The 136,373-nt window shown below is 45.0% G+C and overlaps 2 protein-coding genes across 3 annotated transcripts; one reads left to right on the top strand and one right to left on the bottom strand.

Moving 5' to 3' along the window:
* Positions 1 to 2,116: 2,116 nt before the first annotated feature.
* Positions 2,117 to 10,687, top strand: VRTN (vertebrae development associated). The gene is made up of 2 exons (XM_028719801.2): positions 2,117 to 2,327; positions 8,272 to 10,687. Exon 2 carries the CDS (start codon positions 8,273 to 8,275, stop codon positions 10,289 to 10,291), a length of 2,019 nt encoding a protein of 672 aa, XP_028575634.2. The 5' UTR covers positions 2,117 to 2,327; position 8,272; the 3' UTR covers positions 10,292 to 10,687.
* A 31,234-nt stretch (positions 10,688 to 41,921) lies between these two features.
* On the bottom strand, positions 41,922 to 135,604 carry SYNDIG1L (synapse differentiation inducing 1 like). 2 transcript variants are annotated; one of them, XM_077925611.1, is made up of 4 exons: positions 135,548 to 135,604; positions 59,359 to 59,836; positions 55,978 to 56,115; positions 41,922 to 46,637 (listed from the first exon to the last, which is right to left on the bottom strand). In XM_077925611.1, the coding sequence occupies exons 2-4, from the start codon at positions 59,773 to 59,775 to the stop codon at positions 46,479 to 46,481; spliced, it is 714 nt and encodes a 237-aa protein (XP_077781737.1). In that variant the 5' UTR covers positions 59,776 to 59,836; positions 135,548 to 135,604; the 3' UTR covers positions 41,922 to 46,478. The 2 variants fall into 2 exon arrangements, with proteins under 2 accessions (XP_077781737.1, XP_077781734.1); XM_077925608.1 differs by lacking the exon at positions 135,548 to 135,604 and adding an exon at positions 92,486 to 92,895.
* Between the last annotated feature and the right edge of the window lie 769 nt (positions 135,605 to 136,373).

The raw sequence follows: 136,373 nt of genomic DNA, 5'->3' as shown, positions 1-136,373 counted from the left end.
CTGAGGTACCACTGTACAGAGGGTTGAGGCTCCAGTGCCCTGCTAAGGATCCTTGCTACAACCAAAGCAGAACAAATTAGTCAATATGTGTAACTACATATCTTGTAGTATGTTTAGTATGTATTCGTGACATGTAAGGAATTGGTAAGTATGTGTTTATGTTGTAGAAAGCAATATTCTGTTCTTCAGAGAAGGTCTGAGCTAGATCCAGAACAGGAAATCAAGTCAAGCTGGGGGATTGTGCACCAAAATTTGTTGAAGAGCGATGTGCTTTCTCAAGAAAAACATACTGTACCACAAATGCATACAAAACATCTAGTTGGTTGATAAGCAGACTATGTTTCGTCACCATGCAACTCCCAAACCTCAAAATCAAGAGACAGAATATGCTTATCTCAAATCTAATGAATGAAAGACCAGTGACAAAAAATGCTACTTGTTTATTCATTGAGTTCCTCATGTATCTAGCAATCCGCATAACAGAATGACTCAGAGAGTCTCTTTTGTGTCTTTTCCAGCACCTATGTTAATTACCAACCTAGCTGACTCAGTGCTATCCTTGCCTCTGAACACTTAGTAATCTCTGTGTGTGAACTGCATAGCACACTGAGTCCTTGTGTAGGCACTGCTGCAATAAAGGTTTTTATTATTAATAAATATGATAATGAAAAGTGTTCTCTATCAATAACGTTTCACTGACCAAACTGTTCAAATCCTACAAGGTTCTGTCTCTGCTGATTTTAAAGCACTGCACTTCTGATTTCAAATGGATTTGCTTTATTTTCCATTTCAAAGAGTTTTACAATCCTTATTTTGTCCACCTGCACAGCAGAGTTGGGCATTAATATTTTACATTTCTAGATATTATACAGATTTGTTCAAAGTGACCTTGTAAGACCCAAGGCTGTGCAAGGATCTGAACACGAGCCAATACTATATTTTTCTATACTACATGGGATCTCAGTAATAATTTAGATAAGACCCTCATCATCCAATCTGTTATGTGATAACCAAGTGATGTTCTTCCTCACAAATGGAAATATGCCTTTCCATACCAATAACATTTTCAGAACAATGATTATATGCTATGATTGAAACCATCCCCCCCAAGTAGTCCAATTTTAGCATTTGTTCTATGCCTCAAAATGCTTACAGGCAGCTCTGTGACAGGCGGATTCTTATGTCTCAGCAACCAAATCTCTAGTTATTCCCAAGAAAAGTTAAGGAACTAGCTGCAGTATAAGGGTTCAGGGCCAGGAACCCAGTAAGGGTGCATATACTGTATTATTATTTTCATAACTAGAACCAGAAAGGCCTAACTTCAAATCCCTCCATAGCTGTGAAAACTCAGGATGGACTTAAGCTATTTGATAGGATGGAGAAGGGAAGTCTTAAACTGGGTCAGACGTTTTCAAAACAGACCTTTCAAAAAGAAAAACCCAGAGTTAGTGTTAGAATAGACACTGGCTATATTGGTTCTGTTGCACTGCTCAGTTATCACTTTAATTGAAGCTAGAGCAACTACAGCTATTTTGAAATGATTCCAGGTTTGCATTTTATAAAGAAATATGATGAATCAGAGCAAAAATACAATTTAGGTGGACTCCTTGTGCCTTTCCTGGAAATGCAAGGCTGTTGCCAATTTGTTCTCACTTCTTCAACCAGAATGCAATCAGTTTTGTTATCCTGTGCATGTGTGCTTTGAGTCAGGTACACAATAAAGTTATGATTCTTTGCTTCTCCCTTTCCTACATATTTGCAGAAACAATACAGTATGAGCAAGTACCAATATTGTGTCCAAACCAATTCCCCTGTACATGGTTTCTACCTATGAGCATAATTTCTCCCTTTTCTGCCTTTGCATTTTGGCATCCCTCCCCGCAACCCTTTTTTTTGTTTTTTTTTTGTTTTTGCTCAGGTTCTGAAAACAATTGTGATATTTTAACAGTGGAAGTGCTTGTCTCTTTAAGTGTCTTCGACAATCGCAAGGATCACTTTAACTTTGGAAGTGACCCCTTACATCTGCACTCCTTTCATCTTATAGACAAGAACACTTGGGGATGGACTATTTCCTGGTGGGGAGGGGGAGGGGTGGAGCCGAGATCCTTTCACACAAGTCAATCACTCCAATTGGTTCACTCCAGATTTGAAACCAGTTCTAGTCTGAATGTGGGACACAGGCTCACAGCTGAGAAAGGGGAGCTCGCTACGCTTCCTGCTCCAGGATTTAAATGTCCAGGAAACAGCTTTGCAGAGAGAGGAGGAAGGAGCAGGAGCTGCTTAGGACGGGTTGGGGTCAACACCAGGGCTTTGCCCAACAAGCAAAGGTGAGTTGGAGGGAACTTCCGAAGTCTGCAAACCGGTTTCTGGAGAGAACGCTAAACCCCTCCAAAAGACTCCGCTGAATTCCAGTAAAGTAGGCCAGTGCAAACTCAAACCCAAGGAAGGCTTGAGCACCAGCCTGGTTATATAATAAGGGCTGCAAACTTAGGGAAATATCCTGCAACCTTAGGAAGCAGGTCCCATGAACTCGGCAAGGCTGAGTAAACATGCACAGAGTGGCGCTGCGCGTTATTACCTCCCCTTTCTATATGCAGCTGCTTAATTCAGAGTCGCCTCCATTTGCTCCACGTTTGCTGATCCAAATATCTCTTCCCCCCCACCCCGCGCACTCCCTCTTTCAACTTCTCTCTCCAAGGATAGTCTTTTGTTAACAGAGGATCTCCTGAGGCAACTTTTGGCTGTCCTCTGCGAGGTCCCGCCCCACAAACCTCCCATTACTGTATCTCTTCAGCAGAACAGGGAATCCGTCTTGGGGCTAACCCCTGGGCAATTTCCTTTAGGTTTTTGTTTTTTTAGAAAACCCTGTTCTTGTTTGAAGGATCATGTTTTTCCTTCCCTTCCCCTACCCCCTTTTTATTGGTGCCCTTATGTATCTTGAACTGGGTAACAACCCGCTCATCAAGCTCATTCCCAAGTTTATTCCTGTGCGTCCACCATCTTTGGAAAGATGGCTTCTCCGCGGTACTTTAGGACGAGCTAGACTGGCCGGCAGAGGGGGCACAGGGCTTAGTTCTTTGGCTGGGCTTCACTCATGACCTCCTTTAAGATTGTCCTTGGACTGGAAGGAAACATGGAGTTTTCCAAGGCCCTTGCTGGCTGCGATCTGACTTCTGTGCTGCTGCTGAAGATCTGGCGGAATCCAGCAAGAATAACTCTTAACACCTGCGCTATACTTTCTTGGTTTCCAATTTAGAATGCTTGCGTGCGCTCAGAGAAACGTTGGGACTCGAAATGTTCTCTCGCTCTCATTTAATTTAATTTAATTCATTATACTATTTTGTACTGTCTCTCCACCTCTCATGCCAAATCTGCAGCAGATGAGCTGCCATACCACCCCCCAATTTTTTTAATGCTGCAAGCTTAACCACGTCTACTGAAAACTTAGTCTTATTAACTTAAGTAGGCCTTACTCCCAGGTAAATGGGGTTAGGATTGCTTAGTCCCACAGAATTGGATGGGACTCCTGAGCAAGCACATCCTGATGTGGCTGTATGGGATAAAGTAATTTTGGGAAAATATAAAGGGGTTGTTGTGGCATAGGTTCCATTGGCACAGTTTTGTTTTGTCGTTTATGTGAGTTAGCAAAAGTGAGTTATATAAACTGGTGGGTTGAAGAAAAGTAAGGGGTAAACTAAATCAACTTTCTCAGTTCACACTTCTAATGAATAAAACATAGTCCTCGAAGATGCTGCAGGCATTGCCTTTTTGCTGTGAAAGATTTAGCATGGCTATTCTACAATACTATGACCAGGTCAAAAAGTAATGTCAGCAATAGTGCAAGTATTCCGAAATGTACTTATTTTTAGCTTTGGCTGCTACCCCGTAACATGAAGTTTTCTTGGCAGCTTACAATAAAAAACTAAAAAATAAAGTGAACACAGGATAAAGCATAAAACCAAAACCAAAAATCTCAAAATTATGGTATCTCCTCTCCAAAAACAAAATAAAATAAATTAAAACATACACTTAAAAACTAAAAGGCAAGGCCCAGACAATGGAAACTATTTTAAAGGCCTGAAATATTGTAGACTAAAAGTAGGAAGGTGTCTAGTTCACCTGTATTAGCTGGAAATGGTACCTTTTCCATAGAAGGGAGGAAGGAAAGTAAAATTGAGACTAATACTATAGTTTCAGGTTTCATTCTTGGATATGTTCAACATTAAACCAAAAAAAGCACTAAGTGTATTCATTGTGTTTTCTATATCTTCTATATTTAAGAAAGTGTTGAGTATCTGACAACAAAGTAAAATATTTGGTTAGTTCACTGGTCAAGTAGCATGAAAACTGCTGTTAAGTAGTTATTTAAATAAATAAAACCTTAATGTTAGGTGAGGTGTTTATACATGTGGGATGATTGACAAAACAGCTCTTCTCTTTCACTTTTATCCTAGAACATCAGTGTCTGCCTTCAATTACAAAACTATTTTTTAAAGGCCAGCTAGCGGCCACTATTCAAAACCAAATGTTTTTTTAAAAGGCATTTTTTGCAAAGTAGGCTGCAGACCAATCCTCCAGGCATCATGAGCTGCAGTCAAATAATGATGTTCAGCTGATAATATTTGACCAGTCTGATTGGCAGGCCAGCCCTACCTCATGACAACTACAGCAATATTATCAGCATGGGTGAAATGGTAATGTGGGGTGTTTTTTAGGCAAAGGGATTTATACTTTTAGCACATATACCTACTGCAGAGGCTGTTATAAATGGTTAGATTGTTCCGTGCATAAAAGAACTAGTCAGCTGACTTAATATAGGCATGCTTTTGAGAAATAATGAAGGGTAGTTGGAAATACAGAAGGCTAGAGAAGGATATACAGCCATCCTAAATGGCACCCCTGGTTGGATCCCTGGGGTTAAAACATTGCAATATATTTGAGTGCCATCTTTTCCTAAGAGAGAGAGATGTTTGATTGACACTTGAAATGCCTTTTAGGGAGGAGGGGGGCCTGATAAATGAATAAGACATCCACCACAAACAGAATTGGATGTTGCAGTGTGTGCAGCTACCTACAGAAGTGTGTGCGCCTTGTGCTGCCAGTCGTGCTTGCTGTTTAATGTCTGAAGGGTCGATTGTATATTACACACTTGACAGGGGAATCGAGCATTGTAGCATCTTGCGCTACTGCATTCACCACTCTTACCAAGCTAATGTAATAATGAACTTTTAAAAGAACCTTAGGATTTGTATAGCCTTCTGTGGCTATGCTTCAATTCAGGCTTCGTCCACCTCGGCCCTCCAGATGTTTTGAGACTACAATTCCCAGCATCCCTGATCACTGGTCCTGCTAGCTAGGGATCATGGGAGTTGTAGGCCAAAAACATCTGGAGGGCTGAGGTGGAGGAAGCCTTCTTTAATTAATGCCCCCGAGAGATTGAGGAAGAATAGAGAAGCTTTAAATTACCCCCTAAGTGGGCCTGCGTGGAAACAGAATAATGTCCCTCTGTACTGGGAAGAACTGGATAAAATTTACGGGTATCCAGGATTATTTTGGATAATATGGGAAGCAATACTGACAATCATAGAATCATAGAGTTGGAAGAGACCACAAGGGCCATCGAGTCCAACCCCCTGCCAAGCAGGAAAAACCATCAGAGCACTCCTGACATATGGTTGTCAAGCCTCTGCTTAAAGACCTCCAAAGACGGAGACTCCACCACACTCCTTGGCAGCAAATTCCACTGTCGAACAGCTCTTACTGTCAGGAAGTTCTTCCTAATGTTTAGGTGGAATCTTCTTTCTTGTAGTTTGGATCCATTGCTCCGTGTCCGCTTCTCTGGAGCAGCAGAAAACAACCTTTCTCCCTCCTCTATGTGACTTCCTTTTATATATTTGAACATGGCTATCATATCACCCCTTAACCTCCTCTTCTCCAGGCTAAACATGCCCAGCTCCCTTAGCCGTTCCTCATAAGGCATCGTCTCCAGGCCTTTGACCATTTTGGTTGCCCTCCTCTGGACACGTTCCAGTTTGTCAGTGTCCTTCTTGAACTGTGGTGCCCAGAACTGGACACAGTACTCCAGGTGAGGTCTGACCAGAGCAGAATACAGTGGCACTATTACTTCCCTTGATCCCAACTATGAGTTTGAATTGATGTGACCCTAAAAACCATGGCAGTTTTGTAACATGAAGCTGTAAGTAGGTTGTAAGGCAAACTAAGGCCCAGGGGCCAGATCCGGCCCAATCGCCTTCTAAATCCGGCCCACGGACGGTCTGGGAATCAGCGTGTTTTTACATGAGTAGAATGTGTGCTTTTATTTAAAATGCATCTCTGGGTTATTTGTGGGGCATAGGAATTTGTTCATCCCCCCTTGCAATATAGTCCGGCCCCCCACAATGTCTGAGGGACAGTGGGCTGGCCCCCTGCTGAAAAAGTTTGCTGACCCCTGGTCTAGGGTTCCCTGTGCCTTTTGTCCTGGAGCTATGATGACGAACCTGTCGCCCTCCGGAGGTTACTGTTCCTTAACATTGGCCATACAGTCTGAGAACATCTGGGGGGCTACAGGTTCCCCATTACTGTCCTAGAAGCTTGCTGTATGTTGCATGTGACAAACCAGCCTCTGTGAATATATATTTTCCAGGACACCTTTGAGACCCTATTCTGTTGCTGTCTGAATGCAGATTTTAGTGCTTCTTCTGGTAAATATAAATAGAGGTTGTTACTGCCTAGCAGTTTCTCTTCATTATTTTCAGCAGAAGGAAAAAGGATCTGCTATGCAAATATTTTGATCTTCTATGCTGGGTGCTAGGGCCTAAGAATATCTGAGACGGAGGAGACGGGGAGTGTGAAATATAGCGTCATATGAAAATAGGCTTCTGCAGCTTGTAAAAAGTCAGGAATATAGTAGTACAGTCTGAGGTTGTCTCTTGAAAGAAGGCTTGTTGTTCTAAACAGATTATCAATTAAAAGGTTCAGTGAGTAATTAAGTAACTAAAACACAAACTCAGATTTGAAGGCAGCCCTGTAGGCAGGGTGGAACAAATGGGTGCACTGACCCCAGAGCTGTTCACCCTGCCCCCCCAAAAAGCTGTTTTTGGAAAATTTTGTTTTTAATTTGTGACGTGACACATGATGAAAGCCTTAGTAACCACAATGCACCACCACAGGAGCAATTAAAGAATAGGACCCTCTGAAAAAATAAGGGAATAAGCCAGGTGAGTTCGCAACAAAAACTTCATATGAAGGCTCCTGAATAGCCTAGTAACTAAAGACTTCCCCTTCCTGTGGGTGGATTTTTCATGATCACAGTCACCCTATAATCACTTAAGTGAAACTGAAAAAAACAGCCTATATGGTAATTGTGGGCTACATATAGACTCCACCCACTGTATTTTTCTTTGCCCTGCTTTCCAGTATCTGTTGTGTTCTCTACCCAGCCAGGCATTTTTTGTTTGCCTGCAGTATGAATTAAGAGTGTGTTTATTATGCAGTTCAGGTGAAATAAAGAGAAAACTTAAAAGTGATCTGAAAAAAATATCCCATGAGTTACCCTTCATTCTATTTTAAAGCATTCATTATACTCACAAGCATGGTAGCAACCTTTTATTCTTTTTATTGAGTACTTGGTGGCAAAGGATGATGATTATTTAATAAATTTGTATAAAGGATGAAAACAGCCCTAGAGGAATAGAAACACTTCTGAGCACACTACAATAAGCTGGCTGGCTGGCTCAGGCATAATTTCTGATTTTCCCAGTGTGTGCAGCTTAGCAAGAGGCCTTTTCAGGGTTTCTAGGCAGGAAAAATCAAGCCAGTAAGCAGTTTTAAAAAACCATTTGCTTTCCATAATTCCTGGACCAGTTAAAAAGTTTCCCCTTGATTGCCCGGCAGTAAGGAAAATCTAAAGGTCAGGAACAAAACTAGAAGGAGGGACTCTCAGGGAAACGTTGGCTTTAGATCACTGGGGGCCAGATTTTGGGGCTGCTGCAAGACCTGATTTCATAGAAGCATAGAGTACAGAATTGTGGAGTTGTAAGGGACCTCGAGGGTCATCTAATCCAACCCCCTGCAATACAGGAATCCTGCCACAACCATCCCTGCGTGGGCTCGAACCACCAACCTCCGGGTTAACAGCCAGGCTCACTGACCCATTTATTTTTAACTAGAATACAGTAGTCTCGGTAACTGAGGCCAAATGCCAAAGAAAGTGCATGGGGAAATGCTGAATGTGTGACAGTGTCATTGTCTGAACTCTTCTGTGGTTTTCAGGATGATCCAGCGACACCAGCTGGTGCAGTCCGTGCTTCAGGAACTGCAAGAGGCGGCCGAATGCTTTGGGCTGGAGGGACTCACCAGCGCAACCCTAGAAGCCGAGAGGACTTTGTCCTCGTTCTCCTTACCTGGCTACCGTGAGAGGCCGTTCCAGGAAGAGCTGGAAGTTGACCGGGTTGCCAAAAGCCTCTACCCAGAAGATGCTCCCTGCAATATGCTGCCTCTGGTTTGCAAAGGCGAAGGGAATCACCTGTTTGAGGCTGCCAGCGTGCTGCTGTGGGGGAACACCAGCCTAAGCCTGGAGCTGCAGGTGCGCACAGCGGTGGAGATGTTGCTGCACAAGCAGTATTACCTGCACGGCATGATCGATTCCAAAGTGATGTTGCAGGCAGCTCGCTACTCCCTTTGCACGGAGGAATCCCCTGAGATGACTAACTTGCCCTTGGCCATCCTAGAGGCCATTTTTGATGCGGACATCAAAGCCACCTGCTTCCCTGGCACTTTTGCCAACATGTGGCACATGTATGCCCTGGCGTCGGTGCTGCAGTGCAACATCTATTCCATATACCCAATGAGCAACCTAAAGATCCGGCCGTACTTCAACCGACTGATCCGACCCAGGGGGTGCGGCTTGCAAGTTTCCACGCTGCATATCATGTGGTCAGGGCAGCAGCTCTCGTCCCAGCTATTCAGAGCTCAGTACTTTGTGCCTGTGGTCGGCCTGGAGGAGCTGGAAGCCACAAGCCCAGCTCCAGAGCCTCCCGTGCAACCGGTGAATACCTTGGATCTGCTGCCTAAGGATCCCCAGGTGACTCAATCCAACCTAGGCATCACCAAAAGTACTTTCTATCGATGGAAGCGCCAGTCTCAAGAGCATCGGAAGAAGGCGGCTGCCAGATTTGCAGCCAAACAGTTCCTGCAGTCCTGTTTCCGAGAGGGCAAGGTGGTCCCTCTTCAGCACTTCCGACAAATGTTCCCAGAAATCTCTCGCTCCACTTACTATGCCTGGAAGCACGAGATGCAAAGCGCGACAAATGGCAGGGCCTCTTCCCCTGCGGAAGTTGTGCTGCCAAAGGATCCTCAGGTGCACAAACAGGAGAATCTCCCTGCAGGCAAATACGGTGCAATAAAGTCTGAAGGAGGCCTAGGGCCCAAAAGCCCACTCTTGAATTCCAACCAAAATGGGACTTCCATGCAAGGAGCCAAGTCTTACCTGGAAAGGTGCATTTCCATGAATACTGTTCTGCCCTACAGGAGCTTCAAGTGCTGCTTTCCTGGCATCTCCAGGTCCACCTACTACAACTGGAGAAGAAAGGCCATCAACGAGAACCCCAGCTTCATGCCTTCCCAGCCTGTTTCCGTCAACCAGAACCCCCTTATGAACAAGAAGCCGTTCCTGCCATTCAAGCCAGGGAGCCTCCCTAGTGAGAAGATGCTGAATGGACACCATCCAGGGCCCCGTTTTATCATGCGCATCAACCCATCTCTACACATCTGGCAAAAGCACCTTCGTCACTTGGCCAAGAAACGCGTCTGTCAGTGGAAAATGCCCTTCTGCAAGTTCCGCCTGCGCTACCCTAGCATTTCTTCCACAGCCTATTGGTTTTGGAGGAGAAGCGGCAGCCAAGCAACTAAGAAACGCGGCCTTACCCTAAACGGGCTTTCCGAAAACTTTGAAAAGAAAACCGCTGAGACTAGTGGGAAGGCAGAACTTGAACTGCGCCCACTGCAGCAAAAGGAGAGTGCTCTACTGCTTGTAGACAAGCAGCCTCCCAAGCCCTACAGTGCTGTGATACCAGGCTACCAAATGGCAGAGAACAACAGCATGTTTGTGATGGATGTGATTGCCACGGCTCAGTTCAAAGCCCAGGCCAAGCTGTTTCTCCAGCAGCGCTTTGAGTCAAAGACCTTCCCAACGTACAAAGAGTTCAGAGCTCATTTCCCCTTGACGGCACGTTCCACTTACTACATGTGGAAACGTGCCTTGCACGATGGACTGACGCTGGTGGATGCCTGAGGCTAGTCACGACCCTTGCCAGTCTGCTATTGGAAGTTGCTGTCATCTCATCAGTGGGAGATGCAACCTCTCTCAAGTAGTTATTTTTGTCTTTTTTTATTTTCTTGGTTTCCAGAGTTGGAGACCAACTTTGCAAAGTCTCAGCCGCTGGAGGAGTGGAAAAAGGCAGGGAGGATGATGGGGATGAGGTGCTGGGTTTTTTTTGTTGGGCTCCTGAGTTGCCCATAATGAAATATATGCTTTTCTTCTTCTTAGTGAATAGGACAGATAAACTTGGTGGTGGTAGAGAAGGGGAGTCTCTGGGATCTCTAATGCTGCTGTAGGTGGACTGTGAAATGTGCCTTATTTCTTTAATGTGATTGTGAGCCACAATCTTAAGGGCAGTGAATTATGCCTAGGTCCGCACCCTGTTTTGTTCTTTATTTTTTAAAAAAAAAAATTTCAGGAAAGGAATACAAAGGAAACAAAAACCCTAGCATCACCCTCCAGAGTCCTCAAAAAAGGTGGCAGTGACTGGCTCAAGAATAGTAATATTGTAAAGGCATCAGATGGCAAATAAAACAAATGCATATCATGTGCTGACAGTGACATATACCAGGAAAACCGAGAAGAAGTACAAGGAGGAGTCTTCAGCAAGGCAGTGAAAACAGATCAACAAACGATAGACGAATGTCTTGAAAGGTGTGCAGTCTGTTAGTGAGCTGGATTCAGCTACTCCACTCCTAGGCATAATGCATGTTCTATGGTGCGCAGCATAAAGCTGCAAAATCTCCTGTCTGTTAATGTGTGATACAAGTGGAAGAAATTCATTAAAACCTCAAAAATGGAAATAAAAACTGTTGCAGTGTATTATGAAAGAGGAATTCTAAACTCCCCAAACCAGATTTAGAGATACGGTAATTTAGAGAGCAGGGCCCAATTTGGAGACATGTGGTCTTCTGACATGATGTAGATTAACCAGACCCAGGTTATGGGAATCTTCCTCTTTGCCTGCTTTCTGAGCCACGTTGAAACTGGCAGAGGCAATAGGAGCAGCCAAGGCAAGCACAATTTGGGAGGAAGGAAGGGCATACATGCTTATCTTTCCTGGCACATCCCAGCCCACATAGAAGAAGGTGGGCAGCCATGATGTGGCACTGATGTGTGAAATTTGTAGCTCTCAAACTTTGACTATTTCCCACAGTAAAAATGTGTGCTTTTGTTTCAGTTACTCTGGGAAATAATAATGCAGAATCCAGAAATGGGTGGTCCTTTTTTAAACCCTTCTGTGCTGTGTGCACCGCCTGCTGGTACCCTGAGTCACCCACAAAGCTCCTGTCAGTTTGGAAACATTCGCACATGTGGTTTCTGAACAATATGATATTGAGAACTGAATACATATTCTGCCTTTCTTCTTCCTGGGAGGGAAGTGTGCTACATATTTCTCCTTTTAAAATGCTCCCTGTGTGCATGAGCACCCCCCCCCCCATTGTTCTAGAACAGAAGTAGATGACATTTTTCTGCTGTCTTTTCTTTTGAGCAGCCTTCCATGCCAGTAGTGGGTGAGTACAAAGGCAAAAGTGGGCAAAGGAACAAACGTGGATTTTACCTTTCTACAGCAGCTTAGTTTTACACACACACACACACACACACACACACACACACACACACACTCCTTTCTGTTCTCCATCCAAAGCAAACAAAAAAGCATAGTTGGAGTTCAAAGTTGCCTTCCAGCCAGGCACAAACATTCCATGATGCTGCAAAGGATGAACCAGTGAGAGATGGGGCTTGGGAAGGAGGAGTGTGCCTTGGCAGGGGAGTGTGGTCTGGGCAGAGGCCTGAAGGTCAGCTAAAGAGGCCTGGAGGACTGCACTTGGCTCCTGCCTGAATTTCTCCATCCCTGTCCTACAGCTATCAATAATCTGCTATGCTAAATGCTCGAGCAGGTCAGGGGACGTGACTGAGAAGCCTAAAGACAACAATGTTTAGATATTCATGAAGCATAGAATATTTCCATATAACTTCTGACTAATTAGTGCCCATTTGCAAAAGGGTGAGCTGGGTTGAGTTGTCCTTCACAGTGAGTTCCTAGACAGTCGTACCTTGGAAGTTGAGCAGAAGTCCGTTCTACTTCTAAAACCAAATCGTGGCTTCAGAAGCTGTGGAAGCCCCATTGGACATTCGGGTTCTGAAGAACGTTCACAAACTGGAACAATCACTTTTGAGTTTGCGGCGTTCAGGAGCCAAAACGTCCAAGTTCCCAGGGCGTTCGGGAGCCAAGGTACGACTGTACAAGGTAGCCAACGTGTGGCCCTCTAATGTTGGATTACAAGCCTGGGGTAGATGGGGTGTTAGGAGAGGGGTAGTACTTCTGGTGCAAGACAACATCACGCTCCTTCTGGGGTAGTTTGTCCATCTTTGGTCCCCACCCTGCACTCAGCTCTCCACTAGAAGATGTCAGCATGTGGCTGCGGCCACACCCCAGAAATGGCTTCAACTGGCCAGCTAAACCAGGTTAGGGTAGCCAATGAGTCTCAGTCCCTTGGTGAGTTAGGACTTGCCCTGCAGGCAAATGCAGGATCCGGCAGATTGAGCAGATGAGACCAAAAGCGGGTCCAATGGTCAAGAAGGCGGTTTCTGCACGTGCTGTAGAGGGAAGTGAGGAGGCTCGTTAGCTTGGGAAGGTAGCCTATCTAGGAGAAGGGAAACTGATCCTAAGCTTCCTCTGCCTTGTGGGACTTTTTCAGGAGACAAAAAGGCTAGCTAGTAAATCCTACACAAGTCTGGAGTGGAGTCCCTAAGATAGTTGGATGGCATCTTGCATGCCTCCTTCCTGCAATGCCTGCAGCCAGACTGGTGCCAAACATATTGCTCTACTTTCCTTTGGAGCCCTAGAGAGGGGTCTTGTTGTCTGGGCAGCCCAGGACCTCCATAAGCACTGCCCAGACTCAGTGGCGTAGCGTGGGGGGTGCAGGGGGGGCTGGGTGCAACATCTGGGGGGGGCGCGCTCGCCGCCTCCGGAGTCGCCGAAGAGCCTTGGGCACAGGCTGTAGCAGAGCCCCATGTCTCGTGGAACTGACGAGCTGGCAGCGGCTCTCAGCGCTCGCCGCGGAGGGCGCGCCAGGCAGCCCCTCCGCACAGCCCTGCCACCGCTGCTGCTGCTGCAGCTGCTGGGCCATGTTGCATTTTCCTCGCCTCTCTGCCCTCCTCCGGGCAAGCGGCATCATTTGGGCGGCAGCGCCCACGGCAACTCGCCTCAGATCACCTGACACGGACCCGCCGCCGCCGTGGCTACCTTACTGTAAATACCCCAGCCCAGGCAGCAGCAAGAAGAAGCTGGCAGCGGCGGCAGGTTAGGGGTTAGGGGGCGCAAATTACTTGCCTTGCCCCGGGTTAGGGGGCGCAAATTACTTGCCTTGCCCCGGGTGCTGACAACCCACGCTACGCCGCTGCCCAGACTTGTGCCCCAGAGAGGTCACTCCAGTTTGACTTTGCCCCTGAAGGCACACACTATTGTCTCCCGAGGCAGACGGACGCCAGCAACTGCCCTCACCCTTCATCATTGAGCGGGCTGGGGTTGATGGGATTTTGGAGTCCAACAGTATCTGAAGTGCCACAGGGTAGCTACTCTTGCTCTAAAATCTTACATAGTTCTTCATTGTCGAATTCCTATAATTGTTTTCGTCGTTGATACCAAATGGTAAAAATTTTTCACAAGTAGAATCTGATCGGACCCAGCAGGTGGCACTCTTGTCGTGCGGGATTGATAAATGCTTGCTGCTGGTTTTTTAAATGCACAGTTCTCTTACTTCCATTTCCTCTCCTGCTCCTAGATAATTTTTCTGTATATACAAGAAAAGAGAGCTACGTATGTCTGCCTGTTAACAGCTATTGGGACTGGAAATACTGTTTTCAGCGCAGCATTTGTACAGCTCAGCCCAGTCCAAGGAACAACATGCTGTGCTGCTTCCTCCTATATTTATGTGCCCATAGGGAGCGGAGCTATATTGTGTAGTTGGCAATACACTTGGCTGGCTTCCTTTAGTAAGTGGATTTGTCCTTTTGGGAAAATGGTACATTTTCCATGGGCTCTTAACAGGCTATTAACACGGTTGCAGTCCTTAACAGCATTGGACCAGTTTACCTACGAGATTGCCTTACGCCACATGTGCCATCGAATCGTTTAGTGTGGCAGCACCTGCACTTTGGAACTCCCTGCTTATTGAAATCAAGCAGGTGCCTTCACTGTACTCTTTTTGTCCCCTGCTTAAAACATTCTTGTTTAGACAAGTCTATCCAGCTGCTTAGAAAGTTGAGGTGATTTTAATCAGTTTTAGTATTTTAACTTCCGTATGTTTAGAAGTTGTGTTGTAATTTTTAAAAATCGTTTTGTAAACTGCTCTGAGGTGGTGGTGGTGGTTTTTACAATTGAGCTGTGTATAATTTTTATGAAAGCAATAAATAAATTTCAGATCTCGGAAGTATGGGAAGCTGTTGCCTGTATGCAGGTGCGTGGTTCGGTACTTAAAGGAGATTTAAAGCCCAAATTTCCATAAACGGGGAGTGCCTCTGAGGAAACTGGAGTTGGTGGTTGGCTGTAGTCTCACTGCCCTGTAAGCAAAGTTATTTTTAAAGGGAAGGGGGGTGGAGGAGGGAGAACTGGGCTGCCTCAGCCCTGCTTCTGCCTACCTGTGTCCCAAAGAGAAGAACTGCAAAAGGCTTCTAGGTATGGACTTGCTTGAACTTTGGTCTGTTTCCCCTGGTGCTCTTCTCACAGTCTTGTTGTATTTCATGCCACAGAGAACCAGATGGACACAAAGTCTGCAGGGCAAAGACTAGCTCTGCAAGGGGTGCTGAAAGTGACCCCTCAAGGTCCTCCATTGAAGTCTGGTGAATGTGGGGCTATTCAGCTCAGCCTATTCCTTTCTGCTGTGGTTTTTTACTTTGCCCAAAATTCAGCACCAAGGAAAAAAAAGATGCGGGCCCGATGTCCTTTACTCAGAAATAAGTCTTACTGTGTTGTGTTCGTTGAGCTTCGCTCACAGGTGAGTGTGCATAAAATTGCAGCCTAATCCCATGCAACCTTCCACAATGACGCAGTTTAAACAAATCTGCATGCTTTTGTGTTGTATTACATGGTTCACCATCCTGGCTGCAAAAAATCTGGCTTCTGAATGTTTCTTAGGCCCAACCATTCTTCAGCATATGGATACTTTAGCTGAGATTCCTGCATTGCAGTGGGTTGGACTAGATGACCCTTGGGGTCCCTTCTGTTATGTATTGAAGTTCTCACCCTGGCCACCAGGGGTATTGTGTACAGTGGTACCTCGGATTACATACGCTTCAGGTTACAGACGCTTCAGGTTACAGACTCCGCTAACCCAGAAAGAGTACCTTGGGTTAAGAACTTTGCTTCAGGATGAGAACAGAAATCATGCTCCGGCGGTGCGGCAGCAGCAAGAGGCCCCATTAGCTAAAGTGGTGCTTCAGGTTAAGAACAGTTTCAGGTTAAGAATGGACCTCCGGAATGAATTAAGTACTTAACCTGAGGTACCACTGTATATAGTTTTCACTCAAGTCCACGTAAGTTAATTTAGGCAGGAAACCCGGGGTTGTTGTTGTTGCAATGTTGACAGCCGGCTGCCTATAAAAGCAGGCCGGCTGAGCTGTTTGCAGTTCAGTTCAGTTCCAGCTTACTTATAAAGAATTACTTGGAGAAATCTCTGTGTCATCTGCTATGTCCACCCACTACTTAATACCTTCCAACTCTACAATTCTATGATTCTATGTCTTTAAAGGTCTGAGGGTTCCTGGCTTTGTGTGATTTTTGCCTTTGATTGCAGTCCTCTGACACCAAACCCTCAGGTAAGTGGTGGGCCCACATAGGATTGCACTGTAAGCGTTAGTATTAAAAGATACTTCAAGGCCATGATGTTTGGAAATAAAATAGGGGGAATTCTTACATTAAAAAAGAATACAGTCTCCTTTTCTCAAGATTATACCTACTACTATGAGGACCAGAAACATAAAAACTTTTTTTTAAAAAATGATCCGATGTATTTCATGCCTATGTGAAAACAATGGTATTGTGAAAATCCAGAGTGGGAGAGCAGAAATAGATTTTTTTTTAAAAAAATGACATATGGAGGTGCTGCTTTCTCTTTAAGAAATGCACCTACTAATGCCATCTTTCCACAGATGTCTCTGGTTTCAAGCTGGGAAACACCTCTTGCAAATAACATAAAAGCAACCCTGAAAGATCAGACCAAACAAGAGTTCAAATCCTTGGAAGCAAACAGGAGACAGAACATTTACTTGGGGTTTTTGGCTTTCTACCAAACTCCTTTCACTCAGCCCCTGAAACCACACAGAGTAGCCTTAGGGAATCCAACTTTTAATTGATTTCATAAGCAGTGTGAAATTGTCTTTTTACATGCTTTGTTCTGGCAATGGCACATATGCCTGGACCCTTAACAGTGCAATGCCCATTTGCAGTTATTCCAGGTGGTTTCTGTAATTTTGTAAACTAACTGGGTTTCCCCCTGCAGACCCTCTCAGTGTCCCTATTTTCCAGGGGCAGTCCCAGATTTACAGAAGCTGGCCCGGTTTCTGATTTGATCCCAGAATGTCCCGCTTTTCCTTAGGATGCACCTATTTTCATCAGAGAAATATCGGAGAGTATTGAGTTATGCAACCCCTGAGCCAAGGAGATATGTAACTGAGGATTGGAGTGCTCATTCTGTGATCTTATGGCAGTGGACAAAAGTGTATTGTAACTTTGGAATAAATAAAATAAAAAGGATATAAGTAACTACAACCTTTAGAAGACCTCTGAAGGAGCCTTGTACAGAGAAGTTTTAAAAAATGATTAATCATGTGTTTATAATTAAGAGAGCCAGTGTGGTGTAGTGGTTAAGAGCAGTAGTCTTGTAATCTGGTGAACCGGGTTCGCGTCTCTGCTCCTCCACCTGCAGCTGCTGGGTGACCTTGGGCTAGTCACACTTCTCTGAAGTGGGGGAAGAAGGGAAAGGAGAGTGTTAGCCGCTTTGAGACTCCTTCTGGTAGTGATAAAGTGGGATATCAAATCCAAACTCCTCCTCCTCCTCCTTCTATACGGTATGTTGGAAGCCACTTGGATTGGCTGGGACAACCCAGTCAGATGGGTGGGGTATAAATAGTAAAACAGCAACAACATTTTCATTGGAGAAATGTTGGAGGGCATGCCCCAGGCATGTAAGAGCGTAACTTGTGTTATAGTTGGTGCAGCAGAAGAGTATGCGCCGCAGAAAGCTTGGGGGTTGGAAAATGCCTACATAACAGCAAAATCTGCATTGCTTAGGGCTATGCTACAATATAGGTACTGGAAAGCCATATAGTTCTTATAGATGGGCAGAGAGATCTAGGATTCAACATGAAGAAGCCTTTTGCAGCTTTGGAAAGAAGGTTGCTTTGAGCTAGTACCAGCAGCACCTTCTCACTCACTGAGGCTGCCTGCATCAAGGGAGTAATTGGAGTAATTAGTTCCCAGCGACTTCTCACAGGTGAATTCCTCTGGGGGAGCAAACTGGTAATTACTCTAGAATGATTATCCATGTCTGTAAACTCTGCGCCGGAGGCTCTGTAAGTTCATCTGTTTGCTGCAGTGGCAGAACAGCTGCTATAAAATTGACATCTGGACTCCCAAGTGAGCTGTTATCTATTTCTGTATTTTATTTCACTGGGACCAGGAAAGAGAAAGAGGCTGAGTAATCTGACACCTCATTGCTGCCCCACACAATATGAGCCCCAACCCTTGATCCTACTGAGTCCCACTCCCAGCCAGGCTGGTTTCCTGAAGACTGGAGTGTGCACATGTAATGTTGGAGGGTCGCATATGAATCTGTCTTCCCAGGGATACTGTGCCGTCTCTGCACTGGCTTGCAGAGTTTTGCATCTTCCCCTGGGAACAAATCCATAGCACACATATTACTATTTTATTTATATGTTTCATAAAATTTATACATCATGTAACCCACCCGCCAAAAAACCCCTCAAAGTAGTTTACAAAAAGATAAGATAAAATCAAGAAAAAATTACAACCTTGCTTTAAAACATACAAAAAGTACTAAACCAGATTAAAATTACCGTATCTCAATTTCCTAAGCACCTGGACAGGCTTTTTGAAACAAGAATGTTTTTAGCCGGTGGCGAGAAGAGTGCAGTGCAGTTCCAAAGTGTGGGTTTGAATTCTTACAGATGAGGAATGAATATTACATGGTACCTGTAACAATGTCATTTCTGCAGATTGAAGCAATCAGATGGGCACATACGGGATAAAGTGATCCCACAGGTAATCCGATCCCAAGTTGCTCAGGTCTTTATATACCAACAGTAACACCTTGAACCTAGGCTGGAGGCAAATCAGCAACCAGTGCAGGTCTCTGAGCTCAGGCATGATTTGCCAACAGGGTCTCCTATCAGCAATCATGCTGCAGCATTCTGCACCACTGTGGCAGCTTTTGAATCAAGTGCATAGTAATCCAGCCATGAAGTAACCAGCGCATGAACTACTGCTGCCAAGCTTTCCTAGTCCAGGAATGATTGAAGCTGTTGTACCAGTCACAGCTGCTGAAAGGTGCTCCCAGTCACTGAGGCTACCTGAGCCCCAGACTGCAAACCTGCTCCTTCAGGGCATGTGCAACCTCATCCAGCACAGGCAACTGACTAATTTCTCATGCAATTGACTTTATCCAAATGTGTTTCCCCGAGGCCCTAAGCAGATGGTGCAGCAATCAACCCTCTCCCTTTGCTATAAATTTTTTCACCATTGCCACATAGAATAACCTGCATCTAGACATACCAAAAGGGGTTGTGGTCCTTAGAGTCCTTTTTTTTGCTTGGCTACTAGCATTGCACACTGGAGATGCAGAGATGGGATGTCACGTAGGCCACCTACTTCCCTATCTTCCTCTTACAAGTGGCCTGGTATTCAGAAGAAGTTACAAGAAATCCCCTGGGTGATAATTATAGATTACCTTGGCTGGGAGCTAGCATGCGCCTTTAAAAAAAAAAAACCTTGGTGGATGCTGCATAGCCTTCTGTTGAAAGATTTATTGCATATTCTCTCTGGCAAACGCACATAGAATTACTTATCACTGTTGTCAGTCCTTTCCTCTTACTCTTTTGGCATTTAATTATTCCATTATTTTATTCTGTGTTTCTTCTATCAAGATGTCAAACACATGCTTGTCTTTCATGGATACTCAGACTTGCTTAGCTTCAGAAAGTTTGCTTCATCGTGTGCCTTCAGCCCATGCACGGGGACCCGCATGATAGCTCTGTTCCTTTGGGAAATTTCTGGCATCCCAGCCTTACACACAATCTGCCAAGCAGTAAGCCCCACTGTGTTAAATGGACTTAACTCCCAAGTAAGTGTGTGTAGGAGAATTGTAGCCCAGGCTATTAATTTTGTATTTGAAAGACCTTTTGAGACCATATTATTTACAATTGATAATAGCAGGGTGGGGAAATTAGTTGAATAATGTGGTCTAGTCATCCGTGCCAATTTTTTACAACCACCTTTGGGCAACATAATTTTTAAGAAACAAAAATGGAGGACGAAAAGGGTACATCTGAGTTAAATAGCGGGGGATGACTTGCTTTTGTGAAACCCATGCTTGGTCTTAGTGATCACAGCATCCTTTTCTAAGTGCTGACAGACTGACCATCTACTTACCTGTTCTAGGACCTTCCCTGGTATCAGTGTCAAGCTCACTGATTGGTAGATCATCCATGACAGATGGCCAGCCAACCTCTGCTTAAAAACTCATTTATCCCAGGAGCATGGTTGTCACCGGGGACCCAAATATGAATGCTCCTCTGCACAATTTGCCAAGTGTGGGAACCTTGCCAAAAATGAGGGGGCTTGAAGGCTTTTAAGTGATTGGTCGGGATTGCTCTTATGCTAGATACTTCTCAGCTTGGCCATTCTCCCGCCTTTCCTGTTTTCTTACTGAAATTTTGTCTTTGTTGTGATTTTGGAGCGCTGCATGCCTCACTTATCCTTTGTTGATCTGTTAATTTCTCTTTTTTAATCAGACTAAGAAGCTAAACCTTTTATTTCACTATCAGAGTTCAGCCACGTCACAATCCAAATGTGATGTTTTTCTTCCTCAGCTTTCTCTTACCTCTTCTAACTCCACCTTTTGTTCCTGTAATCCAGAGGAGAAAGTGAATATTTACAGGATTCTTTCTAGGAGAGTGAGGGCTGAAACGTAAACAAAATGTGACAAGTGCTGGCTTGGATAGCACTTAATTGTAATGTTTTAAATGTTTTAGAGACATGATATGACGGGATCCAAACACTTTTGGATAGAAAATATCCAGGTTACAGGACCAAGCAGAAGAAAACCCGCTGATTCCATTGGAAAAGTTGGTTTGGCTGTTGTGATGATATCATAAAATTTCTAAGCTGCGACCCAGAACAGCTCATCTTAAAACATTGATCCAAGGCAGCAGAGGTTTAGGACCAGAGTTTTCCTTCTCCTAGATTGGCTACTTTCCCAGGTTGATGAGCCCCATCTGCCTCTCATTTCCCTCTGCAGCACATGCAGAAACTGCCTTCTTGATTGTTGGACCCACTGTTGGTCTCATCCGCTCAGTCCCCTGGAGCCTGTCTTCACATGCAAGGGAAGCCCCTAACACACTGAGGGTTTGAGACTCATTGGCTACCCTCACTTGGTGTAGCCAGCCAATCAAAGCCCTTTCCCAGGGTGTGGCTGCTGTCACATGCTGACAGCTTCTAGGAGCCACAGGTGAGAGAGTGAATACAGGATGAGAACCAAAGGAAGGAAAATATCTCAGAAGGAGCATGACTTGTCCCCTACCAGAGGTACTACCCTTCCCCTAACACCCCAAACACCCCACAGACCTGATAACACGGCATTGGCAAGAGGCACTGTGCAAAACACAATGACTGGGTATAGAAGGGAGTTGATTATCTTTTAGGTATCCTGGTCTCAAACTGTATGGAGTTTTGTACACCAGCACATAGAACTTAGCTTGATAGCTAATTGACAAATTTTTGCAGCAGCATAACATAGTGGTGATAGCCTGCCCCAGTGAGCAGCCAAGTTGCTGCATTTTGCACTAGCTGCAGCTTCTTGGCCAGTCTTCAGGGCAACACTACATAGAGCGCATTGCAGAATCCTGGCTGGAGACTACCATCACATGGATGACAGTGGTCAAGCTATCCTGGCTGAGAAATGGCCATAGCTAGTAAAAGACACTCCCAGCCATTGAGGTCACCTGGGGCTCCTGATTTTTGTGAATTTGGGTTTGCCACCATCTGGGTCTGCATGCATTGTCTCATGCAGGAAGCCATTCTTGTCAGAATGAAGCTGAACGGTCATAGAAGTAGCCTGCCATTCAATCCAGACATATGCTGTTGCTGTTGGATAACGTTGCCAGATTTAAAATAAAATGCAGGACACCTTGGATCTGTGTTGTTTAAAACAAGAGTCATCTATCCACCATGTTATGTGAAATGTGGAAATAAGCGGCAGCCATAATATACAGGCATTTGATGCCCTAAAACGACCCTTTCCTATAACTAGCATCCTTTAACATAAAGGATGTTGGACAATTTCTGGTGACAGAAAGACTCCTGTGCCCAAACAGATGCACTAGTGGAAACAAATATGCTTTCCCTGCCTTAGGCTTTGTCTATGCCTCCCTCTCTAGGGAGACTATAGCACCATGACATAAGCTCAGGGTTAAACAACTGCATGAGGTCTCTAGACAGTAACAGGACATGTTGATGCCAAGCTTAGATACTGATTTTCGAATGATTTGATCCGTGACTGACAGGTGCTCATAGGGTGCTTGGGGGCTCCAGTCAAAAGTATTTTTGTCTATACTTTTGTCCATATTGCAGTTTAGTCCTTTTCCATTACTGTGCATTTTGGACCCTTAATATAACACTAAAAAGGGGCAGAATATTTCCCTTTTGTTTTCCCAACCATATTTACCAGCTCAAATGGCACGTCTGCATTTTTACAATTGACTGTGGAGGTGTACTACTTCCTGTTGTGCTCAGATCCTGTGAGAGCCGGAAGCTGGACTAGGCAGGCCACTGGCCTGATTCAGCAGGAAGTTCTTGTGTTTCCTGCATTGCCATTGGTTGCTAGCAGAGAATTTGCATGGTTCCTGCTGACCTGATCAAGTGAAGAGTCAGAAGTCTTTTGGCTTTGTACAGGGCAGGATTTAGGTTTGATGAGGCCCTAAGCTACTGAAGGTAATGGGGCCCTTTACAGTGGTGCCTCGCAAGACGAAATTAATTCGTTCCGCGAGTTTTTTCGTCTTGCGAAGCACAGTGTCGGAAAAGTTTTGGAAAAGCTTCAAAAATCACCAAAGTCTTCAAAAACCTCAAAAAAGGCTACCACACCGCGTGCTATGAGTTGCTCCTCGAAGTCAAGTCGCAACTGTATTAACGGTGTTAAGAAAAAGGAAACAAACTTGCAAGACGTTTCCGTCTTGCGAAGCAAGCCCATAGGGAAAATCGTCTTGCGAAGCAGCTCAAAAAACAAAAAACCCTTTCGTCTTGCGAGTTTTCCATCTTGCGAGGCATTCGTCTTGTGAGGTACCACTGTATATGTCCAGCTGTCCCTTGTCAACAACAAATTGTCGCTGTTTTTTGTGTTGAATATATGCTATATGGGGGACGCGGGTGGCACTGTGGGTAAAAGCCTCAGCGCCTAGGGCTTGCCGATCGAAAGGTCGGCGGTTCGAATCCCCGTGGCGGGGTGCGCTCCCGTTGCTCGGTCCCAGCGCCTGCCAACCTAGCAGTTCGAAAGCACCCCCAGGTGCAAGTAGATAAATAGGGACCGCTTACTGGCGGGAAGGTAAACGGCGTTCCGTGTGCTGTGCTGGCTCGCCAGATGCAGCTTTGTCACGCTGGCCACGTGACCCGGAAGTGTCTCCGGACAGCGCTGGCCCCCGGCCTCTTGAGTGAGATGGGCGCACAACCCCAGAGTCTGTCAAGACTGGCCCGTACGGGCAGGGGTACCTTTACCTTTACCTTTATATGCTATATGGTAATTTATGGACCTAATAGGTATCTAAAGCCATTTGCACATGTTGCCACGCAACCAGTCCATGCAGAATGCAGGCACCCTATATATAGAAATGAGCAAACCAGTGATATTTTAGGAAGCAGGCGGGGGCCATTACTTACATCCTAGGAGCCTACACAACACAAATCTATGTAGCTTTTATTTTACTTCTTTTTTAATCTTATATTTTGGAAATATACATCCAGGTTGTTGTTGTTTTTTTGTTTTTTTTGGGGGGGGCAAGAGAGTGGGACTCTAAGCTATAGCTTGTTTAGATTATACATAAATCCAGCACTGGTTTTGTAGGTAGCAAGTGCTTACACACCTTTTATTTGAGGCTTGGAACAAACTTAACAACATGCCCCCCTCCTGTAGGCATTATTTGAAAACTGGAGGATTAATTTTGCAGGCTCATTGATTTAAATTCGTTATGTTTCCAGATACCTGACTTGTGTTGATAGCTAGATCCATGGTATCTCCCAAGCAATGCTGGGAGAGACTCCCAGTTTGAAATGTCAGGGAGCTGCAGTCAGTCAGTCAACCTTGATTCCCCAGATGATTTTGGACTACAACTCCCATCATCCCTAGCTAGCAGGACCAGTGGTCAGGGATGCTGGGAGTTGTGGTCCAATAACAGCTGGGGAACCAAGGTTGAGAAAGGCTGGTGTAGACAATACCGATCTAGATGAGCCTGATTCAGCGTAAGGCACCTTCTTATTTTTCCAAGCTTGACATGGGTTTAAATTATTAGTGCATATATTCCACAATCTGATCTCAGGTCCAAAATTGAGCGCACATGTTGTGGCGCCAGCCATCTTGTGGACAAGTGGGATAACAGCATGGGGCAAGCACTCCGTGAGGATTAAGCGCCAATAGCCCATCTAATCCCTTAAATTAGACTTGTCACCTGGATGTTTCCTGACAAGCCAGCCTTGCCTCTCCTCACGCCATTTGTTGCCTTCCCAGTTTCAGTGTAATGAGGTGGTATTTTATTGCCACAGCCCATCCAGGAGGACGTGGACAGAGATGGTTCCCCGGCGTTAAACGTTCAGTTGTGGGTGTTTTTTATTTATTGAGGTAGTTTGTGGCTGAGTGGAGTCTAATTGGGGGGGAAAACACAACATACAATTTATCCCCATCACACTGAACTCTCATTGAGCTGACGGGGGAAGAGATGAATTTCAAACAGCCCCAGCTGCTCCTCACATTGCTGTCAGACTTGGCCCAATAAATCTCTCCCTTCATAGGGATGGAATAAGATTTAGTTCGAGTGTCACCTGCGAAATCCCTCACAGGATGGTACTTAAAAACACAAGCCCCAGCAAAGGAGGAAATGAAAACAGTAAAAAGAGATTAAAATGCAGGAGTTTGGGGAGGGGGGGAGGAGAGAGGTGTTGAGCGAAGAGGGAAGAGTTTTGTTTTTTAAAAAACAATACAAACCACCCACACCCAGGAGTTTGCCTGCTTGCCTCTGATTTAGCAGCCCAGAAGCTTACCTAATTCACATTCATCCCCATTTGTCATGCTACTTAAAACAGGCAGGCTAGGTGTGGGAGAGAGAGAGATAAGAGCCTCCTAATCCAATTCATAGCCCCCGCATTCCCTCAGGATATAAAGGGGCCCTTCCCCACCCAAACACAAACAAATGCAGCACTTTAAGGGTGAGATGCATATGGAATTTGCTTTGTTTTCAGTACTGTACAGCCGACTGCCCTTCAGATGGTGTTGGGCTGATGGGAATTGCAGTCCAACATTAACTGGAGGGTGGGTTCTTCATCCCTGCTGTGCTAAAAACAAAACAAATCTGGACAGCCGCAGTCTCTCCATCCCTCCACTACAACTAGGCCCTAAGAGTCATCCAGGAACCCTGATTGGCAGCAGATTAAGGACAGACAAAAGGAACTGCTTCTGTACCCAAGGTGTCATTCTCTGCTTCTGGTCAGTTAAAAGGCCTGCAATCCCCTGAGGCATAGCTGCTGCCCCTCTTTGCCCTGGGGAGGTGAAAAGAGCAGCAGCCCCGAGGGAAAAGGGAGTAAGGAGCACACAGACCACGAACTACCCAACTGCAAGCAGTCAGGAGAGTGAGATTGAATGGAAGGTGATGGGAACAAACAGCCCAAATGCCAAAGTGAGAACTGGATTTTGGGCAGTGTTTGAACTGCAGAGATGTGGGTGCAGAGGATACCTGGAACACATAACTTTTTGGTGATGGACTCTTTAACTTCATCTTGCTGGCTCTGCTGTTCACTCTCAAGACACAGGACATTGGATTTCTGGAGGCAAGATGGTGGCCATCGCTACACCTTATGGGAGCAAATTCCTTCCACAGTTTAACTATGCACTGAGTGAAGAAGTACTTCCTTTTGTCTGAAAGAGGTCACACATTAAATAAAGGAGGAAGAGAGAGGAATAGTGTGTTGAGATCCACGGAAGGTTGTATGATAATGGGGTGAATGGGAAATGGTCCTTGAGAGAGTCTAAAACAGGCTGAAAGTGTCACATTATCCAAACTTCTTCCCATTAGGATTCTAGGTCACTGTTCTGTTATTTATGCAGGAGAGGTAAAAGCTCCAGGCTGTTTAGAAAGTTAATGGAGGGACGATGAATGCAGTCAGGAAGTCATTGTGTCTTTTAGAGAAGCTGCTATTCAGAGGGTTTTTGCATTAAGATTCTCTTGTTTTTCTCAGCTGCAGTTTTTCTTCTTTTTATTATATTTGACGTGCAGCAAATAAACAAAAATGAATTATGCTTCCAGCATCTTCCTGGCCTGATTCCTTTTGGCAGGAGCGTCCCATGGAGTACAGGGCAATGGGCATCCTTTTTACACACTGATCCCCTATTACAGTCCACAGTATGTGGCAGATGTCTGCTTAGATTAGTGTTTAGGGCTCACTCGGCTCTCTTCCTTGGCCCAGGATCTGGCAGGGAGATCAGGGAAAAGACATGGGGAGGTGGAGCTGAATATATTTTTTTCGCAGCTGTTTTCCCAGGGGTCTCTTTGCCAGCTCAGGTGAGGCCCTGAAAGTGTAAACATGAAGAACAGCCACAGTCTAGATCTCACTCAGTTTAAAACCATGTGGAATCACAGGGCTGGAAGTGATCTCAGTGGCCATGTTGTCCAACCTTCCCTCTTCCTTAGCTGTGACTAAGTGCTACTGAAAGCAATGAAATAGAATTTAATAGCCCTTAATAAGTATATTTACACAGAGGTCCTATGGATTTTAAAAGGAATTACCTTAAGAAAGTATGCATAGCTTGCTTTTAAAGCTATCCAAGTTGGTGGCCAGTGAGTTCCATAGTTTAACGATGTGCAGCCATGTGTTTCAGCCATGTGCCTAAGTATGCCTCAGACTTGAGCCTAATTCTGCATCTTGGAAGTAACGGCACAACCATGTTTGTGACTCCTCAGAAGTCAGTCCCACTGAGTTTAATGGTGTGTATAGAATCGAAACCATAAGCATCACTTTTGTTGCATTGTAAAGGGACCCCTGACTTTTAAGTCCAGTCGCGGACGACTCTGGGTTTGCGGCGCTCATCTCGCTTTACTGGCCGAGGAAGCCAGTGTTTGTCCGCAGACAGCTTCCGGGTCATGACTAAGCATGACTAAGCTTCTGGCGAACCAGAGCAGTGAACAGAAATGCCATTTACCTTCCCGCCGGAGCGGTACCTATTTATCTATTTGCACTTTGACGTGCTTTCGAACTGCTAGGTTGGCAGGAGCAGGGACCAAGCAACGGGAGCTCACCCCGTCATGGGGATTCGAACCACCGACCCTCTGATCGGCAATCCCAAGAGGCTCAGTGGTTTAGACCACAGCGCAACTGGCCCAATTAAGGCTGCAGTGAAACTTCTGAGCAACTATGTTTAGGCCCAAACAGCACAACTAACAAAAGAACTTTTAAAATACTGTGACATAAAATATAGTATTTGTAACACCCAGTAGGATCAGTCAGTAAATGAGAGGCTCCACCTCTCACCTCAGACAAGGACTAAAAATGCTCTTATAAGATACAAGCCTCAGTTATTCATATCACATGGAAGTTCCAGGAAAAAACACCTCTTGAATGTTGCAGGGGTGAGAGTGGGTGTTCTGGAATTAGTATTGTTTTGACATGCATGGTAAAGTCCAATACAGACTTCATGCCCTACTGCATGAAATACAACCAAATCAAGCCCCTGCCTCCATGGGATGTCCACCAATTTGGATGGCTTTAAAAGGATATTAGACAAATTAATAGAGGCTAAGGCAATCAATGGATTCTAATCATGATAGCTGTGTATCACCTCTAAGATCAGAGGTAGTATACCTTTGCTGGGAAGCACAATTGGGGAGAGTGCTCAGAACCTTCATGTGGGCTACCCCATAGACATCTGTTTGGTCACTGTGAGAGCAGGAGGAGTCAGATATCTAAAGGGCTGTCAATGGAAGACAGCTTCTTTTCTCCTCTGGAGGGTAGGACTCGAACCAGTGACTTCAAGTTACAAGAAAGGAGATTCCAACTAAACATTTTGGGGGGGGGGACGACTTTCTGACAGTAAGAGCTGTTCGACGGTGGAACAGTCTCCCTCGGGAAGTGGTGGACTCTCCTTCCTAGGAGGTTTTTAAGCAGAGGTTGGATGGCCGTCTGTCGTGGATACTTAAATTGAGATTCCTGCCTTGTAGGGGGTTGGACTAGATGACCCTTGGGATCCCTTCCAAATCTACAATTCTGTGGTTCTATGACTAGATGGGCCTTTGGTCTGATCCAGCAGGGCTCTTCTTATGAGGATACAGATGCTTAGATTCAAAGAAGAAGTTGGCCTCTCATTACGGCCAATATTAACTGCTGGTCACAGATCACATCTATGGCTGACATAACCCCTGAGATGACAACCTCTCCAGTGGAAATAGATTCATCTGTGCAATTAATTGGCTCTTGGTGAGCTTGTATGAAGGAAGCTGAAATTACTGTCATCTCCTCGCCTTCCTTATGAAGTGCTTCACTCCCTAATCACACAGGTTTTTAGAAGAGATGGGGAGAGTATGAGAGGCCCTTGGCACTAAGTGCAGGCTTTTAGCTCTTGAACTTCATCTTTCTCAGTCTCCAGAGTAGAGTGTAGTGTGTAATCTGGGAGGTTGTTTGCTAGAACCTTGTGACTCATGATAAGAGGAGTCTATAATACGGAACTAATAAAGGCCAGAATGACATAAACATATAACTCAAGTTCTTTGAGCGGAAAATATAACACAAATGAGATGCACATTGATTTCCTTATGTGGTGTCCTTCTTTAATGTTGGTTGCATAACTGGTTTTGTTTCCATCACAGACTGGCCAAACACTATTATTAAATGCAGTGGATCCTTGGTTCTCAAATTTAATCTGTTCCGGGAGTCTGTTCAACTCCTGAAACTGTTCAAAAACCAAGGTGGATCTTTTGATTGGTTGCAAGAGCTTCCTGCACTCATGAGGAAGCCACGTTGGACTTTTGGCTTCCAAAAAAACGTTCAAAAACCGGAACACTTACTTCCAGGTTTCTGGTGTTTGGGAGCCGATTTGTTCGTCAACTAAGCTGTTTGAGAACCAAGGTTCCACTGTAGTTGCATTTCTATATCTCACTTTTCCTCTAAGGAGCTTCATCTTTCCACATACCCCCCCTCTTTTTATCTTCACAGCAACCCTGTGAGATAAGAGCCAGTGTGGTGTAGTGGTTAAGAGCGGTAGTCTTCTAATCTGGGGAACCGGGTTCGTGTCTCCGCTCCTCCACATGCAGCTGCTGGGTGACCTTGGGCCAGTCACACTTCTTTGAAGTCTCTCAGCCCCACTCACCTCACAGAGTGTTTGTTGTGGGGGAGGAAGGGAAAGGAGAATGTTAGCCGCTTTGAGACTCCTTAAAGGGAGTGAAAGGCGGGATATCAAATCCAAACTCTTCTTCTTCTTCTTACATGGAGGGATAATCAGTGGTCCAAAGTTGCCCAGGCTGGATGAATGGGTTTCATGAATATTTGTGGGGGTGGGTGGATAGGTATGTTGGGACAGATGTTTAGGGAATAGGAGCTATGGAGAGGAACCAGCTGCGGTATGAAGAGCCTACTGGGTCCAGCCAATTGCTCATCTCATCCAGCCTTCTGTTCTCACAGTGCCCACCCAGAGGTCTGTGGGAATCTGCCCCAACAGGACCTGAGCACAAGGACACTCCCCCCTCCTGTGGTTTCCAGGAGCTGGTTTTCAGAAGTATTTACTACTGCTTTGAGTCGTACTTGATGCACAGGTTGGATACACATTTAACAAACAGAAAAATAATAATATGCAGAATGACCACATGCCTCCCCCCTATTTTTTGGTAGCTATGGAGGTTGAATGTCCACTCCTTTTTGTCTACAGAAGTACAGGGGTTTTGATCGGAATTCTATGGAAACTGAGGAGTCTTCATTTGGAGTCCCATATAAATGGCAGAGCTTCAATCTGCTTACAGTCAGTCACTGGCACTCGGCAGAGCCACTTCCGGCCTGCCCAGGAGGTGGGGTTGCGGGCTTCACGCCCACCCCACATGAGCGGGGGCGGGTCCCAGCCCCCGCGAGAGCAGGGGGATCCCGGTTGGGTCTGCCCCCCCCCCAGCCAGCCAATCAGCTGGCTGGCTGGGGGGCGTGGGCTGCCCTATTTAGGGCCGGCACAGAGGGGGCTTGCCCTCTTTTCGCCGGCTCATCCCCACGTTTTCCCACCCTCCCTCCCTTTAGCTGGGCTTAGGTAGGTCATTGACTTTGCTATGGACTTCGGTCCAGCTGCTCCTGCTCCTGGAAGTTTTTACACAGAAAGGTCATGGCCTCGGTCCTTTGGGAAAGCGGCAATAACGACTTTCCTGGTTTTACAGCAGTGGAGGCTTGAATGGCGGCTGGTAATTGGCTTCTCTGTGTGTAAATCCTCTGCCTCTGGTCTCCAGAGAGATGGCAGTGCCACAAGCTGAGCCTCTGTTGTTCCTCTTGACTGCAGGCTGTGGTGGAAAGAGAAGCAGCAAGGAAGAGGGCAGGTGGCTGTGCTTTGAAAGACTCTGTTTTGCTACAGCAATGGAGAATCCATCCCTATGATAATGAGGCACTTCTACTCTGGGCGTCTGCGAAAGGAAAATATTGATTGAAAAGCATTCCCCCCCCCCCCCACCTCTTGCCCACACTTCTTCCTCTGTAGTTCTTCTCTCTCGAGCGGGTTTTGAAATTAAGATAGAATGTTGTTTGAGGTTCTGTGGTGATGGAAGCGATGGAGGAGGGCAGTGCAAGACCCTCTCAGCATTGTTTGATGTCCAAACTCCATTATACCTGCAGAACAAGAATAGGAGGCACCCTCAAAGGCTTTGCTGGGATGCCTCTGGTTCATTTTGGCAGGGTTTATCTGGCCAGTGTGTTTCACAGCTCACGAGAACCTCTGTTTTTACCTTCCACTTCCCCACCTCTTCACCTCGTTAAAAATGCAAGAAAGCATTTGGACACACAAGACAAGCGAAGCAATAAATGGATTGCTCCCCCCGCCCCCCGCCACGGGTTTCATTCATTAGTGGAATGAGTATGACAAGTCAAGGATATTTCCACACAACTGCAGTTAAGAAGAAAATCAGCTATTCTGCTGATTGATCATGCAGAGGAGCACAGTGAAATATGCTTGATTTAACTAGATTGGGAAATGTATTCATTCATCTTATCTGCTGGCTGAAGAGTGAGTGCTGCAAATCAAATGATGCTGACAATTAATTATCTGGTGTAGTAAGCTGAAAATATTAATTGATTAATCAGCATGATTAGCTAATTAATGGTAATACTACAGATTAAAATAAAGCTCTAGTGATCAGAGCTGTCTGTTTTCTCCTATTCTCTCAGTGGGTTCCTAAGGACTCAAAGAAAGACTGAATTGCGGGGTATATATATGAGGATCAACTGCTGGTTCACATTTGTGATTGTTCCTCATCGTTTCTCAGGCTAAGGAATGTACGTGCTTGTGGAATGATGATTCTCTATGCTTTCTAAATGCCATCTTGGTATTTCCACATTCCAACAGAGGTTTTCAGGTGACGAAAGAAAAGCAATGGGTAATATTTAAGTTCTAGTCAGAGTAGACTCATAAAAATCAATGCACAAAAGTCCATGGCTCTACTCTGAATATGACTAACATTGGGTATCACCTAATATGCTTTGAGCATTATCAGTGCATTAGCCACAACTGCAGGCTTGTGGTATGACAAGAATACCTGAAGGAGCGTCTCCACCCCCATCATTCAACCCGGACACTGAGGTCCAGCTCCAAGGACCTTCTGGCAGTTCCTTTACAGCGAGAAGTGAGGTTACAGGAACCAGGCAGAGGGCCTTCTCGGTAGTGGCGCCTGCCCTGTGGAACGCCCTCCCATCAGATGTCAAGGAAATAACTACAGTGGACGCTCAGGTTGTGTACGTGATCCGTGCGGGAGGCACGTTTGCAAACCCGCAGGGTTCGCAACCGGCAGCGCCGCGTCTGTGCATGCGCGGGTTGTGATTAGGTGCTTCTGCGCATGCGCAGAGTGCGATTTAGCACTTCCGTACATGTGCAACTGCTGAAACCCGGAAGTAACCCATTCCGGTGCTTCCAGGTTTCAGCCCGTCTGTACCCCACCCTCAACGCAACCTGAAACGTCTGTAATCTGACGTATGACTGTATCTGACTTTTAGAAGACATCTGAAAGCAACCCTCTTTAGAGAGGTTTTTAATGTTAGATGTTTTATCGTGTTTTTAATATTCTGTTGGGAGCTGCCCTGTGTGACTGGGGAAACCCAGCCAGAAGGGCGGGGTATAAATAACAAATTGTTCTTGTTGTTTTTGTTTATTGTTATATCCCCCCCCCCCAAGTACAGTCATACCTCGGGTTAAAGTTGCTTCAGGTTGAGCGTTTTCGGGTTGCGCTCCGCGGTGACCCGGAAGTAACGGAACGCATTACTTCCGGGTTTCGCCACTCACGCATGCACAGATGCTCAAAATGACGTCACGCGCATGCGCAGAAGCGGCGAATTGCGACCCACGCATGCGCAGATGCAGGTTGCATTCCCTTTAGGATGCGAACGGGGCTCCAGAATAGATCCCGTTCGCATCCAGAGGTACCACTGTAATGCTTGAGAGCAGAGAAACCTTTCTACAAGGTGTCATAGGCTCGCAGGATGCTGAGGAATGGTTGTCATCCTGTTCCTCCCTTCTGTTTGTCCTCCTTCCAGTCTGTTCCCTCTTCTCCCTCTGACCACTCGTCATCATCCCACCACCACTCCCCTGGCTCTGAGGCTTCTTCTCCCGGCAGAGGAGAAATAAAAGAAATAAAAATTCAGAGCTTTTGCTAGTGAGAAGCGAAGCGATATAGCTGGGGTTAAAAAATAAAACAAGATCTGTGTCTGAGTTGAAAAGCCTGCAGCTCCCTCGTATTTTAATCTGAGTGATATACACAAAGAACATGGAATGCCAGAAAGCTTACACACATGATTGATGTCCCTTTTCTGGGGAGAAAGTAGTTTAGATTCCAGAGCTGTCATTCGGCGGAGAAGAACTGGTGAAATGTTGCAATGGACAGCACGTGCCAACTGCCTTCACCTAATGTTCTTTGGTGAGTGAGGCTAAAACCAAAGCAGATCAAGGAAAGAAGAATGATTCAAGCAACTGGCCCCGGCGCCCTGGCTTCTAAAAAGACTGGGATCTGTAAGCAGCTTCCCTTCCTGTCTGTATGAAGTCATCTGGGGCAGCCTGCCAAGGTGAAGACTAGCATGAAGAAAGGGAGGCAGGAAGCCCTGGGTGTCAGCCTGGCTCAGCTGTGTCAGTATCTTAGATCTGTGTCAGACAAAGCAGCATGTTTCCCTTTGATAACTTTCTGTTTTCATCGGCTCCTAATAGGCAGCAGCACACAAAGCAAACTCGGGACAGATAAAAGAGATCTCTCATCGACAAGTCCCCATCTCAGGAGGGAGGCACTCTCTTAGATTAAAAAACCCGTAATTTAGAGTACAACTTGAAATTACAGAAACAAGATAAAGGGATAGATAGGAGGAGGGATGCCGGCTGAGCTTTTCAGTAGAAGAAGGGAGAGGAAAAGACAAACAAATGAAAAACAGAAGGAAGCTTTCTGCACAGCTACCTCGAAAGAGCTGGAATAATGAGTTGGTCGCAGGTCATTGGGAGAAGGAGTTGATGGCACTACAGAATGCCTTGAAGACTTTCAGGCTTAAACACAGACAATATTTCATCTAGGAAATCTGCTTTATTTAATTTACAAAACTCTTAATATTTTGAAAATCTCTAAGTGATGCACTGGCTAAAAAGCAATGCATCATTAAAATGTTAAAAGAAAAACAGAACGTCAAACCAGTAAAACAGCAATATAAAAACAGATTAAAGTGAAGAAAACAGAAATTCAGAAGATTCAAAGACAGAAGAAGAAGAAGAAGAAGAAGAAGAAGAAGAAGAAGAAGAAGAAGAGTTTGGATTTGATATCCCGCCTTTCACTCCCCTTCAGGAGTCTCAAAGCGGCTAACATTCTCCTTTCCCTTCCTCCCCCACAACAAACACTCTGTGAGGTGAGTGGGGCTGAGAGACTTCAAAGAAGTGTGACTGGCCCAAGGTCACCCAGCAGCTGCATGTGGAGGAGCGGAGACACGAACCCGGTTCCCCAGATTACGAGACTACCGCTCTTAACCACTACACCACACTGGCTCTACAGAAAACAGGGTCCAGTCTTATGGATCAAGGAAAGCCTTCTGAGGCGGGGTGGGGCGGGGTGGGGGAGGCTGCATAAGACGATCTGATGGTTGCCACAAAAAATCCCTTTTAGGCCACTGCCATATGATATTCTGTAAAGCTATGGTTTCCCCAGTAGTGATGTATGGAAGTGAGAGCTGGACCATAAAGAAGGCTGATCGCCAGAGAATTGATGCTTTTGAATTATGGTGCTGGAGGAGACTCTTGAGAGTCCCATGGACTGCAAGAAGATCAAACCTATCCATTCTTAAGGAAATCATCCCTGAGTGCTCACTGGAAGGACAGATCCTGAAGCTGAGGCTCCAATACTTTGGCCACCTCATGAGAAGAGAAGACTCCCTGGAAAAGACCCTGATGTTGGGAAAGATGGAGGGCACAAGGAGAAGGGGACGACAGAGGATGAGATGGTTGGATAGTGTTCTCGAAGCTACAAACATGAGTCTGACCAAACTGCGGGAGGCAGTGGAAGACAGGAGTGCCTGGCGTGCTCTGGTCCATGGGGTCACGAAGAGTTGGACACGACTAAACGACTAAACAGCAACAACAACAACAGGGTGTAGAGCCACACCAGTATTTTCCCATATGATCTAAGTGATCTTGCAGGTCTATGCCGGGGGAGGTCTTTCAGGTAACCTGTTCCTGAGCTGTTCAGTAGTTTATATATTAACAACAAGATGTCGAACGTGACCCAGCAGCTGATCGGCAGCTATTACTCAACTCTTCCTATGAATTGTGGTTTCAAAAGCTGTTCCAGAAGAATAAAGGTCTTGACCTGTTTTTCGCCTTGACCTGTCGATGCCATTCTCATCTCTCATTTGTGACTGTAACAGCAGCAGTATTGTTGGAGAGGAAAACAAACAACTGTTATTTTTACCTCACTTATTATTTCAGTATCCTCAAGTGTCTCTGATATCCTAGCTTAGTTCAGAGGTCAGATATTTCAGCTTTATTGCTAGGACAAAACCCACCATAAAGCTCAATATAAATCAGTATCTGCCACTGCCTGTTGATTCTCTTATTCCCTTCTACAAAGAAGGACTCCGAGACCACTAACCAGTTATTGTGGATATCTATGCTATGTTTGCTGGGAACTTTTGCACAATTGGTGTAGTGCTATTTACACATGCATTGTTGCTGTTCTTATAACATGTTCTGAGGTCTTAGATCAGCCCAAGCACTGCTGACATCCATATTGTTGGTAAGTGTGCACAATGCTGTGCTTGTGTTGAGTCAGTCATGTGATTATGTACAACATATGGTAACATATGGCAATGTTGTCTACTCCATACTCTGTGGGCTAGAGAGTTTATTTTGCCCTTGCCATTTCTGTGAGTATTGCAGTTTGTGAGCAGGGTAACAGTGGTGTTCAAGGATCCTTTGAGAAACCATAACAAGAACAACATCAAATAATAATATTACTTGTACCCCAAGTAATAATAATATTACTTATACTTCCAACATAATAAAAACCCAACAAAATATCAAACATTAAAAACTTCCTGATCCAGGGCTGCCTTCAGATGTCTTTGGAAAGTAGTGTAGTTGTTTATCTCCTCGACATCTGATGGGAGGGTGTTCCACAGGGCAGGCACCACTGCTGAGAAGGTCCTTTGCCTGGTTCCCTGTAACTTCACTTCTTGCAGTGAAGGAACTGCCAGAAGGCCCTTGGAGTTGGACCTCAGTGTCTAGGCTGAACGATGGGAGTGAAGATGCTCCTTCAGGTATACAGAGCCACTACCATTATGAGAGAGGCTATTAATAATCATGGACGGTACACAACAGTTCTTATTTCAACTTTCTGAATCTGAACACTGAAGAGGCTAATGAGGACATACCTCCTCTTCCTTTCCTTGAGAGTCATATAAAATGTAATGTGCAGTTATGGAGAGGGGTTGATTGGCTGGGTCTTGGAGCATGGTTAATGCTTCACTATGTGAGGGAGTGGTCTTTCTTCTTCTTCTTCTTCTCCTCCTCCTCCTCCTCCTCCTCCTCCTCCTCCTCCTCCTCCTCCTCCTCCTCTATTAAATTTGTCCTTTATCTGCAGATCTCAGGGTGCCATTCACAACATAAAAATACAATATAAACCACCAAAAAACATGCAAAAAACAAGAACAAAAAAAACAACAACAAACCAAAATGCCCCCCCCCAAAGACACCAGAACTGGACCCATTGTTTTGGACAGACTACCAACCAGTCCCAGATACCCGCTTTCTAGAGAAGGTGGTGGAGAGGCTTGTGGTGGGGGCAACTGCAAGCACTCTTGGGTGATACAGATTAACTAGACCCATTCTAATCTAGGTTTAGGTCTGGCCATGGGACTGAGTCAGCCTTGGTCACCTATACTTAGAACAAAACAAGGGAAGTGTGACCTTGCTCCTTCTCAGTCTCTCTGTGGCTTTTGATACCATGGAACATGGTATCTTCCTGGACTGACTGCGCTATATAATATATTAATAAAGGAAGAAGCCAAGCATTTACCTTACATGATTACTGCAGTTCCAGGATATCTGCATAGCTACAGAAGGGAAACAGTATCAAAACTGCCTTCTGGTAGGATGGCAATATCAGATTGCCTCAGCATTGAAGATGTGAAAAACAAAAACCTGAGAGGACATTTACTCTCCACAGGTCCTGCCATCTGACAGCATTATAGGCCATTTCAGGTTTACCTTTAAGGAAAACCTTTATTAAGTGGCATGTTCTTTTCATCAGATAGAAGTGAATTTATAAAATAATGAACTCTGAAACACAGATCTTTGATCTGCAGAAGATTTAGCACAGCGATAGTCAGGAAGGAAAATATTTAGAAACATGTCATTAGCATAAAGAAAACTAATTGGCTTCTGCTTTGAAGTGGCAGCAATTAGGAGCTGATATAACCTTGAGTCCGTTTGTCAAGGAAGTGAATTCAGTTAATACAGATAGGACTAAATATTAAGGTACCACAAATCTGGATTAACTACTACTGTATATTACTGTTCTTATATGACACCCATTTAATCATTTATATGACACTAACTATACGTCAGTGTCAGGATATATCACCCCATTTTGAAAATCTGGAGTAGATTTAAAAAAAAAACCCTGGACAACATACGGTATATGAAAATATATTCTAATACAGGTATAATTCTGAAAGACACTTCTCAGCAAAAATACAAAATTGTAATTGAATTGGCTCAAATGGGGTTAAGATGGCTTCCTGTGAGAGATAGATAATGAAAACTTAAATCTGCAACTTCGCCAGTTCTAAAGCAGCCAGGGACCTTTTTGTGTGGCCTGTATTTTTAGCCCAGCTTCTGATACCATGGGGAATTTTATATGTGCTAAAACAAGCAATGATAGATGCAACACTGGTAAAGTGGAAACTTACCCAAATCTGAGATGCTGAGATCTTATTTCTGCCTTTTCTTGTGATGAGCATTCCTCTTCCTGTGGAAGCTCCCCGTATAATTTAGAACCTTGATTTTGCAGGGTTCTAAAGCAGACGGGAAATCTTGATGCAAAAGTAGTAGAATTAACCTTCCAGCTGGAGGATGTCTTCAGGATGGGGCAACTTTACAGTGGTGTTGTTGTTTAGTCGTGTCCGACTCTTCGTGACCCCATGGAGCAGAGCACGCCAGGCACTCCTATCTTCCACTGCCTCCCGCAGTTTGGTCAGACTCATGTTTGTAGCTTCGAGAACGCTGTCTAACCATCTCGTCCTCTGTCGTCCCCTTCTTCTTGTGCCCTCAATCTTTCCCAACATCAGGGTCTTTTCCAGGGAGTCTTCTCTTCTCATGAGGTGGCCAAAGTATTGGAGCCTCAGCTTCACGATCTGTCCTTCCAATGAGCACTCAGGGCTGATTTCCTTAAGAATGGATACGTTTGATCTTCATGCAGTCCATGGGACTCTCAAGAGCCTCCTCCAGCACCACAGTTCAAAAGCATCAATTCTTCGGCGATCAGCCTTCTTTATGGTCCAGCTCTCACTTCCATACATCACTATTTACAGTGGTACTTCGGGTTAAGTACTTAATTCGTTCCAGAGGTCTGTTCTTAACCTGAAACTGTTCTTAACTTGAAGCACCACTTTAGCTAATGGAGCATCCCGCTGCTGCCGCACCACCGAAGCACGATTTCTGTTCTCATCCTGAGGCAAAGTTCTTAACCCGAGGTACTATTTCTGGGTTAGCGGAGTCTGTAACCTGAAGCGTATGTAACCCGAGGTACCACTGTATTTGTAAGTTAATTGAAACAAAAGTAGTTGGATAAGTGGTCCAAGGCTGTTCCTCAGAAAGAGTTGACAGAATTGTGATTCTTCCAGTTAGTTTTTCATGATTTTCATTGCTGTACAGTTCTAATTGTATTGTTTTACTGTGTATTTTGATTATGCATGTTTCTATTTAATTTTAATTTATTTTATATTTATTTTATATTTTAATGTGTGCATAAATCAGAATTGATGCTTTTGAATTATGGTGCTGGAGGAGATTCTTGAGAGTCCCATAGACTGCAAGAAGATCAAACGTATCCATTCTTCAGGAAATCAGCCCTGAGTGCTCACTGGAAGGACAGATCCTGGAGCTGAGACTCCAATACTTTGGCCACCTCATGAGAAGAGAAGACTCCCTGGAAAAGACCCTGATGTTGGGAAAGATTGAGGGCACAAGGAGAAGGGGACGACAGAGGACGAGATGGTTGGACGGTGTTCTCGAAGCTACAAACATGAGCCTGACCAAACTGCGGGAGGCAGTGGAAGACAGGAGTGCCTGGCGTGCTCTGGTCCATGGGGTCACGAAGAGTCGGACACGACTAAACAACAAGAAAAATCAGTTTTTATTTTTGGAAACCTCTTATAACCCTATTTTGGTAATAGGTGGTATGTGAAATTTAACATAAACAATAGCAATAAAGGTAAGGTAAAGGTAAAGGTAAAGAACCACTGGACAGTTAAGTCCCGTCAAAGGCGACTATGGGGTTGTGGCGCTCATCTCGCTTTCAGGCCGAGGGACCTGGCGTTTGTCTGCAGACAGCTTTCCGGGTCATGTGGCCAGCATGACTAAACCACTTCTGGTGCAACAGGACACCGTGATGAGTGCCAGAGCATACGAAAACGCCATTCACCTTCCCACCTCAGCCATACCTATTTATCTACTAGCACTGGTATGCTTTCAAACTGCTAGGCTGGCAGGAGCTGGGACAGAGCAATGGGAGCTCACCCTGTTGTGGGGATTTGAACCACCGACCTTCCGATCGGCGTGGTTTAGACCACAGCACCACCCGCATCCCTGATAATCAATAACAGTAACTTGACAGGCACATATGTGAGTCACAAAAATAGACACTTTTGAGTAGAAATATGAGGTTGGTGGGGTTTTTTGTTTTTTTGCAGGAAGAAGATGCTGAATTTCTTAGGGAAGATGTCCCACGTTTTGAAGGTATTTGGGAAAAATTGTTTGTTTGGATTCCCCCTCCCCCTCCCCTGTTTTTCAGCCATTTCACATGGACAAAAGTAAGTACTTAGGAGCTTTATGCCTCCGTTCAAATCTAATCTCAGCATTGATCTCACGTACATGCCCTTGTGAGCAGCCACTCTCTTTCAGCCCACAGCCAGCCATTTGGGAACAATAATACTGACCTGCCTCGCAGAGAGATGCTGCGAATGGCCAAGTGGTGTGCAAATATTTATGATTCTCTTGTGTGTCTTGTTACCCAGCCTCAAAGAGTACAGCTTGTGGGAGATGGTGGGTGTCTGGGCTGCAGGTTAAGAAACAAGAGTCCTTGGGGCTGGATTTCCATTTTCAAAGAGTTTTTCAAAGTCTGAGCAAACTCATGAAGCTGCCACTTACCCAGACACTTGTTTTTCTCTCCTTTGCTTCTTTTCTCTTTGCTCCAGGGGATGCAGCAGACGCTCAGAGTCTATAATAAGTTATTCTAAGGCAGCCACCATGCTGATTCTATGGATTTCAATTTCCACAGTTCTCCCCTCCAGACGGTTTCTAGCTGGCACACTCATTTTTGCAATGTTTCCCATGGGAATGCTCTCACATAGCTCTGCCCTTCTGGGATGAACAGAAATTCACATTATTAGTGGGAAACCGTTTTTAAAATTTTGTCAGCCTCTTTTAGAGCAAGCTTCTTGCCTTGCAGCAAAATTAAACAATGCGAGCAGGGGGAAATGTCATTTTATAGTTTTTACTAGACGTCTACAGTGCGTAACTTACTGTTACTTTGAGTCATTAAGGAACAAATGCTGAATCCACAAGCTTCTTGGGTTTGTTTTCTTTTGGGGGTGGGGGTGCGGCTGTCCTTCTTATGACACACTTTTATTTTCCGTCTGCCTTCTCCCACAAGGACTCAGAAAAGGTTATTGTACGAAACTCTAGAATGTGTCCAGAGAAGGGCAATGGTGAGGGGCTTGGTGACCAAGTTCTATGAGGAAAGGTGGAATATGCTGGGTATAGTTGCACTTGAGAAGAGACAATTTAGAGGTGATATGATAGCCATCTCCAAATATTTGAACGGCTTCCACATAGATGATGGAGCATACTTGTTTGTGGTTGCTTGTGAGCAGTGTTCTTCAACTTTGGGTCCCCGGATGTTGTCAGGACTCCAAGGCCCTTCATCCTCATCTAGCTTAAGGTAAAGGTAAAGGATGATGGAAGCAAAGGCACAGGTAAAGAATTACAGATAAGATCAACCTGTGCCAACCAGGCATCCTCTGATGGTTTTGGACTACAACTCCCATCATGCCCTGCCTAGTTAGTACAGTTGCACCATGCAGGTCTACATCATTGCAGAAGCATTCCCCCATTGGTTTTAGCTTGATGATTGAGGGAGAATGTGTTCTCCTGACGTATTGGCAAAGAAGAATATACTGATATGTGAAGTAGTCAAGGGAAATGTCCAAGGCCATTTAATGTATCAGTGGCAATCTCCTAAACAGACATTGTACACAAAAATGCCCATCTATAAGTAGCAGAAGTGGGTTCTGTATTGTTTCTGTTTCCCTTCCAATGGACTGAGGACTTTGTAAACATCATCACCCGTGTCAGCTCCAAGCTGTGGCTTGCATTAGCAAAGTAAACGCTAGACTACATGAAAAGCGTCGAGCTCTTGCAATCTGGCTCTGCTCAGGGGACAAATTGAAGGAGAGGATTTAGGGTCACAGTGACAGGGTCCAACATCTCATATATCAACTGACAACTTGTACGCACATATAGACTCTGCATGTATAACCAGAATTCCTGCAGAAAGGTGGGTGTGCAATCACATACTAACCAACAGTCCTACTTGGAGTGGGACACTCCAGATTTACAGAAGCAGCCCGGCTTCTGTTTGACATCCCGGATGTACCGCTTCAGCCATCTTGCCTCTTCTGTGGTAGCCTGGTGTCCGCCGCCACAGCCTCTGCAGCCTCCATACAACCAGAAGTGGGTGCAGCACATTTCCAGAGTGGGAGCACCGCTTCTGGTGGCCACGGTGAGGCCGCAGGGGCCACAAGAAGGCTGAGGCCTAGCTGCCACCGAGGCGGTGGAGAAGAAAAAGACAGAGAACATAAGGTGGTCCAGTTGTGGGCGACATGGTGCAGGGTGGGGTGCCCTGGATTTATGTTGGGGGTATGTAATCATGCAGGGGGAGCCTTCGCTTTTACCAGCTGTAGGCATGGAGGCTCTTCGGTGACTCTATGGAGGTCAGGGGCAAGATCTGCTTCTGCAATCTCCCTTCACGCATTCTCCCTGGACTTCTGGCTTTGCTATGCCCAAGAGTCTTGCACCAGTTACCAAATGCATCCCATTCCCATGTTCTTTCCCGCATCAGAAGTTGATACTATCAATAAACACGTCCTTCATTTCCTTTTTATTATATTATTCCGTTATATAAAACATAATGGGCCCCTTCAGAGGTTTCTTCTTCCGAACAGGTGTCTTTTCATGTGTGCTTCTCTCTCCATTATGGCTCAAGTACAGCAGAAATCTCAGACATTAACATGCTACTTTAGAATAAAATGTACACCTGAACTATACACAACATGCTGAGCCTCTGACAGAATAGCTACAGCGTGCACAGATAAATCCAAGACAGATCCAAGTCTGTACCTCTAGACACAGATATGGGACACTGGGGCGGGAAGTACTGAGCACTCCTGTAGAAAGCTTGAAGAGGAGGAGGTGAAGGCAGAGACTTTAGGGACTCAGCTAGACTGCTAAAGAAAAAGCGATTTATATGCGTTGTATGCACGATATAACATTGCGCCACCAGATGGCGGCAAGGAGTCCCGTTTTTCTTTACCAGTTTTACCTGTTTAAATTTACAATGCTTAAAACCGAAACGCTTCTTTGATGTGTCTAGATCCAGCCTAGCTTTTCAGGGAAAGGGTAGTTAAATTATTCCTATTAGAAAGCACCTGGAAAATTGTTAAATACATACCACCAGTCAATGTTTCTCTTGCTGCTTGATTCACATAGTATTTTAATTCTGACACTAGGGAGTCAATGGACACTTGGCTCAGCAGGGATGGGGAATCTTGGGGCCACATGTAGTCCTCCGGGACCCTCTATCTGGCCTTGGGGAGCAGGCTTGAAAGACCTGCTCCCTTCCTTGCAGGTTTTCTTCACCTGGCCTGGGAGGGCAGGGCCCTGACTGACTCCAGCTACAAAAACTGAGGAACACAAACCTGGGCTGGGTATTTTTTTGTTTGTTTGTTTGTTTGAGGGGTTTGGTGCTGTTGGTTTGGCGTATCTTTATTTCATATGCTGTTGATGTGATTTATGTTCAGTTTGGTTTTGTATTTTAAATGTTTTATTTATTGTTTACGACTACTTTTGTAGTTACATATTTTTTTCATGTTGTGAGCCACCTTGAGCATGGTTTGAACTGTGGAAAAACTATGTAGGTGGCATGGGCGTAGCCAAGATTTATGTTGGGGGGGCGCAGATTCTCAGTTTGTTAAGAATATTGTATTGATTTAGGGAGGCATCTGCCCCCTGGCTACGCTCATGTTAAGTAGGTAAACACCCTTCTGGGCCACACCCCTTGCCAGCCCTACTAGAGTGGCTTTTTTTGCCTGGCTGAATTGTGTACTGGAACTCTGATAATGCCTCTTGTTTGCCTGGAGAATAGAGAGGGAAGCCTGCAATGTCTGAAGAAACTAGCCTACTATACAAAAGGTAAAATTCGCATCCATTGCTCTGCCCACTTTGCCTTATCCATGACTGCCATATAGCTCCCAGAGGTTTGCGCAGAAGAGATGTAGCCCTCAGGCTGGAAAAGGTTCTCCAGCTCTGTCTGGACTAGAGCCTGGGGATGACCAAGGGGTCATCTCCAACTACCCCAGAGTTGGCCTACACTTCTTTTTCCTTCCTTTCACCTCTGCTAAGTCTTCTGCTTTTCTTCCTCACTTGTCAATAGCACAGCCCACTCTCAGTTCTTCCAGCTCAAAAGTCTCCTCTGCCCACTCTCCCTCCTTCTTGGAATTGCTAAATCTTATGGCAGCACTTGCAGCCCTGCCAGCATAAGGCTTCTTCATTAACTTCTGCTCACTTCCTTGTGATGCCTTGGAGACACACTGGAAGCGCAGACTAACCTTCCTCACATTTCATTCACAAGATAATCCACAGTTTTCTTAATGGCCATCCTATTAGCGAACAAAAACAGAGAAACAAATACCACATTAATTGAGAGCGGCATACAGGCGCTGTCAAGCACAGCCCTGGAAGGAGCTTCCTCTAGTGGGCATGAGGTTTTGTTGCTTGTCATTTCCTTTCAGAACTAAAAACCCTTCAGTACCTTTCCCCCCTACGCTTTGATCATTAACAAACAGTGTTTTCTCCCTCCGGCTATGAACAGAGTTAAATTAAATCCTTGCCTCAGGAAAGGCAGACTTCTTGGTTTTGCGTCATACAACAGGCATGGAAGTGAAATCAAAACACTTGTGCTTTGTTGAAGTGGTCATAACTGGGAGTTTGCTTCGTGCCAGTAAATTGTTCGTGTGCAACAACACAGGCTGGGGAATGGCATTGCAGAGGTTTTACCACCTTAATTTTTCCTGAGTTACTTTACCCAGAAGCAGCAAGTGTCTGCATCTCTTGTTTCTCTCTGCAGCTTCTCTCTTATCAGTGTAAAATACAGTTTCGTTTCTTACTAAGTTTGGCTGAAGGATTTGGCTTTTTCGACCTAGGTATGTCTCATAGTTTTTATGGCACCCGTCTCAAAGGGATGCTCAGGGCAGCTTCCCAGCACATTAAAACTGTCAATAATTGAAACATCAATAATAAAAAGGAGAAAACCTACAGTTACTTAAAAAGAAGCAGTCCCTGTGCACATCCCTAGATATCAAATGTTTGTGTGAATAGCAATGGCTTACACTATTTGCAAAAGGTGAAAGGTTCAGACATAGATGGGCTTTTACTAAGAGGAAATGTCACAACCAGAGAAGATGAACTCAGAGAGAGTCAGTCAGCCTGTTGCAGGTAAGAATGACACATTCAGCCTAACATCCCCACGATATCATAAAGGCCTCGTAGGTTTAGATGGGAAGAGGCTTTATACCAGCACCACAAATTGTGCCCAGAAATATATTGGCTGAAAGTGCAGATACTGGAGTACTGCTGGTCAGCTCTACTGCAGCTAAGCTTTGGAACATATTCATGACATTCCCCACATTCAATTCACACTTAAGGCCCAAGCACAGATTCAGAATCGAGACCTAAGCCTGGCATAGAGACAAGAAGATAGAACACTCGATGTAATTTTCAAACCAATGACCCCACTTAACAAATACATGCATACATTGAACCAGAACAGAGTGCCAAAGCACCCCACAGAAAGAGATTACAAACATTTAACTATAAGCACCTTCTTCCTGCCAGGTACGAACAAAGCCCCTGCAAGGCAGTCCCATGGATTTGACTTGTTTTAGTTCAAATGACTTCAGTGTCTACACTGCCCTTATTTTTACTAAGTATTTTGTGTTTTTTATATTATAATTTTATGTTGTGAACTGCCCTGAGATCCATGGATGAAGGGCAGTATACAAATTTAAAATAAATACATAAATAGATGGATAAGGGCCAGCTTAGCCTAGTGGTTACTTCGAATCTGTCTTTGCAGAATCACCAATTGCTTAACGGCAGTTCGATACTCTGCGAGCACTGTCTGGCTTTTAATAAATAAATAGGTGGATAACTTTGGGCACAGCACAACTAAATTGACTAAAATTCAAGCATTCCCACTTATGAGCCTACCCTATATGTACCTCTCAGTAGTAAGTCTCACTGAGTTCAGTAAGGCTTATTCCCAAGTAAGTGAATATAGGATTACAGCCTCATATGTATAAGTGTCTGCACAGAAACAGGCACAGGAAAGCTCCCATTGCATGTAGAGAGAATAATGGTAGCTGTAGAACCATTTTTACACAGAACTACAACATCTTATCCATTCAATTCCCTTTGCCTCCATAGGCTAAGGTCTGGGACATTCTGGATGTGATCAAAAGTGATCAAACCACACCACGTTGGTGTGACTTTTCCGTGTCAAAATGGTTATGTTAAGCTATCCTGAGTGACAGTGTAATGTACATGTCAAAATATAATTAAAAACTGGAAGGCCCATGAGGACTTTCTCAAGCCCCTTTAATGAGCTTGGTTATAGTTACTGTAATAATTGTCTTATTTAAAGCAGGTGTGTATCTCAGGTTGAAAGTGATGGCTGGGCGTGATTCTCCAAGGCCATCTTATTCTATTGTGGCAGCAGGGAAAGCCTCATACAGGAGCTGTAGGCAGAGGGGCAAGTTATATGAACAAAGCCTCTGAAAGAACTTTTATGGCACGTAGCTGCTACCAGCTACCCAAGGGTGAATTATTAGCATTTGATGTTGCAAGCCTTGTCATCGGCATAATAATGCAAATATCTTGACAATGCTGTTTGCTGTCACCGTGTAGCCTTCAGTCCTATCTCCCAAAAGAAAGACTTTAAATGAACTGAATCTTCCCCAGCCTTCCTCTTCACTGTGTGCCCTGAGTAGGCAGGGGCTTAGATCCGACAGGTGACTGGACTTCACAAACACCAGGTCTAGCACACATGGACATTGGTTTGAAAACACCCTGCAGACAACATTTGAAAAACTGTCCTATTCCCTTTTTTTGTTCCCGACAGTCTCAAAATCCAGGATTTTCACTCTGATTTCTCCCCCCGCTTTTAGCTTGTCAGTCCGTGATGCAAAGTGGGTCACAGTATATGTTTTATCAGAAAAAGGAAGGAGACCACACAGACAGTCTGTATGAGCACAGATCTCTGTTTAGGGAGTGCTCCGTAGAAATCCTTGTAAGCATAGTGTCCTATGTTTCATAGGAAAGTGTGTAATCCGAGAGAATTATCCATCTGATGCAGAGATTCTTCACTATACGTGGCCACCTTTAGATAGGTAAGCAATCAGTGCTACAATCACTCCAACATACACTCCCGTGCCAATGGTGATAGAGAGCGCAGCAAGGAATAGTGCTCGCCGGGACGCAGAACTTGCCAGGTGAAAGTCCCCCTTGGAGATAGCCTTACTCGTCTGGAAACAAACAATAAATACATTATTTGTATCAATGGACAATAGCCTCAAAGGCTAATAATATCAGCTGTTTTTCAGTGAAAAGAGAATGCTTTTGTCTTCCTCAAAACTGCGTGTTAATGTATAATAATAATAATAATAATAATAATAATAATAATAATAATTTATTATTTATACTCTGCCCATCTGGCTGGGTTTTCCCAGCCACTCTGGACGGCTTCCAACGGAAGGTTAAAAATACATTAAAACACCAGTTGTTAAAAACTTCCCTAAACAGGGCTGCCTTCAGATGTCTTCTAAATGTCATATAGTTGTTTATTTCTCTGACATCTGATGGGAGGGCATTCCACAGGCATTCCACAGGCCAGGCGCCACTACCAAAAAGGCCCTCTGCCTGGTTCCCTGTAACTTCGCTTCTCACAGGGAGGGAACCGCCAGAAAGCCCTTGTTGCTGGACCTCAGTGTCTGGGCTGAACGATGGGGGTGGAGACGCTCCTTCAGGTATACTGGGCAGAGGCCGTTTAGGGCTTTAAAGGTCAGCACCAACACTTTGAATTGTGCTCGGAAATGTACTGGGAAACAATGCAGATCTCTCAGGACCTGTGTTATATACCGTAGTCTCGGTGGCCACTACTAGTCACCAGTCTAGCTGCCGCATTCTGGATTAATTGCAGTTTCCGAGTCTCCTTCAAAGGTAGCCCAATGTAGAGCGCATTGCAGTAGTCCAAGTGGGAGATAACTAGAGCATGCACCACTCTGGCAAGACAGTTTGCAGGCAGGTAGGGTCTTAGCCTGAGTACCAGATAGAGCTGGTAGACAGCCCTGGATAAAGAATTGACCTGCGCCTCCATGGACAGCTGTGAGTCCAAAATGACTCCCAGGCTGCGCACCTGCTCCTTCAGGGGCACAGTTGCCCCATTCAGGACCAGGGAGTTCCCCATATCCACCCACCCCCTGTCCCTCCAAAACAGTACTTCTGTCTTGTCAGGATTCAACCTCAACCTGGGTGGTCAATACATGCATGCATATGTGTGAACTTTCAGAGGCATCTGGTTAGCCACCGCTGAGGGGGAAAAAGATGCATAATGTTCTATTTTAGTCTGATCCAATGTGTTTATGTTTGTCCATCCCTTCCGTGACTGTATTATGTTGCTTCTTCTGGATATTTCCTTGGAGATAAGGTGACCCAAATTCACTGAGCTAGTCAGTGAGAACAAAGAACACTTCGTTAGCTCATTGCTTGTTATAGGTTTTTTCCTTTTATTATTTATTTATAGTATCTCTGAGGCCATGTCCACACAGGATTCTCCAGAACCAAATTTGTGTTAACCAAATCTATACTGTGCCTACAGGGAACAATGTCAATAGGGGGCTTCTCCATGCAGCTCTATTCCTGAGATAGTCAGGAATCTTCTCCTGAGCTAAAATGCTGAACCAAGAGTGGAAGAGGGTGTTGTTGGTTTTTTTTAAAAGTTTTGTAAATGTGCCTTTCAGCTTCTATTTTGCATAGCTCAGGTGTCAAGAGCCTTTGAGTCTGAGGACCTGCCTCTGCTTCCCACAGTTTTCATGGGGAGAGGGTTGCCTTCACTCTGTTCCTCCTCTTTGCCCTCCAGTCTCCTAGGCACCCCAAGCATCATTGAGGAATCTGCTTTAGCCTTTGCACGTTTGCCTTTAAAGATTCCAAGGTTTGAATACTTTCAGGCAATCCCCATATCTCTCTACATCCCCTTGTGCCTTCCAAGTTCGGAGGGGGCCACATGATACATCTCTGTCGCTATGGTGCTACTTGCCTTGCTGCTCCCACCTGTCAATCTTACTTTCTGTTGCTCCAGTTGCTATGGCAACAAGAGTAGCAGCTCTTTAGCTCTTGGTGCAGAACACTGGGCAGGCTGCTGCATCATTTGCCATAGATTGCCTTCCTTGCTTTGGAGCTCCAGTCCACCACAGCCCTCAGCACCTTCCAGGATGCATGATGGTTTCCTCCTGGGGGAGGTTGTGCTCTTGACCCCAACATCACAGTTCTATAGAATCATGTCCCTCCTTGACTCACAAGGGGCTAATTCACAAGCTCCTACAACCAGATAACGTAGTTCCTTCAAAGTGTGCCTTGCTGTGGTCCTGTTTGCGTTTAATCCTACCTGTTATCTTACTGCTTAATTTCCAAGCTGCATAAAAGCTTTCAAAAGGACCACGTAATTCCCTAAAGCTTAATGCTTTTGTGCTGCTGGCAAGCATGGATTCATCCCTCTTCAAAACATTTATCCCCAACAATTCTAATACTTCTGCTTGCTCGCTTACTACGAAATTCCTTATTGTCTTGAGTTGAGAGCAATTATTTGTTATTCTTCTTCTTTTCCTATAATTAACAGTGTTACTATTAAGAATTCTTCCTCTCTTTGCTAGTGTTGTCAGGCTTCCTTAATTGGCTTTTGTTTTGGGGTTGGTTCCACCAAATTTTGGAATTCCTTCTCTAAACACATGATGAAACTGATGTCTTCTTTGACCTCTCTGTTTTAGGTAACAGACAAAAATCCTTTTTCTCTTATGCCTTAAATGGCTTTTAAGATTTATGGCACTTTTTTGCTTTTCATGATTTTGATGTTTTGATTCAGGGATAATAACCAATGTGGTGCCTGTGAAGGATGGCCAGACCCAACCACTTACTAACAAAGGGTGACCCATCCTACATCTTTCTTTCCCGGCCACTTATTTGCCACCTGGGGCAAGGGGTGCAAAATACCTACTACCTTTTGGTGGCTGTCTTGGGAGTAAGGGGACTGCCAGCAGAAATCCGTCTCCTACATGGCAATTTTAGCCCATCATCCCTCCTGCACTCCCAGGAACTTTAGATCAGTAGCAAAATCCAGTCTCAGTAACATGGGGGGAAGATAGGCATTGAGTGTTTCCAGAATACAGTGTAGCTCAGAAATCCAATTAAGCAGTTTATTATGGAGGAGTATTTAAAAAGGAGGGAAAGTGGGGAAACAGAGAGTATGCACAGTACTGGCCTAGATCAGTGTTTCCCAACCTTTTTTGGGCAAAGGCACACTTGTTTCATGAAAAAAATCTCGAGGCACACCACCATTACAGCCCCGTGACGTCAGCGCGCAGCGTCACGCCGGGAGGGACATGAATTGCTAGCAAATTACACAATCACCTCCTTGAGGGCTGGCTCATCTTCTCCGAAGGCAGAATCCCATTAATTAACAGCACAGACTCACACCATAGCCAAGACGAGGGGGGAAAACCTCAGTCATGCACAGTCATGCACATGTGGGGGCTAAATGAGGACGAAGACCGGGCAGAGAGCAGGGTTCAAATCACCCCACCTGGCCAGGACAATCCCTGGGTGCTCCCTTGGGCCACTCGCCTGACCCACCTCGCAGGGCTGTTGTTGCGAGGATAACACGGGGAGAACCACGCGCGCCCCCGGGAGCTCCTTGGAGGAGAAAGCGGGCGATGAATGCAATGCACGAAATATATGAGAGGCGACCAGGTTTTGCAGGTGAGGGGCCCCCGCCAGCCTCCGCTTCCAACACCCGGCGCAACGACGCCGAAGTTTCCCCCCGGGCTCGGCTCGGGGAGCAGCGCTGCTCCCCCCCGGCTCCCCTTCACCCTCCCGGCTCTCTCTGCCGCTCACTGGGGACCCCCCTCACCTGCCAAGTCCGGAGCGCCGGTGGAAGTTGCATGCATGCATGCAGGGCGCCGCGTTGCCATTGCACTGCACTGCACTCCATGCAACGCCTGCACGCATGCATTGCCTTGCACGCCCGCCAAGGGGTGTCCCCGCGGTCCGATGCGTCCCCTCTGGCGCGGATGCAGCATTGCAAAAATAAAAAACCCCCGACGCAGCCCTACCTGGGGGGCAGCCTCCGCCTCCGCCGCTCCGCCTCCGCGGGGATCCCCGGGCTCCATCCTGCCGCCCGATCTCCAGGGGGCGCAGGCAGGCTGCGCGGGGTCTGCGCGGAAGAGCCCCTGCCCGCCCGGCCGCCGCCGCTGCGCTCATTCCATGGCCGGGAGAAGAGCGCTTCAAACAAAACGCCCGGCCCGCCAGGCCACGCGGGCGCGGAGCCCAAGGGCGAGGGGACTACGGATCCCGGCAGCCCCCGCGCCGGGGATGGAGGGGGAGAGGCCGGGTGCAGGGATGGAGGGACGGGTGGGCGAGCGAGTGAATGAGTGGCAGCCGCCAAGCCTTGGCCGAGAGCCAGGAAGGGCCTCCCCGGAGGAGGAGGAGGAGGAGGGAGGCGCAGAGCGGGAGGGAGGGAGGGAACCCCAGGGGTCATCTAGTGACGGCGCCCCAATCGAAAATTTGACTTAAAAAAAAATAATCTTTCAATTTTTTAATTTTTCCCGCGGCACACCAGGCAACATCTCGCGGCACACTAGTGTGCCGCGGAACAGTGGTTGGGAAACACTGGCCTAGATGATCCTGTCCCAAGCAAGCGAACATAGCAAACCTTACTCTTATGGTTACCATTCAAGTTGGTAGCTTCAGGAGCTGGTTGAGGGATAAGGGACAAAATAATGTTAGCAATATCCTACTTTAAAGGGATCTTGACCCAGGTGGGTTGTGATTGACAGATGGCTCCCAGCAGCTAATCAGAGAGACTACAGTAGCCAAGAAGGTTAAAAGTTGGGAGATGGGGTTGCAATAGTGTCAGTTCCTGCCACAGTGGTCTTTCTATCCTACCAGACCACAATCTGTCCTCAGCTTCTGCATTGGACTAGGGATGTGATGGAGGTCTAGAGAACTTGAGTATCGTAAGGGAACAGATTAGGGCAAGGCATAACTTTGCCACAGTGACCTCCAGAAGTTGTTGAGCTACTGCTATCATCTTTTGCCATACTGGCTGGGGCTGATGTAAGCTGGAGTCCAGTAAGATCTAGAAGCCACTACAATAGGCACCCTATTTTAATTCATTTTACCCGCTAGCTTTTTAGCTGTGTTATTTTCTCCTGCCGTTTTTATTGTTTTTATTGATTTTTTTAAAAAAATAATAACAAAGTTTTAATTTTGTATTGTAAGCTGCCTTGAAGCTAGATGTGGTAAGATGATGGTAGAAATCCTATAAGTAAAATAAAAGTGAGCTGTAAATGAGTCTTTATTGAAACACACAAATAATATTTTATTCACATCTTGCTCATTCTGAATCTGACTTCTGTTGGGCGAGTTTGATTACAATGTAGCGCAACAGAGGTCAGTAAAGGACCACTGGTATAATCATGTAATGGACAGTCTTCTAAAATACTTCCTCTACAGTGGAGACAGGGATACTTGTAGCCAACCAGATACTTGTGGACTCCATCTTCTAAGAACTCCAGCTAGCATCGCCAATGTTCAGGGATAATGGGAGTCTAGCAACATCTTACGAGGGCCACAGGTTTCTTAGCGCTCTCTACAGAGACGACTTACAGTACTAGGAAAATGTAGTTGATATAATCAATTTGGATCTCAGCCAAGCAAAGGAATTTTACTACTTAAACTGGAAAGGATGGGTGAGAAAGGGGAATCAGATGAAGAGTTGTGCTGAATGTGAAGGGCAAGCGTTCAATCTGGAGGGGGTGGGGAAGGCCCATGGCATTTGCTTTGCATGCAGAAAGTCAATTCCTGGCATCTGCAAGAAGGGCTGGGGGAAACGGACATCCATTTTATATGCAGACCCTTTAAGGTAAAAGGTAAATGTAAAGAATCCTGGATGATTAAGTCCAAACAAAGGTGACTATGGGGTTGCGGCGCTCATCTCGCTTTCAGGCCAAGGGAGCCAGTGTTTGTCCACAGACAGCTTTCCGGGTCATGTGGCCAGCATGACTAAACTGCTTCTGGCGCAACAGAACACTGTGACAGAAACCAGAGCGCACGGAAACACCATTTACCTTCCCGCCACAGTGGTACCTATTTATCTACTTGCACTGGCATGCTTTTGAACTGCTAGGTTGGCAGGAGCTGGGGCAGAGCAACGGGAGCTCACCCCATTGCGGGGATTTGAACTGCTGACCTTCCGATCGGCAAGCCCAAGAGACCCCGTGGTTTAGACCACAGTGCCACCCGTGTCCCTCGGTAAAGGTGATACTGAGCTAGATGCACCAATGGTCTGAATTGGTATAGGGCAGCTTCCTAACAAGTGAACTTCCTCTGCAGTCACTATTGGGAGACACATTCCCTATTCATTATGGATCCTGAGGAGAAGAACAGGAGGTTACTGGTGAAATTTGTGAATGAGACCAAGCTCAGAAGCATTGTCAGAGCAGGGAAGAATTGGGTGATGATGTAGGGTAAAAAAGAATAATAGAATTGCCATTCAATTCATAAATACAAAGTTTGGGGACAATATTTTTGTTTCTTTAAGCAGTTGTATATCCTGCACGTCTATTGTAGTGAGTATAGCCAGGGTGGCTAGATTGTCAGCTTTGAGACTTGAAAGGTGAGAGGAAGAAAGACTTTGAATATTGGATAATCATAATGTGATTTACAAGCTACGGTATTTTTGGGATGTGTTTGGCAGGTTTCTTTCCTTTTCTTGACTAAATACAGGGAAAATTTGATATCATGGTGTAAATCACTGGTGAGGTGGTATTTGAAATATGGTGTAGCGGTAAATTTTGGAGAACAGCAGCTCATTATGACTGCCCTTGCAGCAGGGATAGGAAGCTTGTGGCCCTCCATATGTTATTCAACCGCAGTTCCCATCATCCCTGTTCACTGGCCATGTTAGCTGGGGCTGATGGGAGTTGGAGTCCAACAACTTCTGGAGGGCCACAGGTTCCCCACCACTGCCCCATACTCACAAGGCTGTGTGCTTCTGCAGGTTCCTAGCTAGACTTAAGACAAGATAACCCATCTTACTATTCTCTGTAGCATGACTGCAATTCCATGCATAGTTTCTCAGAAATAAGCTCCAATGAACTCACTGATGCTTATTTCTGACCATAGAGATTCAGCTTGTAAAACACAATGAGTTTTAATAACTTGTAAAACACACTGAGACAGCTGAAGTGCAACATTTAGCTTTTAATTAGAAAATCTTGCAAGGAAATTATACCACTTAAACCATTGGTATGAAATAGGAACCCCATCAAAAAGAATTTTAGAGCCTCTGCATGATTATTCTCTGATTTCTTTACTGCTAAGTTGTCAAATGTAAAACTTGAAAGGCTCACCATCACCTCATTCTCTTCCTAGAGCAAGGAAAGTCAATCAATTTGGGAGCTTTGGGAGATGATGTCATTGCTCCTGCTGTGAAAAAAGGCCCAGAGCTGTGCCCCTGCCAGAGCACCACTGCTGCTGACAAGTTTTCACTGACCATGTTGAAGACACTTGGCCATCTGTCACAGAGCTTTGTCATTCTGTGGCTGGAGTGATGGAGCAGAGGATTGATATATGGCCAAAAATAATGCTTAAGGAATAGCATTTTGTGTGTGTGCCGGGAACAGTGAAAATAAATTCTCCTGAGATGGTGGCTGTTAAATGTGCTTGGCTGCATGTGGAGTTCTCTGTCTGCCCTGCTCCCTTCCTGCATGTAATGTTCTCCATCCTTCTCTCCATTCGGATACGTGATTGAAGTTCAGGTTTACCTTCTGAGTAAACTGTACTTTGCTGGATTACACTTTATTTAAGCTACTCTGACAATTTGTCAGACGGCAGGCTATATATCCTTTAACAACATAAAATGCAGAAACAGGTGTTTCATTTACAAGGAGAGCAGCCAGAAGCAAAAGGAGAGTGGGCTCCTGTAACCTTTAACAGTTAGAAGAGGGATGATCAGCAGATATATGTTTGCGATGATGCCATAGTGCAGCAAGGCTGCTGAAGTGGGTGTTCTTTGTAATGCCTGTGCTGGAAGATCTGCACTATCTACCACTACTAGGGCAACTTTAAGGTTTTGCTATGGGTATATAAAGCCCGGAGCAATGGGTTATTTCTGGGAATACCATATCTTGCCTGGCCAATTTAATCCTTGGGGGAGACACACTTTACTAGTGCTGTACGCTGTATGCTCCTCAAGTTTGTCTTATGCTCACTAAAAACAGGGCCTTTAGTGTGGTGGCACCTACCCTTTGGAATGTGCTTCCAGGGAGCATCAGGTAAGCACCTACAGTATTGGCATTAAGGCACTTGTTTCAAACTCTTCTGTTCACCTTTCCTTTAGAGGTGATCCAGCTTCATTGATGTATTAATGTTATCTAGAGATTTGTGATGTCTTTTAAGCACACAAGAGCCTGCTAGACTAGCCCAGTGCCTCATCGAGTCCAGTATCTTGTTCTCACAGCGGCCTTGTTTTACAAATGTAGTTTCATGATTGATTTGATGCTGCTTACTGCCGTTATTTTTTTAAAAAATGTTGACAGTATAGAAAATTTAGCCTGTGAATAAAAGTGGAAAGGCTGTACTTGCCAAAAACTCTTTTTTGCACAGCTATTCAATGTACAGTCATACCTCGTGTTGCGTACTTTCGCGTTACGTCCTGGAAGTACTGGAATGTGTTACTTTTGGGTTTCGCCGCTCGCGCATGCGCAGAAATGCTAAACCGCACTTCGCGCATGCGCGCCAAATCGCACCACGCACCTGAACAGACATAGTGCTTCGAGTTGCGGGCATTTCAGGTTATGCACAGGCCTCCGGAATGGATCCCGTCCGTAACACAAGTTACCACTGTACAACAGTCCGATCCATCTTCCCTTTTGGATAGTTCAGCTTCTTTTCTTACAGGTTGGGAATAGCAGTGCTTACAGTTACCTTGTGAGGTTTCAGTGTTGCTTTAAAGAACAGTTGATCCTATTAGGGGTTATCGGTTGAGTCCCACGTGACTTTCACACATAAAGCCACGCACCCATGCACTCCCATAATTCACACTTGAAATATGTTGCAAGGCAGAGAGCAAATCCTGTCGGCTTCATGACAACATGGACGCTGCTGCTTTGCCATGTGATGAGGATCCAAGCACTGTTTTGAGCCTGATACAAGAACAGCCCTATCATTTGATAGAATGAGGACAGATTTGGGGGTAGCATTAAAGGGGGAGGTGAGGGATGAATGGTGGCAAAAATTTCCCTGTGGTGGAAATTTTTAGTAAAATATGGAGTGACATTTGCATTTATTCCATCAAGCACCGACATGTTTGGGGTTGGCACTAGGTAGCTAGACACACACACACACATACACACTCCACATCCCAGCAACTTCCCAGATAATTTCATGTTAGCAGGGGTCCTAGTCGCGTGGGACTGCAATATACTTGGCAGAGTAGTGAATCGAGCCCTGACAGGCCTTTTATAAAATAGTTCCCTAAGACAAGAAGAACACAGTACATAGCAGGAAACATCAGCACACGCAAATTCTTACCCCTTGAGAAAAGTAGAAAGCAGCAATTCCCAGAGGCCAGAAACAACAGAGCATTGAAAAAATTGCCAAGCCCAGGTGGTCTCGTGGGGGAAGCATCAGAAAATGATCTTCACTCTCGCTGTCACTGGAGGAGTCACTCTGGAAAGCAAATCAAGGCAATGGCACACTGTAAGTCTGACCCACAGAGTATTCAGCAGCAGCAGAACATGTAACCAATTTACACTACACATGTTTGATGTTGCTGCTGTGACAACACTTTCTCTCCTGATATACAGCAGCAGGCAGATGAACTTCATGGGGCAGGAAGCGCTGTGATGGGAGTGTCGGCGGGACGAGTCCATCACACATTCAAGCGATACAGAGTCAGCCTCTATGAGCTAGGATGTTTATCTGCCAAGGAACAGTGACTAATATGAATGATCTTTTGGGAACTGGATGTCCAACAGAGATGATATACAGGGCACCACCTCAATCATCACCATACTTCCCCATCTTCAGACTGAAAATACTTGATGTCTATTAGGCAGCAGATGTACTGCTTAGTATGCTGATTGAGAATAATCTTCTTGGCTTCAGTCCACAAACCATTTAATCTGGAGTGGTCTGGCAGGTATTTCATAGAACTCAGTAGGACTTCGGTGAGACTATTGGGAGTAAGAATCTTGTGGTTTTCAGCAATCTATGCATTGCTGGCATTCTTCCATATGTCTATATGTATCTTGCCTTACAACATGCTTATCCTAAAACACAACATCAAAAAAATGTGCAACTGACGAATGCACTTGGAACTCAAAACAAATAATCCATACAAACATAATTGAGCTGGATAAATAAGATGGATGGTTAAATAGGAACCCTAGAGGAAGCTGGTATCCGCATTATGCCAACTCAACAAAGATGTCCTCAAATCACTTGCTTCAGAAGGGACCATTAATTCTAATGGGCTTTTCCAAGGTAAGACTATTGAGAATTTGAATCTGTCACATTCCCTGAATGACTATGGGAATTACTAAGATTGACAATTAAGTCTGGCTGTGTCAATCCTGCAAATGGAAATTACTGGTACTTTAACTACCCAGCTATGAATCAAAAGAGTAATGGAATATGTAGGCATGGGGTCCTCAACCTTTTTGGGCCCAGAAGCAAAATTAGAGGTTTAAGAAACTATTGTGGACGCCACAAAATATCCCATTCCAAAACATTTATCCTCCCCAACTCACCCCGCCCCCACGGAACAGTATCCATTTGTACCATCAAAGCAAGGATTTCCACAAGTGCAACTGAATTCCCCACTTCTCCTCTCCTGTGGACTCCCTAAATCTGTTCTGGGTTTCCTCCAAAACCTCTGGAGCAGATTTGGGAAGGGTACCATACAAGGCATGCGCGTGTGCGGGGGGTGCAGTTCCATTGCACAAGTGGAAATCCTTGCATTGATAAAACAAGTTAGAAGAACAGCATCCAAAGAAAGAAAGCTACACCCCCTAGAAAAAAACAGGCAAACCCCCAACCACCATCCCAACACCCCATTTCAAAGAAACAGTAAAAAATGAGAGTGGCAAGGTGCCTTGATGGGTGCCAAGGGGTGTGTGTCTGGGGGTGCTAATGTGTCCATCAGACCATGTTGAGGGCCCCAGATTTAGACTGACAAGTTGACATAGAGAAGTTCTGAGATTAAAGGGTGGTTGGCTATATTACCAAATTGCCATAGAAAGGATACAGTTACTATTGATACTACCAGGGAGATCCCCAGTATTAAGAATGGGAGACAAGTCTTGAATACCTTTTAGATTATTTCTGAAAAACTGAAACACCAAGACTTGTCAATTTAAATCAATGGAGATACTGGCATATACTTATAGTAAAATGGAATAAACATCTGGGGTTTTTTTTTGTGTCCTATCCCTTCTGGAGCTACTTCCTGACAATGTCGGAGGCGATGCCTCAACAAGAGGCATCTCTTCCGATAAAGAAAGCCGTTCCCAAGTGCCACCTTGGGACCAGATGATAAAGAATTGCAACTGTTTGATTTGTACTATACTGCCGGCTGCCGTTGCTTTATAGCTCAATCCCAAGCTTATTCACTTGGAAGAAAGTTCCATTCATTTTAATGGAAGTTGCTTTCAAGTTAAGTGTGCTTAAGGACACTTTCGTTATTAAATAACTCAGTGTGAAATAGTAACCCAGAAAGCTGCAATAGAATAATAACAGTGATGATGCTGGAAGTGATGATAATAATAACAGAAACCGTGTTAGAAGCCCCCGCTCACTGCTGTCAGCTCCAACCCTTGATGCGAAGCAATAGGCGTCCTACTGATTTCTCTCTTCCCCGACCGAAAGCTGCTTCTGCCAACATCGTCTTGATATAATATTTCTAGGACATCTATCGCCACCATGGCATTTAAGTAGCGTTTTTCACCCTCCTACTCTTCCTCTCGTTAAGTATTTTACAGTCTTCCCTCACTCCCCACTCTCTCATTTGACCTTCTTCTTTTCAGCTCTACTTTCACATATTCTCTCCTCCTTCTTAACAGTTTCACACAGGAGAAGAAGGGGCGGGGGGAAGGCTTTGCAGAGTTTATATAATAAACCACATCTTCTCCAGCCACTCGGACGTGGGGCAAAATCCTAACAGAAATCACTGCATGGAAATAGATTATCGTTTTTCTTTCAAGCTAAATTCTCAGCTCACTAGCTGGGGATTTGGGATTTCCATGGAAAATTATTTTTCTTGAGTGCCAGTGAAACAGGGCCGTTTTTCATCTTTAGCAATGTCCCTCGCTTGCATTAGGACTAAAATTGATAAATTGTGAGCTAAAATGGATTAGAAATTCTGGATGGGAGCCTAAAACAAGCTTATTAAAATAATTCATTCTAACTACACACCTCTCTATAATTATTTCTAGTCGTATTATTCTTAATGTATTATATTATGGTGGAAAACCCTTTTTCTTTTGAGAGGGGCATTCTCTTTGGGGTAATCTGTCAGGGGCTGCATGGCAACTCTGGGTGCAGCTGAAGCCAGTGATGTGTGGGGCCAGAACCAAAAGAAGGCGTGGTTCCCCCCCTTTCTCCTCTTGCCAGGAAGTCTGAACTGATCGCTTGCAGCGGGTTTTTGAAATCAGGCTGAGGGCCACCTAAACTTAGGCTGAAGCCTAAGACCACAGTTGCTCACCCCTGCATTAAACCCTCAGGCTTAATTCCTCAGAAATAGAGGAAGGTGTCTCTCAGGTGTGAGAAGTTCCCATGCAACATTTACCTCAGTTCTTCCTACTATCATGTACATACATCACAATTATAATATTTTCTATATTTACTTCTCTGTCCTAAGCATGATTACTCAGAAATAAGTCCCAAGATAGGTTCACAGCCTCCAAAATTTACCTCATATTCTTGCAATTCCTCTTCTTCCACTTCATAGGACACTGTCTGGATTTTGATGTCATTTTCCATCAGGGACCTCCCTTGGGTTTCTTGCACATCGGAGGCCTCAGCAGGATGCTCTTTGTTTCCCATGAAGGCTGTCTCACAACTCTCACCTTTGTTGTCCTTGACTTTGACACTGGTCTCATCCTTCACCAGGATGAAATTTGGGCCGTACAATGCTTCAACAGCCAGCTGAAGAGAACTGGCATCCAGCAGTTGGTGAGTCCTCGCATTGCCAGAATTTTGGAAGATATAGGAGTACAGTTTACCCTGGCAACGGTGGCCAGGATAATCCTGGTGGTAACTGTAACTGCCATGAAGGTGTCCATTATTCTTGGCCAACAGGGGATTCTGGAGTTCACTCACACTTTCCATTTTGCTGAAAGCTCAGTGCGAGGTGCTTCTAAGACAGATGGATGACAGAGAACAAACTACCCTGAAGAACAAATGAAAGAAAAAGGAGGCAGAATTAGAGGGCACATAAAATATAGAAACTCGTTAAGTCAGGTATGGGGAGCCTGTGGTCCTCCAGGTGTTGTTGGAGTTCCATTGGTCCCAGCCAACATGTCCAGTGGTCAGGGATAATGGGAGCTGTATACCAACAACATCTGGAGGGCAACACGCTTCCCATCCCTGGAGTAAGTGGTTCAAGAGCAATAACTGTGTAATGTTAACTAGCACTGGGGCATGTCTGTGTTGATGGAAATACTGGGATTGAACTCATATAAGATAAATTCCAGCATGCACCTTGACTCAGAGAACCTAACCTATAGTACTTTGAGGGCAAGTTGATGGAGATCTTTTTCAGATGTGTGCTGAAGTTTTGGGAGATTTTGCAGTCAAGCCTAGTAATGCATATCTAACCCATTCATTAGGAAATGAAGGAATTAAGGACCACAGAGCTGTAAATTTCTAGAGAAGGCATGGCTAGGTCACAACCCCTCACCCTCAGGGAGGGAAGGAGTAAGGTTTGTTTCTCCTTCCTTCTTTCCTTCCTTCCTTCCTTCCTTCCCCTCTCTCCTCTCTGAACCATGTAACTGAGAAGATGTCTGAGGCTGGGGCTCCAGTTTCCGATTCTGTGTTTGAGGCCATTTTGTAACCAAGAATGCCTTACCTGTGTTGTTTCTGCTGTAGCACTGAATGATGCATGAGCGAGACCTATGATTACTGTAAGTAAAGCATTTAAACTTACTTAAGGCTGTAGTCCATCCATTCTGGGAGGGGTAGGGGGCGGGAGAACACAGTTGCGAGTGCTTAATACTGGGAGACCTAAAGGTCTTAACAACCTATATCTATGTGAAAATCTGAAAAGCTGGCTGTTAAAATGCTGCAGCGGAAAATGACATCTGCATTGTACTGTACTGAAACCATCAAAGTACTAAAGATCTGGACTGTGTGCTATATAGCACTTGGATAATTGGGCAATCAGAAAATCAGAAGAGCTCAGCGATGAGAAACAGGAGCTCGCTATGGACATGCCCTGTTTTTGATGGTAAATGAAAGCATTTGGCTGTGCTACTGTCCACGAATTCATGTACATCTCTCCGCAGCCTGCCAAAATATGGCTTGAAACTGCCTTTATTTGAGTCTTCTTGTCAAGAATCATTGTGGCAGGTAGTAAGATCAGACTATGAGCCATGTGATAAGATGAGAAGGTCAAAGCCATCATAACGGTTAGCATGTGTTGAGTGCTGCCCTTTCTCCTCGGCAGCTTGAGAAAGGGAAGGAGAATCTGATGTAAATGCGCAGTGCATTCTTCATGCTGGGTCATAACTTCCTGGAGAACTACAGTGAATAACAGATGGCCCTGGCATAGACCTGAGGTTGGCATCCCCTGCAGAAACCCTCCTTGCATTATAAACAAGCGAATTACAGCCCTTTCATTTGTGAGTGATGCCAGTAAATGTAATATATTTTGCATGCTAAAAACCGCCACACAAAACTGCAGCAAGAGTTCTGAAGCTCGCAAGGTGTGAGTGGAAATAATGAGAATGAAAAAAGAAAACTGAAAGGCTGCCTGCTATGGAAGTACTGTCACTCTTATGGGCTCTTGTCTGTGCACATATCTAGTGCCTAGGAACACAGGAAGCTGCCATACTGAGTAAGACCATTGGGTCCATCTAGCTCAGTATTGTCCACACTGATTGGCAGCACCTGTCCAGGACTGCAGACAGGGTTCTCTCCTGACTGCATCCAGAGACGCCAGGGATTGAGCACCACTTACTAAGAGTGCAGATGTGTTACAGAAAACCAACAGCCCCCCTTATTTACTCCCACTTTGGGCCTGTGCTCTACTGCATCACTCAAACCACTGTATCACATACCATCATGTAACATCATGCAATCCTCAGGGGGTGCAGTGGGTCAGTGAGAACAGCCAGGGCAGTCTTTAGCAGATGCGGCACCGGGGTGCAAATATCCGCCCAGCACCCCCAAATTACCATGGATAGTGTTGGGGTGGCTGTAGCTGCGCACTGCCAGCCATGGGTGGGGGGGCACAACTCTCTCCCATGCCACTGTGGGAGAGCGATTCCCACAGAGGCTTGGGAGGGAAGCTGCATGCCTGCCAACCTTATGGTTGGCGGGGCACAGCTGACGGGCATGCAGGGAAAGGGGAGGCCACCGGCAAAGCCGCGCAGCTCCCCCACTCGCTGGGGCGCTCCTGAGAGGCCGGCACCCTGGCGCAATGCACCACTAAGCCCTATGGGAAAGACGGCTCTGCAAACAGCTATGGGCAGGATTCCTGCTTTGCCAGGGGGTTGGACTAGATGACTCTCAGGGTCCCTTCCAACACTACAATTCTATGTTTCTATGTCTGGGTTTGTGGTCAGGAGGCAAAACTGGCTATCAAGGAGACATATGGGCTGGGCCACTCCCCAAGCACCTCAGGCAGCCTGCAGCTGGTCCTGCAACACACCTTGCAGCCTTATTGCTATGGAATCCTACGAGTCCCTTAGATCAGTTGATTCCAGCTGAACTGATGGTTAGGAGATATTGTAGCTATCCATACTGGCGATGCTACAGTTCCACAGAGAGCAGGTCAGCAGCGTTGCCCTCTAGCAAGTTGATATAGCAGTGCAAAGATTGTATAGAGGCATTTCTGCAGTGCCACTCACCTCACTTCAACACAAGCAATGTGTTGATGATCCTTCCTCCATGTAACTATGTTGGAGGCTTCCTCCTGCCCTCAGCTGATTTTTTTTATCTGCCCCCCCCCCCGTATCTCACCAATGCTCCTGCCCTTGTCTGATGTTTTACTTCATTTCCCCCCTATATCTGATACAAGTCCCCCTGTGTCTTACTCATTAAGTTGGCAGCATGTGATAGAATTTCTAGTTCATATTACTTTATTGGTTGAAAGTTTGAAAGCAGAGCTTTTTTTTGGGGGGAGGGGTAAATGTCATGAAATATCTTTGATGCAATCAACAATTTTCCAGAATATTAAACTACCAATCCATCTAACAATTCTACCTGTTAGCTCCTGTCAATTTTTATGCATAAACGTTAGGGGCAACCCAATGAAAAATATTGTACAACCCTAATATATACACAAGAGCTTTATATCCTACTTCATTAAAATCAATGAACGTGTTGCTGTTATCCTAGAGCAGGATTGCATCTGATAATGCCTCTGCATATTTATACACATGTGAACTTGGAATAGTCTATTAACCGACTAATATTATGCTGTGGTATTTGCAGGGATATCACACTGCCATGCCATCGTACCACGTTTGAGAAAGAAGGGAAAGAGATGAGGACAATTAATTTTATGTAAATGTAAATTATATTTTGGTGAAGCAATGTTCAGTGAAATCACTTATCTGGGGGATATGAATCCAGCAATGAATATAAGAGATTTGTGAGGAATGCCTCTTGTTCAAACAAATTTTTATATTTTCGCAAAGTCCTCGAGAGCTAGTTTTATGACAATTTTCTGCCAGCGTTATCTTAAATTGAGATGGATGGGGAAATTCGTGAGTGAACTGAAGCCTGCCTGAAGGACTGATAAAGAGCAGCACGCAGAGCTGGCGAAAGGGTTCTGCTAAGCACAGCAGGTTTCAACATTCTGTCTGCTTTTACTAGAGAACTTTGTTAATGGTCTTTTGAAAAAAGAAGACGGATAAAACACAAATTAATGAACACGGTTCAGATGAAAGTATATTACACAGAGTCGCACTGGAATTATCCCGGTGGCTGAAGAAAATTAAAATATTACCAGACGATTTTGATTAAACTAACTCAGGAATGGGAAGGGTAAAACATTGGGGGGAAGGAAGCATCGGAGCCAAAAGCCTACATGAGATTGTACCGAGGCATTTCTGCACTGCCCCAAACCTCACTTCAACACAAGCAATGATTAGCCTTCCTCCAAGTAACTAACTGTTGGAGATTTGCTCCTGCCCTCAATTGATTTTTTTTTTTTTGGGGGGGGGAATATTTTTTATTCATTTTTACCTTTAACAAATATCATCACAACTAAATCACATACACATAGGATTCTCTGAATCCCCGGACTTCTCTCCACCCTTCCATGGTTTCCATCATTATTCATTTCCGACTGCATCTTATAATGTTCTCCATATTTTCTTAATACTTAATTCACACCATAGTTCTAGCTACATTGCAAGTGTTTTTTAGAATCCTGCCAATGTTTTTAATTGTTCTCAGTGTTCTTTTAAGTAACTTATTAATTTCCCCCATTCTTTATTAAATTTATTATCTTCTTGATCTCTATTCTTCCCGGTCATTTTCACCATTTTGGCATAGTCTATGTCCTCAGCTGATTTTTAATCTGGTACCTGTATCTGGTACTAAAGGCCTCACCAATGTTTACTTCTGAAAGTAATAAATATGGCAGTGCCATGAAGCTTGTGCAGATTCCTTTTCTCTCACCACTAACAGGCCACCTTGATTTATGTGACCAAGGGGAGAGGCTTCCTAACTGGAGAGTGATACTTCTAGACAGAGATTAATGCCAACGCCTTTTAAAGATTCCTACAATTGTCATGTATGTTAAGCCAGACTTTTAAACAAGAGCACAAAAGCTGTCAACTCACAGATTATTCTGCTAGCCTGCTATGAGGCTAATCACCTGTGTTTCTATGGGTCCCTCCAGAGTGGTGGCTTTGGATGAATGTATTCTGAAGAATCAGGGACGCGGGTGGCGCTGTGGGTAAAAGCCTCAGCGCCTAGGGCTTGCCGATCGAAAGGTCGGCGGTTCGAATCCCCGCGGTGGGGTGCGCTCCCGTTGCTTGGTCCCAGCACCTGCCCACCTAGCAGTTCGAAAGCACGTCAAAGTGCAAGTAGATGAATAGGGACCGCTTACTGGCGGGAAGGTAAACGGCGTTCCGTGTGCTGCGCTGGCTTGCCAGATGCAGCTTTGTCACGCTGGCCACGTGACCCGGAAGTGTCTCCAGACAGCGCTGGCCCCCGGCCTCTTGAGTGAGATGGGCGCACAACCCTAGAGTCTGTCAAGACTGGCCCGTATGGGCAGGGGTACCTTTACCTTTAGCTTTATTCTGAAGAATCAGCTTTCTCCAGGAATGCATGTAGCTGCATTGCCACAGCCATGCCAACTACCAAAAGGGTGGTAGTTGTAAAATGCCATCAGGTCGAGGGTAGTTTTTTTCAGTAATGGCCACACTATTGCCTCCATCAAGATGGCTGGCACCACCCCCTCATGCAGAGACCTGTTCACTGCACCCAGAATCCACCCAGTCATGCCCTCCCAGCCAGATTTAAGCAGCTATGAAGGGCAAGGGTAGTACAGCAACCAGAAACGTAAGACCCCAGGGATGGGGAGGGGTGGTGCCTTCAGTGGAGAGTAGCCTGGCCTGTGTTACACCCAATGACAGTCTTTTCAAAGACAATATTTGCACTGCTGCGCTCTTGTGAAATCCTAGAACTGCCGAATCATGGAGTAAAATAAGGAATAAGTAACACAAAGCAAACCCACCCACCTGACATGAGCTGGAGAAGGGACTGGCAGGCTGTGTGAACAGGCAGAGTAATCTGATTCCAAATTGCAGGGGAAGCAGAAGCTTGAGGAAGTTGTCAGTTTCCTCTCATTTTGTGGCAAAAATGGGGCTGGGGCATTTTGCTCACAGTTTTATTTGCTTCGGTGGCGATGTGGTCTAAACCACTGAGCCTCTTGGGCTTGCCGATCAGAAGGTTGGAGGTTCGAATCCCCGCAATGGGGTGAGCTCCCGTTGCTCAGTCCCAGCACCTGTCAGCCTAGCAGTTTGAAAGCATGCCAAATAGTGCAAGTAGATAAAAAGGTACTGCTCTGGCGGGAAAGGTACTGCTCTGGCGGGAAGGTAAATGGCATTTCCGTGCGCTGCTCTGGTTTCGGTGTTCCGTTGTGCCAGAAGCTGCTTAGTCATGCTGGCCACATGACCTGGAAAAACTGTCTGTGGACAAACGCTGGCTCCCTCGGCCTGTAAAGCGAGATGAGTGCCGCAACCCCAGAGTCGTCTGTGACTGGACTTAACTGTCAGGGGTCCTTTACCTTTAAGGTAGCTAAAAGGGATGACAGGATAGCTTGCAGAGCCAGTGGTAGAGCACATGCTTTGCTGATCTTCAGTGAAAGCTCTCCAGAAAGAGGGTTTGGAAAGACCTTTGCTCGAGTCCTTGGGGAGCTAATGCTTAGATGGATCATTGGTCTGACCCTTCTATTTGACTGGAAAGGTGAAGACATTCTAGGATGAATGGGAGGTTCTTTGATATTGAGCTGTACAGGCTTGTGACACCATGGCAAAAACCTCTTCCATTTTCCACTGACAAAGTTAAGAGTGGACAAAGCACCAATCCATGAAAAGTACAATTTTACATTAGCAGGAGGTGAGGTGGAGGTCTTGGAGGTCATTTCCTTCAATGACTACTAGGAGTGTATAAAACACAGCCATTTTTGAGAGCCATTTGAGATTGTGTAAAATAGTGATGCCTCTTTTAGGTAGTTCCTTTCTTGGGTGGTCCTTTGTGATAGAAATGGTTCCACGTTTCAATAAATGCTCACCTGCTTGCTACCACCCCAAAGGGCACTTCTCTTTAAAATGGTACCATGAAGAGAAAAGGTAAGAGAGGCTGAGTTATTAATGACTATTAAAAAAGAAAGATGCCCATAAGGGCAATTTCCAAACATGTGGCATCTCAGTGATTGTTCTCACAGGCATTTTTCAGAGTTCAGAGGCATTGATCCATCGTATCTAACCTGTTCAAGACATAAGATGTCACTATCAAGTTTCCTCTTGTTTTCTGGGGGGAGATTTCCCCTAAATCTTCAGCTTTGTTCTAAAGCACATGGGAGATATTCCTGGTCCTCACCACTATAAGATCAAACACCGAGGATAACAAGAACCCCAAAAGGTAAGAAATGACTCGTGGGTTCACATCAGAACAGGCCTCATAACAATGCAGATAAACTATGCAGTGGAGCTACAGCAACACAGCCTCATTTCTTGTTTGTAGCTGGAACTGCACCTGGAGGAGGAGCTAGTTGTGATGCCCCATCAGTTGCTGTAATTTTAATTTTTAATTTAATCAGCTGTATTTTAATTTAATCCTCAAGGGTGTTACATGCAATAATGCCAGCGAGTTTTCCAAACTCACACATCAATTCTCCATCGCAGCACACACAGAGAGAGATGGGCATAGGAAATAAGAGGATAGGGACTGTGAAAACTCGTAGTCTGTTTCTTAAATTTGCAAAAGCTTATGGATCCTCTGACAAAGGATGCCACAACGGTTTACCATGATTGCTTCCAATTCACCCCTCCCTGCTAGCAAATAGAAACAACAAACTATGATCCTTGGCTTGGCATTACATTCAAATTAAAGACCATGGCTTGTGTTGTGTTGTGGGGACAGGAAAGCATATCAGAACAAAGCAGGGCTCTTAAACACATCTGTCCTTTTTTGCTACAAAACAAGACCGGAAATTGAAACTGCACTCTGAAGCTCTGCAGTATTCAAACTACAGAGCTCAAGAGGTCCAAAAAGCACTATACTGAAACACAGCAAGTCCTGGCATATGTAGTGGCTTGTTTCACTCCAAACCAACCATAATTGGAAGCCAATATTTGCTCCTGGCTTACCAATCATAGTTTCAGGGCTGGTGCTGCCATTAGTCGGGTGTGATGGCCTAGGACTCTGGGTTGGACTTGGAGCCAGAGGAGTCTCAGTCCACACCGGATCCTTTGCCTCAGGCAGCAGCTGAACCTAGTCTGGGGCCTGATTCTGGAGAGCCCCAGTCTGCACAGGTTCCCCCGCAACAAGCACCAGCTGGGCCAAGTCAGGGGCCTGAGCCTGCCCTGGCTCCAGATACAGGAATTACCTTGTTGCCCTCTGCTGGGCAATCACATGCAGCTGCTCCACTACCAGTTGGGACAGGAAAGGCTGAGGCAGCCCCTGGGTCTAGTAACCCACCAACATCTCCTGAGCTGCAGAGACTGATGTCTGAGAGAAGGAGAGACCTGAGTACTCGCAGGAGGAGTGCTCGCCTTTGGGTGAGACAGGGAGGTGAGTCACTGGGGGATCAAGACCGGCAGTTACCCCGACAGAGATAAAAGGCGGCTGGATCCCGTCCCAGGTTGTGGGAGCAACGTTGCTGTTTGCCAGAACCTGCCTGTGATCCTGTGCCTGACCTTGCCTGGTTTCCTGCCTTGTGTCCTGCCTTGGCACTGTCGGACTAACTCCTCGCGGAACCCTTGGATTCGAGACTGGACCTGGACTGCGTTACTCGGGTTACCCCCGGGCCCAGCACAGAACTTGTGCACAAATCCTGCTTGCGGGTTTCTGACAGGCATCTGGTTGGCCACTGGGAGAACAGGAAGCTGGACGAGATAGGACATTGGCTTGATCCAGCAAGCTCTTCTCATGTTATTGTATTCTGTTGGTCTAACAGCGTAAGGCAGTTTTCTTCATTCCTATGATCTGCCTGTGATCCTTGCCTGGTTTCCTGCCTCATGTCCTGCCTTGGCCGTGTCGGACTGACTCCTCATGGAACCCTGGGATTCGGGACTGGACCTGGACCGCGTTACTCGGGTTACCCCCAGGCCCAGCACAGTCAGAATGAAGCTGCTGCCTCAGGCAGCAGGTGCTGGGGGACAGGGAAGGGAGGCAAGGTGATAGAAGACAGAGCTATATGGGCTTGCTCTGTGCAGGACGGTGCAGTGTAGGACACTGTCCCATCCCCAGTGCTGAACTAAGATTCAGCTGCCAACCCAGTGGACCTGTGTCTGTGGAATAGTAGGGGGCACACTTGCCCTTCAGGCAGCCAAATGTCTTGGGCTGGCCCTGCATGGGTTATTTGCAGAGAGATAAGCCATGATCCTTGGGCAGAATGTAGAGCTAAGCCAAGGATCATAGTATGTTGCTTCCTTTCCCAGCAGGGAAGAGCAAAGCAGGATCGATGTGCACAGTCACGGAAAACCATTAAGCCCGGCTTATTGTGACATGGGAACACAGTCGGTGCGTGAGTGCAAAGAACAAAGTTTCGGAGAAAGGCACTATGACCTCCTGTTTGGGTAACAGCTGCAGCGCTTCTGGCACGACTGAGATGTAATTTATAATAAAGAAGAGGGATTCTCTAGGGAAGGCAACGCACACAGCTAAAGCCCAGCACATCACCCACAGATCTGCAAAGCGGATTGGACATTTCTCATGTTAAAGTGTATTTTGTTCAAACTGGGGGCTTATTGCCCAGCATCAGGCTTTCAAGACATAAGAAATCAAACTCAATTCAATCTGAAACAGATAAAATTTGCTAAAAACAACCATGATCTGTTCTCATTTAAAATCCATTGCCATATGCTGACGGGTGGTATTGGTATTCTCATCCATACTCTGTTAGACTGTGCAATACTAGCAGCTAGTAATGGTTCATAGCACAGGAAAAGCTAAGTGCGCGCGCGCGCGCGCACACACACACACACACACACACACACACACACCGGAGACAGTGACATTAAAGATGGATTGAACTGAACAATGATGGCACTTGAAGTGAAATAAATAAACTGGACTAGATGCTGGTGTCCATCATCTCTATGCGAGTCTGAAGTCATCCACTTTCAGCTGTCCCTGGAGTCACAACATGACTAACAATGCCACTCTGTCCACCCAAACGCAGGATGGTATGCTGATCCTCATATCGAAGCAATGAAGTTACAAGTGGTTGAATCTGTAAATGCTTGTCTCAGCGAAGCCTCTTGGATTCCAGTTTGACACTTGGCTCCCTCACAGCTGGACATAATAGTCAAAGCTAATGGCAGACTAAGTAGTTTCCCTAAGAATCAATCACAGGATAATTGCCCTGTCAGGTAAACATTCCGTTTTTCCTTCTATGTTCCAGTTATGCCCCATATATGCCAGATGTTAGAACAGCATGTTGGTGTGGACTCCTTTTTCTGTATGACCTTCTGGGCAACATGCAAAATGAGCTAGCTACTCTTGCACATTCAACAAGTGAAACTGTACTCTGTGGACTTCTTGTGGGCTTTGTGGCAAATACAGCAGCAAAAAGGTCAGAGGGGTTCGTTTCAGCTACTAAACAAGTCCTTGGTCCTAAAGTGAGGATTAGAAACGTGGTCCCCCAGGTCCTAGTCTGACACTCTAACGGGTAAACCACACTGGCTCTCAATTCAAGATCTTGAGGGTCATGAGTCTTTCTTGCAGCACGCTCTAACAGAGGAGCTGCTGCATTCTACACCAGCTATGACTTTTGGAACATATTCAGCATCTTTCCCACACAGAGCAAATTGCAATAATCTGGGAAGTCAGCAGAGCATGGGCTACTGAGGCTATCTAAGCTGAGAACGGCCTTAGCTTGGTGCACCAGCCAGCACTGGGCAAACATTCTCCTCACGACTTTATGTTGCCAGCAGTGGGGCAGATTGGAGCAGGAATGTGAGGCAAATGCAGCTCCAGTACTTTTTGACAGCAGGAACAATGACATCATAGGCTGGAGTGATACTTGCCAATGCTGCAAGTAAGGCTGGGCGATATATCGTCCAAAACCAGTTTGAAGTCCATATCATGATATTGGTTTCATAATTTTTGATCTGGCAATATATCATGAATCATGATGTGTATGTGCTATGCAAAAATCACAATTTGAGGGAAAAACTGTGAAGCCAGCCCATGCCTCTACCTAGCTCCATCCTTCTTACAGACAAGTTGGTGATATATCAGTATATCACGATGTTTAGCTGGTGATATATCACGATGTTGAAAACCAGATATTACCCAGCCCTAGCTGCAAATTTGAGGGTTAGAAGGCAGGTGTGGTCTGGCACACAATCCCTTTGATAGATATGCTAGGGTCAGCAGTAGGCTGGACCAAGATCAACCAGTAAAATTGATAGCTGATGGAATGTGTACTCAAGTCTCTTCAGCCAAAGTCCTATAGGCTAACCAAATTACCACCCTTTGGCAGCTCACTATTTTATGACTGTCAACTGATCTTAATAAATTGGATTCTCCTTGGGACATGACTATGGGGGCTGTCACAATGAACTTCTGTACCTCAAAACTTTCACTACAGTCATACCTTGGAAGTCTAATGGAATCCATTCTGGAAGTCCGTTCAAGTTCCTAAACATTCAGAAACCAAAGCGCAGCTTCTGATTGGCTGCAAGAAGCTCCTGCAGCCAATCAGAAGCCGCAGAAGCCACACTGGACGTTCGGCTTACAAAAATCGTTTGAAAAGCGGGACACACACTTCCAGGTTTTGATCGTTCGGGAGCCGATTTGTTCGGGAGCCAAGGCGTTTGAGATCCAAGGTACAACTGTATTTCACTACTGCCAGGTGAGGAAAAGGCTCTGAAACTACAGAGGCACCACTTTAATGTGGGGATTTCAGACCTGGAAGAGGCGATGGAATTATTACCAGCATTTGCTGGGCTTTTGTTCCAGTGTGGGATCTAGGAAGTATGCTGAAGAGGAGAGTTCAGACAGTCTATGATGGAGGGGAGCTAATTCACCTGTCTGAAGCGACTAGTTCAATAGAGCTAGGAAGGAGTGAATATGCCATTTGTTCTTTTCTCCTAATAGCAATAGAGTCAGCTGCCCCAGTGATGGGCTTCTGTATCTGACAGAGGCTAAATTGCTTTGAGAATTGGGATGCCATGTGCTGATGTTTAGAGGTTCGCTAGTCAAATTGGCCAATTTCCAGATGGAAATCAAATCTTTATTCTCGCTGATAAAAATGTTTCTTGGCAGAGGCAAAGCGCTGACTGCCAAGACATCTCCGCTAATGGTGAAAAACCAAAATTAGGTGTGGAACCCTTGGTGAGGGCGGATCATAAAGCTGCCGGCAAGCGTTGGCATATTGATGGAGAACAGCCAAAAGCTTTCCTTACACCGCCATAAACATTCCCAGATAATTTCTTTTTAAAAATCCTCTGCACTGTAACCTTGCTGGGTTCTTTCTCAGAGCTAGTTAGAAAGCAGCTAACTGAAGTTGTGTTGTTGTTTTTTTGGGGGGGGGGTGTTGCTCCTTCCTGAAAAATTCTCCGGCAGAAATGGGGAACCTGTGGACTTTTGGATGTTGTTGGACTCCAAGTCCCATCAGCCCCAACCAGCATAGCCAATGGTCACAACTACCAAAGGGGCAGAATCATTTGCATCTGGCCGCCCTAACGGAAGTTTGGTTGTGGCTGGTTACTGAAATGCATGGAGGTTAATATGGCTACTGGCCATGATGGCTGTGCTCTGCCTTCAACTCACAGAGGTGGCATGGTTCTGAATACGAGTAGCTGGGAATTGCAGATGGGGAGAGTGCAGTTGTAGTTGCACTCAGGCTCTGCTTTTGGGTTTGCCATAGGCATCTGGTTGGCCTTTTAGTCCAGGCTCCTGGACTAAATGAGCCTTTAGTCTGGTCTGAGTCAGGTAAATAGTAAATGCTGATCTGAAAACAATAGAAGAGCTCATGTACCATGTGGGGAAGTTGGAGGAGAACCTCTCCATCTTCATGCCTCATAACTTAAGAGTTGGTGTTAAAGAGCCAAAAGCTGAGAATGGGTCAGAATCTTCTTTTCACTCCCCTGTTCCTCAGTTCTTCAATCAACTCTTGCGTTTGACAATTTTAAAAATTGAGGCATATTGATATTATTTTCATTTCCACCCGTTTCTTTGCACAATGAATGTCAAGGACCCATGAGCCCAAGAAGCTCAGAGTGAGGAGGACTTCATGATCCTCAAACCATAACAAAAGTGGGTTATGGAGTATTCTCCATAAAAATAGAAAAATCACTTAATTCAGGGAAGTATTTGCCCACAATGCAAACAATGCACTGCACCACAGAAGAGAGATAATCAACTCAGTTTCTGTTTGGTCACTAGATGTCTCTGTTGGTCTATATTTAGACTGATTCCCTAAGTAACACTGAATAGGGACAGTTTTGTGTGGGAGGTTTAGAATCCAAATCTCCTCCACTCAACCAAATATTGACTGTAGACTACGGAAAACTCTCTCCATAAGTGCTCTCTCTGCCTTGCTTATTAACAATGCAGTTTCTCAATGAATAGTCCCATTGTTGTATGGCGCAGTAAGTCTATAATTAGGCAGGGCATTTCATTATGAGCAGTCCCAAAACCTTTCAGAGCATGACAAAGAGATACAGATACAGGTTGGACAATCCTAATAATCTGGAGGCTCCGGAATGTGCTGCAGCCTCGTACGCATCTCCCACCTGCTTTCCAAATGTAGCTGATTGGAAAAGGATTCAGAGGTAGAATTGCAAGAGTCAAATTATGTTTTATTTAGGAAGGCTCACTGTCTTACAGTCCAAAGATTGCTGTGTGCAACCCTCCATGCACACTGCTCTCAAAACTGTTCTGGGATGACTTTTAACAGTCACAAACAAGAGATCCACTCTCCAAAGTTACCACCACTCCGCCGGTCTCCTTTCTCCCAAAAGAGGAGGGATTCTTGGGCATCTACATACAGCCAACACTTACCTGATGTAGACCCACACATAGGGATCTTATAGAATTCTAACGGAACAAGGAGTAGAAATTGCCAATGGCCGCTTATTCTCCCCATGAACAGTTGTTGCTTTCAGCCTGCAAATGATACATAATTATAGCCCACCCACCCAATTTGCACTGTGTTTCCTTTGTAGTGAAATGAATGGGGTGGGATAATGTAATGAAAACGTAGTTTATGTAATTATGTAAATTGCTTAAGGTACGTAATTTCACAACAGTGGACGCTGAGAGGAACAGCATCAGTTTTTGAAGAAGACCAGCTGCAGTGGAACGGAAACAGTGCTGAGAGCAACAAATATGAGGTGGCACAGAAAATGATGCCTTTTTACATCACTACTGATATATATATGGTTTTCCATCACTTGTTCTAATGGTTTTCCATCACTTGTTCTAATCTGTCATATGGTCTAACCATTTGCAAAATGCTCAGTTGTCTATAATTCTGAATTACTACAATGCATAGGAGCCAACTCCCATGGGCCATGGGGGCTTCGGCCCCCCACAACAAAATATTTGAGGGGGCAGGGCCCCCGCAAAGTTGATGAGCATTCCTATTCAAATACTGTGTGTGTCATGTGATTGATTATGCAGGGTGGGGCTTACGTGGCCCCCACAACATTTTATTCAAGATGGCACCCCTGCTACAAGGTAGACAGTGACATGGGAAAAAAGTAAGATGCAGGGATCTGCAGAACCTGAGGATTATGTGGGTATTTGGTAATTTTTATGATGCATTATAATAATTGTCCTGATCTCAATATAGTCCCCGCAAAGTATGAATTCATCTGGAAGTAGCTTTAACTAGTATTTTCCCTGTTTGTTTTCCTCAGCCATATATGTGTGTGTATATATATCCTATTTTTTCTTTTATATACCGGTGCCTACTGTGTCCATTGTGCATATTTTTCCTTTCTTTCTTTTTTTTAAAAGAAGTATACCCATTGATTGAAAAATGAACAATTAAAATAATAGTTACGGGTAGGTAGCCGTGTTGGTCTGCTGTAGTCAAAACAAAATAAAAAAAATCCTTCCAGTAGCACCTTAGAGACAAACTAAGTTTGTTATTGGTATGAGCTTACGTGTGCATGCACACTTCTTCAGATACACTGAATCATAAATCATAAGACAGAGAAACCAGTAGGAGAACACTTCAATCTCCCAGGCATTCTATACAAAGTAGCTGTCTTATTACAAAAGAATTTTAGAAACAGACTTGAAAGAGAAGTTGCTGAATTGCAACTTATTACCAAACTTAAGTAGGGACGCGGGTGGCGCTGTGGGTTAAATCACAGAGCCTAGGACTTGCCGATTAGATGGTCAGCGGTTCAAATCCCTGCGACGGGGTGAGCTCCCGTTGCTTGGTCCCAGCTCCTGCCAACCTAGCAGTTCAAAAGCACGTCAAAGTGCAAGTAGATAAATAGGTACCGCTCCGGCAGGAAGGTAAACGGCATTTCTGTGCACTGCTCTGGTTCGCCAGAAGCGGCTTAGTCATGCTGGTCACATGACCTGGAAGCTGTACGCCGGCTCCCTCGGCCAATAAAGTGAGATGAGCGCCGCAACCCCAGAGTCGGCCACAACTGGACCTAATGGTCAGGGGTCCCTTTACCTTTACCAAACTTAAAACCATGGAGAGACCTGGTCTGAATAGAGACTTTGGATTCTTATCTCACTATACATGATAAAGCTATTTTTAGCCATCTCACCCCTTGCTTTTTTCTGTAAGACCAATTGTAGTCGTTAACAGCCCAACAGGTTTACCACACCTATCAGCCAACCACCCATTCCCACCACCCTTTTGAGTAATACCCCTCCTCACCCTCTCACTATAGATAAGGGTCTGGTGACTTCTGTTTCAGTGTATCTGAAGATCTGTGCATGCAAACGAAAGCTCATACCAATAACAAACTTAGTTGGTCTCTAAGGTGCTACTGGACAATTTTTATTGTATTTTTATGTTGTGAATGGCACCCTAAGATCTGCGGCTATTTTTTAAATTAAAATAATGATTTATTCAGTAAATTACAACACAGTTTCAAGCACATGAAAAGAAACCCAAAATAGCACTCTTGTTAATTACTATTCCAGCTACTTAAATGGTAAACTAATGATTGGGTTCCTATATTAAGAATGACCTAGATCATTCTTAAAGAACAATGCTGTCCCCCAAGCCTGGCAGAAGTTGACACAAACATGGTGTGTGCATGAACCAGGTCTTATCAAGAAAGTTTTTCTTTGAAGTAAGGAATAACTGAGTTGGAGGCTGAGGTTAGCAATTTTAGCAAACTGGGAAGTATAATAATTAGCCCCATTCATTAACCCAGATGGGTCTGATAAAAAGCCTCCAGGGCGAATTAGAAAAGATGAAAACAATTTCAATATGGCTTTTGGAACAAAAGACTACAATAGCCTGATAGGCATAAACAATAGAACATATGCAGGCTTTACATTAAAGACAGGCAAGCAAATTGATACATGCCACGGGCTTGACTTGTGACCCCCTCAGTATGACAAGGATGTAAAGGTTACTGGGAGACATAAACCAAAACCAAAACCAAAATGAAGCTGAGAGAAAATGTGTTTATTCTTGAAGATTGGGGGGTGGGGGCAGGGGGGGGCGGAAACTGAGTTGACTTGGCTGCCTTGCTAGTTCAGTGGTACCTCGGGTTACAGATGCTTCAGGTTACAGACGCTTCAGGTTACAGACCCCGCTAACCCAGAAATAGTACCTCGGGTTAAGAACTTTGCTTCAGGATGAGAACAGAAATCGTGCTCCGGCGGTGCGGCAGCAGCAGGAGGCCCCATTAGCTAAAGTGGTGCTTCAGGTTAAGAACAGTTTTAGGTTAAGAACAGTTTCAGGTTAAGAACAGTTTCAGGTTAAGAACGGACCTGCAGAACGAATTAAGTTCTTAACCCGAGGTACCACTGTAGATGAGAAACAGTGTTATCAGTGGTTCGTATTGCATGAAATTTTCTTACGGAAGCTTGAAAACCTCAGATGACAGTAATAACTGCATTCATCAAGTAGTAACTAGAGACTCCTGGCCAAATAAACCAATCTGTGAAATCCAGCTCTCCTCCATGCCAGCTTGACCTTTCAGCTTCCTGGCTCGCAGTCCTATTATTTCCACATCTCTCTCAGAAACCATCCTGAGCCCTTGTGTTCAGGGTTGTCAGGTCACAGCGCAGACAGAGACATGCTCTCCTGAAGGAAGAGAGAAAGCAGGCACTGCTTCCCTCTCCTCAGCTGCTGTATGGAACAGCTTCCAGCGCCTTCCTCTAAAGTTTCCTAAAAATGAAGCCAATAGGACCAAAATGGTATTAATGCATTCCTGTTTCTTTACTGCATGTGTTGATCAGGTGTTTCTTTACTGCATGTGTTGATCAGGTCTCTGATATGTGGACCCCCCTAAGGAAACACTCAGGCTTTTTCCTGAGAGGTACACAAGAACCTGTCAGCTCACTTTGACCTGAATTGAAACGAAGTCATCCTCCTTTGCCAAGATCTCCATCCTCCTCGTGGAGTTCTTGTTGCTAAGGATGGGACAAGATAGGCCAGCTGCTCCCAGTGAATGCTGAACAGCTTGTGTTTGGGAACTGTATGCTGATTGCATGCATTAATGGTGATTGTTTCCAAACCTCCACCAGCATCTCTGCAGCCGCTTATCTCTGCAGTCTATGACACACATTTGGCCTCTCAGAGAGCTCTAGGCATACACAGGCTGCCAAGACCTTCCTCTTTGCCCATTGTCCTGATTGCAGCTAGTCCCACTGAATGCTTCCACTACATTTAACTGCCTGTAGTACATTTACAACAAGATAAGGTGTTTTTTTTAAAGAGCCACATTAAAGCACATTTAAAAGAAGATCAGGGATCTTCATAGCTCTGCCTCTTTCCATTTATTTTTTCCTACCACACCATTCAAACAAAAAAACAAAACGAAAACACAGGACACATTGAAATAGCTCCCAATTCAGGGATCAGGAACTCTGTTCCAGCGCTTCTGATTCCCCCAAGCTCAGGCATATATTGCCAGAGCTGGTTGCCCATTGTCTACATGAGAGAGCAGTGCTTGCTGTGAATGGCTGGGTTCCCTCGCTAGGCACAATGGCGTTTTTGTCAGGATGCAAAGGTGCAGTTCCTGAATGTAGTGGCAGCTGAATGTCAGGCAGCGATTTAACCCGAACACACTGACTAGCTGCTGGTCAAAGGGGAAGAAGACTGGGAAAACAGCCAAGCCTTCAAGAAGCACCTTGAACATCTAAAGTCCAGACCAAGTCATGTAACAGGATCCCTCCTTCTTTCTCTCTCACACATTCACACTCTAAAGCAGGCTTTGCTGACCTAGTGTCCTCCTCCAAGTGTCCTTTGCCAATGTGGCTGGCACTGCTGGGTGTTATAATCCCAAACACCTGGATAGCACCAAGTGTGAGTCATACAAGAGCAGGGATAATTAAGGGTTAATTATGTTCTTGGTCTGGATGACAGCAGACTCTGGTTGGCTGGAAATTCTAGTCATTTCGGAATTGGTGGTCAGTAAAGAATATGGTTGAATATTGGTCACTAGAAGGACAGATAGTGAAGCTGCAGCTCCAATACTTTGGCCACCTCATGAGAAGAGAAGACTCCCTGGAAAAGACCCTGATGTTGGGAAAGATGGAGGGCACAAGGAGAAGGGGACGACAGAGGACGAGATGGTTGGACAGTGTTCTCGAAGCTACAAACATGAGTCTGACCAAACTGCGGGAGGCAGTGGAAGACAGGAGTGCCTGGCGTGCTCTGGTCCATGGGGTCACGAAGAGTCAGACACGACTAAACGACTAAACAACAACAACAAAGAATATGGTTGAAATTTGGCATATGAAAGGGGGGAAAGTAGTTCTGATGGAGCTTTCCTCCTCAGCGTGTCTGACCTAAAAAAGAGAAAGACCTTTCATTTCTCCTCATATCATATACTGTTTTTGTTCAGTTTTGCTCAGTTCAGTATTACGAGTTTCTTTTCCTCCCTGGACTCCTCCTCTCTTTTATTCCAGCCACTCTGCTGACATCAAGCTGGTGAAGGCTGCTCTAAAAGCTTCCAGGCTAGGCTGCCAGTGACCTCTGAAGACCTTTCACAAATTCAAATTTCACAATGAAATATATTATGCTTGTGGAGCCAGTGCTGTTCAATATCCTTACAGCATAATGCCGTTGTCATCAGAATTCCGTCCCACTGTGATAATGGAGTCGACTCCCTAGTGTGTTTAAGACTGCAGCCTTGATTAGCAGTGGCTTGGATGCAAATATTGTTAATTGTGGGTACATTTGAAGACTTGAGGTAGGGTGGTGGGAGACAGTTTAGGGTGAAACCTTGTGATTGCACAAGGTATTTGCGTGTTCAGACCCAGAAACCTCCCCCCTAAATAAATTCACACTTGACTCAAATTTTGGTTTGGTTTTTGGCAGAATCTAGGCCACAACTTTATTGATTACAGAAAGTGAGTGGTTGCATAGGCTCTGGTTCAGCTAGCTCCCTGCCATGCAGGTAGCGCTGACCCAGGGTTCCAGCATAGGTCAGTCAAGGGTGAACACCTGGATAAGCGGAAAGCCGGGAACAGGCTATCTCCGCCACCCAAATGTCCCCCTGAACTCAGGCATGGGCACAACCCCCTCTCAGGGGTTGACCAAACCATCGAGTCCCTGGATTTCTTTAACGGAATATCCTTCACATAGGGATGGTGAGAGCGTTCTCCCATCCCTATCACCTGAACCAGAGCCTATCTGCAACCTTACAAGTTGTGACGATTTGCAGAAACCCAAATGGCAACAGCCAATCAGCCAAGTGGGGAAAATTCCTGTCATGCCCCTGTCCCAACGACAGACAACACACGACGGCATAGCAAGGTCAAGTGCAAAGCCCTAAAAGTAGGGAGAGGTAGGCGGGTGTTCTGAATGCATGTGCTGAAAAAGGAAGCTCTGGGTCACGTGTATGGGCATAAATAGGTCCCTGGAACCGTTTGGACTGCGTCCCATTGGCCAGATTGTACCCAGCTTCGAGGGACCTACCAATCGGGTGTTGTGGCTGACCAATCGTACCCACCCACAACACAGGGTGTGGGTTTTCCAGGTCTCACCGCAATATGTGCCCTCTTTAAGGGAGGACCCAATTTGGGCAAGATGCAGAGAAAGTGAGGTACGCTTAGATTCCATTGTAATTAACCTGACCGTTATGTACTCAGGTTCGATTGCTTACATGTTTAGGAAACTATGACAAACCAAGACAGCATCTTAAAAAGCAGAGACATCACTTTGCCAACAAAGGTCTGTATAGTTAAAGCTATGGTTTTCCCAGTAGTGATGTATGGAAGTGAGAGCTGGACCATAAAGAAGGCTGATCGCCGAAGAATTGATGCTTTTGAATGATGGTGCTGGAGGAGACTCTTGAGAGTCCCATGGACTGCAAGAAGATCAAACGTATCCATTCTTAAGGAAATCAGCCCTGAGTGCTCACTGGAAGGACAGATCATGAAGCTGAGACTCCAATACTTTGGCCACCACATGAGAAGAGAAGACTCCCTGGAAAAGACCCTGATGTTGGGAAAGATGGAGGGCACAAGGAGAAGGGGACGACAGAGGACGAGATGGTTGGACAGTGTTCTTGAAGCTACCAGCATGAGTTTGACCAAACTGTGGGAGGCAGTGGAAGACAGGAGTGCCTGGCGTGCTCTGGTCCAGGGGGTCATGAAGAGTTGGACACGACTAAACAACAACAACATGAATGTAAGAAAAGCCTGGTGGGTCAGGCCAATGGTCCATCTATAGTCCAGCATCCTGTTCTCACAGTGGCCAACCAAATGCCTGTGGGAAACCTGCAAACAGGGCCCAAGCACAAGAGCAATCTCCCTTCCTGCAGTTTCCAGCAACTTTAGGAGCATTACCATAGCCATCCTGGAGGGTTTTCTAAAATGTAATGCTGTGCACCACATGGGCCATTCCCTGCTAGTTGAAACAGAAGTGACAACACATGGAGATAACATGGGTATTGGGAAATACCCCCCCCCCCCAGTAAAAACAGATCCCGACAGAATTGGCAAATTCTATCAACTGCTACGCTCACAAATGCTGGTCCTACCCCCTAATCATAAAATACACTCCTTAAATAGATATGCTGCCTGCTGTTGCTATCACTACTGTTTCACTCATAAGGCTTTTATTGTTAGCAATTATTGTTATTAATCGATTTTCCTTCTTAGTTAACGTTGTTAAATTGAGGGGCAAAAGAACCTTATGTTTGACAAAAGGAAGTAAATATGCAGTAACTTATCCTTGTTGTCTTCTTATGCCTCCTTAACTTCTTCATATGTTAAGAAAAATGGACAGAACAATATAAATTGCTGATATATATGTGTTTCTAAAATGCATAAATTGCATCCATTCAGATAGCTTTCCCCTAATATATAATATGGCATTTTTTTCTCCTGCCACCTCTAAATTCCATCCTCTATTTTTGCTCTACCCATTGTTCTGTCTTCCTTTCCCTGTATGACAAGGACTATTGCTATAATTGTCTTACAGTACCCATAATACTTTGCTCCCAAGTAATGATAATAACACTGTACATTAAAAGAACATACCAACTACCGTCTATATTTAGTATTACTCTGCTGTCAATTTTACAAGCATACTTTGTATTTTAAAAGCTGCACATTTTCATTTTATCTTTTTGAATCTCTGAGATATGTCGCAAAGATACAAAAGGCTGGAGGATAAAAAGAATTCTTCTATTCAAAGTCGGGGGTGGGGCCTTTCATTTGCTGAAAGTTTTGTAGAATACTCAACTTAGATGAATAGCTGGCGTCCTACAAAATTCTTACTTTTGCGGTGTATAGCAAAAATGAAAACGTGTTTTTCTGGTGGCTCAGATAGTGGGTTCCATAGGAGCCAACTCTTAGGGGCCAAGGTCCCAAAGAAAATATTTGAGGGCCCCCCCAAACAAGTTGATGGGCTTTGCCATTCAACTGGTGTGTGCGCTTTCTGTCGTGTGATCGATTATGTGGGGTGGGGCTTACCTCCCCCCCCACCAATATTTTATTCAAGTTGCCCCCCCCCGGATTGGTTCCTTTCCTTTTCACAATTTTGTGTCACAGGAATGATCCTCACACAACACTCTAAAATTCTGAAGTGAGGAGACGTTATCCGAAACTCAACCTGTGAAAAACAGAAATGTGTGCCATAATTCAGGTCACGGTAGCTACATCATTTTTCCAATAAGGCAAATATGTGGTACTTTCCCATGTTATGATTTTAGATGGTGACCTGAATAGCAGGAACACTTCTGTGACTAAAATAAATAAATAAAATCAATTATTTGATTGATTAAAACTCTTGCGAAATTTGGCATGAATTCAAAATCTGGTAAATTTCTCCTGGTAGGAGTATTGCCCTCCCTAGCATATCAGAACGACAATATCACTCAGAAAAGCCTCTGTCTCATAGGCAGGGCTGGGGATTGTATTGAGTGAGGAAGCTGTTGGGAAGGGGCTCGTGGAAAAGATCCCAGGTTCAATCCCTGATTTCTCCAGGTAGAGCTGGGAAAAGGTCCTGGAGTCTAAAATCCCAAGAGAACAGGAGACAGTGCAGAGTGAGATGGACTGAAAGAGCAGCCAAAGTGGTCAAGGGGATGGACTGTGACTCTCCTATGAAGAACGGTTGCAGCATTTGGGACTTTCTAGTTCTGAGAAAAGGCTTGTTAGAGATGACATGATATAAGTTTATAAAATCATGCATGTGACTTTCTTTAACCTACAAAAGCAAAAAGTCTGTCTAGAAATGCATGCTGCCTCTCTTACTTAATATGTAAAGAATGATTTGATTCATGGGTAGGCAAACTAAGGCCTGGGGGCCGGATCTGGCCCAATCGCCTTCTAAATCCGGCCCGCGGACGGTCCAGGAATCAGTGTGTTTTTACATGAGTAGAATGTGTGCTTTTGTTTAAAATGCATCTCTGGGTTATTTGTGGGGCATAGGAATTCATTCATATATATTTTTCTTCAAAATATAGTCCGGCCCCACAAGGCCTGAGGGAAAAAGTTTGCTGACCCCTGATTTGATTCCCAGAGGACTACATGTCCCAAAGGCACCTACTTTATTTAAGAATGATAAGACTTTTGTTGAGAAATGGGTATCTATCTTTAATAAAATTATGCATGGCCAAAAGACAGTGGATAGTGAAAAGTGCCCCCCTGAAACCCTTTCATAACACTCATGCGGCTGAATGTTGGAAGATTCAGAGCAGAGAAAACATTTCATAAGGCACAGCCTTAAACTATGGAACTCACTCCCACAAGAGGCAACAATGGCCACCAACTTGGGCGACTTCAGAAGAGGATTGGACAAATTCATGGAGGATAAATCTACCAAGGGCCACTAACCACAATTGCTGTACTCTGCCTCCACAGTTGCTGCTTCTGAATACCAGTTGCTGGAAACCACGGGAGCAGAGAGCGATCTTGTGATGGCCTGGGACTTGGAGCCAGAGGACTCTCAGTACACACCGGATCCTTTGCCTCAGGTGGCAGCTGAACCTAGTCTGGGGCCTGATTCTGGAGAGCCCCAGTCTGCACAGGTTCCCCTGCAACAAGCACCAGCTGGGCCGAGTCAGGGGCCTGAGCCTGCCCTGCTCCAGATGCGGGGATTACCTCGTTGCCTTCAGCTGGGCAATCACTTACAGCTGCTCCACTACCAGTTGGGTCAGGAGAGGCTGAGGTGGCCGCTGGGTCTAGTAACTCACCGACGTCTCCCGAGCTGCAGAGACTGAGGTCTGAGAGAAGGAGAGACCTGAGAACTCGCAGGAGGAGTGCTTGCCTTTGGGTGAGACAAGGAGGTGAGTCACCGGGGGATCAGGACCGGTTGTTACCCGACAGGGATAAAAGGCGGCTGGACCCCGCCCCAGCTTGCGGGGGCAACGTTGCTGTTTGCCAAACCCTGCCTGTGCTCCTGTGCCTGACCTTGCCTGGTTTCCTGCCTTGTGTCCTGCCTTGAGCCTGTCGGACTGACTCCTAGTGGAACCCTTGGATTCGGGACCGGACCTGGACCACGGTTCTTGGGTTACCCCTGGGCCCAGCACAGATCTTGTGCACGAATCCTGCTTGCGGGTTTCTGACAGGCATCTGGTTGGCCACTGGGAGAACAGGAAGCTGGACAAGATGGGCCATTGGCCTGGTCCAGCAGGCTCTTCTCATGTTCTTGTATTCTGTTGGTCTAACAGCGTAAGGCAGTTTTCTTCATTCCTGTGATCTTGGAAGCTACAACTTCTCCCTGACTCTGTTTTCTAAGCCTTTCAGCAAAAATATGTTCAGTCCCCCCTCCTCATATATACCTGACTGTCCCCATTTACTAGGAACTAGCCCTGTTTTCTGTTCTCTCTGCTGGTAAATCCCTGTCCCTATATTTGACTTTTGTGGGATGTTTTGTACCATGTCCCTACTTGTCATTCTTCATGGTTCACCTCTCTCCTCTGGCTCTCTTGAATTTAAATCTCTGAGTGGGGGAGTGGCAGAAGATGCAACTTGTCTCTAATGCATATGCATGTGGATACACATGTAAAGACGATAACACTATGCAGCTCACATTCTGTTGAGGATCATTTCATAATACTGATAATAGCTTATGGGGCAGAGCTATTTTTCTAACACACCTTTACAAGAGGAAGAAACATTTTCTTATTTTTTAAAACAGAGCTATCACAGAGTGCATGGGAACAACAGAGAGAAATTTGAAATGGGGAGGTGTGGGCTTCAGATAATAACTCTTGGTATGAATCACAGGGGTGCTAGAAATCTGCCCCTTTTATCTATGACAGTGCTGCACAATGGTTAGAATGTCAGGCTAGCACCTTGGAGTCCAGAGTTCAAATCCCCCGCTCAATCATGAAGTTCACTGCATGATCTTGGGCCAGTTACCATCTTTCAGCCTAACCTGAAAGGTCCATAGAGGAAAGTTGGGATATAAATTTAACATTAAATAATACTGGAAGAGTGTGCATCTTATGCATTTTAGAAAGACAGGATAGATTGGAATTGGGAGAAGCTATGTTCAATTCTGTTCTGCTGTGGCCAGGATGGTTCTGAAGCATCCTAAGATTATAGGTAGTTCTAAAGACTTGAGCAGACAGTGGAAAGCCACCTTGGCCAAGAAAAGGCTTTCTGCCCATGTGTGACATCACCTATAACCAGGGAAATGCCTTATAGACATGTAGTAGAATTTGGTAAAGGTAAAGGTAAAAGACCCCTTACAGTTAAGTCCAGTTGTGAACGACTCTGGGGTTGTGGTGCTCATCTCGCTTTACTGGCCGAGGGAGCCGACTTGTCCACAGACAGTTTTTCCGGGTCATGTGGCCAGCATGGTGAAACCAGAGCGGCACACGGAAATGCCGTTTACCTTCCCGCCGGAGCGGTACCTATTTATCTACTTGCACTTTGACGTGCTTTTGAACTACTAGAAGCTGGGACTGAGCAACGGGAGCTCACCCTGTCACGGGGATTCGAACCACCAACCTTCTGATCAGAAAGCCCTAGGCTCAGTGGTTTAGACAACAGCACCACCCGTGTCCTGTGTGGAATTTGGTAGATTTCAGTAAATAAGGCTTCATTCTGGCCCCAGTTCAGTTCTGTTGCAGCTGGAACCACTTTCACACCACCAAATCCTCAGTAGAATTCAGCAGCACCCCTACAAATAAATGTTGTGCCTTGAGTTAGGGACAGCAGTAGCTGGAGAGGAGACGCAAATCCCGCACTCCCCATTCTCTTTCCATTCATCTCTAATTCCAGGAAAAGGCAGCTGCTAGCAAATGGCTCCAGCACAAGAGAGGCCTCAAATGTCCTTTCTAATTCTGAGATGTGCCAACCCCTATTCACAAGTGCGCGAGGTGTGCTGTGGAAGGCCTGGTGACAAGGAGGTGAAGGCAGTTTTGCCATACAGAGGCAGGCACAAGGAGGGGATGCAGGAGATGGCAGATATGGATTTTTTGAAGGGAACCATCGCGCTGTGAGCAGGCCTCACCGAAGAACAGTGTGATCTTATTACCAGCATCTCTGTCCTTCTTTTCGCTCACCTCCCCACCCCATTACTTTCCTGCTTGTTTTCTTCTTTGCTTTGTTGCTCCTGTGATGGAAGCTCTTGCAGTGAGAGTTTTCTGCTGATTTCTATTAACTGCCCAGCAAGTCTTTAGGTGTTAGAAAAACATTAAGTGATAAAAAAATAAATAAAAAGATTCGGAGATTTGAAACTGTGCCGCCTCATGCAATCTTACTTGAGAAACACATTTATTTAGGCACAGTTATGGTCCTGGCACAGAGACAAACACTGGAAAGCTGACAGAGACTGTAAATAAGCAAGGGGTATTCAGATAAACAGCAAGGAATGGAGGTGTGGGAGGTATGGAGGGTGGTCTGATGTAGCTTCTTCATTAGAAGTCTGGAGATTGGACCAGGAGACTATAATGAGATTCAGAGATGATACTAAATCAGAAGAAGCTGCAAACCTCAGTGAGGATAGAGAAATTTACATGCATCCATCTTTCCCCGAACCTACTAAGGCCAAGGTAGATGACATTTAAAATGATATAGAGTTCCATTCCAACTGGAATACCGATTAATGGCGGTGGGGGAATAAGCATGCTTGAGAACCTCAGTGATGTACAAGAGAAGGGAACCTCATGGAACAGAGAGAGATCTAGCCCCAGGTCATTCATTTCCCTAGTCATTTTGCAACAAGGCTATGTTGAGTGCTGTGAAGGCAACAAAGGAACATGAGAAGCTGCCTCGTACGCAAAGACGTTGCAAAAAGTCCATTGAGTTCAGTACTTTCAAAGTGATGCTCAGTGGCTCTCCAGTTTCAGACAGGGGTCTCTCTTGAACCTGGGGCCTTCTGCACTCAAAGCAGCTGTTCCGTGACTGAGCTTTGGCCCTTCCCCCTCTCTGTAAAATGGGGTATACATGGTTACACTTAGCAACCACCTTTTTGGTATAGGAACTAGTTACGAAAGGGATTATTCCAGTTATGTGGAAATCCAGCAATATGTTGACTAATCTAGAATAAATCATTGGGGTGGTGTGATTAATCAGTTCAAGAAAGAGTTGTTTTTAAGAGAAAATAATTCAGGAAATATGAGAAAATATATTTATTTTCGGCTTATTCTCATAACTGATATGAGTCTTGTGGGACACTAGATATCCAGTATGGTCTAGTGTTTAGAGTCTTGGACTAGGACCAGGGAGACCAGGATTCAAATCTTATTGGGTGACCTTGAGCCAGTCATTAATTCCCAGCCTGCCCTGCCCTACAGGGCCCTTGAGAAGATAAGATGGAGGAGGGCAGGACTATGAATGCTATTTTGAACACTTTAGAGGAAAGGAAGAATATAAATGAACTAAGTAAGTAAACAGGTAAATATGATAATGTAGGGATACTTTATTATTATAAAAAAGGCTGTTTCGAGGGCAATGCACAAATTGATGGATTGTATGCTGCATGTCATTACAGCATCCTGCTTTTCAAAATGAAGTAAAATATAATTAAAATAATAGCACATTAATAAAACTCCACACATTATGCATGTCCAGAGGGGCTGATTGATTAAACTTTTCATTGTGCCTCAGATCAAAAGCAAAACAAAGAGAGACAGAAAACCAGGCTCAGATGTTGCATTTGTGGTATGATAGAACCTGAGGAATGATGAGGAGAACAGAGGGTGAAGATAAAGCAAAGTTGCTTTTCACAGAGGGGCTGTGCTGAGCTCTGCATCCATGAATGCAGTAGGCGCTGCCAGTGCTTCCTGGACAAGGTGTCCTCTGTATGGGACTTCACTAGAAGTGGCAGCAAAAAACATGACCTCTCCCCAAATAGCAGATTTCCCAAGCCCCTGTAATGTAGCGATAACAGAAAGCTGTTACACCCAGTCAGGGGTAGTTCGCACTTATATGTACACCTCTTAATTTGCTGTAATGATTCACAGCTGAATGTGTGAACAGACTCAATTAACAGCACTGAACCTAAAGTATATATGAGCAATGCTATGATGCTGGCCCTGTGATGACTAATTCAGTCTCACCCATGCAAGCTGCAGCTTCATGCTTGTGTCATCAAGTTACAAAAATGCAAATGTAGAGGAGCATAACCTCTGGGAACGCAAGAAGCTGATTTTCACCGACTGAGCCCAGCATTTGTCCATTCTGATTGACAGAGGTCTTTCCGCTCACCTGTTACCTGGTTCTTTTAATTGGGGGCATCAGGGATTGAATCGAGGATCTCCTGCATGCAACACAGGTGCTATATGGAATCCCACAGGAATAGAAACCTCACAAAATATTCGCTTTTGTGGCTCGTTCACATTCCTCAGCTGCAGTGCAAATGAGGAAAGGAATAGCTTACACTCTTCTGGAACTACAGAAAGGCTTGGGCGTATATTCGCCACCTCTGCATTTCGGATTCCCACGTGGGAAATACAGTCAGTTCCTTAGGATTTGGTGTCCTCAGCTTTCATATTTTTAAATAAGTCATTATGATTACTAACCGAAGAGGTTGGAAGCATAAAGCCAAAGGTTATTGGATCAAAGGATGGCTGAATGTGGCTTGCAATGGCCAGAGTTTTTGTGCTCTGTACAGCTCCTTCCACTTCCCCCACATTTATTCTGGACATTCTCAAAGTGTTTCTTTCCCTTTATCTTCTTGTGCTTTGCACCTGAGTGGTTGAAATTGTGGGTCTTAAGAGGAGAAAATACTTAATAAATATATATAAAAGTGTAGACCTTTTTTACGGCACATAATGTAGGCTTCTTTGACGTGTGAGGGTCGGCTTGACTGGAGTTGTCCAGAACTCATGGAGAGCTCTGCCCTTAGCACTGACCCAACAGAACTTTTATGTCTCTCACATCTAAAACCTTCAGAGGCAGCTGCCTTGATCTTAGAAGAAGAAGAAAAAAGGCTGGGGAATAAAGCAAAACTGACACTCAGAGATTTGTCTTGTAAAAGTGCTTGTAATACATCTCTCTAGGGAAATAATTTCCCAAATGCTCAAAAGACACTGCAGAAGGAAGGAGCAAGGAAGGCTGAGACAGACGGGAAGAGAAAATTAGATGACGATTTTCAGAGTGATGTAATTTTGGGAAGAGGTTAGTGCAGGAAGGAAGGAGGATACAGCTGTGGGAACTAATGATTGCATGCAAATGCAGGCAACAACCCCCATGATCCTTCTCAAAAAAAAACAAACACTTTAATCTATCCCCTCACCTCTTTAGCTGCACCCCACTACAGGGGACCAATCATGTCTTTGTCCTCTGCAAATGTCATTTGGAACTTTGCCAGGGGGGATGCCTTGGGGGTGTGTGATTTGAATTCAAAAGAGGGGTTGGGAGACAGAGAGTTAAGGATGAGCAAAGTGTTAATTTCTCCATCAACCAGCAGCAAAGTTGTTATTTCTGGTTCTTGGAAATTTGTGATGTGCTTACATCACCACCTGCCCGCTTCTATGCCATTGGTGCAACCTCCCCAAACACACCTCATGCCATTATCCTGAGTTAGGTGGGTCTGCAGAAGATGGGTGCTTGTGTCCACGCTCCCCTCTCCCTGCATTCCCAGCAGGATTATGGAATTCCCGAGCTGTGATTGTTTATGTGTGCTACAAAATTGAGAGGCCGATGGCATTTTTGACTCTTCAGCAAAGCCAGAACAGCCAATTCATCCCAGGTTTCAAAAGTCAATTAATTTCCATGCTTCTAACCAACCCATTAAAGTATCACTGAATCGAGATGCTATTTTTAAGAACATTTCATGCCAAAAGAAAAGGGAGGGAGAAAAGGAGTGTGGAACGGTTCCTATGAACCAAAACCACTCATTGTTTGAAAAGCCATTTTAGACATATTGCCTAGAATAAAAGAGATTTGTGCGGCTGACTTTAAACAACCACCTTTCACAGGAAGGCAGTTCTAACAAAAAAACGATTTAAACTCCACGCTTAAGTCCTGCAATTAATTAATGAATCGGTGTGTGACAATAAGGTAGCCAGCATGAGAAATCAGGACTAGGCTGAGGGATGAAAGGAGACACAGTTGGGAAATACCTACTTTGACTGCAATGAAAGATCCCACCCTCATCTGACAAGGCAATGTTGTTGTTGGGGAATATATTGCAAGATGCAGAGGTATTTAAGCAGAAACTGGACAGGCTTCCGTCAGCGATGCTGTAAATTCTGGCACTGAGCAGAGGCTGGGTGAGATTACCTCAAAAGTCTTTGCTAGTTCTAAAATTCCTGTGATTCTATGTGTCCTTCATGAGCTTATGTCAGCATGACACTAAAATGTTGTCAGGCAGACCTTAGTTTCCTACACCCAAAAAGGCAAGGTGCTAATTTACCTCAGAGTAGCTACCTGTCCAGCCCTAAACAGTTATGAGAGGTTGTTAAGCAGAGATAAGTGGGACTCTACCCTAAGGGCAACTGCAGCTTATGTTTAGGGCAGGGGTCCCTGATCTTTTTGGACCAGTGGGGGCACATTTGGAAATCTAAGAAACTGTCATGGCCCTCCACAAAATATCCATTTCACAGAAGAAAAACTGGTGATGCTCAGACCTCCCCAAAGCGATAGACAGGAGGTCTACATTCTCACACATGAACTGACAGAGATAAAAAAGCAGGAAACACCCCTCAAAAAGCAGGCAGCACCCCTTAACTAAGCAACAACAACCCCCAAAATCCTCATTTAAACACACACACACGGGAGTGGCAGAGGCCATTGGCAGGGATGCTATATTGTGGACCCCAGGTTTAGGACAAGACAGAAAGAGGCAGCAACTGCCCTGGAGTAACTCTAACTAATTTGCCTAGAGGAGGAGTAACCAACATAATCTGTGCTAGATGTTGCTGGACTTTTAACTCCTATGTGCCCCAGAGAGTATGTCAAATGGTCAGGGATGATGGGAGTTGTAGAATCATAGATTTATAGAATTGGAAGGGACCGCAAGGGTCATCTAATCCAACCCCCTGCAATCCTTAGCCTAATGTGGGGCTGGAACCCATGACCCTGAGATTAAGAGTCTCCTTCTCTACCAACTGAGCTAGTTATAAAAACACCTGAAAAGCAGCACATTGACTACCACTGGCACAAAAAGATGATGTCTCCACCAGCCGCCAAGTGACACTGAGTCTCAGAACAGGTAAGCCACAGCTTCAGATTCATGGCTTCATGGGGCAGGGAACATATTAGAGGTCTGGCCGTGGGCCGAACGGCAGTGAAAGTGCAGGAGAGAGACATCCGTAACACAGGACTGGAGTTTTCACATCTCAAAGTGCCTTTGAGCCTCCCTCGCACTGCATGTGCGCATGAGTGGATGTAGCTCATGCCAGCCAGAAAGCGGAAAAGAGCCATTTAAAAAAACCGAATATACTTTCCAGCCAATATTAGTTAATATTACATTCCACATTGCAGGCCAATTTGAGCAAAAAGCCATTTAAAACCTTGGGTATAGGAGTGCCATAGACTGGAACGACAGATGGCACACACTCTTTAAGCATCACTGCCACACAGAGTCTGTCCCAAATTCTGATGGAGCCTAAAAAGGATGAAAGCAGGTGAAAATGAGAGTGGCTCTATCCGAGCATCCCTTGTGGGACCTGCCGTGCCCAAGCAGACCCAGGCAGCCCAGGCTGGAATTGCAGCAAACTGGGCTTTGCTCCAAACTTGTGACAGTAAAGCTTTCTCAGTTCTCAGCCAGCTTTGTCTCCCTTCCTGCTTTACCTCTTGGCTGCTGTCTAAAGAAGAGGTACCAGTCCAAGAAAACACTTCTAGGTAGCTTGTAAACACTGATTAGAGGAAAGTCACGCCTGGGTGATGACTGCATTCTGCATCCAACTTAACTTCTGTGTCAGGCGTCATCTCCTGCCAAGCACAAGCAAATGTCTTCAGAGATGAATGGCACCAAGAGTTTGCCTTGGACCACATAGGTTCAGATCCTCGCGTGGAGGCAAAATACAGTGGATCACCTTGGGCTAGTCGTCCCGCTGCCTGACTTACCTCTGTGGGGGCTTGTGCAGATAAAATGGGATCACCTCCCTGCTCCCCCCTCGCAAAACCCTTTGTATTCCTAAGCCTCAAGGGACCCCTTCCCAGCCCTCCTGAGTGAGAAGGAGGGAGAGGCATTGTTGTTCTTCCCTCCGCGGGAGTCCTGCCTTCTCCTTGGCGGGGGGTGGGGTGGGGTAGGCGCTTTCCCTCAAGAAATTCAAAGTGCCCAAGATGAGCAGCCACCTCTTCCCCCTCTTAGAGGGATGCTCAATCCTAAACCCGCTTACGCAGAAAGAAGTATTGTGAAGGCAAAGGGGTTTCATTGTGTAACCCGGAGCGCATCGACTCCCATTAGGCGCTGCGGAACTTCCTCGCGTGGAAACATGCTTAAGACCGGGGGGGGGGGGGGTTCATGTTTGCCACTGCCTGACTCTCCTTCGAGTCTCTCCCTCTCTCCCCCCGCGCTCCTGTGGCGCCCGGGCAGCGCGAAGTTCAGGCAGCCGCCGGAGCCGGAGGAGGAAGCGACCACAGCAGGTGGCTCTCTCTCCGGAAAGTGCAGCCCAACCGTCCGGGGAAAGGCATTTCGGAGGCAGGGAGACCCTGCCCAGCTGGGGCTGCCTGTCGAGGACCAGGAGTCGTCCACTCGACTGGTCTAGCAAACCCAAGACGCAGAGATTGTCCCTGCGCCCCTCACCAGGGCATCGGGGCGCCTGAGAAGCCTGCCTTCCCAGTGGGTTCCCCCGACAGCCGCTTACCTGGGAGCAAGTTCAAAGGGGACTCGCTTCTGAGCAGATGCGCACACGAGGGCGCTGTCCATGGGGCGTGCCTGGAGGAGCCACATATTCCCCAAACTTCATTCAAAGAGTCGCCCATTCGCCCTCAGATCCCCCCCAGCCCACCCACATATGATAGGCTGCTCCCACTCCGGGACCCCCGCTATTGCTCTCTATTTTCGCTTGGCCCAATACTTTGGAGAGGAAGGCGGCGGCACTCGGGAGGTCCTCGCCGTGCGCCTCGACGGCACGCGCCCCCGGTGGGGGAAAGGTGCTCTCGGGAGCCTTACCTGAGCCGAGGAAGCTGCTTCAGCCGCCGAGTTGGAGGGAGCCGAGCGCAGGCATCCTTGTCCCTCCCCCGGGCGCGGCCGATCCTCGCCTCGGGGCCCCTGCCTTCGGTGGGGAGAGCTTCAAGTAGGCGGAGGGTCAGCGTCCGGGAAGCAGCGCCGCGGCGCAGGCGGAGCCAGAGCTGGAGATGCGCCCTTGCGCGGCCGAGAGCGGCGCTGCTCCGCACAAGCCTTCAGCTGCAGCAAAGCTTCCCTTCGCTTGCGAGCCGGAGACCCCCGCCGAGCGGAGTGTCCTCTCCTCCCGCCTCCCCTCCTCCCCCCCAGGGGGGGAACTGCGCCGCCAAAAGGGGGCTCCGGCTGCCTCTCTCCGACTCTCCCTCTGCCCCAAGCCAGACACTTGGCATCTCCCCTCTAACCATCTTCTCCCCTCCCATTTCTCCAAGCCCCCCCCCACTCCGCAGCCCGCCCACCCTCACTGCCGTGGCTTTTTCCTGGTCAACAATATGTCATAAGCTCAGACAGGGCGGCACGGAATGTGAGAGAACCACCAGCTTGATTCCAGCAATAAGATTTGTTTTGTTTTGTTCCAGATCTGAGCCCTTCATTTCTAAACCCAATCTGATGACTGGGAGATATTTGAACAGCCCAGTCCCTAGGCTTGTTTACTCTCAGGCATAAGACTCGCTGTCTTCCATGGGATAGTTTCTCCGAGGTAACTGTGCAGAGGATCGCAGCCCCAATGCCTCATCTGTATATTTTCGGAACCATTTAATTTATACCTATGCTTATTGGGGGGAGTTAAATAGGACAGCATCTCTAATCGATCTATAGTAATAGATGGATTTAAAAAATAATAATTAAAACTGTATTTATTATAACGTGTTCTTACTTGGGGCTGCCAAGTAAGGGGCTGAGGAACTAGCTTAACTGCCCAGGTTCAGCTCCAGATGTTCTCGCCTGGTCTGAGACCGGTTGGGGTTTTGGGAGCGGGGAGGGCTAGGCAAATTTGAATTTGTGCGGCTAAGACTGAGGGATGGTTTTCCTTTTTAAAATTGTGTTATCTTCAATACACTTCCAAAGGTTCCCAAAGCAAACAGTAAATTAAACTGTTAATTTGAGCCTACAATCTTAAATACAACCGACAGGGAATAAATCTTACTGAACTCAGTGGAACTTATTTCTGAATGGACATGCATGCGATTGCCCTGTAAGCTGCAAGCCTATGAGCAGTTACTGGGGAGTAGGGCCCACTGAGCAGAATGGGGCTTACTTCTGAGTAAACATACCTAAATTTGGGTTCCACCATAATCTCCAATCGATTTGCAGTGCTAATGATCAAGCAAGGATATGAAGAATGCACTTGTCACTCAGTCTGTGTGCCCAATGGACTGATACACAAACTACAGACCATTTTTAAGACCTTTCTTCCCATGTTCTGCACCCCAAGGTGGGTGAGAGACTTGGGATTTTGTGAAAAGGGCCAACTGGATCCCTCTGTAATTGCTGAAAACCTGCTGAGCATTCACCAGATTACCCCTTACTGTGATGCTGTATTAGTCTGGTAGATAAGGGAGTGGTTGAGGGCTAATTTACCCACTCCGTGTAATCTCTCTGCCAGTAAAAATTAAGAGATGCTTCCGCTTCCACTCCCCGCACCAGTCTGATTTTTGTCTAGTCTGAGTAGAAATGTTTAAATCCCTGTGGTATTGAGCAAGTGACATGCTCTCCCACCCCACACTGAGGAAAAAGAAAAGACACCACAGGGCAGCCTTTGCCAACCTGGCGCCCTCCAGATGTCGTTGGACTACAGGTCCCATCAGCCCCAGCCAGCGGGGGCTGATGGGAGTTGTAGTCAAAGAACATCTGGAGGGCACCAGGTCCATAGGGGAACTTCCATACAGAGGAGCGCTTGATTTTGTGCACTTGAAACAGAGCAACATGACGACAGTCTTGCTGGATCAAGCAAAGATGAGGCTCGTATTCTGCCTCTGATAGCCAGATATCCCTGGGAGGTTTGCAGAAGTTGTGATGATATATGGACAGTAAATTGGGCACCAACAACTTTCAGAATGGGTTAAGTTATATGCACAGAGGATGGAACCATCAGTAACAATTAGCTATGTCAGCTAAGTGGAACCTCAGTGTTCAGAGCCAGTGCAACTCTCTGCTTGCCAGATGCCAGGGGCAAAAGCAGGGCACGGTGGCCATAGAGACCCTAATTGATTCACTTTCAGCATCTGCTCACCAGGTGTTGCCACAGAATGTGGAAATTCCCCTTTTGGATAGAGATTAGTTTAGTGATATGCAGCATATGGTCTCCATGATTAAGATATCACGGTCAGACCCTGACATCTCCCATTTAAAGGATCAGGTGGTAAGTGATGAATAGGGACTGAGCTAGGCTGGTAGAGTAAAAGTGATTTATATGCGTTGTATGTGTGATAGAACATTGTGCCACAAGATGGCGACGTGGAGTCCAGTTTTCCTCTACCCGTTTTCCCTGTTTAAATTTACAACACTGAAACGTTTCTTTGACGTCTCTAGATACAGCTAAAGAACACTGGATCTGAGATGCTGGGGTGTCACCGCCAGAAAAAAATGATCAGTATGGACCAATGAATATCAGGGGCCTACCAATGTGGTGCCAACAGGTACACAGGCAGTTGCAAAGGCTGCCCCTGGGGCCCACAGTGTCTCCCCAAACAGCTGAAATTAGGCTTGAAAGAAGCATTTTGGTGCAGTCAATATAATAGGCTGTGGTGTATGCTTGGCTGTGGTGTGTGTGTGTGGTGCCCACAACAGTTCCTCCAGTGTGCAAACATGCCCACAGACCCCCCAAAAGGTTGGCATCGCCTTGCACCATAACTATAAGGCAACTTTGTATGTTCCTGTCACAGCCCTAGCTCTCATATCCACGGTAAGACTCTGTCCTCCATAAATTTAATGCAACCCTTTCCTAAAGTTGCCTTCAGCATCATCTCAACTTTTGAGAATCCATCTCATAAGTTAAATTATGCTTATTGTGCGAAGAAGCGCTTCATCCTGTCTGCCTGTAACCTATCCCCAATCAACTGTGTTGGGTGACTCTTCTTCCTACAATTGCAAGAGAGGGAGAAAAATGCCTGCCTGCCCACCTTGCGGGTCCTCTTCATCCATCATTCCATTCATAATACCTGGAAGCAAGCCAGGGAGACTGTGCCTGATCCTCGGTGCTGATTGTTGTCTGTCCAAAGAGCAGACTGGCAATGAGCATGATCAGCTGGGTTGGATGGCAGAGTCCCAAACAGCAAATGTTGCAGAAAAAATCTGGAGCTAGAAGCTGGTACCTCTTTCTTGTAATACTTATGGTCTAGCGCTACATCAGCCCTGGGCTCTGCTACCATCTGGAGAGGCCCTAACTTGACAGTGTATGATATTTCTCAAGGCAAGCAACACTTGCCCCTTCTGGTACATCAGCTTTGCCATCAAGCAGCCCCTGGGTCCATCTGCAGCACTTTCTGCTTCCTCTCGCTGGAGAGATTAGCCTGGAACCTGGACCAGACCATCAACTGCCAAGGGGGCGAAAGACTGTGCAGATCAGCGAGAGGGGCTGCTTGTGTGGGGGTTAGCCTCTTTATCATCTGCCAGCCCCAGAGTCCATCTGCAGCTCCTTCTGCCCCTTCCATCTGGATGAAAAGACTGGCATCTGTACTGTGCCAGCAGCCGCCAGGAGCTAGAAGAGGCTGCTCCCCTCTAAAACACCCCCACCCCCAAATTGCACCTTCACATGGATTTTAAGTCTAAGCCACTTTGCAGGCCAGTCTTGGCTGAAAGGCCAGGTGTATCCAACATATAATAACTTATCACTGTGTAGCAGTGCTCTGGTATCATGTCTAACAAAGCCTCTTTGAGGTTTTTTTTTGCCATCCACCCCTCTGCTTGGTTCTGCGCAAACTCTTTCAAGGAGTTTTGATGTGTAAATTTACTCCTGCGTAAGCTTCAACAATATTCCTTTCAATTTTATTTTTGTTTGATTACTCATTTTAGGAAATGATAATTTTGTAGTCATTTTAAGTTCCATGTAAGGTGAAGAAATGCTTTTTGCCAGTCCAAAGTAGAAAGTGCCCTTCTATTACAATCCTAATGCAGCCGGGCTGACCAGAGCTTGCTAGGGAACTGCCTCTGGCAGGAAAAATGCTCACACACCCCTTACTTTCCTGTGGGTGGATCATGCATAGTCTGTAAAATGACTCAACCTTAGTTATTTAAATACACTCAAAGTTCTGCAGGGATCATAGAATCATAGAATTGTCTAGTTGTGGAAGGGACCCTAGGGATCATTTAGTCCAACTGATTCTATTCCTCAGCTTCCCTCCCCTCCCTCCCTCCAGAATTTCTTTCTCACACAGTAGCAAACACACAGGGGATCCTATCTTCTGCTTCACTGGGGAGAGCCAAGCAGCCTCTCCGGATTTTCCAACTCTCCCTCTCTCTGCATCGAATTGTAAATGAGCCTTCTTCAGCTTCATGGGTAAAGGGAAAGGATGGAGCTTGTGGCTGCCAGTTCACTTTTTCATCTTTCTCGCTGGCTGAAGCCCAGATTTGATGGAAGGTTGGGAGCCTCAATGGCTGCCCAGACATTGAGGTCCAGCTCCAAGGGCCTTCTGGCACTTCCCTCCCTGTGAGAAGTGAGGCTACAGGGAACCAGGCAGAGGGCCTTCTGAGTAGTGGCACCCACCCCGTGGAACGCCCTCCCATCAGATGTCAAGGAAATAAACAACTATCTGACTTTTAGAAGACATCTAAACAGGCAGCCCTGTTTAGAGAAGTTTTTAATGTTTGATGCTTTATTGCTTTTTAAAAATTATTATTCATATTCTGTTGGGAGCCACCCAGAGTGGCTGGGGAAACCCAGCCAGATGGGTGGGGTATAAATATATTATTATTATTATTATTATTATTATTATTATTATTATTATTATGGCTTCACCCTGGATAGACCCTCCCCTAGCTATGGCTCTGCTTTTCCACAGTCCTACTTATGCCCCCCACCTATCTTTTTTCTCTCCAGCACTCTCAAATCATCCTAGGGCACAACACCTCCCACGCTATAGGGCTGCTTTACACACTACAGGTTTTAGATTTATGTCTAACAGGATAACTAACACATCACATGCAAATGCTAGTGTAAGTTGTAGGAGGTGCTGATTTCTAATAGAGAAGCAGGGTGAGGACGGGGGGGGGGGGAGAGAGAGAAGAAGTATGAAGCCATGACTCTGGCAACTGCTTCTCCATTCCAAATGGCCCTTTTGACATTTTGTGCCAGAAAAAGGCACCTTCCTATGTTCCTATTTAAGGGGCTGTGGGTGGCTTCAATTGCCCCCAAACCCAAGACCTCTGCTCCACCTATTGTCTTTTGCATTCAGAAAGGTTTTTTTCTGGGCAAGGGCTGAGCAGTCAGAGAAATAGGGAGAGGGAGGAAGTGGCCATGTGGGGAGATACGCTTGTCCACAGGTGACAAACTGTTCTTATCCATAATCATTTTTCTGCATTAAGGTTTTGGATGAATGAGGAACTGTTTTATTTCATCCACATAGATACCACTGGGAGATCAGCTGCATTGTGCCAGGTACAATGGAGAAAGAGAAAGAGACAAAGGGGCAGAATCTTTTCAACTCCGGCTCTCAGAGGCAGCTGTCTTTTTCTAACACTGGAAATGAGATAATTTCATAGGAACGAGATATCGGAGCGACTGGCTTGCGCTGCGGGTAAGACAAAGAGAATTTCCTGCAATCGCAAGATTTCACACAGGTCTTGTTCTTGCATGTTGAGGGCAGGAAATTCTACTTTGTTGGCCAGGCAAAACGTAGGCGGCCAGGATCTTGCAATTTATTTATACCTGGCTGAGCCAATCCAGAGGCCTCATATTCCCTGCCAATCACAGGCACTGATACTGCATGTCTCTATTTAGTTTATAGGGCTGGCACCAGGCTTCTGGGAACACTGGCACTGGTGTCCTCCTGCCCATGAGTTTATTTGACACTAGTGGCTGAATCTGGAGGCTTGCTTGCTAGTCTACCGTTCCCAAAGTGTATGGTAAGAAGTTTCCCAGACCCAGCTGTTGCTACCAAGTAAACTTAAGGCCAGGAAAAGAGGTGAGAGGGAGATCTGACAAGGTTTGGAGGTCAGCCCTGCACCAGTGGGCCCTGGCAGCTGTCCAGGAGTGCTGGGTGCTGATGCCATCCCTGAAGTGGGTGAAACAGTGGAACCTGTGACAGTCATTAAGTGGCTGGCAGCCTTTGCTTGACACCAGCAGCTTGCATCCATGTGTGGTGCTAACTGAGGCACTCCTGCTGCCTCCACCGCTATCTCCTGACAGTTACCAATAAAGGAATGCTTTCTTTCTCTCTCTCGTCCCACAGGGAGGCCATAAACGCCCACATCTGAGATACCAGCCCACCACTAGGATTACACCCACACCATAGATTTAACACCCTCTTATACCCCTTCAACAGTCAAGATTTCCTCCCAACGAATCCAGAGAGCTGTCACTTCTTAAGGGTGCTGAGTGTTGTTAGGAGACTCCTCAAAGAGCTACGATTCACTGCACCCTTAACAAACTTCAATTCCCACAGTGCGGAGCTGTGACTGTTAAAGTGGTATGAGAGTGCTTTACAACAACAACAACTTTATACCCCGCCCCTCTGCCTGGGTTTCCCCAGCCACTCTGGGCGGCTCCCAACAGAATATTAAAAGCACTATAAAACATCAAACATTAAAAGCTTCTCTAAACTGGGCTGCCTTCAGATGTCTTCTAAAAGTCAGATAGTTGTTTATTTCCTTGACATCTGGTGGGAGGGTGTTCCACAGGACGGGCACCACTACCGAGAAGGCCCTCTGCTTGGTTTCCTGTAACCTTACTTTTCACAGTGAGGGAATCGCCAGAAGGCCCTTGGAGCTGGACCTCAGTGTCCAGACTGTGATCCAGGTTATATAGTACAAGGTTTGAGTTCTGGTCTCAGTTGATAAAGTTCTTCCTGGTCCCAAGTCCTAGAGCCTGCAACGCTTCACCTCCTTGCTTGGGTGCTTATAGAACCAGAAAGCACTGGCCAAAGCAGGCTACTGTGGAAAGAATTGACAGACCCATGGCCAAGAATGTCACATAAACACTAGGAGCAGTTTCTGACCTTGGAGACTATAATGGGAGCTACCAAATGGCAATGGTAACATTGGTATGAACTCACAAGATAAGGATCCTCCTAAGCACCACTGGAAAGAGCTAATTCTCTAAGCTCTGCTGGCATCCAGCCTCAGACCTGGTGATGTGTTTGCTCTCAAGTCTTTGGTTTGTTCTGGCTATCAAACAGCTTGCAGCAAGGTTCAGGCCACCTGGACTAATTAAATGTAAACACGCAGGACCAACAATGGACAAAGCCTTATTATAAAGCCCAAGAGGTCATTCCTCAATGGCAAAGCCTTGGGTGGGTGGGTGGAAGTCACCACCACCCCTTACTAGAGAAGCCGAAAGGACAGCTTTGAAAGTGAGTTCCCATAAAACTAAACTGGCACTGACTGAGCTCATCAAAACCTCGCTCCCGAAAGACGCAGGCCACTACAAAATAGATTATTTCCCACCCTGAAAAGCTACGCCTCACACACAGCTTGTTAATTCGCTTAAAAGCATCCTTGCAGTACATTAGCGATAAGCTGCTGGAAATGCATTCCAAAGGACTAGGGGGGTGGAGGCAAAGGATGGATGCCCAAGGTGAGCCATCGCCAGAACGGAATCATCTGGGCCACGCGGCATCCCAGTCCTAAACCGCTAGAGCTGCTCTCCTCAATTAAAGGTGGCTGCAGTCTCCTTCATGCGGACCACACACATCTGGCGGATTAAAATGCAAGCACTACAATTACCCAGAGAGAAGGGCTCAGGGCACAACAAGGGGGAGATTAGCTTTCCCAAAGAGATATCTGAGCAGCGGAGCTGCCAGCCTTTGTTCCAGGATTTACTAGCAGTCACAGTGAAATTTGAATGGATACATCTGCACACGATGGGCCTCTGTGCTCCTGGCTCAGGTCTCCTTGCACACAACCAGAAACAGCCCCAGGGAAAAAACAGGTGGGATGTGGCCTGGCGTTTCTTGAGTGAGTGCTGCGTATCTCCTTCTGTGAAGAGTGAGAAACCCCTTTTCGACCCAAGGGTCGTGTTCCCTTGTTGGCAATGTTTCTGGCAGATGCAGAGCCCAAGCAGGTGGAGCAAAAGGTGTGGCTCTTATGGCTGAACAGTAGGCCAGTGTTTCCCAACTTGGGGCCACATGGCCCCCAGGATATTCCAAATCCATGAAAATCTTGTAAATGGAGGGCCACAGTGTGAGACTAAGGGGCCACAAAGGAAAGCGAGAAGTGAAGAAAAATAAATCTTTTTTGAAAAAAAACAACCCTGATTGGCTGGCTATCGGCTTGGCCAATCACAAGCGGGTAAGGGGGCAGGTAAGGAGGTGGTCCACCAGGGCCTAACACTGCTTTTTGCCACATGTGTTTTCTTCTAGCAGTCCTGGTTTGTTTCCGGCAGGGAGGGCGATTGCTGAGGCCCCTGTTTTGACCAATAGAGTCCATGATCCAGGACCCAGGTCAGGTAAGTGCGGTGGTGGGGTAGCAATGGGTAGGGCTGAGCGAGCTGGAGGTGCTTGCTGCTGCTACCAGTGCCGGGCCTGGTGGCAGCCTGGGCCTGACTCTGCAAGGTGCAGGGTGCAATCCACCTCAGCACCTAGTGGATCAGGGCCTTTGGATGTTGCTGAGGGGTGCAGGGCCCATCGGCAGCATCAGTCCGGCTCTGCAAGGTGCGGGGTGAAATCCACCCCAATGCCTAGCCGAGCATGGTCATCTGTTGCTGCTGATTTGCATCTAGTAAATAACTGTCTACTCAGAAGAAAGCCACATTGAGTTCAGTGGGCTTTACTGCTCTACAGTGGTACCTTGGTTCTCAAACTTAATCCGTTCCGGAAGTCTGTTCCAAAACCAAAGTGTTCCAAAACCAAGGCACGCTTTCCCATAGTAAGTAATGCAAAATGGATTAATCTGTTCCAGACTTTTAAAAACAATCCCTAAAACAGCAATTTAACATGAATTTTACTATCCAGCGAGACCACTGATCCATAAAATGAAAGCAATAATCAATGTACTGTACTATAAAATAAAACAGAATTGTAGATGATAAAAATTAAAATTCGGGTTCCAGGCAGCCAGGGCTACTCTGGCTGACAAGATCTTTTTGCACCAGGTCAGGGAGGACCACTTGCTTCTTAAAATTCTCCCATATATACAGAACTCCCTGTAGGTTTCCCGCTCTGTGTCAAATAACTGGGGTCAAATAAGTGTTGTTTACTTTTTATAATACATGGAAGATGGATCTCTTTCTGAAGGTTCTAGACTCTCCTTTCTTGGAGGTTTCTAAGCAGAGGGTGGGTGGCCATCTGTCATGGATGCTTTAGCTGAGTTCCCTACATTGCAGGGGGTTGCAATAGAAAGATGACCCCTGGGGTTCCTTCCAGCTCTATGATTCTATGTTTTTCTGCTTCAACAATATTTTATTTTGTAATTGCATTTTGTATAAATTATAAAAATATTAATAAAACATGTTCTATTTCCAAACGAAACATTTAAATAGATACCTTTCTACCGGTAGGATGGGCGGGGGGGGGGGACATGGGTGTAGTTAGGATATTTGTTGGAGGGGTAGAAACTCAGATTTGTATTGTTTTTTTCCTTATGGGGGGCAGCTGCCCCCCTTGGCTGTGTCCATGGGGGTGGGCACAGGAAGGAAACAAGGTCAGAAGGGGGTCAGGAAAAAGTTGGGAAACAATGCAGTAGCCTGTGTTCCAGCCACGAAGCCAAAGGTTCCTGCCCTCCCACCCACCTTTCCATCCAGACCAGCAAGAAGCATTGTCACAAATCAAAGACACAATCTAGCCAGACAAAAGCAGTCAAAGAGGTTGCAGAACAAGGTCAGCGAGGGACGTGGCCAGGGCTGCATTAACCATTAAGCAAAATAAGTACGTGCTTAGGGCATCAAGGGAAGGAGGGCACCACGGAAATTGTCCATCGTCAGATTTTTAACATTAATGGTCACTAATTGCTCCGCCGGGCATTCATTTTCTCATATTAAAAATCCCAGCAGAACAACTGCGCAACAAGGCAGGCTGGATGCCTCATCTCTGCTAAGTATAGAAGCAGATGTGCTATGTAAGATTAGTTCTGAGGATCTGATTGCCCACTTTGAAATGAGAAAAAGGAGGAGAAAATTTTTCAAATATAAATAAAGTGGAAGCATACAAAAATGAACATTATTTTCCATCTTACCATAGGTTTTGTTTCATTTCGAAAAATAAAATGTGACTTAACAGTTTATTATTGTTTATGTTTTGAATTAGTTATATATGGGGCCATCAAAATCTTTTTAAGTGCTTAGGGCCTCTAAAGGTCTTAATCTAGCCCTGGATGTGGAATCTAGCCCAGGGAAATTCCCTGAAGGTCACGTAGACTGGAGGCAGGAAGGGCAGTATATGGGCCACAGGTAGATGTCCCTCATCCCTGCCCAGTGTGGACTGTGGTTTCTGTTCACATCCTGAGATGCTGCTCAGGCAAGAGATCAGGGCAGGTGCCCTGAATCAGAGTACAGTGGTACAGGTTACAGACACTTCAGGTTACAGACTCCACTAACCCAGAAATAGTACCTCGGGTTAAGAACTTTGCTTCAGGATGAGAACAGAAATCGGATGGCGGCGGCAGCGGGAGGCCCCATTAGCTAAAGTGGTGCTTCAGGTTAAGAACAGACCTCCAGAACAAATTAAGTTCTTAACCAGAGGTACCACTGTACCGAGTACTAGAGCAGAAGCAACTTTTCAACATGCGATGATGGGCTAACATCGAAGTTTAGAGCTTTAAAAGAACAGCAGCACCGTGCAAGCTGGATCCTTCTAGAAAGATGAGCCAACTCGAAGGACTGCGAACAAAAATTGAACCACATGCGCAGGAGGAAGGAACAAAATGAGCAAAACCCAGAGTGGAAGGGGTTGTCCACACACAAAGCACCACTACACAGAATCCTTTGCTTTCCTGGACCTCATTTTCAAAAGTATGAGAATGACTGAAAATGACTCATAAAAAGGGACACTGTAAGTGCTCCCCTGATTGTACTTTGACGCAGAAAGATCTCTGAGAAGAGCACAGAAAGCTGGGGGAAAGCTCTGTCTCATTATCTTAAATACCGTAGAATGCACCGCGTTATGATTTGATAGGCTTTATGGATGTCACCGCCACTCCCGTGTTGGTTCCATTTGGGAAAAAGAAGCCTTCGATGGATAGGAGTGACGTGAGCAAAAGGCAGCGCTAATGTTCTGCAGTTTCCCTGCAGTGGTGGGAGGCGGCAAGTATTCTATTTAACAGGGAGAGTACCATCGCCAACGTGTCCTCAGCTTTGCATTCTTCATCTAACAACAGACATAGCAACAGATAAATACACTCTGACAAATTTGTTAACACTGCATTATTGGCAGCCAGAAGAAGAAGAAGAAAAAGATGACTCTGAACTAGGCGCTTGACTTCCTGCCAAGAAGTAACAAGTGGATCGGCAGCTGAGCTCAGGGATTTAAATGTTTAAAAGCCACAAATAATCAGAATTAATAACTCTGCTCCATTGTGTTCTTGAAACCAGGCTAACTAGTCCCTTAAAAGAAAATAAGGCACAATCACCGTGTGCTGAGCTTCTGGATGTAAAGCATAAAAACCCCTATTGGAATTATTGAGGGTTTTCAGGGGCATGAGCCAGCTGAAATTATTTATGGGACAGATTTGAGCAGGTGCTTTGCAGCTTAAGGCATACTTTGCTAAACCTGAGTTACTGAAACAGTTTTGATCTTACAGGCTTTTCACTCATTTTCTCCAGCAAACCTTTCAGGAAAGATCTACATTGAGAATAGAATAATATACAGCCTTAAACAAGTAGACACATGAAGACTTTAATTAATTTGACTTTTATCATTAAATAAGCAACAAGCTCCCCATTAATACAAATTAAATAAAGTTGTTCACTTTCATTGTAGGATAAAAGTACAGTCGTACCTTGGATCTCAAATTTCTTAGCTCGCAACCAAATCAGCTCCCGAACGATCAAAACCTGGAAGTGAATGTTCTGGTTTCTGAACAATTTTTGGAAGCTGAACGTCCAGTGTAGCTTCTGCAGCTTCTGATTGGCTGAAGTAGCTTCCTGCAGCCAATCAGAAGCTGTGCTTTGGTTTCTGAATGTTTTGGAAGTCAAACAGACTTCCGGAACGGATTATGTTTGAGAACCAAGGTACGACTGTAGTGGGAACAAGTGAATGGAGACCTGAAGGCAAGTGTATATCAGAGGCGAAATGTCACACTCTTGGATCTACAAAATTGGGAAGAATTGATCAGATAATGGGCCATTAGTGATCCACCACTGCATAGTCTGACTCTTTACCCCATTACCACTTACATTATTTTGTAATTTCTGCCTTACTCATCCATTTATTTCTGAGTGTCTAGCTTCTGCATGACAGCTAAAGATTCTGAATGCTTCTTGGCCTATGAGTGCCAGTTCTGGGTTTGATAGTTGGAAACCACAGCTCAAACTCCTGTTCAGTCATTATGTTTGTCACACAGCCTTGAGGAAGCCATCATTTCTCAGCCTAACCTTCCTCACAGGTTTGATGTGACAATAAAATGAGAAAGCTCCTAGCCTACCTCTTTGAGCACCGTAGAAAAAGATTAGGATAATAAAACGTGTGACAAAATAAACATGCCATTTTACAAGGAAGTGTATTTTGCCGCACAATGGATTGCAGCCGTCCAGTTTGTGGGGGATTTTTAAGAACACCGAAGACCAGGGCAAGACAGTCACTTCTTTGAGAAAAGACCCCCCCCCCCACCAACCCTGGTGGTTTAAGAACGGCATGGTGCCTCTTTAGCATCTGAGAGAGACAGAGCTTTGGGAGTATGTAACAGCTCTTGGCAGGAGAGAAGTCTCTGGAAATGAAACTTTACAACATCACTAAAGCCTGAGCTGAAATGAAAGGAACAGGATTAGGAATAAGACATGAGGTGGCAGCTGTGCTGTCACCACAGGGAATTTACCCACTTCAGCTCACTCACTTATTTGAAGAGAGCTGGAGCCGCATGGAGGAGATGTCTGAAGGCAAAGACAGGATGTGTGGCCTGTGACCTTAGGAAACTCCGTCTTGCCAGCTTTGGGGGCTTGGTTGAAGATGCAAGGCAGGATTCACAAGAACCTAGGTGGCTTAGGTCCACTCTACCCACCATAAGACTCTGTAGGGTTAGCTAGCAAGCTACCCAGAACTTAGAGAGGTGACCATCTCTTTGCTTGAAAGAACACAATAGCACATCTGTCTATCATCTATCTATCTATCTATCTATCTATCTATCTATCTATCATCTAGCTATCCATGCAGGGGTCACCAATATGGTGCCACGTAGGCCCCCTGCCCACTCCTTCATCCCAGCTGTGATTCCCGCATTGCAGGGGTTTAGGCTAGATGACCCATTGGGTCCAGTCCAACTGTAGAGTTCTATGGTTCTATGATTCATGCCACTAAAATTAGGCTTGAAATAAACATTCCACTGTAGCCAACAGAACAGGTTGTAGCATATGTTTGACTACAGTCTGGTGTGGTGCCCACAGCCATTTCCCCACTTAGCAAATGTTCCCATTAGCCCCAAATGTTTGGTGACCCCTGTGTTACAGCACTTAGCTTTTCTCAAATTGGGGTGGGGGTGGAGATACACACCACAAAGATAATGGTCCCATCAAATATCAGGGTGACTTTTACATTGCCACTTGAACATTAGGTTCATTCATTACACTGTACCAGTGGCAGAACATCCTGATCAAATATTAAAGCAATGGAACTCATCAGGATGATAGAATGTCTAGGAGACAACTAGGAGACAATTGTCTAAGGAACAAAGAGATGCAAGTTGAATTGTCAGATCTGGCTGCATCCGAGCTCTGAATGTAATATCTGACCCACAGCGTTCCATGGAACCAACAATTTGCAACAGGAGTGGGGAATCTCTGGCCCTCAAGATGTTGCTAAACAACAACTCCCATCTGCCCTAGGAAGCTTGGACGATGGCCAGGGATGGTGGAAGCTGCAATTCAGCAACATCTGGGGTGGGGAAGGTTTCCCACACCTGCTTCATAAATTCAAACTGTCCCAATTTGAAATATAAACAATGTAGATAGAGATCAGAAAGTATTACAAAGCAGAGAGACTGTTCAAAGAGAGCCTTCCTTCGGATGCTGACTTGCTCTCTCTTTGACTGGCTTCTCATGGGAGGCTTCCCTAACCTGGGGCCATCTCTGGATGCTTTGGATTGCAATTCCCACAATAAACCCTGGCCTTGCTGGCTGGGCTGATGGGAGTTGTAGTCCACTTTTTCAATTTATTTCAAAGCATCTGCTGCAGATGGAGCTCTTGATAGGACTGCCATACATCAGGGATTTCCCAGACATATCCGGGATTCATCCATTGGAAATAGCATTGGGGTGGAATTTCCAAAAATCGGTAAAAATGTGCTGGGAAACCCGGGCGTATGACAACCCATGACTGAAGTGATAATTTTTTGGTGAACCCCAGCTCTTGATGCCCAGTGATGTTGGAGGAGTGGTAGTAATATTTAGTCCTTCTACGTATTTCAAGCATAAATTATGTCCTGAGCTTCTGTTAGCCCCACTGGGGACTGGGGGGATGCAGACATGATATAGGTTCTCTAGTGGGGTTAATTTTTGAATTATGGTGCTGGAGGAGACTCTTGAGAGTCCCATGGACTGCAAGAAGAACAAACCTATCCATTCTTAAGGAAATCAACCCTGAGTGCTCACTGGAAGGACAGATCCTGAAGCTGAGGCTCCAATACTTTGGCCACCTCATGAGAAGAGAAGACTCCCTGGAAAAGACCCTGATGTTGGGAAAGATGGAGGGCACAAGGAGAAGGGGACAACGGAGGACGAGATGCTAGGACAGTGTTCTCAAAGCTACCAGCATGAGTTTGACCAATCTGCGGGAGGCAGTGGAAGACAGGAGTGCCTGGCGTGCTCTGGCCCATGGGGTCACAAAGAGTCGGACACGACTAAACAACAAGTGGGGTTAATAGCAGCTTGGGGGTTAGGGCAGACAGGGGAAAGGGCTAAACACCTCCTGTTCCAATCAAGATCAGAACCTTCTATAACTGCTTTGAACTAAATAAAGCCACCAGGTGGTTGTTGTTAATAATAATAATAACCCCCTGTAAAAATGTTACATGAAAGAAGAAAAAAAATAAATACGAGGCACTACACTTCTGTAAAACAAGAAAATCCTTAATAAATAAATAAATAAATAAATAATAATAATAATCCCAACAGATTATTAAAAACATGATAAAACATCAAACATAAAAACTTCCCTAAACAGGGTTGCCTTCAGATGTCTTCTAAAAGTCAGATAGTTGTCTATTTCCTTGACATCTGATGGGAAGGCTTTCCACAGGGCAGGCGCCACTACTGAGAAGGGCCTCTGCCTGGTTCCCTGTAGCTTCACTACTCACAGGGAGGGAACTGCCAGCAGCCCCTCGGAGCTGGACCTCAGTGTCCAGGCTGAACGATGGGGGTGGAGACACTCCTTCAGGTATACAGTCGTACCTAGGCTCCCGAACGCCTTGGGAGTCGAACATTCCTGCTCCATGATGATTGAAAACCAGAAGTGAATGTTCTGGTTTTTGAACTTTTTTTGGAAGCCGAATGTCCGGCACAGCTTCCCCTATTGTTTCCGGTGTGCCTGCACAATTGGAAACCAATCGGAAACCACGCCTTGGTTTCTGAACGTTTCAGAAGTTGAACAGACTTCCGGAATGGATTCTGTTTGACTTCTGAGGTATGACTGTACTGGGCCGAGGTGACATCAGTCCACAGATGTCACTTGTCTGCTTTGGCTTCCAAGGCTGCAGGGCGAGGAACCTGGCATTCCTGACCCTAGAACTCCAGGCACTTCAGCTGAACCGACATATTGCCAAGAGGTACTCCAGTATGGTATGAATAAAGATCAAAGTGCGTTGCCTCGATGGCCAGGTTGATACGCCTTATCACCTCTTCTCAGAATGGGGCTATTATTCTGCAGTTCCACAGCATATGTGTCAGATTTGCCTGTGGGGATCCTCAGTGCCAGCACAGCAGACAGGCCATTATCCCAGCTTGTGTTAAGCATGCTGGGGTTCAGAAGGCTCCAGCAGACAAGAGAGAGATGTTATCTTTTGCTGCCCATGAGAAAATGGTCTACAGAAAATAAAGAATGCGCAGAACACCCTGAGATTATAGAGAGCCCCTATTATAGAATGTTTTGCAGTCTAAGGATTTGGGCAGGGCAGTTCACCAGGCTGCCTCTTTCATTTCCTTCCTTCTTTATTTTTCCTCTGATGCTGCAGCAAAGAATGGAGATAAAGGATGAGCAATGGGATGGGATGGATTTCTTAAGCAAAAGGGAAACAAGACATACATTGTGAGATTTTATTGATGTAGCCTTTAATTTGGATTAAATAAACAACTTCTTCAATTTTTTATTTTTTTAAAAAAAAACCACACATAACACAACTCCGCAAACCCTGTTCCAACATTTGGGGCTTTTTCGTTTAGGGGGGGAAAATGCAAGTAAAAGGAGACTTGACAGAGATGTATAAATTTATGCATGGTGTGAAAGAAGTGGAGACCCCTGTAACTCATCACTAGATTGCTGTCTGTTGCTTCCAGACAGAACCTCTATTATCAGTTGTGGAGTCACAGGATGACCTGACTTGTCCACCAAGGCATGATGGAGAACCAGAGATCAAGCCCACCCTTCACTAGACCCATAAGTGGACACAGTACTCCAGGTGTGGGTGACCAGCATAGTTGTTATAAGCCAAACTTCAAACAAGACAGAAACATTTCTCCTTAGGGTTGATAATATATTTGCTAGGCATGATGCATGTCATTGGGAACAACGAATGGGGGGGGGGGGGAACAATCTGCCCTACATCTGGGATGGTGAAGTAATTTCAACCATTTTAATCACTCTAACAGCAGGCCCATAAAACTTTATCAGATGGTACCAGAAAGGCAGGAAGGAATGCTACCCAGGTGCAGGACAAACAACAAAGCAAATACTTAAGCAAATATTTCCCTCCTAAAAGTGATATGTCACTGAGAACCAGAGGCAGCAGCAAGTGGCAACTACAGAATGAACATACATATGCAGACATAATTTTATTTGTATGCTCAAGGCGGCTTACAACATTAAAAAATACATAACCACAACGTAACAAAAGTACCTATAAACAATAAATAAAACATTAAAAAATACAGAACCAAACTGAACAATTTCCACATAAATCTCAACTAAATCAAAAATAAAGATGCAAAAAACCAAGAGCAATAGCAGCAGCAACAGCCGCCCTCCAGCAACTCCCTCTCCAAACAAGCCCCCCAGCTAAACATAGCTAAAGGAGCCAGGCTGTCACCAATGTACTGTGCGAAATCTAAAGCCAGCTGTCTCCTTGCACACTTCATTCACAGACACACCTTGAGTGGCTTGGATTAAGAGAAGAAATGTACAGTACTTGAAAGCCTCAGGAGGCAAGATGTCCCAGGGACAAATCGGTAACAATAAACTAGCTTTGGGACACACGGAGAAAGGAAAGAATCACATTGATATGTAACAAATTGGTCATTCGGGTTTCTCAGTGACACTCTGAACTGTTTCGAAGCTGGAGAGGTGCCAATTACACAGCATCTGGAACCACTTGGGCAACAGCTTCTTTCAGAGAGGTAAGCCGAGGTTGTTGTGAAGAGGTTATGCAAAGGAGAGCCGGCCAGGGGATTGGTTTCCCTCCAGATATTCGGCAGGCACAGCAAGCCAACCATGAAGTCTATTAAACTGTTTGAATTTTCCATCTATTCTTGTGGCTGTAATTTTAGCTTTATTGTTAGCTGGCTCAACTTCAAAATATATTTTTAAACAAAAAAAACCCCCCAGTTAGATATATACTTTTAATTTTTAACATGCAATGTTAGGGCCAAATAAGAGGGCACATACAGTTGCAGACCAAGTGTCCCTAGTTTCCAAGACAGTCCCGGATTTTCAGATCCCTGGGTGAAATATAATAATAATAATAATAATAATAATAATAATAATAATAATAATAATAGTCACCCTAGAGAGGAACGAGTTAAAAGTTACCAATTTCTGCAGCCACAGCAGGTGTTGATTCTCCAGCGGTTTGACTTCACCCCCAGAGGTGCACTCCATTGCCTCTTGAGACTGACAGATGCCAACAAAAAGATAAAGGGACCCCTGACCATTAGGTCCAGTCGTGACCGACTCTGGGGTTGCGGCGCTCATCTCGTTTTATTGGCCGAGGGAGCCGACGTACAGCTTCCGGGTCATGTGGCCAGCATGACTAAGCCGCTTCTGGCGAACCAGAGCAGCACACGGAAACGCCATTTACCTTCCCGCCAGAGCGGTACCTATTTATCTACTTGCACTTTGACGTGCTTTCGAACTGCTAGGTTGGCAGGAGCAGGGACCGAGCAACGGAAGCTCACCCCATCGTGGGGATTCGAACCACTGACCTTCTGATCGGCAAGTCCTAGGCTCTGTGGTTTAACCCACAGCGCCACCTGCATCCCAAACAAATCGCTACAACACCACTAAAGCCAAAATCACATATAGTCAAAATACATTGGGTTCAATGGCAAGTGAGATTGCTAATGTCATTTTCCCTAGAACTCCATCCCCTTTCCATTATTTATTTATTTATTAACCATGCGCGTAAAGCTGAATGCACACAATTTAAATGAACGTAAGTTGTGGGCTTACTGTACTAAGGGCTGCTGCAGACATGTCTGGTTTCCTGTACATCAGGGGTGGCAAAGGAGGTGCCCCCCCCAGTTTTTGTGGACTACAGCTCCTATTATCCCTGACCAGTAGCCATGCTAGGAGGGTCTGAGAGTCCACAACATGTGTAGGGCACCGCCTTTGCTACCCCTTCTGCATTTAAACTTTGGAAACTGTATTTCATGCACCACATGTGATGGATACACACTGCAACACAGACACACGTGAGCTGACCACAAATGGGTTCTCTCAGCTGACTCACAAATGGTAATTGGTGGCAAGAAGAAGGGTCATTGTTCATAGAGACTGACTGTTAAATTCAATTATATTAGGACTAAAAGCAGCCCCAAAATATTCTGTACTTAAGGGACAGCTGAGACTGCATTAGGGGAAGACTATTTGATAATCCTTTCCTGCCTCCTCTCTTTCTTTGCTTGTTATTACTAAAGGTGGGATAAATATTTGGGCTGAGTCGGGAAAGGGATTTAAACTTAATTAAACTGAAATGTCGCACACTCAGAAAAAAAGTGGGGAGGGGGGAACTCCGGGAGAAAGAAAGGGTTCGAAACAGGACTCAGATTTTAAATCTGAAATATTAAAAATGTTTGGCGAAATTAGGCAGAGCGAAAAGAATTTAGAAACAAAAATGGAACAAATGGATGCAAAGATTGGGAAATTGGATAAGAAAATGGATGAGACGGTAAACGAACTGAAAGGACAAATCAAAGAAGTGTCAAAGAGAACCCACGCATTAGAAGAAGGAATGAAAAAGACTAAAACAGAAATGAGGGAAATGAAACGGGAAGAGGACAAATTCAGGGCGGGGTTTTTGGAAATTAACAAATCGCAGGAAGAAATGTGGGATGCCATCTCCATGAACGAACTTCGACAACGGGAAGTGAACTTAAGGATGAGAGGGATACCAGAAATTCATAATGAGAATATTAGACAGAAATTAATTACGGAATTGGCTCAATGGTTGGAGCTCCAAGAAATGGAAGTGGCAAACACAATACAGAATGCCTTCAGAATGAAGGTAAGAACGACTAAAGCAAAGAAATACCCTGGAGACTGTCTGATAACATTCAAAGACAGAGATATGAGAAACCTGGTTCTGCAAAAAAATAGGGAAAAGAGACTGTCTATTGATGGTTGCTATATAATTATATTTAAAGATATTCCAATCAGACTGTTGAAGAGGAGGGACCCCTACAAACTACTGGTACAAATGCTTAAAAAGAATAGCATAGAATTTAAATGGGAATTCCCGGAGGGGATCTCCTTCTTCTATAAGAACAAGAGACATCGACTGACCAGCCCAGGGGAAATAGGCAAGTTCCAGAGAAAATACAAGGAACTGACAGCAGAAGAAGAGGAAGAAGTGAGGGGAGCTACAGGAGGTGGGGATGAAAAGACGGAAAACGGAAGACAACTGGATGAGGAGGAGGAGGAAGAGGAGGAAGAGGAGGAAGAGGAAGAAAAATTGTAATAGCTTAGGAAAGGTTTTGGATCAAATTGACTAATTGGAAACATTATGGCTCTAAATATTTGGAATTGGAATGTGAATGGACTGAATGAAAAGAAGAAACGAAATAATGTGGAACAAGCTCTAAAAAGGAAGAACTTAGATATAATTTGTATGCAGGAGACACATGTTGCAAAGAGACACAGAAGAATTCTGATTAATAAGAGACTTGGAAATGAATTCATATCCTCAGACAAAGAGAAAAAGAGGGGTGTGATACTATATGTAAAGAGTAAGATTGAAGTCCAGCAAATTTTTAAGGATGAGGAAGGAAGAATTATTGCAATTCAAATTATATGGCAAGGCGAGAAAATAATAATAGTCGGAATCTATGCACCTAATGGAAACAAAACTGACTTTTTTAAGAATCTGGAGGAAAAGCTGTTGGAGTACGCGGATCAGAAGATAATTTTGATGGGGGATATGAATGGGGTGGTGTCATCAGAAATGGATAGATTGAGAAATAATGGATCGAAAGAAGGGAAATTACCAAAAACTTTCTTTGAAATGGCCAAAAATTGTAATTTAGTAGACATCTGGAGACTAAGACACCCCTTAGAAAAGCAGTTTACCTTCTATTCAGAACCGAATAAGTCAATGTCGAGAATCGATCAAATTTGGATCTCAAACGAATTAACGCCAAGAATCCTACAAGTGGAAATTCAACCGAGAGTTATCTCAGATCATAGTCCTATCAAACTGGAACTTAAAGGCTTCGAAGAAAGGACATTCAGATGGAGAATAAACGATTATCTTCTGGACGACCAAAGGGTCATACAGGAGGCACAGAAGAAACTGAAAGAATATTTTGAAGATAACTGCAACAAAGGAACGAAAATGTGTACAGTCTGGGATGCAAGCAAGGCGGTAATGAGGGGTTTCTTCATACAGCAGAATTCGCTTAAAAAGAAAAATAGAGAAAAAGAAAAGAAAGGAATTTTAAGACAAATCATGGAAAATGAACAAAGGTTAATTAAGAAACCAAATAATGAAAGAATTAAGCAAAGCATTAAGGTTCTTCAATCTCAATTCGCAATGATGATCAACAAAGAGGTGGAATGGAATATCAAAAAATTGAAACAAAAGAACTTCGAATTTGCAAACAAATCAGGAAAATGGCTTGCCTGGCAGACCAAGAAAAGGAAAGAGCAAAATACAATTAACAAAATTGAAGTGGGAGGAGAAGAGATAACTAATCCCAAAGATATTAGGAAAGGATTCTTGGATTTTTACAGACAGCTGTATAAAAGAAAAGAGAAGAATAACAGGAGGAAGATAGAGAGATACTTAAAAGAGAAAGAGGTACAAAAGATCCCGACAGAAGCACAAGAAAGGCTGAACACCCCAATCGATTTAGCAGAAATAAAGGTGGCGATAAAGAAAATGAAAAATGGAAAAGCCCCAGGACCAGATGGGTTCACAGCAAGATATTACAAAGAATTGGAAACAACCCTGTCGTTACCATTGAGAGAGGTTATGAATAGCATATTAAAGGAGAGAGAAATCCCAGGAACGTGGAAGGAAGCATTTATAACTCTTATCCCGAAAGAAGATGCGGATTTAACCCAAGTAAAGAATTACCGACCAATTTCATTATTAAACACGGACTATAAAATCTTCGCCGGAATAATTGCAGAAAGACTTAAAAAGGTTTTACAAGAAATTATCCATGAAGATCAGGCAGGCTTCCTTCCTGGTAGGCAGATGAGAGATAATGTAAGAAATGTTATAAATATTCTAGAATATCTGACTGCCAGGAATGAGAAGCAAGCAATGCTGATGTTCGTGGACGCTGAAAAAGCGTTTGACAACGTATCATGGGATTTTATGTTAGGAAATATTGAACAGAGGGATATGGGGAATAACTTTCTCAACGGGATAAAGGCAATATACACGGAGCAAAAAGCAAAGTTAATAGTAAACAATGTGATCTCGGAAGAAATAAAGATCTCCAAAGGTACTAGGCAGGGTTGTCCATTGTCACCACTTCTATTCATCATGGTTCTTGAGGTGTTACTGGATTCAATTAGGAAAAAGGACAGCATAAAGGGTGTGGCAGTAGGCCAAAATCAATACAAAGTTAAAGCCTTTGCCGACGATTTAGTTTTGATGGCGGAGGAACCGTTGGAGACCGCAACAGAGATACTGGAAGAAATTGAAAAATTTGGAGAGGTGGCTGGGTTCATCATAAATAGGAAAAAAACCAAAATTATAGCTAAGAATATGGAAAAAACAACTATGGAAGTATTGCAACAAAAAACGGGTATAGAAATTGCAAAAAAAGTGAAATACTTGGGAATATGGTTAACCCCAAAGAACATTGATCTGTTCCAAAATAATTATGTGATGGTCTGGAAGGGAATTAAGAAAGATTTGGAAATATGGAATAGGTTAAAACTATCCCTTTGGGGAAGAATTTCAATGATCAAGATGTCAGTGCTACCGAAGATGCTGTTTCTCTTCCAGATGATACCAATATTAAAAGGAGTGGCGATTTTCAAAGACTGGCAAAGAATGATTTCTAGATATATCTGGCAGGGCAAAAAGCCGAGAATTAAGCATAAATTACTAACAGACGCAAAAGAAAGGGGAGGCTTTGCCCTGCCAGATTTGAAGTTATATTACGAAGCAGCATGCCTTTGCTGGCTAAAAGAATGGATAAAATTAAAAAATACAAAGCTCCTTGATTTGGAAGGATTCGATACTAGGTTTGGATGGCACGCGCATCTTTGGAAAGAAAAGAAGGAAGGTTATAAATCATTTGGAAACCATATCTTTCGTAAATCGTTACTGGAAGTATGGGACAGATACAAAAACATACTAGAAACCGGAGTTCCACATTGGTTATCCCCACTAGAAGTCATAGGCGTTAAGAAAACTAATATGAGAAGTGATTGGATTACCTATGCAGATTTGGTGGTGAAGGAAGGGGGAAAGTGGAGGTTAAAACCATACGAACAAGTAAAGGAACATGTCTATGATTGGCTACATTACCGACAAATAAATGAAATGTTTAAAAAGGAAGAGAAAGAAAAAGGTTACAAAGAAAAGGACTCAAAATTCCAATCAGAAATTGTGAATAATGACTGTAAAATAATTTCGAAAATGTACAAAATTCTATTGGAATGGCACACAATGGATGAGGAAGTAAAAGTAGTTATGATTCAGTGGGCCAAAGATCTAGGCTATAACATAGATTTAGATGATTGGCAAAAAATCTGGAATGAAAATCTGAAGTTTACGGCATGTGTTACACTAAAAGAAAATACAATGAAGATGGTATACAGGTGGTATATGACACCAGCAAAACTAGCAAAAATGTACAAAATTTCTAATAAATGTTGGAGATGCAGGGAGAAAGAAGGAACATTTATGCATATGTGGTGGGATTGCAGGAAAGTAAGGGGGTTCTGGGAGATGATACATATTGAGCTAAAGAAAATGTTAAAATACAGTTTCGTTAAGAAACCAGAAACCTTTCTGCTGGGGATAACAAGAATGGATATAAGTAGGAAAGATAGGAAACTATTTCAGTATGCAATCACCGCAGCAAGGACATTGATAGCTCAAAGGTGGAAACAAGAAGAGGTTCCGAATTTAGAAGAATGGAGGTCAAAATTAACAGACTACGCAGAACTGGACAAATTAACTGGAAAAATCAGATATCAAAAAGATCATAGATTTTTTGAAGACTGGGGGAAATTTACGGAGTATTTGGAAAACACATGTGAGGAGGGAACAACGCTAGTGGGTTTTAAAGAAGCTTTGTGAAAATATAAGGAAATATGACCAGTAGGTAAATAAGAACAGAAATATACAATACAATGGGAATATTGAAACAAAGGAATGTGTAGATAAGATTTGAACTACGAAAGATTGTCAGAGAAGTGGTGGGAGGTCCAAATAAGACAAATTTTGTGATATGTATATGGATATATTTTGGTGTTTTTAATGGAAAACCTTAATAAAAACTTATTGGAAAAAAAAAATGGGTTCTCTCAGCAGGGATTGTGTCCTGTGCAAAAAGGGCTCTTGGGTGCATCGCTTCTGCTCAGCCTCGCACTGACTGAGCTTTCACAGTCATGTACCGTACCTGCTGGATTTCCAATACAAGTTATTGCAGCATGCTGAACGTCAAAATTGTTGAGAGAGCAGAAAATATATTGGACTGTGCATCCAATTCAGTAATGGCAGGATCGAAAGCATCTTGGGTTCCACATAATTCAGTAACAATATTATCGAGTCTGGAGGGACAGCAGAACAAAAAGCTCCAGCGACAGAATTTAACTTGGGCTTGATGCAAAGATCCTTGTTCATAACAATGCATGAAAGGTTGTTTCATCAGTTTTAAGCATTGTCTTGCAAATGTACTGAATGTTCCCTTGTTCTGTATTACTGGGGAGTCTAATTTACCTTCTCTTTACCACACCATTTATCACTTTGTATATCCTCTCTCATGTCCAATTTACTCATCCCCTCCATAAACAATTTCATTCACTCCTACTCAGGCAAGAGACGTGTGCTCCCATCTCCCAGGCCTGCCCCGCCCCCCCGTTTTCAAATGAATCCTTTTAGACCGAATGCCTGATTAGCTTCGAACACAGCATTCAGATGACTATCTGCATTTTATTAATCTACTTTTGTCTTCTTTCTGACATAATTGCTCTCCGCAAAGTGCTAATTAATAACACTAAACAAGCCTCTTATTGCAAATGCAGCCTGACCATAGAACAATGTCATATGGAATCCAGGGAAGAAGTATTCTGCTTAATGTCTCTCCCACTCTGCATATTGTTACAAAAGTGGAGTGGCAACCCCCAGTCTCTGCTGAGCAATGACAAGATTCTGAGTGGGGTGTGTGTTTTCCGGGCGCTCACCCAAGGTTTGTGTTCCTTTGAGAATCAAGACGCAGAAGGGACTGCCGTAGCTTTAAGAAATATGATCTATTCACATATACACACCTGAGTTTAGATGGAGGGAGTCCAGATCTCAAGAGAGGCTTGTTCCCCACAGCAGTGCAGCACTGGAGTCTAAAGCATCTTTCCCAGCCTCCCTTCAGCCATCCTGCCAAGATGGTTCTGTCCTTGTTGTCTGCTCCAAACAACTCCTCCCCATCCCTCTCTTGCTTGGCGAGGCCCCGGACCCAGCAGTTCCCCTCAGAAATAAACACACAGGCACGAGTATGTTGGGTTAATGGGATAAATTAGGCCACAACTTTATTGGTTACAGATGTGAATGGTTTGGCTTAGGTATTTGGGTGAAGCCAGACTATATCCTGACTCTCCTGCCCGTCTGCAGGAAGTCTCAAAGGGTCAACCACCGATAGGGGGAGCCCTATGATATACATTGATTAAGAGCTCCCCAAGGGTCACCGATGGGGTCAACCACACCCTTGGATCTCTTTAACAGGATACCCTTAGCATGGAGGGGCAGGCGGAGGCAACAACCTCCCCTCCCATAACAAGGCTTACCCAATGCCCAACCTTACAGAGTTGTGACGATTGCTACAAGGTAGGCAAACACCAAATGGGTGGCGCCAATTTGCCAAGTGGAAAAATTCCTACCTGGCCCCAACAATAAGGCGACCAACATTAGCCCATAGCAAGGCCAAAGTCAAGCAACACATAAAAAGAGGGTGCGGGGATGTGTGTGATGCGGCTGGGAGCCCTAATGACATGGGCAGCATCCATCCGCCCACTCCCGGGTCACTGGGAGGTCCCGGAGGTCCACCAGCAATGCTGCGCCCCTGGAGAAGGGGAGCGGCCTTATCCAAAGCTTAGTTTTGGGGTTTTTTAAGGCACATTTTTCCTGTGAGCACAGCCTGCCCATTCCCCATCACTTTGGCAATCTCTGTCTGCCCAGGCCCAAGGCATCCTCTCTGATGTGGGTCATCAACACCTTTTGTTGTGTTGTGTGCCTCTGTCCCAGGTGAGGAAAGGGAGCTTAGCTTGTGCTTTCCACTGGACTGGAATCTTCCCTTCTATATTCTAGATATTAGCTAGATCCTGACATTCATCAATTTCTACTATTCACTAGTAGACTCTCGTACCAAAATTGTACCAATATGGATGAGAACCGATAAACCGTAAGAAACTTTGTAATATCCCAAAATGTGACAACACCATCAAGGAAGCCGTGCTATTGCCTTCTCCATCTTCTCAGTTCCTCAGAAACATGTGGGTTGCAGAGGGAATGGACTTATTTTATTATCTAGGTCAGCAAGCCCTTCTTACTAGCTACAGAGTGCAAAATAGTAATGCAGTTTCATTATCTATAAACTGGAATTAGGAAATGCAAGCTTAACTATTCAGATTAATCCACAAACTGGCAAAAAAGTTTAAAAAGAGCCTGCTATCAGACACACTCTGCTAGGAAGTTAAAGCTGGAGGGTGTAGGATGAAAGATGACCACAGAACACAATAAATCATTTCAGCTGGTCCCTAGTGACTGGTATAAATTGGAATAACCCCAGGTGTTTGGCTAGTTGATATAATGTACCAGCAATTATATTTATGTCACCACTGCCCCCTGCTGGACAGGAAGTTAGATAGGCGTAGGTGTGCATGAAATTGAGCCTAATAACTGCAGCCTAAGGAAATGACACACCAAAACCAGATGCAAAAGAGGACGAGGCACCTGTAGCTTCAGTAGCTACATGGAAAATAGCATTTCAGCAGCTGTAACTTGGGTGAATTGCAATTGTGTAATAAAACCACCTTTTACTCAGTTGATAGGTGGAATGGCATATCCAGAGATACGTTTTGGCAGCCACAAAGCACTATGTAGGGTGTCCACTTAAGCTGCTCAACCAAGTGTCTCCTAAGGGAAGCCCAGCATTCAGACACGGGCAATTTATTCACAAGAGATCCAGACCAGGAAGGCAAATCATCCAATCAAACAGAACTTTTGTAGCTCTTGTTTAGCACTCAACACATGCTATGGGACGCAGGTGGCGCTGTGGTCTAAACCACTGAGCCTAGGACTTGCTGATCGGAAGGTCAGGGGTTCGAATCCCTGCAACGGGGTGAGCTTCCATTGCTCTGTCCCTGCTCCTGCCAACCTAGCAGTTTGAAAGCACGCCAAAGTGCAAGTAGATAAATAGGTACCACTCCAGCAGGAAGGTAAACGGCATTTCCATGCGCTGCTCTGGTTCGCCAGAAGCAGCTTAGTTATGCTGGCCACATGACCCGGAAGCTCCCTCAGCCAATAAAGCGAGATGAGCGCCGCAACCCCAGAGTCGTCCGTGACTGGATCTAACAGTCAGGGGTCCCTTTACCTTTACAACACATGCTATAGTGCAGTTTCAATATATGTGAATAGTTTATTAATTGGTGAAGGGACAGGTGGTTCCAGACAGGTGGAATGCCCCAGATTCTCTGGCCTGCTTCACATATCGCCTCACTCAGTATGTTTGTGAAGTGTTATGTCCATTTGTGAACATCCTAGGGGCCTACAGAGGAGAAGGCAGGAAACGAGTGGCTATGGAATGATGGAGATTCCCTTGCCTAATAACAAACCGCTGGAAAAAACAGCTTTTGTCATCAGTGAGAACCCACATGGTGACCCCCTCAGAAGGAGCTTTGCCTTCCTCATCCTACTGAGGAGAGAAGGTAGCCCACAGGTGGAGGAACTGTGTTGGCTGAGGGGGAAGCAAGGACAGCTCAATTCCTGTTTGGCCAACAGAAGGAGTGGAATAATTTCTTCCTTTTCCTCAGCCTTGATTGCTTCAGATGTGAAAGGAGGCTGAACACCCCACTCCTATACTGTGTGGTCTTTTGAGACCAGTCTACCACCATCACCCCCACTCACCCACCCAGAGTTATTTCTGAGGGAAGAAGGAGAGGAGCTAAGCACTTTTCCACATTGCCCCAGGGCCCATATCCTCTAAGGAAACAGGAGCAGAGGGAGGACTGACTCCAGAGGAAGCTTCCTCAGAATATACGGTAATTCCACCTCCACCCCCCAAGCAATCAATTCATTGCAAGGGGAATTTTTTTTGTTTAAATGGCATTTTATCTTTTTTTTATAAATCTTGTACACTGTCCTGAGATTTTATATGAGGGGATTTTAAATATATATATATGCAACAAAAGTGAGGCAAATGGCAAGAAAATGTTCCTTGGCTCCTCCCGCCAAAAAAATCCTTGCGGGATTCTGTGCCTCATACTCAACACTGGAGTGTGGGGGGAAAAGGAAATTTGTCTATATAAACACGTGGGCTATATGCACTGGGGAGAGGATACTGGCCACAGTTTCATGATGCCTGCCATGTTTTTTAATAGAAATGCATCTCCCCTTCACACTTCATAGTGCCTTTAAGTGTCCATCACAGTAAACATCAGGGCTTTTTTCTTCTTCAGCCGGAGCTCACCGGAACTCAGTTCTGGCACCCCTCAGGTGGGCGCCATTGCCATTCTAAGAAAATGTGGGAGGAGTTTGTGTCCTCTTTTTCTAGAAAAATAGCACTGACAAACACCCATTTAAAAGTGGCAAACACCCATGGTGTTTGAAGTGTGAACTCTTTTAGATTCCTAGGAGGAGGAGTTGAGGGATGCTCCCTTCATCACTTTGGATACTTTTTCATTCTTCCTTCCTCTGCGTCTCGGGCATTCAGAGGACAAGATAGGAGACTGTTTGGCTTTCCCCCGTTGCACAGTTTGCATAGGCTTTGCCCTTATTTACAGCATCTTGCAGTGACCTTGTAAGAGCAACAGAGGCCCACGTGGCCGCAAGTCTTGGCTTGATTATTGTAATTTCACTCAGCAGGTTTTTCTAGCGCTCTCAGCTCTCTCAGAAACAAGCAGCGTGCTTGGCTCTCTGTTTTGAGCCACACTGATCATATTAGCTCCACTCCGGCTGCCTATGAAAATGTTGAATTGACTAAGCTGGCCCTGTCATTCTTAAAAGCCCTTCACTGGGCAAACTCTAGCTGCATTCGAGACTTGGAAGCGCAGCTGCCTGATCTTCCCTTTCCAAACCTATTTGTCAAGTCGCGCCTCACTCTTCTCTCAGATCACTCTTCCAAATTCACTCCTACAGCACAACAATATATAGTGTGTAGGTGGGTGCCTTAAAAAGAAAGCAAGGTGGAACCACCAGCACATGTGAAACGTGATAATCTTAACATGCTTTGTGGTACTTCCCAAGTGCTGCATGCCGGACTGCCAATAAACATTTGACACTCTGGAGAGATTGCTGCTGAAGCCCCCCAATGCACTTGCTGTTGAAAACCAGCCAAGGCTGATTTTTAGACACAGCATAATATGTACCTGCCATTTTAATCTGCACTCCAGCACAGGGGAATCAGTGCCAGTATAGAACCGGGCCAGGTGGAAGGAGCTGAGGAGCAATGCCAAGCCACAGCATGGGGACACCTAAGTCACTGCATCCCTTTCAACCCTTCTGAGCACCACTGTAATCTGCCATTCACATCTTATTGTGAAAGGTGAATGCAAGTGAGGTACCATTTGCACACAAAACAATGCCCAGCACTCTGTACACACTATCCTTTTAAAGCACATTCAATGCACATTCTTTCCCTCAAAGAACTTTACCCCTCAGAGTTACAGTTTCCAGCACCACTTAACATATGAACGGTGGTATCTAGTAGTACAGGCAACTCCCCATTTACATGAATTCCAGGCACGTGCGACCACAACCGTGCATCACCACAAACCCAGAAGCGACATGAAAAGGGGGGTGGGGACAGCCACAAAAAGCCTAAAAATGGCACGGAAACAGAATCTAGCAATCCCACGAGCCTCTGCGATCCCAGGAGCTTTTGCACCAACCTTTGAGGCCTGTGGAGAGTTGGAGATTGACAAAGGAGGTTTGGAGAGAGTGGTTGTGGTGGAGTTTGGTGGAGTTTTGGTTTTTTAAAGGGATTTTCAAAGGCTTCAAAAGAGGTTTAGAGGGTGTATGCAGGCTTTTTCAATGGTTTTCCTAATATATATGCGTTCACTTAAACGTGTGGTGCCGTGGAACGTAACTCCCGCATAAATGGGGAGTTGTCTGCATTATCTCTGGAAGTGTGTTTTTGTAGGGTTGTTTTTTAAATGAAATTTGTTTCAGTGGGGATGACTGAGGCTGATCTTTAATGGGAGCAGAGCAGGCATGGAGAGAACATGTGACTCTTTCCTCTCCTGCCCTGGTCCTCGGGGGGGGGGGATCCCTTTTTTGAAGCTAGCATTCACACTGGGAAGAAACTCTCACAGAGGGCCTTCTCGGTAGTGGCACCTGCCCTGTGGAACGCCCTCCCACCAGATGTCAAAGAGAACAACAACTACCAGACTTTTAGAAGACATCTGAAGGCAGCCCTGTTTAAGGAAGCTTTTAATGTTTGATGCATTACTGTATTTTAATATTTTGTTGAAAGCTGCTCAGAGTGACTGGGGAAGCCCAGCCAGATGTGCAGGGTTTAAATAATAAATTATTATTATTATATTACGTTAGCAAACAAACAAAAGAGCAAGTACTTTGACATGGTCTGAAGGCAGCCGGGATGTCAATATTTTGGAAGCTAAGCAAGGTTTGGTGGATACAAAGCCATCTTTGACGCTTGCCTATGTGGCCATGGGCTCCATGGAGCAAAGGCAGGATATTAAATGTAAGAACTAGATAAAATGTTCTGTTCACAACCTGAGCTGACATTTTTTTGTTACAATTTTCATTTCAGGTCACACTGACAGCTGGGGTTGGGAGGGGGAAACAACCCATTTTGGTCGGTTAATCTCTGTTCCTCCCGAATGTTTTGTTTCTCATGGTGCTGGATAAAAGGTTTTGATGGAAATCCTCCAAATGCTCCCAGTGAAGCCAAATAATTTATATTATCTGGAGAGAGAAAAAAGAACACCTACGAATGCCAAGGAAACAGCAAAACAGAATGTTGTCTGCTGGAAAGCAAATAAAACAGGAAGTGCAGGTACCCAGCCCGGCAGAATTAATGGCTTCTCTCTCTCTTTGTCTGGCCCAAATGATATAAATGGTTGTGATCTGCAGTGAAGAAACAAGGATGTTCAGAAAATGACTGTTATTAAACAGGCCTAAAAAGTACAGAGTGACCTTGCATTTGGGCAACCTAAAAAGAGGGTCACTGGAAACCCAGCAGAAAGCATACACCATATGGGGGGGGGGGCGGACAAGTGACCCCCAGCTGTTGCTTCTGACTTCAGCTTCTACCATTCCTGATCACTTGCCATGCTGGCTGCAGTTAAGAGAGCCAGCATGGTGTAGTGGTTAAGAGCAGTAGTCTTGTAATCTGGTGAACCGGGTTCACGTCTCCGCTCCTCCACATGCAGCTGCTGGGTGACCTTGGGCTAGTCACACTTCTCTGAAGTCTCTCAGCCCCACTCACCTCACAGAGTGTTTGTTGTGGGGGAGGAAGGGAAAGGAGATTGTTAGCCGCTTTGAGACTCCTGAAGGGGAGTGAAAGGCGGGATATCAAATCCAAACTCTTCTTCTTCTTCTTGATGGGACCTGGATTTCAACAAAATCTGAACAGCCACAGCTGCCCTGACCCAGAGGCTACTGTAAGCTGCAAATACTATGCAATAAAGACAACAGAGGTCAAAGCATCGCTGATCAAGGGTCTAGAAGCCAAGCCTTATGAGGAACGGTTGAAGGAGCTGGGTATGTTTAGCCTGGGAAAGAGGGGACCAAGAGGAGATATGATAGCCATCTTCGAATATCTCAAGGGCTGTCACATGGAAGATGGAGCAAGCTTGTTTTCTCCTGCTCTGGAGGGTAGGACTTGAACCAATGGCTTCAAGTTACAAGAAAGGAGATTCCAAATAAACACCAGAAACAAACTTTCTGGCAGTAAGAGCTATTCAACAGTGGAACAGTCTCCTCAGAAACTTATGGACTCTCCTTCTTTGGAGGTTTTTAAGCAGAGGTTGGATGGCCATCTGCCACGGATGCTTTAGCTGAGATTCCTGCATTACAGGGATTTGGATTAGTTGACCCTTAGGGTCCCTTCCAACTTTACAATTCTATGATACTGTAAGGTGAGCTGTGTGTATGATATGATACGATATGATAGGACACTATTTTTTTTAATTGTTGAAACAGGGTTGGCTTCATAATGGTGCTGGCCACCTTTGTCTTGCCATTTCCTTCCTCCCATGGCACAAGATTAAGAGGGTGTTATTGGAAGCCCATGTAAATGCATGGATGGTGGGGAGGGGTTTGTATGAAACATTTTGTTTATTTAATGATCAGAATGCTATTTCATAAGATATATCACGGTGGTGTACAACATGCAAAATTTAATAAGGTCAATAGAAGTAGCCATAAAAAAAACATAATGAAAAAGAGCAATACTGTAAAGCATCAGTAGATAATTAGGTGGTGGGAAAGAAAACAAGACAGCTTTCAGAAGACATCTAAAAGAAGGCAGGGGTGGTTCTTGGTGGACCTCTAGTGGCAGGGAGTGCCACAGGGCAGGGCTTGGTCCCTAATGATTCCTTCAGAGTGATCATTCCCCCTTCATGTCTCTCACATTCCCACACTCACAGAACATTCATACCAGGCACAGTCTATCGGCTGATCCAAACTTTGACAATAATGCCTATTCTCTTCTCTGTTGAACCCGTTCCCAATAACAGGACCTATTACCATCTGTCCCTACACTGTGCATGCTGACAATTTTAAAGCACAATAATCATAACAATAAAAGCAACAATAACACTAATATAATGCTCGTACATATTTCATAGCATTTTAGCAGCTAAGGGAGGGATTAAATGAAAGATGAAGCTATGAAATGTAGAGATTGCAGACTGTGTTGTCTTCCTTTCCTCCCTTTTGTTGACTTATTCTCTTTTTGTGAATAAACTGGCCAGACTGCTATTTTTCTCTCTAAACCTATGTGTTGAAAGCTTAAATTTGATATCTTATTAGTCACTCTGAAATCATAGTAATTGCTGAAAAAACTTTCAATTGATATGTAGATTCCGTGAATGCGAGCACTGGGTTATTCTAGGGCAAAAAGGCACCAATTTGTTCTCTTACCCTCATAGTTTCTCTTGCACAAACATGGGTTTTATGAATAGCCATTAAACCTGCAATCAAATAAGCGTTTTCATATTTTTATTGTTATGTGTCATAATACTGTTGCTGCTCGTCTAACGAATTTGCATAGCAGCTACGAGGGATCAAATATAATTGGCACCCACAAAACAGGAGGGGTGGACAAAAAAGGGGGTGCATTTACGACAGCTTTCACCCACAGGTAATACTTATGATGTGTGATTAGCACAGTTTCTTTTCACACATACTTTTGCAGCATACAATGTAAGCAAATAAACAGCACTGTAAATAGAAGCACTTAAGTGGAAGCTGCGTAGTAATTTGCAATTTTTCAAACTGGTATAATTTTCAGAGAAATATCAATGCACTACATTGATTCTGAAAACCTTTGCAGATGGCACAGGTCACTCTTCAGAAGTGACTCATATCATGCTGCAAATTACTGACGCTGGCAAGTAAAACCTTCTACCTCAGTGTTTCAAAGGATAATCAGAGTTACTTAGAAAGGGCTTTCTCTGTCAAAACCAGAAGGAGAGGGAGAGGGAGAGGGAGAGGAAGAGAGTTATACTTCTTACTGAGCCAACCTCAGTATAAACAAAGTGAGTGTGCAAGTCTTTGAGCAAATAAAGAATTCCTTGCAAAATCAAAAGCTTGAATAGGCTTTCACCAACTGAGAATGGGATAGTAGAAAATATACTTTGCTACGTAGCATCTGTCAGTCTCTGAAACCAATTCTCTACCAAACCCATTCATAGATAAATACTCATAGACTTATTCACAGTTCTGCTGCCATAACCTCATGTATTAACTGAGTAAGCAAACAAGGATATGACAATCTGTTCTTCAGCATGCCAAGGTGGTCATGAGAGAAGGAACACAGCTGCTGATCTGAATAGCTAAGGAACAAAACCTTTCAGTCACAGATATTCACAGCCCCCTGAACAACCCCCTCCCACCAACTCAAATCACAATTCCTGCAACGTGGAAGAGGACACATTAAAGATGGTAATGATTATGTCACCTTTTTTCTCAAAGGTGAACTCAAAGCAAGTTAAAGAAAGAAACATTAAAAATAAGTACAAAAAAGAGTAAAACTAACTTAAAACCATAGAACCATAGAATTGTAGAGTTGGAAGGGGCCGCAAGGGTTAACTAGTCCAACCCCCTGCAATACAGGAATCTCAACTAAAGTATCCATGACAGATGGCCACCCAACCTCTGCTTAAAAACCTCCAAGGAAGGAGAGTCCACAACTACCCGAGGGAGACCATTCCACTATTGAACAGCTCTTACTGTCAGAAAGTTCTTCCTGAAGTTTAGTTGGAATTTCCTTTATTGTAACTTGAAGCCACTGGTTTGTGTCCTACCCTCCAGAGCAGGAGAAAACAAGCTTGTTCCCTCTTCCATGTGACAGCCCTTGAGATATTTAGTGATGGCTATCATATCTCCTCTCTGTCTCCTCTTTTCCAGGCTAAACATACCCAGCTCCTTCAAGCGTTCCTCATAAGGCTTAGTTTCCAGACCCTTGATCATTTTGGTTGATCTATTCCATTGTTTCCCAACCTTGTGCCTCCAGCTGTTTTTGGCCTACAATTCCCATCATCCCTTGCCACTGGTCTTGCTAGTCAGGGATGATGGGAGTTGTAGGCCAAAAACATCTGGAGGCACAAGGTTGGGAAACACTGATCTATTCTGCACACATCCCAGCTTGTCAACATCCTTCTTAAACTGTGGTACCCAGAATTGGACACAGTATTCCAGGTTTGGTCTGGCCAAGGCAGACGAGGGTGGTACTATTACTTCCCTTGATCTGGACACTCTACTTCTGTTGATGCAGCACAGAATAGCATTAGCTTTCATCACACTGTTGACTCAATAACCATATGTATCACTGCTATCTTTAAGCTTAAAAAGAATGGCTTGATAAAAAAATTACTTTAAAATGGACAGTGGATACATTTTTATTATTTTAAGGTGGCCAATAAATACATTGGCAGCTTAGTATGCCACGTTGTTTGTGTGGCAGCCCCTCACACTCCCCATTGTTAGAGGGCCCTCAGACAAGAGAGGAAGGAATGAGGCCAGCGCTTCAGCAACAAAATGTTCATCTCCTATAAATTGCCTCAACAAGGCATCTCTAGCGGATGGTGCTAGAACTATTAGCGTGTATTGATTGTGTTTTTAACTAACAGCCCAAGGCAACGCTCACTTCAGAAGGGAACATTTCAATTCTTTATATCATTGAAGTGAACAAACGAATGAATAAAACAAAACCCCGGGCTTCAGTACGTGCCAGTGATGGACAGAGCTAAGAGTTCCCCGGGCAGAGTATCCTGCTCCCTTGCACTGCCGACCTGGGGACTATAACATCCCCATTCCCCTTTGTTGCCACGTCCCCATGGCAACTGGCCAGTGGACAGAGCTGGCTTGCAGTTCTGCACAAAAGCGAAGCTTCAAATCAGACACTAGCTTGGGCTCTTCAGTTTTATGGCCTCTCATCTCACGCTTCGCCTCTTTGAAAATGAAATTTATGAGCAGAACCGTGAACTTTACCACATCACTAATTTTACGGCTGCCCTTGTCAAACTGCTTCCTGCTGTTCACTGGCAACACTCTGAGAGGAGGAGAGACCTGTGGCCCCGGGGCCTAGCTGCCTGTCGGCAGGTGCAAAGGAAGTGTGAAAGATTTGTGGGAAGAAGAAGAAGTGCCCCCGCTCCCCTAGAAACAAAATGGTCCAAATGACTCTAATCCTTAACACAGAAAGTAGCTCAAAACCCCCCGTGAAAAGAAAATGACCCAAACGTTCATTTCTCTCTGGGGGTATCTAATTGTAGAATATGCCAGAAAAGCACATCCATGATCGGGGGAAAGAATGACATTGATTAAAACGGTGCTTCCTACAAATTATGCTTTGGGGATTCTAGAGAGTCACAGGAGACCAACATGGTCCCAAGCGCCTTCTTTTTATTTTCTGGTCCCTGTGGTATTCTCTAAAAGCTGCACTTGCCACACATGTCAGGGTTTGACTATTTTTCCCACCCAAAACTTAATGTGGGCCAGATTAGCTATTATCCATGATGGCTAAGTGGAGTCTCCGTGTTCAGGGGGCCTCTAACAATATGCTGGTAAACAGCATATAGTTGCCTTCATACTCTACTTGAGGGCTGCAGGGCCTTTGGGAAAGATACTCTCAAAGTCTCCCCCTCAATGCTGCTACTCCTCTGCCTCATCACTGCTACCACCAGAGACACAGCCAATGAGCAAGCAAGCAGTGGCAGTTCCTCCTTCTCACTGCCACCCTTGTTTGCTTGCTGGCCCCTCACACATGAGCTGGATCACAAGGCAGGTGAACAAACAGGGTGCAATGATAAAGAGGAGCAGGTCCAGGGGGCTTTTGTCAGTGGGTGTCTAGTTGGGCCATGAGCTCTTGGCAACTGGACCTGTGTGCTCATTTCCCTGCAACATCTGGCTGGTCACTCTCTTTAATATTGTATTTTCAAATTATTGTAGCCTGCCCTGTGACCTCATGGTGAAGGGTAGGTAAGAAATTGTTATGTACTGAAGTTGTCACCCTGGGCCAGCAGGGGGATACTGTACATAGTTCAGGTTCACATATGCAAATAAGGGATCGAAAGTGACGTTCAGTGATTGGATAGTTACAGAAAATGGTTACTGTTGCGTTCTAGTGGAGGCTGGCTGAACCCTTCAGTTCAGTTCTGTTCTGGCCTGTGAATAAACAAGAGCTGTTTGAAGAATTGCTGTGTCGTCTGATATGTTCACCCACAACTTAATAGAAATAATAGTAATAGTAATCATAATATTTTTGCTCAACTAGTTTGACCTTTGGTGTGATCCAGCAGGGCTTTTCTTTTGTTCTTATGGTGTCTGTACATATATACTTACTAGAAGAAGTCAGGATCAGCTAATCTAGATCTGTAAGCTGAGTCACATCCTATGTAATGCACTCAGTATATTTAATTGGTCAGTTCTCACTAGCTTCGTAGTTAAGGAAGCTGAGGGATAATTGACCGAGATTCTTGTTGCACCACCCCAAGCCGCCTCTGTTTAAGGTGGAGCCTATTCAGCTGCTACCATAGAATTTCTGATTATTCCTCCTCATTGTTATTTTTAATATATAAATATTCGTTTTACCTCTCCCTTCAAAGACCAGCAACACTTTTAAAAACAGCAGTGTCATCTGTTATATGTCCCCAGACAATGTAGCTACAAATTCCCTGTTGTGCTGTGGAAGGTGATATCAAATTTTGCTATTCAAATAGGAATTTTACAGCAGGAGGAAGAAAGCGGACAGTTATCAAAGCACTGTCCAACTGTGAAAGATGGAAAATTGATCTGAGAAAATACCGTGCACTTCCAAGCACAGGGTAATGTGGCCAAAGTGAAATTGAATTGGCTCTACATAGTGAATTCCATAAATTAGTCTATAGTTTAAAATAATGTAATGACATTTGTTGTTGTCTTGCCTTTATCCTCTCCCTCGCAGCCAGCACTTTGAAAGTTGAAAGGAACCAGCTAAGAATATTATTACTTTTCTTTTCTTCTTAAGATCCATGTTGAATGTAAACCCTTGATTTGGAAATGTTTCAACGCTTTTAACAACTAGTTTGCCGCCATAATTTCAAATGTTGTTTTTGGCCATATAACTCTTGCCCTGAATTGTTTGGTCTTGCTTCATATCAGCGGCATGTTTCCAGCCCTCTCTTTACACAGCAAACCTAAACACACGATTGAAAAAGCCCCATGGAAGGCAGACGGACTTTCATCTGAGCAAACATGCACAGGGTTGCCTTGCAGAGCTCTCTATCTGCTTGCCTTTGATATTATCTCTACCCTCATCTTCCCTTTAAAATCCTTTCTTGTCTCCTGCATTAGAAATGCTCTAAAACACATGCCCGTGTGAAGGATGCAGCAAGCACCAGTCCCTCATGCTGCCTGTTCTTTGGCATCAATTATAAATTTGCTTTTCACTTTGCACCCAGTGGGGGGATTCACAAAGCCCAACACTCCCTGAGCATTACATAATGTCTGAAATGGTTCTCTGAAGAAGAACAAAAGCTTACACACAAGGCGGCAATAGTTTCTGAAATTTCCAGCATCATCTCTACCTGGCAATCCAAATATACCCCTTTTGGGTCTGTTTCTTCCATGCTGAAACAGCAAACCAGAGAGCTGGATCTTTTGAACCCTCCAGACTCCTTGACAATGGACAACTGACCCACAAGATGTGGCAGCTTGAAGGCTTTTTAAGGGGGGATTGGCCACTGCAATGGTGGATGACGCTTGTTGTTGTTTAGTCGTTTAGTCGTGTCCGACTCTTCATGACCCCATGGACCAGAGCACGCCAGGCACTCCTGTCTTCCACTGCCTCCCGCAGTTTGGTCAAACTCATGCTGGTAGCTTCGAGAACACTGTCCAACCATCTCGTCCTCTGTCATCCCCTTCTCCTTGTGCCCTCCATCTTTCCCAACATCAGAGTCTTTTCCAGGGAGTCTTCTCTTCTCATGAGGTGGCCAAAGTATTGGAGTCTCAGCTTCAGGATCTGTCCTTCCAATGAGCACTCAGGGCTGATTTCCTCAAGAATGGATACGTTTGATCTTCTTGCAGTCCATGGGACTCTCAAGAGTCTCTTCCAGCACCATAATTCAAAAGCATCAATTCTTCGGCGATCAGCCTTCTTTATGGTCCAGCTCTCACTTCCATACATCACTACTGGGAAAACCATAGCTTTAACTATACGGACCTTTGTTGGCAAGGTGATGTCTCTGCTTTTTAAAATGTTGTCTAGGTTTGTCATTGCTTTTCTCCCAAGAAGCAGGCGTCTTTTAATTTTGTGGCTGCTGTCACCATCTGCAGTGATCAAGGAGCCCAAGAAAGTAAAATCTCTCACTGCCTCCATTTCTTCCCCTTCTATTTGCCAGGAGGTGATGGGCCCAGTGGCCATGATTTTAGTTTTTTTGATGTTGAGCTTCAGACCATATTTTGCGCTCTCCTCTTTCACCCTCATTAAAAGGTTCTTTAATGGCAACTGCAATGGTGGATGAGGCTATCAATAGCTATTAGTAAAGATGACGATTGTTACACCTCTTAATGTTAGGTGTGTGTTTATGATCTATGTAGTCATGAATGTTCTTTCTGTGTCAAGTATTCCTGTTTGTTCTTCCCTTATAAGATGCCTTTAATCCCCCCAGTTAAACTTCCAAGTATAAACTCTGTATCTTTTCTTTATAAACTGCCTTTATCCTTAGTTTTATTACACTCCACCAGTGTTTAATGCCACTGGTTTAATATGAATAAATAGCGAGTGAGGAATGGTGTGAGTAAGGAATGAATGTTTAGCTTAGAAAGAACACTCTGCTACCCAGAAAGAAGCAACAGGCAATGGTAGCCTCATCACAAAGTGCAGCATTTCAGCACATATCCAATCACTGGTGTTGCTGGACAAATGTCTCTCTAGCCATGCACTGACAGCCTGTGGGAAAGATAATAAAGTGTGTAAAAGATAGATGCTTGAGCAACTGATACCTGGAGAAAAAAGTATAACTGATTGGCCACAGTGATAGCAGAATGCTGAAGTAGGTGAGCTTTTGGTGTGATCCAGCGAGGTCTTCTTTTGTTATTACTTGCTGAGTACAAGATGCATTTATTTGTGTTCAGGATTGTGCTTTCCCTAGAAGGACAGAATAGTTTTGAGGTGCTTGAAAGGTGGCTTCCTGCGATGGCTTCCTGGTGCTCTGGCCCCTGATCCGTGCCTCTGCGCCTCAAAACCGGCATGAACGTTCCCCACTAGCATTCACCCGGCAATAGAAACTTCCCTGCAATCCCTCTAAGTCACCCATTTGCTTGACGTTTCTCAAGTAGCAGCAAGCATACGCCAAACCCCTGATTCTCCAGGATCTTTCAGAAATCCTGATGTTCACTGTGATGGATGCCGCATGTAGCGTTTGACAGCTCTGAAGTTTCTTTGCTAGACTTTTTATGTTTATATGCCACTGTTTTGTAACACGCAGCTCCCCTGAGTGCGGTACTTCATCTCCTTGAATAGGCACCACTGACCCGTAGCAATGGAGATTCGTGAAAGTGCAACATACTCATTACCACGTTGAACTTCCTCCTGCACAGGTCGGCAGTGGGTCAGATGTGTACATTGAAGTGAGTCTGCTATTAAGGCGTTCAGGGGAACCAACAGCTGCCATGCTTTTTTTGTGTTAGCTTGGGAGTGTGGTTTAATTTGAGTTGCGCTGCAGGAAGATGTATAAAATCACTCTTTGCCGCCCTCTGATGCTCGTGTTCCCTTCAGGCTACTCTACACTGTCATCATAACACGGTGTTTACTGTATAGGATAGCAAGATTGCAATATGCCTTGTAGCTGTAAAATCAGCTCAAGTTACAAAACACCCATTCTGACCTCCTGCTAATGCCAGGACATGATGCTACAAAGGATGGAAAAAGGCCTTTATAAGGGGTGAGCTACTAGTCTACTGCTTCTGGATCCTACTTTGATTGCTCTGAATCAGTTTAATCTAAAATAGTACTGAGCCACGTCTTCTTCCTTACTGGCAATTCAGGGACACGAAACAGTTCTTACAAGGGCTGAGTTGCAAAGCCATTTCAAAGTCCAAGTATCCTCTTTGTTTATTAAGAGTAATAGGCTTCACAGCATCACAGAGTTGTAGAGTTGGAAGGGACCCCAAGGGTCATCTAGTCCAACCCCCTGCAATGCAGGAGTCTCAGCTAAAGCATGCATGACACATGGCCATCCAAGCTCTGCTTTAAAACCTCCAAAGAGGGAGAGTCCACCACCTTCCAAGGGAGTCTGTTCCACTGTCAAACAGCTCTTACTGTCAGAAAGTTATTCCTGATGTTTAACTGGAATTTCTTTTCTTGTAACTTGAAACCCGTGGTTTGGGTCCTACCTTCCTGAGCAGGGGAAAACCCGCTTGCTCTTGACAGCCCTTGAGATATTTGAAGATGGCTATCATATGTCTTCTCAGCTAAACATACCCATTTATAAAGATGTTGAACAACAGTGGGCTCAGGATAGAACCCTGTGCCACCCCAGTTGTCACTTTTTTCCAGGAAGATGAGGAGCCATTAGTCTATTTGGGTTTAGTCAGTGGTCCATGTCTCTTGCTCCTATGTACACTGTGAGAGAGCAACCTGGGCCTCTCCTTCAAACTCCCCTGCTAAATGCCCTTGCAAACATCCCTTTTTACAAGACTTAGTCAAGAGCTGCTGGTCAAGAGCTCCCACAAGCTGCTGCTGGCTACTAACTCCTCCCCCAACTCCATCAAAGTTGTTGCATGCACGGAACAAAGTCTGCTTATGCAATGGGACCGCCCCCCCTCTTTCCTCCTGCACCCCCTAAATTTGCTCGGGAGGGCTGCGGGAAACCCCAGAACAAGTTTAGGGGGTACATGAGGGTGGAAAAGTCTAGTTCTACAAGCAGACCTTGTTCCCTGCACTCTTAGTGATACATTGAATTCTACCCAGTATGTCTAACATTCCTTGCCCGAGTACTCTTTATATATTGGACAGAATAACATCCATTATCATATTAGACAACCCTAGATCACAACATGACAGCAACTGTGCCACAATCAGAAAGTGGAAAATGGCCTACAGGCAGTGCAAATAGAAAGGAAATGAGCCAAGCCACACACTACAAGTCAAGTCTACAACATATGGTCAATGAATGAAGCACGTAGAAAATATTTGCTCCTTTTACAGAAAAAAGGCTGAGACTAGTGAATGTAACAGTGAATGCGTGGCGGAAGCAGCAGTGTTACTGAGCTCCTTTTGCAGCAGATAGCAGTAGATTCCTTATGCATTCAAACATCCTCTTGTACACTCTCATAAACACAGATAGGACACAAAACACAACTCTCACCCTCATCTTCCCCATGCTTGCAGCTGGGGAAGGCAAAGAACAGCTCAACTGAGCCTGAGACTCCTAACCCCGCTTCTGATTTGCCCAGCCTCCCCATTCTCTGCCACATACCAACAGCAGTCTAGCCCTGTGGCAACAAACTCAACAGTAGCTCCTTGTCAACATCTGCTGTGGAGATGGCCAGGCAAGGAACCTGCTCATCTCAAGGTAAGATGGGAACAAAAAGAGTGAGGTCAGGGCAAGTCTTGGCTTTCTCTGGCTTCCTGTTTCATCTCTTAAGTCTGGGATAAACAGTAAGGACACTGACCTATCAGTCCTGTCTCAGTTCTGGAGCATGAGACCACCCACATCCCTCTCATTTCTGGCCCCCTTAACTATCTTTGTCCACCAGTGACATTTGCCTCTCGAGCCCTGCAGATGCCTGAACAATGGAGCTGCATTGTTTGGTGGTGTTTCTGTTTGTCTCCCTCCATCAGCCCTGTGAGCAAAGAACTAACATCAACTCAATCAGTACCATGGACAGCTCCCCTTGAATGCTAGTGCCCTGGGTGGCTACATGCTACCTCAATTGAAGAGCAGACCCTGGCTATAGGCTGACATCTGTTGTCCAGCATCTCCTGTCCCAGTAAGATACCACAACTCTGAAATACCCCCCCCCCCAAAGATTTGCTGTTACCTGCTTCCAGGCTCAGCTTGATCTCTCAGCAACCACCAGCCAGCTGCCTATGAAACCGATTGTGTGCATCACTGACGCTAACAATTGGGATAAAAATGCAACAGATTTGCTGGAAACAGAAAATGACTCAGAGGATAAAAAAGTGAAAAGGAAATGGAAAGATCTTCAGGTGAATCTTGCAAAGTGTCATTTTTAGAAACAATGGGAGGTTCAAAGCCTCCCAGTGAGGCTGCCTGAGCAACAAGGAAATGTAACCATGCTAGGATAAGGTGGTAAAATTAAACGGACCAGAATAAAACACTATACAACCCCACATGATAAAGCCCATACAGCACTGCTCCATCCTATTAATGTGAATCGAAAAGATTCCTGCACTGCAATTTTTACTGCACTTTAATTCAAGGACTGTCATTTTGGTCTTCTCCCCTGCATGGAATGCTTCCTAAACACCTATGCCCTTTAATATAGAGATCTAGTAAATGATAAACAATTTTGCACTGAATATGTACTATTTAGGCTTCAGCCGTTTCTGTTTCAGTTTGCTGATTAAAGTCTTTGTTCTAGCATTTTATCAAAAGATCAATACTATTTCTTCTACTAAGATTTTCATTCCTATTTATCCATGGAGCATCACCATATATGTTAAAACTGAATGCCAGGCTAATGTTGGACATGAGCTATGCGCACAATGTCATCCTTTGACCTGCAATTATTCATAATTCCATGGTATTCAGAGATGTGCTCAGCTCTTCTAGAATCATAGAATCATAGAATCATAGAATCATAGAGTTGGAAGAGACCACAAGGGCCATCGAGTCCAACCCCC

Source organism: Podarcis muralis, chromosome 1 (assembly GCF_964188315.1).
Source record: "Podarcis muralis chromosome 1, rPodMur119.hap1.1, whole genome shotgun sequence".
Taxonomy (NCBI): domain Eukaryota; kingdom Metazoa; phylum Chordata; class Lepidosauria; order Squamata; family Lacertidae; genus Podarcis; species Podarcis muralis.
This window is presented reverse-complemented; position numbering and strand designations above follow the sequence as displayed.

What these genes read in the sequence shown, in the direction of transcription:
- VRTN (XM_028719801.2), top strand. Translation starts at nt 8,273, where the DNA reads ATGATCCAGCGACACCAGCTGGTGCAGTCCGTGCTTCAGGAACTGCAA.
- SYNDIG1L (XM_077925611.1), bottom strand. Translation starts at nt 59,775, where the DNA reads ATGGAAAGTGTGAGTGAACTCCAGAATCCCCTGTTGGCCAAGAATAAT. An exon ending in AGGAATTGCAAGAATATGAG is followed by an intron (nt 56,116 to 59,358) that starts GTAAATTTTGGA and finishes TTTGCTTTCCAG; the next exon opens with AGTGACTCCTCCAGTGACAG. An exon ending in CTTTCTACTTTTCTCAAGGG is followed by an intron (nt 46,638 to 55,977) that starts GTAAGAATTTGC and finishes GTTTGTTTCCAG; the next exon opens with ACGAGTAAGGCTATCTCCAA.